Here is a 144,179-nt window from a genome sequence, read left to right on the forward strand (position 1 = left end):
GTTGGATCTCTTGCCCATCAATGCAGAATAGATTGTTCCTTACAACTCTCCTCATCATAATATCCCACTCAAACTTGAAAGATATTTTTCTAATGCTTACATAATTAAATAAAAACTTTCAAGATTTGGACTACTTTATAAACTAAACCACAGAACAAATGTTATTTATTAATAGAATTATGCTCTGCCTAAATTTAAAAAGCCCTAACTTATTTCCATTAACGATGTGAGTCACAGAGTCAATGGTATTAAACTGCAATATGTTTAGCTTCCCTCCCAACTTTTTTTTTTTTTTAGTTTATTTGCCAGTATTTGAATGTTGCTTGAGGGATAATTCTCTTCATTTCTTGATCTAACATTTATTGAATGTTCACTATTTTCCAAGTGCTATGATATATATGTTAGATATATAGATGACAGTTATTATAAGCTTATATATAATATAGTGATTATGCACTTTACATATGATAATCATATAATGACATAATACTTCATTTTAATACAATCTTATGAAGTAGGACTCCACACCTATTTTCATTTAACAGTTGAGGAAATATTCAATTAGAGAGATACACAGTGATTGTATCACAGATATGAGATGTATATATGATCTTTCTGTTTCCAGAATAGAAAGATCTTAACAATTATATATAAATGAGCAATGTATGATGCAATTATCTATTTGTTGAGGGAATCCTGAAATAACAAATTACGATTCAAGCAAAAAATTATAAGAAAAAAGTAATATATGATAATAAAGTATAAAAGCCACAATGATTATTTAACAGTCATGTAATGTTAGAGGCTCCTGGGTGGCTCAGTTGGTTAAGTGTCTGTGTTCAGCTCAGGTCATGATCCCGGGCTCCTGGGATTGAGCCTGCTTCTCCCTCTCCCTCTGCCACTTGCCCTGCTTGTACACTCTTTCACTGTCAAATAAATAAAATCTTTAAAAAAAAAAAGTCATGTAACTCTACATACCATTGCAAGCTCTTATATATCACACCACTTTTTTAGACTTATTTAACTACCATTTGAATAAATACCATTTGAATAAATACCATTAAGAATATAGCACAAAATATTTAAGAAAAATTTTCAGAGGCATAAAAGGAGTAAATAAATGTGCCGTGTATTCTCAGTTCATTATGGTCAATTAGATGAAAAACTAAACCAAATATTCTCTTTAATAAGATTATATATAATAGCTATCTGTTGACTAAATTCTTTTATTTATTTATTTATTTATTTATGATAGTCAGAGAGAGAGAGAGAGAGAGAGAGAGAGAGGCAGAGACATAGGCAGAGGGAGAAGCAGGCTCCATGCACCGGGAGCCTGACGTGGGATTCAATCCCGGGTCTCCAGGATCGCGCCCTGGGCCAAAGGCAGGCGCTAAACTGCTGCGCCACCCAGGGATCCCTGTTGACTAAATTCTACAGCAGTCGCATGGTCTCTCCAAGCATACTTCTATATAGGAAGATTTTCAAGCATACTTATACAGAAAAATTTTGCACAAGCAAAATTTCAGTAAATTTTCTTAAAAGCTGCAGAAGAAAAAAGGACAATGCTACAAATGTAGACTAAGAAAATTATATACAAAATATATACCTCTCCTTAAAAAAGTTCTCCACTATGAAATCAAGTCTTAACTGCTTTTATAAAATTTAAGTACAAAACAATGACAAGAAAATGAGGGGGTGAATCCAAGAGATTAGAAAGAAATAAGAAATGAAAAATAAGAAAGCTATAGAAGAAAAGAATCAATGAGGCCAAAAGTTGGAACTTTCATCTCAGTTAAATTAATGTTAGAAGGGCAGCGCAGAAGAAAGGGAGGAGCTGGTATAAACGGCTTCCCTTGAACTATCATGAAAATCCTGGATGAGGGACGCCAGGGTGGCTCAGCAGTTGAGCGCCTGCCTTCGGCCCAGGGCGTGATCCTGGAGTTCCAGGATGGAGTCCCTCATAGGGCTCCCTGCATGGAGCCTGCTTCTCTCTCTGCCTGTGTCTCTGCCTCTCTGTGTGTCTCTCATAAATAAATAAAAAAATATTTTTAAAAAGAAAAAAGAAAATCCTGGATGATATCTTTTTTCTTTCCTCATTTGGATGAAATTGTTTTTAAATGGCATAGTACAACTCTTAGCTTGAAAGAAAAGCAAGAAAACTCTAGGAGCCATAAACATAGAAATCAAACAATTAATAGAGAGGGGAAGGTGAAGCTGATGTCCTGGCCTACAGAGCAGTCAGTCAGATCCACGCGTAGGTGCTGGGGCTCCCAGGCAAGCAGGCAGACTGAGGTGGGACCAAGACTCTACATAATGGAAAGTGTTAACATGTTTCTCTCAGAAACTGGTAGTTAAAGCATAGTAACTGACAGTTAATATTTAAAAATATTTTTAAAGCAATGAACAACAAATTAATCATTTAGAGGACAGTCAGGGAATGCACATTCCTTTCAAGCTCAAAGAAGATTTTCAGAGGTGGATCAGGTTCTGGACCGCAAAGTATTCTACATAAATGCCGAACAATCAATAACATATGCCACATTCCATAACTACTCTGCTACTAGGATGAAATAACAAACCAATAATTTACAGCCTAATAAATAAATCAATCCAAATTATTGTAACAAATATCTGGAAATTTAAAAGAGGTCCACAATTCTAGGTAAGTCATGAGCCAAAGAAGAAATCCTAATAGTGTTTATTATGAAACATTAAGTCATGAATTATAACTAAAACCCCAATAGAATAAGGCTTGTGCAATAGAATTAAAAGTTTCTAGAGGAAAATGTGTAGTCTTAAAATGCAAATATTACCAAAACTAAGAATTAATGAGCTAATCAACCAAGAACTTAGAAAAATAATAACAGGAGGGACACATGGGTGGCTCAGTGGGTTGAGCGTCTGCCTTCAGCTCGGGTCATATCCCAGGGTCCTGGGATCAAGCCCCACATTGGGCTCCCTGCTCCTTGGGGAGTTTTCTTCTCCCTCTACCACTTCTCCCTGCTTGTAACCAAAAAGATTTTCTTGAAAAGGACTAATAAAATAGAAAAATATGTAACAAGATTGATGGGAGAGACAGAGGAAGAGAGAGGGAAAGAGGCAGAGGAAAATGGGAAGAGAAAGAGTGTTGAGTTAAAGCAGCTCTCTCTGGGGTGCGAGTATGCTCCCATTTCTGACATTTCTGATTTCCATAGGTAAATATCACCACTTTTGCTGATTTTAATCTACCAACACGATGTCACGGTACACAGATTGGGAAGAGATGCACAGAGTTGGCTCTCAGCGGCCAGTACAAGCCAGCTCTACAGTACCACTGGGGAGAAGTCGCAAACAGATATTAGAGCTGCAAAAGAGGACACAGTGCAGTAGAAATTTAAAACATTATAAGAGAATATCTTGAATAATTCTGTGAACTTAAGTGAAAACATGGGAGAACTAGACAATTTCTCAGAGAACTATATTACCAAATAGACCCAAAAGCAAACTAGACTAGAACTACATCATTAAGACAGTGAATTAATAGTTTAAAAGTTATCAATTATTTAAGAACACAAAACAATCAACTTGGCTCTTCAGGTTTTATAAATGAGATTTATAAAGCAATGGTTCTTAAAATCCAGCCCTCAGACCAAAAGCATCAGCAACGTCCGAGAACGTGTCTGAAATGCCAATTCTCAAGCTCTCCTTCATACTTCCTAAATTAGAGATTCTGAGTTTGATATCACTGAATCCGTGCAGTGATGTGTGCTGAAGTTTGAGAATGATTGTTTCAAGGAAAAGCCCAACCTAAAGTTACACAAACTATTTTAGAGGCTAGAAAAAGAAGAAATTCCCCTATGAGGCCATTATAGCCTTCTGTTCAGAATCAGACATAAATACTTTAAGAAACATTATAGGCTGATGTTACGTGGAATATAAGTAAACCTTCCAGCTAAGGTGTTAATTCGCAATGGAATCCAAAAATGCCTCTGTGTGTTTGCCTCGTCGGTGTGGGCCATGACTAAGTCGGGAATATCCCAGGAACCAAAAGATGTTTTTATAAATGGAAATCAATTACTAAATTTGCCACAGTAAAAAAGGAGAAAAGCCATGTGATGATCTCTATAGGTACAGAAGGTAATTTGGGTAGGTTTAAATTTTTTTTTAATTTTTATTTTTTTTAAATTTATGATAGAGAGAGAGAGAGAGAGAGAGAGGCAGAGACATAGGCAGAGGGAGAAGCAGGCTCCATGCACCGGGAGCCCGACGTGGGATTCAATCCCGGGTCTCCAGGATGCGCCCTGGGCCAAAGGCAGGCGCCAAGCCACTGCACCACCCAGGGATCCCTGGGTAGGTTTAAATATCGACTTGTGACAATATTTCATTATTACTATTAACTGTTTGCCAACTAGACATAGAAAAGTTTTAACCTAATCAAAACTATCTTTAAACATTCAAAACCCATAATACTCTGATAAAATTCTAGATCTATTCCTTTTAAATTAGGAACTACACAAAGATACCTGCTATTACCACCTCTCTTCAGCATTGTACTGGGGGGTCCCCATCTGTGTACTGAAAAATAAAAGAAATAAAAGGTTATCACCCAGAAAGAAAGCTCATTCTTTCTTGGTGATTCTATTGTGAATACAAAAATTCAAGACATTTTACAGACAAGTTAATAAAGTTCAAGAAGATTGTTCAATATGAGATCACCATCTGCTTACATACAAGCATTAACAGGATTCCTCTGCAATAACCTTTGATGCACAATAACTAAAATTTTTAAGTCACTTAGGAATAAATCTAACAAACTTAGCAAAATATACGACCCTAGTTATTTAGTGATATAAACACAAAATAGATGGAGAGTATAGAGTGTTTGTGAAAAGGATGACTCAATATCTTAAAGATGTTATTTCTTCCCAAGTTAGGGTTGCCAGATTTAACAAACAAAAAAATAGAGAATACTCAGTTAAACTTCAATTTCAAATAAATGATGAATAACTCTTTTATAGAACTATCTCCCAAATATTGTATGGGACATATTTACGTTAAAAAATTATTGCATGGATACCTGTATCTACCTATCTATCTAAACATATACACATATATAGGCATTTACTTATTTATATTTATATAATTTATTACTTATCTGAACTTCAAATTTAACTGGGCATCTTGTATTTTACTGGGCAACCCTACACTAAATTAATCTAATGAATCAGTATTATCCAATATAATCCCAACAGGATTTTTTGTGGACTTTAGAAATAATCCTAAAATACATATGGAAGAGTAAAGCATGTAACATAGCAACATGAAAATGGCTTTTCCAAGAATAATGGGTAAGGAAAATCTGCACTGCTCCTGGGTCTCTCCTTTACTCTCACATGACGACTACCACACTAACAACACTCTGACACCAGCTGTGGGGGCAATTCTGTGATAGCAGCTGGGTGACCTACAATTTAACTTAATTCTGACAGTATCTACCTGGAGAAAAAGCATTAGATCCTTCAGGCTAGGGCTGTGTCTCAAGATGTACTTCTGGCCAATCAGCTATGACCCGGAGGTTCCCATGTGTTAGAAGGTGGAGGGGAAACAGTCAAGTATCCCCCAGACTGAAAAGGCACTTTGAGACCAGAAACGAAGCAGGCCACTCCCTACAAGGTGACTTGCTTACTGACAGCGAGGAGTGGGGGGAGAATGATGCGTGGCGGCTGCATAGTTTTTCCCTGCAAAAGTCGGGACGTAGTCCACAGATGTTATAGAGTGAGGGGCCACACAGAAGGACATTGTAGTAAGATCAAAGGGTTTGCACACACCTAAGGGGGGTGCATGCATCTGACCTACTCTTCAGTTAGATCTTGCAGCACCACCTGTGAGTCAGGAAGGGCAAGACCATGTTATCCCTAAGACACTCCTGGGAGGCCAAGACAAGTCTCCCTCCACCCCCATCCTGGCCTTGGTGGGCATTTCTGAAGTATGTATATTAATCTCCAGGGGCCCGGAACACATAGCCCCAAGGGATGTCACTGAGCAAACGTGAACAAGGTGGAGAGCCAAAGATGGAGTCAGTCATTGTCAGCACTCCTACACCATTATACCCTCCTCAGGTTCAATTAATTTGCTAGAACAGCTCACAGAACTCAGGAAAACAGTCTACTTACTGTTGACCAGTTTGTTATAAAAGGATATGATAAAGAATGAGCACCCAGAGGGAAGAGATGCATAGGGAAAGTCATGTGGGAGGGGGCACAGAGAGTCCGTGCCCTCTCGGGGCACACTACCTTCCCAACACTTCCATGTGTTCAGGGGCCTGGAAGCTCCCCGAACCTGATAGTTTTGGGATTCTTATGAAGGCTCCATCATGTAGGCGAGATCATAATTTACTCAATTTCCAGCTCCTTCCTCCCTTCCTGAAGGATAGGGGACTGGGCCAAAAGCTCTAAGCTTCTCCTCATGTCTTGATCTTTCTGGTGACCATTCCCCATCCTGGAGCCCATAGAGAGTCACCCCATTAGAATAAAAAACACCACTGTCACCAAAGAAATTCCAAGGGATTTAGGAACTCTGTCAGACACGGGGGTTTAAACATCAAATATTAGAACAAAAGATGTTCCTAGTGTTCTTGTCACCTCGGGAATTATAGGGATTTTAGGAGCATTGTACAGGAACCAGGGCCAGAGACCTATATATATCTTTTTTCTATTGATTCACAGGGAGGTTTTTGCCTTAGACCTGGATGATTAAAGAGACATTTTTAAGAAGTCTAATACAAAGCAAGGGAATGTCTTCCTCAAAGACCAGCTTAGAAACCTCAGCCCTGGTTACACCTGCATTGGCCTATTTACTCCTGCCAGGTGGCGACAAGAGGGAAAGGCACACCTCCACATCACAGTCCTTGCTTTCATCTGTTTTCTTCTCTTCCCATCAGGGACTCAAAGAGTGCTTTCGATTTGTGGCAATAAAAAGCAAAAAATGAAAGTATGAGAATTTTAAAATGAGTCATGACAGTCATTTGACCTTAATAACCATATTCCAGGCATGATCTGATCTTAGCCCCGGCCTGCTAATAGGTCCAGTGTCTAAGAGAAAAGTAGACCAGATGGGAGGATGGTGTCTGTAAAATCAGTCTGGAATCCTCCTCATAGGTAGATGCAGCTGAGGAACAGGAAATATGGAGAAAAATCATACTTACATAAAAATGCAGTCATGAGTAGAACTTGTATCAGTCGGGATTCTTTTAGGAGCAAGAAACAAAAATCAACCCAACCTAACAAGCACAGAGGAATATGTTGGAGGACTGGAGGATATGGGGCATCTTTACACAATCTCAGAGTCAGTCTTGGAAAAGCAAGGAGCCAAAGCATCTATGGGAAAAATGGAAAGGAATAAGTCACAGCCAGATGGGATTGATCAGCTCCAATTGCTTTTTCCACCTTTCTTCACATTCCACGTGAGCTTCAAATTCCAAGGAGAGAGAAGCATCTGATTGGTATAACTTGGGCCACATGCAGATCCCCTGGCCGGGGGAAATGGGAACATCTTGATTGATAGTTCCTTGGTTGTATCCAATAGTGAAGAAGTAGTTTTCTCCCCAAAAGTTCAGGGCACCATTTCAAAAGAAGAAGAAATGGATTTTTGGCAGCCACAAACAACAGATGTCCACTGCACAACCAAATAACACAGGTTTTGGGAAATGTACCAATGTAACACAATGACATGGTGATTATCAGTTGAACCTTGGAGCAAGATTCTGATTTTTTATACATGACAGGAAAGATTTTCTCTAGATGAGTTATTCCAGGAAGCGGTTACTACTTGGGCAGAAAAAGGAGTAGGGTTGGAGGTATTATGCTGACACCAGGATATTATTCTAGAACTACTCCTGCTTACGGTGGCTGCTGGGAATTCGGTTTGTTGTGGGAGGTGCAGCCAGCAACAACCATGAAGAAAGATAAGCCACGTTCTTGAGCTTCAGTACCCAGGACAGCAGTTGGGCGTCCTCCCAGGTCAAGGCAGGCACCTCCAGAGTGAGTGGCGGGGAACTGATGCACGCCAAGGACAAAGCAGAACAAAATGAAACAAAGCAAAAACCAAAAAACCTCCCTCCCTGATAACAAAACAAAACAGTGCAGTTACTTGGGCTGCATGAGAGTTTTCTCTGGCTGAGTTGAGGATGGGGTTTGTCAGTGGTGATGGGTAGACGGGCTGTGGCCAGCGGAGAAGCACTCGAATCATCATCATCAGCAGCAGCAGCAGCAGCAGCAGCCCGGAGATGAGATGCAGAGGGCAAGATCTGCTGCCTGCGGAGTAAGCACGTGCACCTGCACCCCTCGGGAGGACCGTGGGATCACTCTCGCATCATGAGGTAGCCCACAAAGACAAAGAAGAGAAGAGAAACACGTTGTGTGTAATCTGCGAATGGGCACACGTATGCACCTGTGCGTGTATAATGAACATAATGTCCATTTCACATAGGAAATAGTTGTTACTTGTATTTCCAACAGTTTTTCGGCTCCCACTTACAATATTTTGGCTGTACAGAAGCTTTCCATCCTGGTGGCCCCCAATATTGTCCTCTCCTCTGCAGTGCTTTCCATTTCTTTCATGGTTGGGAGGTGCATGTCTACAAAGAACAGTATTATGTCAGTCATTCACGTTAAAAGATGTTGGAGTGGGCAGTGGGCTGTCAATGGGTGCTCCTCGGCGTAGGTCACGCGCTCCGTGTGGTCCCTGCTGTAACCAGGACCGCCCCCCCCCCCAAAACGGTGAGCAGCTTCCAGCCTGAAGGGCCACACTCCAAAGAGGACAGAGGAGCGCTTCGGCTAGTCCCTCTCTGCTCACCACCAACTGTTCTACTAATCAATAAATAAATGGTAGAAAAGGCTTCATGTTGGTGAGATGGATTCTTGTTGGTGGAACTAAATGACATGGGGTAAAATTTTCAGAGATGCCTTCTGCTCTTGCTCGAACAGTACCCCAGAATCGAGGGACCCCTGAGTCCTATTTTCCCGGGGGTGGCACCAAGACTTGATCTCTGGTGAAGTGTTTTGCCTACTACTAATAATTTGATAAATGGTTGCACATGCAGAGGAATTTGTTCTGAAAATGCCTTTCTTTGTAACCTGATAGAGGTTGTGGGGAAGTCGTTAATCCTCACCCACCTCCGGCTCTTGGAGACTACTATTAATTCACAAAACAGCTCAAGAGTTGCCCCAAATAAGACTGGCTCAGGCCAATTCATAAGAACCAGTTCAACATCCACCGGTGTTTTCTTCTCATTTATTTCGTGATTTTATCTTTTATATCTAACTCTTGATCCATCTGGAGGTTTTAATTTCAAATGCCTACAGGCCTGGAGCCATTCATATAAATGCATGAGACAAGCTGGCATAGAACAGGAGGTAGGAAGAATCGTGCCAAACTGCAGAGCACCAGGGGGCCACCACTCCTCTATTCACGCCAACAGTGGCCATCTGGGGATGAGCGTCCAGTATTGCTATATTTTCTGATTTACTTTTTCTTCACAGTTTTCCGAAACATTTGTATTTTGTCTAAAATTTCTCTGATTTTTAGAATACCAGGCAACAAACAGTATATATTTGTGGCCCAGTTACGGTACAAGGGTGGCCAGTCTGTAATATTTGCCTTACCGTATAAGAGGTGGATGCGACATACTTTTTCCCTCCAAACAGGCAATTTCCCCCCCAAAGTGTTGAAAACATAGCCTTTCATTTTAAATTCATCTTCTTCCTTTATCAAGTACTGTACACTTGTATACCAGCAGCTATTATTTCCCACATACTTGGATAAATTCGAGAATAACTTCTCCATCTCCAACAACATTTAGATTTTGACTTGGAATTTTTTTTAAAAGACCTCATTTATTTATTCATGAGAGACACACAGAGAGAGAGAGAGAGGGAGAGACACAGAGGGAGAAGCAGGCTCCATGCAGGGAGCCCCATGTGGGACTCTATCCCAGGTCTCCAGGTTCACGCCCTGGGCCAAAGGCGGCGCTAAACCATTGAGTCATCTGGGCTGCCCTTGACTTGGAATTTTTTTTTTTCCTTGACTTGGAATTTTGATCGCAAATTAAGTCCTTATTACTTCAGATAATTTTTAAAACAAAAAACCACAATTTTTAAAACAACATTAATTTTTAACACAGTAAATAATGTCAATAGAAGTCATATTTAAATTTTTGTATATTTGTTTTATTTCTAAGTATTTGAGTTAAGTTTTTTTTTCTAATTATAAGAATCTTAAAGTTTATTCTTTTAGGTGTTCTAAATATATATATTCAAATATATAATTGAATAATTGGTAACTTTCTGGGCTAGCAAACATTTTATGTAACATGCAGAGTTTTTATTTGTTGAAAGCTTGCAAGGGCTCAACAGTAAAACTGTCATGCCTTGGAACTGTTTATTTTTTAAAGGTTTTATTTATTTATAGAGAGAGAGAGAGAGAGGAGAGAGCATGACACGGAGGATAAGGGCAGAGGGAAAGAGAGAAGCAGATTCCCCACTGAGCAGGGACCCGGCCATGGGGCTTGAATCCAATACCCTGGGAATCACTACCTGAGTTGAAGGCAGCCACTAAACCAACTGAGCCACCCAGGTGCCCCAGGAACTATTTTTTGAAGTAATTCCATTATAGGATATATGTCTTGTGATTCTAGTTATTTTTATTTTCCTAAAAAATATTTTATTTACTTATCAAAAGTTTTCAATGGAGCTATTTTTGCTCTTTTAGTAATGTGATTTTTATTTAGATAATTCATAACACCAAGTTTTCATAACACCATGTAGAGAATAAATAACATTTATTGATGCCAACGATGTGCCTCTGTTCTATGAGCACTGGGGAGTAGATATTCAAGGCCCCGCTTTTCAAGAAACTTACATTCTCAGAAGCAAAGACAGATAATAAACCAAGAAATAATGCTTTACAATATCAAGTAATGAAAAATACTCTGGTAAGATTAAGAGTGTGGTATGAGGGGACTCCGGGTGGCTCAGTTGGTTAAGTGGCCACTGTTGGTTTGGGCTCAGGTCGGGATCTCGAGGTCATGAAATCAAGCCCCACCTTGGGCTCTGAGCTCCACAGGCCCAGAATCTGCTTGGGGTTCTCTCTCTCCCTCTGCCTCTTCTCTTGCTCTCTTAAATAAATAAATATATCTTTTTTTTTAAGTGTGATGTGATAGGAAGTGACAGGCTGAGGAATGCGGAGGAATTATGAGTAGTCAAGAAAAAAGAAGAAACCACCTCTCTGAGGAAGTGACATTGAAGACATCATTGACAAGATGTCAATATTGATTTCCTAAATCCTAGCTATTTTGAGGAAAATGTGATAATGCAAAACATATTTGCTGCCTGTGTGACTGCAAACTTAGGGTGTACTGTTTAAGTTTCAGTTTTATTAAAATAATAATCAAGGTTTAAAACAGCAAATGATTCTGTCAAAAAAAAATGAAATAGAGCACTTATCTGTCAATACTCCGTGAGTGGTCATGTCATCCAAGAAAACAAGCATGGATTTGGGAGATAATAGATAATACTGTCAATATAAGACATCTAAAAATCAATACATATGCATCATATGTTCATACAACGAGTTAGGAAAGGCACGCTTGACTTTACAGTCAAACTGTAAAATTCTGACTCAGTGACTGTTTTGTGTTGTATTATTTTCCAGGAATACAATTGTCAGAATTTGGCTGTAACTTCTGGGGCTGTAGTAGGAACACTGAGAACTAGTCAAAGAGACAGCAAGGATTGCCACAGTAGGTAAAGGAAAGACACAAGTAAAACCGTCTACCATACTATTACTTACAAAGGAATTCTACTGGAAAAGTGTGCATTATTTGATTACAGTAAAGAGAAAGACGTCAAATGGTAGGACAGAGACTATGCTACGAATCAGCTCTTGGGAAAAAAAAATCTTTAACTGAGATAGAAAAATTTGCATTTCAAAACTTCCCCTTGGCTTTATTTATATTCATCTGCTAGCTATAATGACCAGTGCATTTCTGAATCTGGTTTCTCCTGTTTCCGGACGTGCGAGATTTGCATCCACACAACTGATAACAACGCTTATCAGATGGTTGCTGGCACACAGGCAGAAATCTAGCTTAGAGGCGTACATGAAATTGCCCAGAGCCAGTGTTCTCAAACTTTTTGGTCCTAGAAAATGATAGAAGACTCAAAATTAAATGCTATTTATATATGTTCATTAGAAAGTAAAACTGACAACTATCTAAAATATTAACTCCTGTAAAAATAAGAACCCCATTGGGGTGCCCGGGCGGCTCAGTCAATTAAGCATCCAACCCTTGATTTCAGTTCTGGGCATGATGACTGAGCTCTGCATCACACTGAGCTCCGCACTCGGCAGGAAGTAAGCTTCTCTCTCTCTTTCTCAGCCTCTCCCTGCACTCATGCTCTCTCTCTAGAATTAAAAAAAAAAATGTTCAGAAACTAACCCCATTAAGTATAAACATAGTACCTAATATTTTCTGGGAAAAAAAACACACCCTGTATTTTCCAAGAAAAAGCTTACTTAGTGAGAAGAATGGCATTATCTTATGTTTTGTAAATGTCTTTCAGCCTGGCTTAATCGATATAGTCAAATTCTAATATCTCCTTCTACATTCAGTCTGTTGGTACATCACACAACATGTAACCTCTGGAAAACGTCACTATACAAAGGGGCAGAGGGGAAGGTGACTAAGTGAACCAGGCAGCTAGTATCTTAGTATTAATATCAAAATAATTTTCACCCCTGGAACCCTCTGAGATCTCAAGGACGCTCCCCCTCCCACCCCCAGGGAATAGAAAACACTTTGAAAATCATTGCCCTAGACTAGCTACATCAGTGGTTTTCAACAAACTTTTCACTGTAACACATCATAATCTCATGTGTGTTTTCGTGGATGTCTTCGGATATTCGCTAAACAAAATGAGTATTTTCATTATTAAGCAAAACAAATAGCATCAAACAACTTGGGGTGCTGGGAGGATAGTAGGGGGAAGTGAGGGTGCCCAGAGAGATAATTAGTATTCACATATACTTTATGTGCTTGTGGAAAATAGACAGTGGGTTAGGAATACTCAGCACATCCTAGCAGTCTATGACAACTCCTTTATCTTTGCTTCAAGGAAGCAAAATAGAATATTCCAGTGACAGTAACGTTATTACAGAGATACCTTGAATCAGATAGGCTCTGATTTATTTCTTTAAATCACTTGAAAGTTTGAGCATTTTAACAAATACTGGAAATCAATCACTCTTTTTTATAAGCTTATTTATTTATTTATTTGAGAGAGGGAGAGAGCACGAGGGGGAGGGGCAGGAGAGGGAGAGAGAATGGGAAGCAGGCTCCACGATGTGGGGCTCAATCTCACCACCCTGAGATCCCGCCCAAGAGTCGGATGCTCAACCAACTGCACCACCCAGGCGCCCTAGGAACAAATCACTTTTAAAACACTTTGGAGATCCCTGGGTGGCGCAGCGGTTTGGCACCTGCCTTTGGCCCAGGGCGCGATCCTGGAGATCTGGGATCGAATCCCACGTCGGGCTCCCGGTGCATGGAGCCTGCTTCTCCCTCTGCCTGTGTCTCTGCCTCTGTGTGTGTGTGTGTGTGTGTGTGTGTGTGTGTGACTATCATAAATAAATAAAAAAAAATAAAATAAAACACTTTGGACAGTGTTGAAAGGTGCTGAACTGTCTGTATTATTCATACGTAGAAACTGCCCAATATCTTCCAGGTGGCTGGTGGAAATGGGGTGCATACTATTTCATATGGCCAGTTCTCCTCTTTATATGCATTTGCTGACAAATAAAAGGTTTTATTCATTTATATGTTATTTGGGATATAAATAAGTGTGCACATATTCATTCATTCTTTCAACGTGTACTTACGGTTTCTCGGATATGTCAGGTACTATTTTTGGCAGTCAGGATAGAAAAGAGAACACAAATTCCTGTCCTGGAGAAATTTATGTTCTAGTGTGGAAAGACACACAATAAAGAAAAATACACCAACTAAATAATACCTTACTTTGTGATAAGGTTTAGAGAAAAAGAAGTAAAAGGAGGGGAATAAGAAATACTGGGACTAGGGGATGCCAGGATTTAAAATAGGGGGGCAAGAAGAGGACTGCTTCAAAGCATGGCTCTTGGGAACAGTCAGAGGAAGGAAACCATGATGGGGGAGAGTGTTCTAAGCACAGAAAACAGCAACTGCAAAGACTGAGGTTGAGAGCTTCTGTAGAGTCTTGTTGGATCACAAAGCTGAGCGAGCAGTTTGTGAGGCTAGGGAGATAATGAGGGGAGAGTCCGAGAGCCATGGTTAAGGACTTTGGTTTTTACTTTGTTTTGGGGAGGCCGTGGGAGACTCTGAACAGAGGAGAAGTACGATCCGACCGTCTTTTAATACGTTTGCTTTGGCCTCTGTGTTGAGAACAGACTCAAAGGGAAAGCGAAGCAAAGACAGAAGCAAGAAAACTAGTCCCTGGGCTATCACGATACTCCAAATAAAAGATGATGTGGGTTGTAGCAGAAGGGGTATGTAGCCATTTTCTGAATGTATTTTGAAGGAAAAACCAACAGATTATTTGCAAAGCAGGTAGGGGGCATAGGAGAAAGAGGGATTAAAGATGAGTTGGGATACGGAAAGATGCAGCTTTTCACTGAAATGATTTAAGATTATAGGTGTGGCTGAAAGACCATCTGAAGCCTGAAAGGGCATTGTAGTGAGACTCTTGTTGATTAATTCCTTTCTTGTGTGCAGACGACAGATAGGGTATTGGTTACAATATGCGTGTATTTACAGAAGCTGTTCAAAATATACACCCAGAGCCACAGAAGAATCCTGAATGACTTCTCCTAAATTAAAAGTCTTTATGGATCAGCAAACTTACTTGTGTTCTGATCCTCATCCTACCTTGAATAAGAAAGTCTCTAACCTCGTTAGAGCTATTTCTTGGGTCGATAAAATAAGCACTGGATTCGGTGAGCTCTTACAGTCCCTGCCTGGGTTCAGATCCGTTTGTGTAAAATGGGAATGACCGTAGTACCTGCCTCACTATTTATTGGGAGCTGATATGTGCACGATGATGCCATTCACTGTATTATATCTTTTTTATATAGGATTTTATTTTATTTTTTTAATAAATTTACTTTTTACTGGTGTTCAATTTGCCAACATATAGTATTATATCTTAAAGCTGGAATCTTCGAGTACAGATCAAATTTTTGACCTTAATTTTTTTCGTGGGGTGTGTAGGCCAGAGGAGTAAAACCGGTGGCTAAGGAGAACACAAAGACAGGATGAAGCTTAGAGCTGGAGAACGTACTCCTGGACATTATTACACTTGCAGAACTTATTTTTAAAAAAAGTACTGCTTTTGTTTACATCATTTAGCATCACTGAGCCAGGCGGCCCTCTTCCAGAACTAGCTGTATTATCCTGATATATATATATATACCTTGAAATATTATTTCAGAAGAATAAAAGAAAATGTGGCATCTCTCTCCATATACAAGGACCCTAAAAATTTGCAACCTTCAAATGCAACAGCACTGCAAGTAAGAAACATGGAGTGTTGGAATATATATATTTATATATATATACATACACTCTTTCAATGCATGCTATTCCCCCTTCCTCATTTTACTATAAATCGAGAAAAAAAATAGGATTCCGAGGAAGACAAGGCATAGGCCACCGTGCAGCGGGGGCTACTGCCCAGGTTCTGACATTCACAACCGCACCGGTGCAGCCAGAAAAGCCCTTTCTTTAGTCCCAGACCCTCCTGCTCATCAATCCCTTCCTCCAGCTTCCTAAACTCCAGTCGAAGGAAAACAGGTGCAAAAGGAAATGAAGTTTTTTTTTTTTTTCCCCGATCCAATCGCTCGGCCGCCAACAGCGAACGCGGCAGGTGTCAAAGGCCCCCGCGTCCAGCCAGGCGCTCCGCGGCGGCGTCGGAGCAGCGCACCTGCCGGCGCAGGCGCGCGGGGAGGGCCGGGCGGGGCGGGGCCTGGGCGGGCTGGCGGGCCTGGGGCGGGACCCGGGCTCCACTTCCGGCCCCCGCGGCCCCGCCCCCGCGGCGCGACGGCGGGTCACGTGACGGCCGCGCGCGTTCCCGGCCGCTGCGGGCTCCGGGGCCGGAGAGGGAGGCCTGCGCGGCGGCGGCCGCCCGAGAGGTGGGAGTCGCGGCGCGGCGCTCGCGAGGCGGGGGGCCGGCCGCTGCGGGCTGCTGGCGGGGCCGAGGCGCGGCGGCGCGCGGTGTCACGGCGGACGGGCGGCGCTGCGGTGGGCCGTGCGCTGCGGGCCTGCGAGGGGCGGCGGCGGCGGCGGGGTCAGGGCCGGGACGTAGGTGGACGCCCTTGGGCCGGCGGGCCGCGGCTCGGGCGCCGGAGGGCCGGGGCCGGCGGGAAGGCTGCGACGGGCGCCGCGGCCCCTGCCCCTGCCCCGGGCGCCGGCCCCGCGCTGCCCCCGGCCGGGGTGCGAGAGGCGGCGCCGCGGCCATTACTGCGCAGCCGCTTCCGCCGGTGCCGCCGGGGCCTCCCCTCCCTCCCCTCCCTCCCCTCCCGTCGGCGGCGGGGTCGGGCCTCCGCCCGGGGCGTCCTGCTGCTCCCGCGGGGCGGCCTCCTGGGCCTCGGGGCGCCGCGCAGCCGGGGCGTGCGGTCCCTCGTTGTGTCTGTCTCCGGAGCGTCTTTGGCTGCTTCCTCTCCCCCCCCATCCTCTCCCTCCTCCCCCCTCCCATCCTCCCCCCTCTCTGCCTCCCTCTCCCCATCCTCCCCTCCTCCCCATCTTGCCCTCCTCCTCATCCTTCCCCCATCCTCACCTCTTCCCCATCCTCCCCATCCACCCCCCGTCCTTCCCATCGTCCCCCCATCCCCTCCTCCCCCCATCCCCCCCATCCTCTCGAGTGTCCGGGTCTTGCCCTCCGTGAGCCCGCCGCGTCTTCGCGTCTTGGTCCTTGTTTGGGTGATGATGAGCAAAGCTCCGGAGCAGTGGACGCGCCTGCAGCCCCGTGAGCCCCCCCGCCCCCACTCCCCGGGAGGGCATCCTGGAGGCGGAGGCCGCCGCTTTGTTCTCGGTTGCCGGGGTCGCCCCGCGCCCCCCGCCCCCCGCCCCCCCCCCCCGTCTGAGCGCGGCTCTGGGGCGGTCGCCCGTGTCCCCGCGGGGTCACGCCCCGTCGGGCCCCCACAGCGTTCCCCAGGCCCCACTTGGTCTGCGCCGGCGTTTCTCTGTCCCCGAGCGCCGGTTCAGGGACGCTTTTCAAGTTTCGCAAGTACTTAGGTTCTGTTTCAGGGAGATTTTCTGTGATGTTGGAGCAGTGAGGAGTCGGGGGAGGAAACCAGCCAAGAAATGATGGGAAAAGCCTGGTCTTCAGAGCCTGACGTCTCAGGTGCCCCGGGCACCCCCGCCCACCCCACCTCCGGTGTGTGTACTTTTCAGATGGGATGTGAAAGCATAACCCTGGCGTTGAAAGGGCTGTAGGATTACAGACACCGGAGGGCTTAAGACTTTTTGTCTTTTTAGCAAATGACAAGTCTGTGTTCGGACTCCTAAAAAGACCTGAAGTGTGGGACACACGAAGATGACCCCCTGGAGTAACAGGATTTATGATGCTGGCTCTGCCGTTTCCATGACCAACAAATACTGTTTGTCTTGAGTATCGGAGTGCCCTAAAAACACATGAAAATAGGTCAAATAAATCTTTTTTAAAAAATATTTTATTTATTCCTGAGAGACACAGGCAGAGACACAGGCAGAGGGAGAAGCAGGCCCCATGCAGGGAGCCCGACGTGGGACTCCATCCCTGGTCTCCAGGATCAGGCCCTGAGCCCCAGGCAGGCGCGAAACCGCTGAGCCACACGGGGCTGCCCCAATAAATCTCTTTTTAAAGAGAAAACCAGAAAAGCAAAAGCCAGACTAGAAATAGGCTTTGGATGTGTTTGCTTTAGCCTCGTGTATCTTAAATTGGAACATTTTGTTAAGCCGGCTCTTTGATTTAGAATTTATGTTTCAGATGGGCTGATGTAAGTTGCAGGGAAAATAAAAATCACGGCAAACAGTTGAGGGTTTTGTTATTTCCTGGTTGTTAAAGACTTGATAGAGTTATAACATCAGGGACACTAGTTTTCCAAATAGCTGGTCGTCAGAAGGAAGAAAAAGGAAATGGCGTTTTTTCTTTTAGGAGACATGTGTCAACGGGTGAAGTATTTTGTTTTCTGTTTCCACTAATTTGAATTGTTAAAAGAATAGGACAGGTTTTTGTTTTTTGTTTGTTTGTTTTTTAAAGAATCCAGAGATTTTTTGACTTAGTATAGAAGAAAAAGAATAATATTGGATCTTTTCAAAACATTAGTCTGTTTAGAGAATATTATTTTCTTTTCACGATACTAGCCTGTTTAGAGAATAGTATTTTATGTATTAGGCATTTACTGGCATGAAATGCCTGATACACTGTCAGCTGGATATTTGAATTTTTTTCCCCCCAGTGTCAGTAACAGAGGGTGCTGACCCCTTTTTTCCATTCCCTCACTTGGTTCCTGATTGTGTCTAAGGAATCTGAGTTTGTGAAACATCAGGTTGGATTAGGAGTAATCTTTGTGGGTATGGAAACCATTTTATTAACATTCTTCTATAGCCACTTGTGCTTATTTATAGAATATTTAGTGTTTATGGCTTATTACCTTTTGGATTGATTAAAATAAAACATGTTAAATGACTGTTAAAGTATTTAGAATTACAGAAATACAGAATAGGGTGAAATAACTAAGACACGGGAGTTATGACTTGACCAAGGTCACACATATAACTAGCAATTAAGCCTTTCTCATTTACAGTATGGCTACAGTCTATGAAATTTCTGCTTAATCTTATCAGATTAAAAGAGTATTTGTTCACATTCACATTTCATATTTTTTTAAAATAAACTTTTAAAAAATAAATTGCAAAGGCCACATTTGGTGGTGGGGATATAAAGGTTTAATGCTTGGATATGAAGATTGTGAAGGTCATAGATTGCCATGCAGTAATTTTTTTTTTTTTTTTTAAGGAAAGTACTAAATAAGGGAAATAATTCTTTAAGATAGTGTAGTTTTGGGGCACCTTTGCGGCTCAGTCAATTAAGTGCCTGGCTCTTGATCTCAGGTCAGGTGTTGATCTTAGGGTCTTAAGTTGAAGCTCCTACTTAAAAATAGTGTGATGTCAGGTATTGGCTCCCATTTAGTTGAAATGAGTTTTAACTGAAAACTTTTCTTTCCTAGGGTGACCTGGCTTTCTGTAAGCTGAGTTTTAGCAGGGGATGAGAGAGAAAGCTAAAAATGGAAACATTAGGGCATTTTAGTTACCTCTCTCAATTTTAAAAATACTAAGATGTATCTGCTAAATTACACCCCATCTCTCTGTTCCTCCTTTCACTGGTCTTTGCTCTTCCTTTCTTCCTTCCTTTTTGTTTTTTTTGTTTTGTTTTTTTTTTTTTTTTTTTTGAGTTTGTATACCAAAAGTTGGAAAGTTTGAAGTATTTTTGTCTCTACCAGCTTTTATATAGAATATTTCCTGTTTTGTGTATTTTTGAATTTAAAAAGAGTAAAACTATTTTATTAAACATTAGCTGTCAGTAGTTGGATAAATACAGGAAGTCTTCAAATCTTTATAATGTGATACTTTATACTTCTCTCTTTAATTAGTTCTTTTAAAAAGAAAATCATTTATCTGAATCTGTCATGTGGGGAAAAAACGATGTTTTTTTTTTATTTGTGACTGACTTGAAAAGTGAAATTGGGGGATCCCTGGGTGGCGCAGCGGTTTGGCGCCCACCTTTGGCCCAGGGCGCGATCCTGGAGACCCCAGATCGAATCCCACATCGGGCTCCCGGTACATGGAGCCTGCTTCTCCCTCTGCCTGTGTCTCTGCCTCTCTCTCTCTGTGACTATCATAAATAAAAAAAATTAAAAAAAAAAGTGAAATCGTAATTAATCCTAGATATTTTCAGAGAAGATAACAGCATATGCAAATAATAGGACTGTGAATTTGTTGAGTGGTCACAAATTATAAATAGTACAGTATTACTTCATTTTCAGTTATACTTTTTTTACTAATTGGTTGAGTGGGTAAATGACTTAAATTCACTGACAGTCTCTAAACTCTTTTATATATTTTTAAATTTAGTCTGTCACCCTTTTCCCCCAGAATTAAGAGGCAGAAATATGTAATGTGGTTTTAAATCTTTTCTGTTTTTATGTTACCTTCCTAATAGTCCTTTTCTGTAAGAATTTTCACCTAAAGAATCTTAACCCATTCACTAATTGGTATTTGCATATCAAAATATTGTGATAAATTTTACTATAGTAATTCATAAATTATATTGAGTTTGGTATGTAATTTACAAATCATTCATTGCAGCGAGAAGTGTATGTTTGAATTATGTTTGTCAAATTAATTCTGGTTTAGAGTTAGAATTATACTATTCTATCCTAACATCTTTGGTTGAAAGGTGATTCTTTTACCTTCCCCCCATTAAAAAAATCTGGTTCCAAATGTAGAAGTTTTCTGAGGACTACTACCCATCACCATTCTGAATATTACGTGCTATTCCTTGTGTTGTGCCCCCTTGGCCTTAGAATTCTCCGGGATTACAGTGGAGGGATCAGTTTGGCAGAATTGGTATCACTGAAACCAAACAATTTTGATTAAACACAATATGCACTTTTCTTTTTTATCTGTGCCAGAACAGGTGTGGATAAAGTAACATGGAGTTCATTTTCTTTACTCAGCAATTCTGGTAGTAAGTTGTCAGTTTTGTATTTTTAAGAATTGTTAATATGCAAGACATTCTAAACCAGCATTACACAGTATGGTAGCCAGTAGCAACATGGGGCTGTTGGGCACTTGATATGTGGCTATTCTGAATTGAGTTGCTCTAAACGTAAAAATACACAATAAGTTTCAAAGTGTACATACGCACGAGAATATAAAATATATTAATAATTTCTTTATATTGAATACTTTGGAAACGGTAATCTTTTAAATATATTGGGTTAAATAACATTTTTAAATTAATTTTACCTGTTTTTCCTTTTATTAATGTGGCTAATAGAAAATTTGAAATTATGAATGTGGCTTGCATCATATTTCTGATAAATAATGCTATTCGAGACCTGTTCTCTGAGATACAGTACATTGAAGAAAAGATCTTTTCAAAGAAACACTTGAGTTGGGACGCCTGTGTCACTCAGTGGTTGAGCATCTGCCTTCAGCTCAAGGCATGATCCCAGTTCCTGGGATCGAGTCCTGCATCGGGCTCACCACGAGAAGCCCGCTTCTCCCTCTACCTTGTGTCTCTGCCTGTCTCTTCTCTGTGTCTCTTATGAATAAATAAAATCTTAAAAAAAAGAAAGAAAACTTGGGTTTGAATCCCATCTCCCAATATTGATAGCTTTGTGACATGGGGTTAAATCCTTAAGGGTTTGGGTTTCCTCATTTATACAGTGGGTGTAGTCATATCTCACAGGATTGTTTTGAGGATATCCAGAGCTTCGTGAACTTCTTAGTATGCATATGAACCACCTGGAGATCTGATTCTGTAGGTATGGAATGGGGCTCCAGATTTTTCATTTGTAAGGGACTTCCAGATAAATGCTAATATAGTTGGTTGGGGACACAGTTTACATAGCTAAGATCTAGAATACTGCATACATTTTAGTTTATTTTCCTCCCCCAACCATTATTGCCCATTTAGAATCTACTTTGAAAATTATGCATGGGATATAGGAATTGGAAAAGTCACTGTAGCTTGCAAGATTTATTAAAACTGGCTTTATTCTTGTTTTTTTATCTGTGCATTCTGAGAATTCATTACCAGTGAACAAAAAAAATGATATGCTTGTCAAAATGGCTTGAATCTTATATTTGTAAATGTTATATTTTAAACTCTTTATTTAAAAAGTATTTTCTTTATTTATTGAGAGAGAGACCCCCAATGAGTGAATATGAGTGGAAGGGAGGAGCAGAGGCAGAAGCAAACTCTCCACTAGCAGGGAGCCCAACGAGGGGCTCCATCCCAGGACCCTGAGATCCTGACCTAAGCCTAAGACAGACCCTCAACCAGTTGAGCCACCCAGGCGTCCTTATTTTAAACTCTTTAAAGAAATGATTAGAAAGTAGATATCTTTATATTTTTTTGTGACTGGGTGCCTTGTTCTCAGAACTCAGATGTTATGTTGAATAAATATTTCAATATTTTCTCTCAACAGTTACTTTAGGAAGTTTTCCCTTCAAGAACTATCACTTCAAGTCAACACTGATTGGCAGTTTACTAGCCACTTAGAGATAAAAGACAATCTTTATCTTTAGGAGGTTCATGGTTTAATGGAACAATAAAAAGCAGACAATTTCAGTGTATGAAGTTCAGCAATAGAAAAATGTACAAAATAGAGTGGAGGGAATGATTTTTGAGAGGTAGTCACAGAAAGTGCTAGTACAGTAGCATTCATAAGCTGTAAAAGAGCTAGTTTATACCAGCAGGAGGAAGTTCAGAACTACAGAGGGGGTTAGAGAACTATGAATCATTTGGTATAACTAGATTCTTAATCTGAGAGTGGTGGTGGGAGGTAAGACTAGAGAGAGATTTAGGTTTCAGGTCTTTAAAGCCTTCGGATGCTGTCCTTAGGAGCTTCCTTTATTGTATAGGCTGGAGAACCAGTATGGGGCTTTTTGTATGGGAGTCCCGTCTTGCTTTGGTAGTATTCACTCAGGCTCAGTGAATAAATTTGAGGGGTGTTCCTGAGGCAAGATAATCAGACTGAACAGTAGTTCGGGTGGGACGATACATGTTTAAACTAGGACATTTGCCGTGGCTAGCGAGTTGATTCCAAAGATGTTAGGGATAAAAATTGACAGAACTTGATTGGAGAAGGGATGAGAAAAATGATTTTCTGTTTTTCTCCGTCTGCATTCCTTGATTAAGTACGGAAGCTGAGATGCCCCTGCCAGATTCACGCAGACGTGGGGGTTTGTGGAGAACACGTAGATGAGAGACAGATGTGAGAGAGCCAAGTATTCTGTTAAGCAGAAAGTTAAAATGGTGAGCTCCACGTGAAGTAGGAGAAGAAAGGAGACTGGGAACTGGATAAAGAAAAGGAGGCCGTCAAGAAACTGGAGGGCCTCGTAAAACCAAAGAGCAGGTGTGGGAATGAGTAAGTGTGGAAGGACCAGAGCTTGGATCTGAGAGTGAGATTAAAATGACAGAGGCGGCAGTGCAGGTGGCCTCGAGCTGCAAATGTACACATCGTGTTTTGTTGCTGGAGGGACAGGGGTGAAGTTCACTGAATTTAGGATTTTAGGAGTTGAAAACAGGGAACGGTGTTTCTCAAATTAGATTCCGTGGACTACCTGCGTCACTATCACTTGAGGAACGTCGGTGTCTCCGGCCTCGAAGCTCCAGGATTAAGGCCTGAGAGTGTGTATCTCTAATGAGCAACCTCAGTGGGGCAAGTTTAGGAACCTCTGAGTTAGGAGTCGGGTGGGTCATATTTAAATCGGCTCATGGTGATGTGTCAGGAGTTGGGATGGAGAGGATGATGAACAGTGAAAGTGCAGTGTCTGCCCGGCAGGGGTTAAGCCAGAAGAGCTGTAGGGGTTCGGTGCGGGCGGTGGTGAGCCTTCTAGGAAATAGGGGTTTTGTTAACAGTCATGGTGACCGTAGTGTTTCCTCTTGTCCTGTGTGTGGGGATGGGCAGTTTCTGTTTTGACAGGCCTGCAGGAGAGAAACCAGCCAGTCTCCTGTGCTTTTGTGTAGGCACCTCAAGGGTCAAGTGAAAGGGTTTGGGGGTGGGGGTGTGGCCAGACCATGGAATCCACATGATGTGAAGAGTAAGTTTCCAAAGTCTGAATATCAAAAAGGTGATTTAGAAACTTTTTTACTCAGTTACTTTCGAAACTGGTACTGAAACAGGATTTTCTGTTCTGTGAAACACTTAGCGGGATAAGCTGGCTTGTATTCCATCTCACCGGGAAAAGTTTCTATTAAAGATAAATACTTACCGTCAAACACTAACCCCCTGTACCGGGGGAGCACGTGGACCTGGAGGAAGGCACCTTCCGTCTTGCTGTTCCGTGAGGCTTACGGTCTCGAGTCGCCCCGCGTGCTTGGTTCTGAGTTCTGTGCCGGGTGATCCGCTCCTGCGCTGGGCGTCGCCAAGTGGAGGAGAGGAGATCGAGAGAGAAGAAAGAGGATTCATAGCCGAGATGATGTTTTGGTTGGTGCTCCTGGATTCCCCGGATAAGAGGCATCTTGAGAAAAATTTGGCTTAATGATTGTAAACTTAGCTGTACTTGCAAGCAGTAGGAGGCCCTAACCAAGGTGATGGCCTGATCTCTTCACAAACTAGGCCCCCGTAGAAAGGCAGTGGGTCTGGAGTACAGTCCGTGTGGGCTGCTGTGTCTGTAGAGAACTTGTTTCACTTTAAAAACATTTTGGGATTGTGGTCAAATGAACATAAAATTCACCATGTTAACCATTTTTAAATGTACAATTCAGTGTCATTAATTACATTTACAGTGTTGTGCAAGCATCATCACTGTATTTCCGCAACTACTACACCATTTTAAACAGAAATTCTGTATCCATTAAGCAATAACTCTGCTCATCTCCCTAACCCCTGGTAACTTACCAACTTTCCGACTCTGTACTTGCCTATTTTCATTATTTCATATAAGTGGAATCATAACATTTGTCCTTTTGTGTCTGGCTTTTTTTTTTTTTTCTGTAATACTTTCAAGGCTCATCCAGGTTGTAGTATGTATTAGAATTTCATTTTTTTTCTATGGCTGAATAATATCCCATTGTATTTATATTCCACATTTTGTATATCTGTTCTTCTGTTGGTGGGTACTTGGATTGTGTCCACCGTTTGACTTTTGTGAATAATTCTGCACTGAACATTGGTATACAAGTATCTCTTTCAGTCCTTATTTTCAGTTCTTTTGGGTACATACCCGGAAATGGAATTGCTGGATAATATGGTGTTTTTATTTAGATTTTTTGAGGAACACCAAACTCCACAGTGGCTGCAGTAGTTTTATTAATATCAACTGTGTACAAGAGTTCCAGTTTTTCCACGTTCTTCCCAATGCTTACTATTTTCCTTTTTTTTTTTTTAATTATAGCCATCCTAATAGATGTGAAGGGCAATTCTTGTGATTTTTATTTACATTTCCCTAATTACATACAATGTTGAGCATTTTTTTCATGTATTTATTGGCAATTTCTACATCTTCTTTGAAGAAATGTCTACTCAAGTCTTTTGTCCATTAAAAATTTTTTTTGTCTTTTTGTTGGGTTGTAGGCATTCCTTTATATATTGTGGATATTAAACCCTTCTCAGTATATGATTTGTAAAGATTATCTCCTGTTGTATAGTTTTTGACTTTTAGCTTGCTTGACAATGTCTTTTGATGCCCAAAAGTTTTAATTTTGATGGAGTCCACAATTTGTTTTTTCTTTTATTACCCATTCTTCTGGTGCCATTCATATCTAGGAATCTATTGCCAAACCCAGCGTCATGTGTTTATAACCCTCTGTTTTCTTCTAAGGGTCATATGGCTTTACCTCTTACATTCAGATTGTTGGTCTGTCTTGAGTTAATTTCTGTATATGGTGTGAACTGGAGATCCAACTTCATTCTTTTGCATGTGGCAGTTCACTTGTCCTAGCATTTGTTAAGGAAACTGTTCTTTCTCCCATTGAATGGCACCTCTTTTTAAAAATCAGTTGGCCATACAAGTATCGGTTTATTTCTGGACTGTCTCTTCTATTGGTGTATTTGCCTCTTCTTAGGCCAGTACCACGTTGACTTGATTATTGTAGCTTTGTATTAAGTTTTGAAATTGGGATGTATGAGTTCTCCAACTCTGTTCTTTTTCAAGATTGTTTTGGATTATTTTTTAAGGTCCCACAATTTCAGATGAATTTGAGGATTGGCTTTTCCATTTCCACAGAAAAGGCTGTTGGAATTTTCATAAGAATTATGTTGAATCTATAGATTACTTTGGGTAGTATTGTCATCTTCAGTATTCCAATCCATGAACAGTTGTTTTTCTATTTAATTGGCTCTCTTGATTTCTTTTTGCAGTGTTTTATAGTTTTCAGTGTGCAAAGTCTTTCCCCTCCTTGGTTAAGTTGATTCCTAAGCATTTTATTCTTTTTAGATGCTGTTATAAATGGAGTTTTTGAGCATTCTCTAAAATGGTTTCTTGATTTCCTTTTTGGATTGTTGACTGCTGGATACAGAAACACGTCTGACTTGTACATTGAATTTGTAACCTACAACTGTGCTGAATTTGTTTATTAACTCTAGTAGTTTTCTTAGGGATTCTTTAGATTTTTTAGAAAATAGAGACAGTTTTACTATCTCTGCAAATAGAGATAGTTCTACTTCTTCATTACCTTTTTGTGTGCCTTTCATATCTTTTTCTAGTCTAATTACTTTAGCCAGCAATTCCAGTACTGTGTGAAATAGCAGTGGTGAAAGCAGGTATCCTTGTCTTGAAGTTTTGTCATTTTTAAGATTAAAAATTTGCCACTGAATTTCATTAAATGAGAGGATCATACATAATTGACTAACTTTATTGATCTTAAAGTCTATAGAAGTTGATGAAATAATTTATTTTGCAGCACAGAATGAACCAGCAGTGGAAGACAAAATACTGCACGCTATTTGACTGCTGGTGAAGATGATCTTTTTTTGTGACAGACAACTGTGGGATCTGTAATAGAAATGTAAGTATGGCATCATGATTTGTCCCAAAGAGGCAGTAAATTAAATGGACTAATGAAATGCAGTAAACCAAGTATATGTTATATTTAGTTCTAATTACACAAAATGAGCATTTTTATATTGAGTTTTAGATGTTTATTGAGTTAGTAATTTTATTCATGTTAAATTATTGTTAATGTAGATATTCAGGAATCTTATCAGGAAAAATTTCTGTAAAAGTGAATGAAACTGAAGACAAAAGAATTTGCTCAGAGAAGGCTAAAAAAACTGGAAAGATCTCCAGATCTTCTAGGTTCTTCTTTATCTTTACATTATAATTTACTTAAAAGCCAAACTAGGCAGACAATGTCGGCTTTTATAAATAAGAGGGACTTAACGGCTATAAAACACTAGTTATTAAAAGCTTATTTCACTAAATTAAAGTTTTTTTAAACTTATTGATTTTTTTAAAATAAAGATTTATTTAGAGAGTGCGGGGGAGGAAGGAGCAGAGAGAAGGGGAGAGAGTCTTAAGCAGACTCTGTGCTGCCCACTGCATGCGGAGCCTGATGGGGAGCTTGATCCCACAATCCTAAGATCACAACCTGAGCTGAACCAAGAATCGGACGCTTAACCAACTGCACCACCCACACATCCCTAAATTAATGGATTTTTTAAGAAAATTTAATATATGATTGCATTTTAATTAATACTGAGTTTTCTCTAGCCCCCAGTTTTACTAGTTGTGTTTTCCTATCACAAAAATCCTAGTTTTTGTGAAATAAGCTTTAAATTATTGCATTACCTTGATCATGCCCATATTGTATGTCATTCTAGTCTTGAACATTTTTACATGATGAACATCGTATTTCTATCTTCCAAGTTAATATGAATATTATCCAACTTGCTGTCACTCATGAAAAATGCAGTGAACATTTTACTGACTTTCATAGTTTTGGTGATTACCATGTTTGAAATAACTGGACTAGAGAGTGATCCTGTAGATATTATTTTACATATAACTATTGTTATCTACTTTTCAAAATGATGCTTTGATTATATATTAAAAGTATGGTAATATCATTCTCAGTTTTGAGAATTTGATAAAAGAAAAATGAAACCAATAAGCAGTTTTCTTTAAAATTAGGGTAAATATGTCTTATTTAATCTTGTTCATATATCATTTGTCTATATACATACATATTTTTTAATCCTGTAGATTAAATATTATAGGTGCTGGCTGTCAAGGAACTAGACTATGGTCTAGGAAGTGGGACATAATTATTAAACAGTGGAAGAAATGTCATATTGAGGTAACCATAAAATGCTTTTGGAACTGAGAGAATTTAGCCCATCTGAAGGGTTCAGAGTGAGAAAAACTTTTAGGTTGGTCTTAAAGAATAAATAGAATTTTAACAAGCTTAGAAAATTAGGAAGTATTTTTTAAGCCAAGGGAATGAGGGAGGGGCACAGTTGTCTAAGTATCAGGGCATCTTAGGGGAGTCAGGGAGCAATCCATGTGGCAAGGAGGATAGGGAGAAAGAGACTTCAAAGTTAGTGAAGGGAGTGTTTGTTTCATACCTACTATATTGCTAGGCACTATTGCATATTTGATTTGGATTATTGAATTTAATCACTGAAAAATGGCAATAGCTCATTGACTGGTGAAGAAACAGAATTAAGAGAGATGAAGTCATTTTACTTAGGTCAGTGTTTTCCAAATTTCTCTGAGCATAATTCTCTGGGGCACTTGTTAAAAACACTGATTTTTTAGACTGTAACACAGATGTGTGCAGATTTCCAGGGTAGAACAGACCAGCTAATACTTACTTTTGGAGAAGTTTGGGAAATGCTCTTCTGGGTCAGTGTGGTAAGAATAAATGATGGAGCTAGTATTTTAGCTAAGTCTTGTATACCCTAAAGGCCAGTCAGTGTAACTGAAAGCCGGTGCTTTAGGGATGTGGATTAGATAATGCAGGCAGTAGAAAACTGTTGAATTTTGGAGAGAAGACTAATTAGACATGATTGAACTGAGAAAAGATGAGGAGGAGAAAGGACTGAAGTCAGGGAGGCCACTTGGGAGGTTAGTATTTGTACAGGAGTGTGTCTGAGAAGCCAGAATTGGGGTCACAGGCTTTGCTAATGAAGGGGACATAGTCTAAAGAAGTTTTTGTCATGGAAAAGAGAAGTGGCCAAGGAATAAGGGATCATCAAGGATGGCTCTAAATTTTATGCAAGATTGAAAACAAAGGAAGAGGATGCAGATTTAGGAGAGCAGAGAATTTTGGCTTTAGTCCTGTTTGATTTCAGGTCCTTGAAAAATATTGAAGTAAATTATTTGAATACAGATCGGAAATACAGTTCACATGGCTCTGGAGACTAGATTTTGGGAGTCATGGTGTCATGTGTATTATTTTGAAATATTCAGTAGATTGTCTAGACATAGAATGTAGTGTGAAAATAGGGCCACACACAGAGCCTTTGTGAAGAATACTAGTACTTAGCTAGAGAAAAGAGAAAACAATGAAATAGGAGAATTGGGAGAGTGTACCACCATAGAAATGAATAGTATAAAGTTTTAGAAAAAGAGTTGGTCATCATAGCATTCAGTACAATGGGATCAAATATATTGAGACTGAAAGAAACCATTAGATTAATTATGGTAGTTGATTTTGTAATTTAAGGGTAGGGAATATTATCCAAAATCTTGAGGGAATTGGGATGGTACTAACACCAAAAATTGAGGGTTTAGCTTTCAAAACAACTTAGAGTGCCCTGTCCTGAGCAAAGAGGAATAATGATAGGTAGAGTGAAGATAAAGATAAATTTCAATGGTTCATTCTTACCTAATTTCTTAATGATAAAGTAGTCCAGGATATCTCTAAACTAAGAAGTTGGAGAAGATGTGTAATAGTCTTTGGGGGAAATATGAAAAGAAAGTTGTCTTGAAAAAAAAATTGTCTTGACTGGGTAAAAAGTTATCAATAGGAGGCTTGATAGTCTCTAGCAAGTCAAAATAGCTAATTATACGTGGTGCTCACAACTTTTGCACCATACATTTCACTATAAAAGTAGAAATTTTCATGAGTTTAATAGTTAACTTTTGTTAAGTCCTGTCCTTACTTGACTCTTCTTTTTTTGTAAATGTCTCCCTTGCAGCTTTTGTGATGGTGGTGGTCTCTTTATTCTCCTTGTCTCTCTGACCACTTCTTAACATCTTTTGTAGGCTGTTTTGCCTCATTAGTAAATATTGGAATAATCCAAGGTTCTGTGGTTGGCCTTTTTGTCTGCTTTCTCTACAGGTTTAATTTCAGTGTTTGGGATCCCTGGGTGGCGCAGCAGTTGGGCGCCTGCCTTTGGCCCAGGGCGCGATCCTGGAGACCCGGGATCGAATCCCACATCGGGCTCCCGGTGCATGGAGCCTGCTTCTCCCTCTGCCTGTGTCTCTGCCTCTCTCTCTCTCATTCTATGTGACTATCATAAATAAATAAAAATTAAAAAAATTAAAAAAAAAAATTTCAGTGTTCATTTACTTTCATGTCTCCAAGAACCATGTATTGGTGACTCATCAGACTTTTTTCAGCTTAGATTTCTTCAGAATACCAGTCTTCATCTGGAGACTACCTATCTTCATCTGGTGACCTTATAAATATCTCAGTCTTTATGTCTGAAACCGAATTCTCCTCAGATTCTTTTCTTTGTTTTCTTTTTAAGATTTTATTTATTCATTCATGAGAGACACAGAGACACAGGCAGAGGGAGAAGCAGGCTCCTCACAGGGAGCCAGATGTGGGACTTGATCCCGGGACCCCAGGATCACGCCCTGAGCCGAAGGCAGATGCTCAACTGCTGAGCCCCCCCACGTCCCTCAGATTCTGAATCTTGATGGGTGTGCCACCATTGATCAGTAACCAAATACTTTGTTTCATTTCCTCAGTATTTATTATATTCGTTTGTCGAAACCTTACATCTACACCCTCCCTCTCATTATCTTCTGCCTAGATTACTGGAAGTCCTAGTTTCCTTCTTGCCCCATGCCCTTCTTCTTCCTGACCACTGTCCAAATGATTTTGATAAACTACTAAGCCTAGTATCACTTCACAGCATAAAACCTTTTTTTTTTAATATTCTCAGTTTTATTTTTTTCTTTTTTTTTTTATAAATTAATTTTTATTGGTGTTCAATTTACCAACATACAGAATAACACCCAGTGCTCATCCCGTCAAGTGTCCCCCTCCGTGCCCGTCACCCATTCACCCCCACCCCCCACCCTCCTCCCCTTCCACCACCCCTAGTTCATTTCCCAGAGTTAGAAGTCTTTATGTTCTGTCTCCCTTTCTGATATCTCCCACACATTTCTTCTCCCTTCCCTTATATTCCCCTTCACTATTATTCATATTCCCCAAATGAATGAGAACATACACTGTTTGTCCTTCTCCGATTGACTTACTTCACTCAGCATAATACCCTCCAGTTCCATCCCCTTTGAAGCAAATGGTGGGTATTTGTCGTTTCTAATGGCTGAGTAATATTCCATTGTATACATAAACCACATCTTCTTTATCCATTCATCTTTCGATGGGCACCGAGGCTCCTTCCACAGTTTGGCTATTGTGGACATGGCTGCTAGAAACATCGGGGTGCAGGTGTCCCGGCGTTTCATTGCATCTGAATCTTTGGGGTAAATCCCTAACAGTGCAATTGCTGGGTCGTAGGGCAGGTCTATTTTTAATTCTTTGAGGAACCTCCACACAGTTTTCCAGAGTGGCTGCACCAGTTCACATTCCCACCAACAGTGTAAGAGGGTTCCCTTTTCTCCGCATCCTCTCCAACATTTGTTGTTTCCTGCCTTGTTAATTTTCCCCATTCTCACTGGTGTGAGGTGGTATCTCATTGTGGTTTTGATTTGTATTTCCCTGATGGCAAGTGATGCAGAGCATTTTCTCATGTGCATGTTGGCCATGTCTATGTCTTCCTCTGTGAGATTTCTGTTCATGTCTTTTGCCCATTTCATGATTGGATTGTTTGTTTCTTTGGTGTTGAGTTTAATAAGTTCTTTATAGATTTTGGAAACTAGCCCTTTATCTGATATGTTATTTGCAAATATCTTCTCCCATTCTGTAGGTTGTCTTTGAGTTTTGTTGACTGTATCCTTTGCTGTGCAAAAGCTTCTTATCTTGATGAAGTCCCAATAGTTCATTTTTGCTTTTGTTTCTTTTGCTTTCGTGGATGTATCTTGCAAGAAGTTACTGTGGCCAAGTTCAAAAAGGGTGTTGCCTGTGTTCTCCTCTAGGATTTTGATGGAGTCTTGTCTCACATTTAAATCTTTCATCCATTTTGAGTTTATCTTTGTGTATGGTGCAAGAGAGTGGTCTAGTTTCATTCTTCTGCATGTGGATGACCAATTTTCCCAGCACCATTTATTGAAGAGACTGTCTTTCTTCCAGTGGATCGTCTTTCCTCCTTTGTCGAATATTAGTTGACCATAAAGTTCAGGGTCCATTTCTGGGTTCTCTATTCTGTTCCATTGGTCTATGTGTCTGTTTTTGTGCCAGTACCACACTGTCTTGATGACCACAGCTTTGTAGTATAACCTGAAATCTGGCATTGTGATGCCCCCAGATATGGTTTTCCTTTTTAAAATTCCCCTGGCTATTCGGGGTCTTTTCTGATTCCACACAAATCTTAAAATAATTTGTTCTAAGTCTCTGAAGAACGTCCATGGTATTTTGATAGGGATTGCATTGAACGTGTAAATTGCCCTGGGTAGCATTGACATTTTCACAATATTAATTCTGCCAATCCATGAGCATGGAATATTTTTCCATCTCTTTGTGTCTTCCTCAATTTCTTTCAGAAGTGTTCTATAGTTTTTAGGGTATAGATCCTTTACCTCTTTGGTTAGGTTTATTCCTAGGTATCTTATGCTTTTGGGTGCAATTGTAAATGGGATTGACTCCTTAATTTCTCTTTCTTCAGTCTCATTGTTAGTGTATAGGAATGCCATTGATTTCTGGGCATTGATTTTGTATCCTGCCACGCTACCAAATTGCTGTATGAGTTCTAGCAATCTTGGGGTGGAGGCTTTTGGGTTTTCTATGTAGAGTATCATGTCATCGGCGAAGAGGGAGAGTTTGACTTCTTCTTTGCCAATTTGAATGCCTTTAATGTCTTTTTGTTGTCTGATTGCTGAGGCTAGGACTTCCAATACTATGTTGAATAGCAGTGGTTAGAGTGGACATCCCTGTCTGGTTCCTGATCTTAGGGGAAAGGCTCCCAGTGCTTCCCCATTGAGAATGATATTTGCTGTGGGCTTTTCGTAGATGGCTTTTAAGATATCGAGGAAAGTTCCCTCTATCCCTACACTCTGAAGAGTTTTGATCAGGAATGGATGCTGTATTTTGTCAAATGCTTTCTCTGCATCTAATGAGAGGATCATATGGTTCTTGGTTTTTCTCTTGCTGATATGATGAATCACATTGATTGTTTTACGAGTGTTGAACCAGCCTTGTGTCCCGGGGATAAATCCTACTTGGTCATGGTGAATAATTTTCTTAATGTGTTGTTGGATCCTATTGGCTAGTATCTTGTTGAGAATTTTTGCATCCATGTTCATCAGGGATATTGGTCTGTAATTCTCCTTTTTGGTGGGGTCTTTGTCTGGTTTTGGAATTAAGGTGATGCTGGCCTCATAGAATGAATTTGGAAGTACTCCATCTCTTTCTATCTTTCCAAACAGCTTTAGTAGAATAGGTATGATTTCTTCTTTAAACGTTTGATAGAATTCCCCTGGGAAGCCATCTGGCCCTGGACTCTTGTGTCTTGGGAGGTTTTTGATGACTTCTTCAATTTCCTCCCTGGTTATTGGCCTGTTCACGTTTTCTATTTCTTCCTGCTCCAGTTTTGGTAGTTTGTGGCTTTCCAGGAATGCGTCCATTTCTTCTAGATTGCCTAATTTATTGGCGTAGAGCTGTTCATAATATGTTTTTAAAATCGTTTGTATTTCCTTGGTGTTGGTAGTGATCTCTCCTTTCTCATTCATGATTTTATTAATTTGAGTCTTCTCTCTCTTCTTTTTAATAAGGTTGGCTAATGGTTTATCTATCTTATTAATTCTTTCAAAGAACCAACTCCTGGTTCTATTGATCTGTTCCACAGTTCTTCTGGTCTCAATTTCGTTGATTTCTGCTCGAATTTTAATTAACTCTCTTCTTCTGCTGGGCGTCGGGTCGATTTGCTGCTTCTTCTCTAGCTCCTTTATGTGTAAGGTTAGCTTTTGTATTTGAGTTCTTTCCAGTTTTTGAATGGATGCTTGTATTGCGATGTATTTCCCCCTCAGGACTGCTTTTGCTGCATCCCAAAGATTTTGAACAGTTGTATCTTCATTCTCATTAGTTTCCATGAATCTTTTTAATTCTTCCTTAATTTCCTGGTTGACCCTTTTATCTTTTAGCAGGATGGTCCTTAACCTCCACGTGTTTGAGGTCCTTCCAAACTTCTTCTTGTGATTGAGTTCTAATTTCAAGGCGTTATGGTCTGAGAATATGCAGGGGACGATCCCAATCTTTTGGTATCGGTTCAGACCCGATTTGTGACCCAGTATGTGGTCTATTCTGGAAAAAGTTCCATGTGCACTTGAGAAGAATGTGTATACAGTTGAGTTTGGATGTAAAGTTCTGTAGATATCTGTGAAATCTATCTGGTGCAGTGTATCATTTAAAGCTCTCGTTTCTTTGGAGATGTTGTGTTTAGAAGACCTATCAAGGGTAGAAAGAGCTAGATTGAAATCACCAAGTATAAGTGTATTATTATCTAAGTATTTCTTCACTTTGGTTAATAATTCGTTTAAGTATTTGGCAGCTCCCACATTCGGGGCATATATATTGAGGATTGTTAAGTCCTCTTGTTGGATAGATCCTTTAAGTATGATATAGTGTCCCTCTTCGTCTCTCACTACTGTCTTCGGAGTGAATTTTAGTTTATCTGATAGAAGGATGGCTACCCCTGCTTTCTTTTGAGAACCATTTGAATGGTAAATGGTTCTCCAACCTTTTATTTTCAGGTTGTAGGTGTCCTTCTGTCTAAAATGAGTCTCTTGTAGACAGCAAATAGATGGGTCCTGCTTTTTTATCCAGTCTGAAACCCTGCGCCTTTTGATGGGGTCATTAAGCCCGTTCACGTTCAGAGTTACTATTGACAGATATGAGTTTAGTGTCATCATGATATCTATTTAGTCCTTGTTTTTGTGGATTGTTCCACTGAACTTCTTCTTAAAGGGGAATTTTAAGAGTCCCCCTTAAAATTTCTTGCAGAGCTGGTTTGGAGGTCACATATTCTTTCAGTTCCTGCCTGTCTTGGAAGCTCTTTATCTCTCCTTCCATTTTGAATGAGAGCCTTGCTGGATAGAGTATTCTTGGTTGCATGTTCTTCTCATTTAGGACCCTGAATATATCCTGCCAGCCCTTTCTGGCCTGCCACGTCTCTGTGGAGAGGTCTGCTGTTACCCTAATATTCCTCCCCATGAAAGTCAGGGACTTCTTGTCTCTTGCTGCTTTAAGGATCTTCTCTTTATCTTTGGAATTTGCAAGCTTCACTATTAGATGTCGAGGTGTTGAACGGTTTTTATTGATTTTAGGGGGGGATCTCTCTATTTCCTGGATCTGAATGCCTGTTTCCCTTCCCAGATTGGAAAAGTTTTCAGCTAGGATTTGTTCAAATACATATTCTGGCCCTCTGTCCCTTTCGGCGCCCTCGGGAACCCCAATTAAACGTAGGTTTTTCTTCCTTAGGGTGTCATTTAATTCCCTTAATCTGTCTTCATGGTCCTTTAATTGTTTGTCTCTTTTTTCCTCAGTTTCCCTCTTTGCCATTAACTTGTCTTCTATGTCACTCACTCGTTCTTCCACCTCGTTAACCCTCGTCGTTAGGACTTCTAGTTTGGATTGCATCTTATTCAGTTGATTTTTAATTTCTGCCTGATTGGATCTAAATTCTGCAGTCATGAAGTCTCGTGAGTCCTTAATGCTTTTTTCTAGAGCCACCAGTAGCTGTATAATAGTGCTTCTGAATTGGCTTTCTGACATTGAATTGTAATCCAGATTTTGTAACTCTGTGGGAGAGAGGGCTGTTTCTGTTTCTTTCTTTTGAGGTGAGGTTTTCCTTCTAGTCATTTTGCTCAGTGCGGAGTGGCCAAAACCAAGTTGTATTGGGAAAAGGAGAGAAAGAGAAGGAAAGAAAAGAGAAAAAGAAAAAAGAAAAAGGAAAGAAGAGAAGAAAAAGGGAAAGAAAAAGAAAGAAAGGTGAAAAAAAAGGGGGGTGGGGGAAGCAATCTGAAATCAAAAAGAAAAGAAAAAAGAAAAAAGAAAAAAAACAAACAAAAACACGGGGGAGTATTTTCTGAATCTGTAGACTTTAAGTCCCTTGACTTCCCCTGGAATTGGTCCGTCCAGCTGGTCTTCTGGGGGAGGGGCCTGTTGCGCGGATTTTCAGGTGTTAGCACTTGGGGGAGCTGCTCTGCCCCTGCCTGTTGCAGGGCTCAGCGGGGGTTGTTCACCCCGTGAGGTCTCAGGAGGAACAGTCGCAGTTGCTATGGCAACTCTGGAAGCCTGGATTCAGCCTCCGCAGGAACTACGGGGCTCGGGGCTCTCGGTTCTCCGTCTGCAGGGCCTGGGGGGCTCTCGGTTCTCCGTCTGCAGGGCCTGGAGGCTCCGGGGCGGGGCTGCTGATCTGCTCAGCTCGGGGCAGGAGTGTCCTCGCTGTCCTGGGCCCTCCCGGCCTCTGCCTGTCCCGGGGGAGGCCGGATCCTGGGCTGTGTCCCGGCGCCCTGTGCTCCGGGGCCTGCGCTGTTGGATTCGCGCTCCCGCCCCGCAGCTCCCTCCCTGGAGCCGCTCCCGAGCCCCTCCGAGCTGCTCCGGGCCCCGCCGTGCGCGCTGCAGCCCTTAGGGAGCTCGGAGCACTCTCCGGGGCGCAGGTGTCTGTTAGTGTCCCAGGGAGCCCGAGGGCATCCCCGCCCTCCTGGGTCCTGCTCCAACTCCCTGCGAGCCCCTTTCCCCCCGGGAAGGTTGGTGCAGCTCCTGCTTCTCCGGGGCGGGGCTCTCCTGTCCTGGGGACACTCGCCCCGGCCTCAGCCCGGCTCCTCGCGGGGCCCCTCCCCCTCGGAGGCCTTTTGTTCCTTTATTTCTCTTTCCCCGTCTTCCTACCTTGATAGAAGCGCGAACTCTTCTCACTGTAGCATTCCATCTGGTCTCTCTTTACATCTCAGGCCGAATTCGTAGATTTTCAGGATGGTTTGAAGGTTATCTAGGTAATTTGTTGGGGACAGGTGATTTGGGGACCCTGCTCTTCCGCCATCTTGCCCCTCCTCCCCCCACAGCATAAAACCTTTCAGTGAATTCCTGTTGCCTATGTAGGAGTTCATTTGTTGAACAGCTTCATAGAGATCCTGAACCCTTTGAAATTATATGTAACATTTCATCAAATTCTTAATAATGCTGTGATGTAAACATGCTGAAGAACCTTTGGTATTCAGAATAAATGTTTAAGTTTATTAAGATAACGTAATGTACCAGGTCTTCGCAGCACTTCCTCTTGCATGGTATATTTCATCCACTCAAAATACATCTGTCCCCTTTCCTTGTTGGTCACCATTCTTTCCTTTGTGCTGCCTGGTACCTGTTTCCTTATCATACAGCCAGTGAGAAATGCACGTGTCCACTAACTTCTCAGCCCCTACACTTTGGTAGCAAGTAGTAGTATGCATCTCCTTCCTAGTACCATGGGAGATGCTCAGATAGGTCATCTGTTCAGGATTGAAAGGGAATACACAGAAGGACTGGAAGTGACAGAGAACCCCCGAGGGTCGTGGTAGAAACTCATTGCTTTATCAGTCTGTGAAGTTTCTTAGTAACTTGATGGTGGTGCTTATGTTTGTGTAGCCGTAATTATCTGGGGGCATTCAGTAGCCGCTGAGAGTGCAGACTCTGAAGTCAGACCATCTGGATTTGAAATTTAGATTTGGAGCTGGCTCAGTCACTTATGAACTGTGTGACTTTGGGCCTATCACCTGAGCTTTCTTTATAGTTTTCTAATCTGTAAAACAAGGAAAACTATAGACCCATTTTATAGGGTAATGTGAAGATTAGAAATAAAGTACTTCAGTGCCTGCACATTTTACACAATAAATGTTGTATTTATAATTTAATGTAATAAAAAAAATGCATCAACAAACACCCAGTAGAGAATAAATACCCACCATTTGCAAGACAGTGTACAATATGAAAAGCTAAGAATTTTGTCTTAAGGACTTCGGTCATTGTTTAAATTTGAAAGCTGTATTTTTAACTTGTATTAAACTTCAAACTCTTTATATTCCAGCAGAGCTAATAATTTGAGGAATTTTTTTTTTAATAGTCAAAGTTTTGAGAAGGAAGATGACATGTTTTTCTGATAGGTCTACACTTAACAAAAAGTGGTGTGTTAACTTATTCTTTGTTCTCTTTTTGATGTTTGCAATTGTATTCTGAGCCCAGAATGTTAAAAACCTGATTTGTGATACCTGGAATTTTTAGCACTGGCTATAAAGTTCTTCAGTACTATGTAAGCTAAAGACCTTTTTCATTTATAGTAATTTTATCTTTCTTTTGATAAGATGTCTTCAAGAGTAGTAATAAATCTGAGTACTTAGAGATTGCCACTAACTCTACCCATATAGCTCTATATTTTTGTCTTGAAAAGAAGGCTTATGTATTTGTCTTCCACAAATATACAACATACTTTCCTTATGGGAAGAAGAATGGAACTTTTGCTTAGAAGTTATATCACATTAACAATTCAATTAGTAAAAAAAAATGTCTGAAATGGAAAGATTTGAAATGAGAAATGTTTACTATGTTCTTCAGAGTTGAGCTAACAAATTTCTACATATGAAATCATTCTTAGTTTATTTAACCAGCAAATAAATTCTGTTTTCCAGAACAATCTCTGGAGGTTAGTTAGGGAACGCCTCTCTTTGACTGGCATTAACTCTTTTTCTGATCCTTTCTCTACAAAAAGAAGACAGGCATCTCTTATTCATATTGGTATGTTCCTCTGCACACATTTAGCCTCCAACCTACTTGACGGTCATTGAAGCTGCTTGAAACAGACTTTGTAGGGTAGATTAAAATGGCAAGAAATATAATGTTGAAGTGTATCTTATAGGCAGGGTAGTAGTGTGGGTTGCTTTGTGTTTATCTTGTTATATTATCTTAGTTTTGTCCATTGTGTGTGCCTCATCTAGAATTGTGTAAGAAGAATTTACTGAGTTTTACTCCTCATTTCTTGGTTGGTGATAAAGTATACTTGGCAAATAATCAATTTACAATTTGCTATGGCAGATTGATAGTTGAAAGTGCTTCAGAGAAAACAATGAAGCTTTCGTTGTCTGGTGTCTGGTTTTGATGAAGTTTATCCAACTTGTATCCTTCATTTTAATGAGGAAACCATAATACCTGCCCAGACAGTTGTTTTGACTTTCTGAGTGTGTTGCTTTTCCAGTTCATGCCTTCCCCTGGGGTGGTTGTAATTGATTTTTTTTTTTAGTCTAACGTTATGTTTAGGTTTATTCATTTATGCAAGAGTTGTAAGATATTGATCATATTAAGCAAGGTAGAAATAATGTTTTTAGGTTAAAAACTTTTTTTGTTAGATAAGCTAAATTATCTAATGGAAGATTGACTTTTGGGGTCAGTTTTACCTAAATACAGCAAGGTTTGGGATTATGTTGTTTTCAAGTATGGCATTCATCCAAGTTACACGTTGGATATTTTGTTCACATTTTACAAGGCTTTTATTTTTCCTTTTAAAACTATGGGACAAATAAATAAATAAATAAATAAATAAAACTATGGGCCTGTCCTTTACCCAGAATTTACCTAGATAGTTTAGTTTAAGACGTGTACTTATGTATAAGACATCGTTGCTTTTTTTTTTTTCCCTAAGTAGTGATGAGCATTAGCCCCTCTCCATTTCGTCTTATCAGTAGAATCAGAATGGATGGATGGCTTTCTTATCTTCATCTTCTTAATTAGGACTTTAAATAATACAGAAATTGAAAAGGATGTAAGAATATTACGTACTACTTGTTCTCCCATTCAATAGCTGATTTTAGTTCTTTCTGTTATCAAAATGTTTAAAGCTATACTGCGGTTTAAAAATGTATCAATTAAAAAAAAAATGTAGCAATAGAACCTGATGAATTAAAAGAGGCTTCCAGGGACCCCTGGGTGGCTCAGTGGTTGAGTGTCTGCCTTCTGCTCAGGGTGTGATCCTGGGGATCTCAGGATCGAGTCCCACGTCAGGCTCCCCGCATGGAGCCTGCTTCTCCCTCTGCCCGTGTCTCTGCCTCTCTCTCTGGGTATCTCATGAATAAAGAAATAAAATCTTTTTTTTTTTTAAAGGCCTTCCAGTATAGTTTAAATAGGTTGGTGGCGTCATGAACCAGTTGAGAAGCAAGCACTCTCACTTGTAACTTAGGTTAAGTTACAGGATCTTTGAAGGCAAGGGTTTATCTCAAAATACTTTGAAGCTCCTGTAAGTGCCTATCACGTATGAAGAGTTCCTATCTGGTAGAAATTGCCATAAGTTGGGAAAAAAGTTGTACTTCACCAGTTTATGTAACCCAGAGTTTCTAGTAAAGGAGTTGATTGGAAATGGAATTAAAGGTTGAAAAAAAGAGTTTGGAAATTAAAAATTAAGTATTTCCTAGTGATGAGTTCTTTCCACTGAGACCGTGTGCCGCTTCCTTTTCTAGGTAAGTACTGCCTTTTCAAAACTCTGGCATCATTTTCAACCTTGCCTGTTGAGGAGCCAAGGACACAGTAAAAGCAGTAAGAGAATAGGTGGTTGGGCTGGGTGTGCTGTGATGAAAGCCTAAGAACATTGTTTTGCAAGTTTTGATGAACATGACTTTTTTACTGACTACCTCTTTTGTCACCACTGTGCCCATTTTTGAATGTTTGATCTCGGAAAAAGGCAGAGATCCTTATGGTAAATTCTAAATATTCCTTGTTTAAAACAGTGGAATCAGCTGGTGAGAGAGAGATGGTTATTCATTTTAAGCAGCAGTTAATTACAAAAAAAAAAAAATTAATGGTTGCCAGTCTCTGTGAGACCTTCACCTCTGTTTCTCAGTCATTACTTATCACTGGTGCACTCCCTCTATCATTTTCTCCCCTTTTAATATGTCTGTGGTTTCTTAGGGCCATGGGATAAAGTCAAATCAGATGCTGCTTTAGCGGGCCGCAGAAAGACTCATTGTTTGGCTTCTGATTCCCTTTCTCACTTCGCCTCTTGCTGTTCCATTGCTTATTTGACTCCGTGCCGTGTATATGTCTCTGTCTTCAATCTCTTCCACTCACTCCCCAGGCACCTCTGCACCCTGTACTTTCTAGCCTGTGTCCGTCTTCCCATCTCTCATTATTATTTTTTAATAAGTATCCTAACACAGTAGGGCAGGAATTAGGCCATATTGTGATGATATGCTTGCTTGCCTCTGTGTTTCCTTATTTAACAAAGTAGGTGTGTCTCTTTAGATCCATCAATGCTCAGCGTTGTATGTGGACTATAGTAGTTTTTAAATAAGTGTTCATTCTCAGTAAGGCAGGAGTTAACAAATTTCATGTCAGTGTTTAAGCCCAATACCATCCAGTTTGACAAATCTTGTCCTTGTGCTTCAAGGCATCTTCAGTATTCATGTCATGTTTCTCCTTTGTTTTTACGTGATTGTAACATTGTGGAGAGGTAGTGATAACAAAGTGTTTTCATTTAGTGTTTTTTTGTTTTGTTTTGCGGGGGGTGGGGTGTGCACTTTGGCTCTTCTCCCCTAAGTTTCATAAACTGATTTGTAGGTAAGGAAATTTAGACTGTGGGTTTAACGGAGTGCTGAAGGGTAGGGGAGGGAGACTCAGGCTTTTAGGTATCTTCTCTAGCAGCGGTTTCCTTGTGGAATAGCTGTCTTATTTCGAGTGACCCTCTCCCTTGGCCGCCTGCAGTTACCACGCCTGCCCTCACTGTGCCTTCAGGGCCCGTCTCTAAGTGCACAGACAGAAAGCTTAGGCATTCCCAGATAGGTACAAGAAAATGCTTTACAAAAAAGTTTTATCAGACGGTTTAACATTAACATTTAAAGTAAAATAAAACTCAAAACGCCTATTTTATATGATGTATTCTTCGTTGAAAAACATGTTCATTTTCTTAGCCAGTTTTGTGTGTTCCGTCGCTAGCAGGTCTTGTACAGGAACACGGAGATGAGCCAAGTGGCCTGTTACCAGGCTTATGGGGAACACTGGCTTGAACAAAATAAATTCACACATCAATGTAACACTGCGATTCTGATAAGTGCTAGGAGTGAGAAGTACATGATAGGAAGTTTAAAAAAAAAAAAAAAGAGTAATTTGACCTAGTCATGGAGACTTCTCCAGAAGGATATAAAATGGGTAATCGTTTGTCCATGGGGGATATGGGAGGCAGGAAGTGAAGTGTTCATATAGAGAAAACCTATTGGAGGGAGTGGCCAGTGTGGATGGAAGCCTGATCAAGGGAAGGTCTGGTGGGGATGAGGCTGGTATGGGGGCTGAGGAGCAGGACCACTGCAGGACACAAACATCTTGGTCTTTATCCTGAAATCAACTTTTTAAGCAGGAGGTAAGACTGGAACAATTTAAAAGGCATATTCAGGCATTTAATGAACACTGTTTACTGGATGGCTAGGGCAGACATGGACAGTAGATGGATTCAGGAGAGTGGGATCACATTGGTAAGACCTGCTGATGTTTTGGATGTGAGGAGTAGGGGAAGGGCAGTGTAAGTGATGGATTTCAAATGGCTTGAAAAAGCAGATGGATAATGTTATCCCTGGGGGTGGGGAGCTTTTAGGGAGTAAATAAGGAGGAAACAGATCATGAGTTTATTTTTGGCTTAACATTTGTGCTTCTCATTGCTCCCCACAAGTAAAAATTCATAACAGAAAAAAATCAAAGATTTTTCTGCACAAGTTAAATTCTTTTTCTCTTTCTTTTTTGTTTTCCCATTTTCCAGTGTGTAGCACACATATACAGTAGGTGCTTAATAAGTGTTTTCTGAATTGTTGAATTAAGTTGGAAGAGTTGAAACGCAGTTTTAATGTTACGTGTATCTGCTCTCCTTTCTTAGGATGGCTGGCTGTGGTGAAGTTGATCACTCGATAAACATGCTTCCTACGAACAGGAAAGCGAATGAGTCCTGTTCTAACACTGCGCCTTCGCTCACTGTCCCCGAATGTGCCATTTGCCTGCAGACCTGCGTCCACCCCGTCAGTCTCCCGTGTAAGCATGTGTTCTGCTATCTGTGTGTAAAGGGAGCTTCATGGCTTGGAAAGCGATGTGCCCTGTGTCGACAAGAAATTCCTGAAGATTTCCTTGACAAGCCAACCTTACTGTCCCCAGAAGAACTCAAAGCAGCAAGTCGAGGAAACGGTGAATATGCGTGGTATTACGAAGGAAGAAATGGGTGGTGGCAGTATGACGAGCGCACTAGTAGAGAGTTGGAAGATGCTTTTTCCAAAGGTAAAAAGAGCACTGAAATGTTAATTGCTGGGTTTCTGTATGTTGCTGATCTTGAAAATATGGTTCAATACAGGAGAAATGAGCACGGACGTCGCAGGAAGATTAAGCGGGACATAATAGATATACCAAAGAAGGGAGTAGCTGGACTTAGGCTGGACTGTGACACCAGCACGGTCAACCTAGCGAGAGAGAGCTCTGCCGACGGAGCGGACAGCGTGCCAGCGCAGAGTGGAGCTTCTGTTCAGCCCCTGGCGTCTTCTGCAAGGCCCCCAGCATCGCTGGATGGTCCCTTAACAAGCCCTGCCACGCCGTCCCCGGATGCGAGCACTTCTCTGGAAGACTCTTTTGCTCATTTGCACCTCGGTGGAGACAGCATAGCTGAAAGGAGTCACAGGGGGGAAGGAGAAGAGGATCACGAGTCGCCATCCTCGGGCAGGGTCCCCGCACCAGACACCTCCGTGGAGGAGACCGAGTCTGATGCCAGTAGTGAGAGCGAGGAAGTACCTGCGCTTGGTGCACAGCACTCCTTGACCCACCAGAGACTTTTGGTTCCTAGTGCAAACCAGACAGTATCTGACCGATCAGATCGATCGGGGACTGATCGACCAGTCGCAGGGGGTGGAACAGTGAATGCTGGTGTCCGGTCTAGAAGACCTGATGGCCAGTGCACAGTAACTGAAGTTTAAATATGACAGTCTTCAGCTCCAGGCTCAAAGTTAAGGCTGTAAATTTCTGCCCACGTAACATACTCGTCCCTGGTAGTGCGTTGTTGGGAGCTGGGGGGGAAGGGGTGTGGGGAGGACAGACCTGTAATTAAAATCTCTAACATGTCTCTGTTGAGGAATTTATTTAATATAAGGAACTTGGCGTTAATAGTTGAGAGCTGTTTAGTAATAACCCAGTTTTCTTGAGGTCTGTTTATTTTATAGTTTTTAAAAGTTTCTTCAGTTCCTTCGGCCAGCGTGTGTGTATTATCTGTGCATTAACAGTCCTCATCTGACTCTTGCATTGTGTCTTACTTTTCTGCATGGATTGACGTAAAACCATTACTAAAATCTGGTACCTCTGAGGTGTCTGGTATCGGTATGAGCAGGAAGCTTAATGTGAGAATAGATGTGAATTCGGGATTTTAAAATAGATGAATAACAACTATTAAATAGTAAAGTTACCGAAATGGAAGTGTAAAGAAAACAGCTAATAACTCCTGTTTCAGAATCTTGTCTGTAACATACTCCATGGCATTTCCCATAGGCTCTGCTGTCTGGTCCTTGTAGTTTGAGGTTTCTCTTGACCTGCATTTTTCTTTTTGATTACAGAATTTATAATTTAATAAATACTAGAGTTTACCAAAAATAACTTGTCCATTGTCTGAGTGTGGAAAGAGGATGAAAACATTTTGACATTTGTGGCCAAAGGTCAGTAACCAGGTGGTGATTTGAATCGGTTGTGCTCAGCTTATTCAGCTGCTCAGAAGCTTGGTTTTTTTCATAGAGAATATGTAAACCAACTCCACAAGCAATTGCGTGGAATAAGTACGTATGGAAGTAAACCTAACGCTCGGGGGACCTAGACGTCTGACGTAACTGGTAACAGGCACCACGCACCCTGTAGATTGTCATTGCCAGCTGCCATTAGTGGCTTGACGCTAATGAATCCAACGGTAGGCTTATTTATAAACAGCATTAGTAGACACAAACTTAAAACGTAAAATCTGTGGCAAAATAAGTCTTGGACTAACTTGGTGATCCCGAATTTGGTTCCAAAAAATGGTAATGTTTGTCTTAATATAGTTTAACTCAAAACTGTAGGATTGTGTTGAAGTGTATGCAGGTTATTTTTAATGTTTTTCAAATGTGAATTAAATGTTACCATAGCAAAATACAAACTGTCACTACTTTGAAATTAGCTTTTATCTCTTGTAATAGGTTAGAGTTGGGAGTTAAGTCTTACTTTCATGTTCTTTAAAGCCTGTATTACAGAGATGATCATAATGTGTCAGTTGTGCATTTGTATTAAGTCTACTTTCAAAATATAGCTAGTTATAAAAAAGAAAGCTGTTTTTCAGAAAAAAATAGAAATCTGCTATATAATGCAAATGTATGTTCTAGGATGCTTCATGAGTGCCTTTAACATCTGAGGAAGTTTTGATGTAAAGCTAAATTGTTACTACATAAGCAGTAGTATTTTTACTACTAGTTTGGAAATCCCAGGGCATATACATCCTGGCAAATTTTATAGTCCATAGACTTCCCACAAGAGGACTGTTGTTTAGTAGGTGATTATTTTTAATTTTATTTATTCGTGAGACACACAGAGAGAGGCAGAGACACAGGCAGAGGGAGAAGCAGGCTCCATGCAGGGAGCCTGATATGGGACTCGATCCAGGGACTCCAGGATCACGCCCTGAGCCAAGGGCAGACACTCAACCGCTAAGCCACCCAGGGGCCCCTAGTAGGTAATTTAAAGTAGAAAATTAATTATTAAAACATCAAATAAGACTCTCAAGTTCGTGGGGGGGGGGAGTGAGTAGCATTTTTATTGAAGGAGGGGCCATTAAAAAATTAAAAGACGAGCCATTCCCCAATTCTTTCTTTATAAAGATTTTATTTTTTATTTGTTTTAAAATGATTTCTACAACCAGTGTGGGGGTCAAACTCAACCCCATGATCAAGAGTCACACGCCCCAATGACTGGCCCAGCCAGGTGCCCCTCCCCAAATCTTCATTACCTCCCAGCTAGTTAGAGCTGAAGAAAATGGTTGATTGATCATACCTCTTTTTTTTTTTTTTTAAGATTTTATTTATTTATTCATGAGAGACACAGGGAGAGAGGCAGAGACACAGGCAGAGGGAGAAGCAGGCTCCCTGCAGGGAGCGCAACGTGGAACTCGATCCCAGGACCCTGGGGTCACGGCCTGGGCCGAAGGTGGTGCTAAACCGCTGATCCCCCCAGGGGTCCCCAATCATACCTCTTATCCTGTCCCTGACTCCTCTCCACTTTTGTTTTTTAGTGCAAATCTCAGTACGTTATTTTTGTAAATTATTTCCAGGTAGGACAGAAAAAGTAGTACAAAAAATAACCCAGGGATAGGTTTGTGGAAAGGTGTTTCCTTTTAAAAACTGGTCTTTGGTTACAGTGTAAGAATTACTGTAGCAATTTATGATCATTTTTAGGCCAAAAGTGTTATATATTCTAGCCAAATGTTTCAGATTACTTGATGATTACCCAAATATACGGAAAACTAGATCAGTAAGTCAGTAATTGAAAAAAACTACTAAAAATCAAACTAGCGTAGCCTTTAAAGTAATTCTGGTTGAACGCCTGTGAGTGTCCAGCACTGGAGCTCCCCTGGAGCCCCGGTATTTCGTCCCCCTACTTATTAAATTTTCCTTTCCTAGCAATGGCCTCTCTGTTTGCAGGTCCGCCCCACACCGTTCCTACAAGCTCCTTTTCCATCTGTAAGGCCTCCTCCAAACAGAGCTCTCTGCCGGAAGACACCGACCTTTTCAAGGCTCTGATGACTTGGGGAGGCCCCTGGGTGAACTGCCCGAGCCAGGCCCGCGCCTCCTGCAGACAGCCGGCCTCGTCCGAGGCGCGCAGCACCTCCTCCACCATGCCCAGGCTCAGGGCCCTGGCGGCGTCCAGGGAGAGGGCGCCGCTTAGCACCTTGAGGGCCTGCCGGGCGCCCAGCAGCTCCACGAGGCGGGCGCCGCCGCCCCAGCTCGGCACGATGCCCATCTCCCTGTGGACGAACCTGATCTCGCCGTCCGCGGTCATGAGCCTGCAAGACAAGGGCGAATCTCCGTGAGTCGGCGCCGTGGCCGGGCCTGGGGGGGCGGCCTCGCTCCTAAACGCCCGCCCCACCGCCCCAAGTGCGGGGCCCCGAGGGCAAAGGCTGGACCGAGAGGTCGGGTCACGCTGCGGGGGACATGCGGAGGCGAGGCAAGGGCCATGGCTCAAGAACTGGCTCTTGGTCCGGCGTCTACACGGTGCTCGCACGAGCCCGCGGGGAGCCCACGGGGAGCACGGAGAGCACCTCCTACGGGGCCGACCGGGGGCTGCGGGCCTAGCCAGCAAGCCCTGCGCTCCCTTCACAGTCCGTCGGGACCCAGGAAAGGGCCATGGGCCACGGGGTCAAGACGCCACCAGCGCTCCAGCCAGCCCGGGAGGCCACCGTGGGGAGGCGACCCTGGGGCGCGCACCGATGTCCCCAGCCTGCAGGGGAACAAGCCCCAGACACCCCCGTGAGGCCGCACCCTGGACCCCGGTAGGGCGGCGACTGCGTGTGCCGGAGCCTCCCCGGGACGTGGGGAGAGGACACGGGGGTGGGGGACACGGGGGCCGGTGCCCCTCCTTGGCCCTGGGGAAGACCGCAGAGCAGTCGCAGCCCGCCGAGTAGGCAGCCCGACGCCACAAACCCCACGTGGGGCCCGGCCAGTAGGTGGGTGACCGCGCACCCCTAGCAATCACCGTGCAAACCTCCAGTGTGGACCCAAGGTCATGTCTGTGCTTTAAAAAAATTTTTTTTAAGGTTTTATTTATTTATTCCTGAGAGACACACAGAGAGAGGCAGACACAGGCAGAGGGAGAAGCAGGCTCCTCTCGGGGAGCCCGACGTGGGACTCGACCCAGGGGTCAGGACCTGGGTCAAAGGCGAACCTCGCCACTGGGACCCCCAAGCACCCGTGAACTCTTGTAAGTAATTGTGTTGGGAGACCACAAGCCTTTGATGCAAAGTGTGTAGCTTAACCGAGACTGCCAGGCTCTGACGACAGGTGGGCTGCATATGACACCCCGAAATACAGCAAAGAAAAAGACTCATGGTATAAAGATGATGAGAAAGACTAAACTACTTACCCCTGGGCTTCAGTGTGCTTGTTTATAAAGTAGAATAATAGTACTTATGCCATAGAATTAGGAATATTAAGTGAGTTAATATATAAAGGTGCTTAGAATATATTTGCCAGAATTCATCTAAACAGAAGGAATCCTGGATTGCATTTGTGTGTTTAAAAAACCGTCACTGTGAAATCTGCCTCAGTCCCATCCATGGGGCAGTATTACACTTTTATTTGGAATATAGATGTGTATATTTTGTGGCCTCGCAGGGCCCGACATACTGTAAGCTATGGGTACTGGCTTCTAGGAAGGTGGCTGCATTGACAGCAGGGTCACTACGAGTAACAGCAATGTTTCTGCTACAAGATGAGTATAAAGTGGTTTCCTGTAGTTAAAAGGGCTTGATCCCTAAAATACTGAAAGTGAAAGAACTATACTTACACCGGGAATCCCGACAAATGATGGTTGTACTGTCCTGCCTCAGAGACATACACACCATGTTTATAGATAAGCCTGAAGTAAATATTGCCAAGTTGATTTTAAAAAATTGAGAGGAAGTCAAACTGTAAGAGACTCCTAACTCTGGGAAACACAGAAAGGGTTCATACAGAAGGGAAGGAGGAAGGGAATGAGGTGACTGGGTGACAGGCACTGAGGAGGGCACCTGATGGGATGAGCACTGGGTATTAGACTTAATGTTGGCAAACTGAGTTTAAATAAATTTTAAAAAACACCAGAAAACACAGACACATCTAAGATTAACCTAAGGAATACTGTGTAATACAAGTAAAAGCACAAATATTTTCAAATTTTAAGGAAGGCCTGTCACCAATACAGTAACAGTAATACAATGTCATAAATCTAAAGTTTGGAAACATTGATTTTATTGCTATATATAATATATATATATATATATATATATATATATATATATATTTTTTTTTTTTTTTTTTTTTTTTTACTTGAAGTTCGATTTCCCAACATATAGTATAACGCCTGTGCTCATCCCGCCAAGCGCCCCCTCAGTGCAGAAACAGTCATTTCCATCAACTGTAGTCTGGGCCCAGAAACTGCTCGGTCCTTTTACAGGGAGGTACGCACCGGGAGGACAAGCCCACGGCGATGTGAGCTAACAGTCCCTGCGGGGTCCACCTGGGCGGGGGCGCCTGCACCGCGGCCTCGGCCCGGCTTCCTCCCCGACCTCACGTCCCCGAAAGTCCTGACAAAGCGACCCCAGGAGCCCAAGGTCCCTCCCGCCCGGAATACATCGGGAGCACACCGGCCCCCGGGCCGCGCCTTCAGGCGGGAGCTCACCTCTGCGGGGCCTGCGGCGGGGGCGGGGCGGGGGAAGCTTCGCCGCCCCCTGCTCGCCCTCGAGCGGTCCGGCGGGGGCGGCGGCGACACGCACAGTCCTACCCGACCCGTGGGGACCGCGGTCAGGGCTCTGGAAGGACCCCAGGCTGTCCCTGCGTCCCTGTGCGGGCACTCGTCACTGTATGGACTCAGCTAGTATTTTTGGGGCAGGGCGACCCCCGGTAGCTCGCCCGCCCTTCCCACAGGCCTTCCCACGGGCCTTCCCACGCCCCTTCCCCCGCCAGGCCGGGCCGGGGCTCACCACTGCTGCGCACAGAGACAGGCAGGTTTCATCCCGCATACGCACAGCTAAACCCTTGATCTTCCAAAGAAACACAGGAAACAAAACTGCAGACAATTCCCACGCGCACACCAATGAACATGAACATTTCTGCATTACCAAAAACCTCTTAAAAGTGCAAATTAAAACTTGATTTTTCATTATCAAAATGAGAAAAGCGGTTTTAAAAGATTATACCCCTGATAAGACGGTGCTCTCGCACAGATGCCCCTCGGCTGCTGGCACTAGGATAAAGGGGCCGAATCTTTCCTGAAGGATAACATGGCACTAACGTATGAAAGACTCTGGACATTTTTTTACCCTTGATGAAGTACTTGAACTGCTCACAGGATTCATTCTAAGGGAATAATCTGAAATGCGGCAAAGCCTTGTGTATAAGGCAGTTGTCGCGACATTAATCACAACAAGGAAAAGCAGGAAAGCACCAGAAGAGGATACGTTAGTGTACCCATATCGATGGAATATCTTGTACTTGGTAGACTCATGGTTTCGATATTCAATGACAGAACGCCATCATTTTATAAACTATACACCATATGATCCTAGTTTTTTAAAATAAAAAAGTATCTATTTTAAAAAGACCTGAAGAGAGCACGCCCAGCGCTGGCAGGTGCCTCGGGAAGGGGACTGCAGCTCCTGTCCCGCACAGCCCCGGACTGGACAGCCGCGGAGGGGTGCTCGGGGCGCGGGGCGCCTGCCACCCTCCGGCCCGCCCCGACCGACCCTAACCGGCGGTCAGCACGACCCCCGGGGGCGCGGTTACTAGAACGAGCAATGTCCCTTTACAATTAGAAAATGCAAGAAACATTTTAAAAATCTCGCCGCCTGTGTCGTTGGCTCCTGGGGCTGCCGGAAGAGCTCAGCGGGTCCCCGCTGGGCCGCGCACCCTGGGGGCTCTTCCCCCCACGGGCCTCCCCGGCCGGGCCCCACGCCCCTCCTCGCTCACTTCCCAGCCCGCCTCACGTCTTCACTGCCTGAAGGTCCCCCGACAATCCAGGGTAACCTCCCGCCGCCAACCCCGGGCCCTCAGGCACTGGCGAGGCCCCTCGGGCCAACCGGCAGCAGGCAGGGCACCGGCCCCGCGCCCACGAGTCCTCGCTGCCCCCTCCCCGAGGCCGACTGCCAAGGGCCGGCCCGCCGTGGGGCCAGGCCTCACTGAGGAGTGCGCGACGGGCACGTACCGTGGATGCCCCGCACCATATTAAAAGCAAAAAAAAAAGGAAGCTGGAGACAAGAAAATATTAAGAGGACCATGAGGGAGGCCAACACACTGACAGCCCGTGCCCGTCCGCGTCACACGAACCGGGCCAGCTTCCAGGGAGCGCGCGCAACGGCGTGGGCCGGCACCCCGGGGCCTGGCGCCGCGGGCAGGGGCGCCCACGGGCAGGGGCGCCCACGGGCCCAGCCGACCTCCGTTCACTCCACCGGGCCGAGCCGAGCCGAGCTGCCAAGCTCCGGCCTCCGGCCCGCCCTCCAGCGCCGCCAGCGAGGCCCACTGCCGCGGCCGCCCTCCAGGCAACCCGCGGCTTCCCACCACGGACCCCTGCACCCCCACCACCCACCCCCCACCCCCCGTGCGAGCCGCCAGTAGGTAGAGGCTCCGCAGAGGAAACCATCCCAGCAGGACGGAGCAGGAGGCTCCGCCGGGCCCAGCACCTCCCACCCCAGGGGACTGTCAGGAGCGCCGCCTAGGGGCTAGCCTGTCGGGGATCCAGAGCTCGGGGAGCGCAGACACCCGACCCGCACTCCAGAACCCGGACGCGGCGGCTGTTTCCTCCAATATCCACGCGGTAAAACCAGGATATGAAGGCACGACTGGCTCCCTGCTGAGCCGCCACTTCAAAGAGGCCACCGGCACAGAAACCGTGTCAAGGCCTGACTGCGGAAGCAGGTGTGTATTACAGTCGGCGGGATTCGTGTATGCTGTTAAGAACTTTTTCCGAATCACAAAATATTTCAAATACACAGAAAATAATAAACTCATGTACCCGTTCCCCAGATTTTGCAGATGTTAACACTTTGCCACATTGATTTCTGTGCTCTTTTCTGTCATCCTTTTCCCTTCTCTTCCCGGCTTCTTTCTCTCTCCAGCGGCAACCAATATCCTGAAGTTAGTGAGAATCCTTTCCGTGCATGATTTAACTTTTAATAAATACTCAATATGTTGATCCAACAGTAAGCTTCTGCATGAACTAGTATTTCAGTTTTATGTCCAGTACCACAAAGACAGTCCACCTGACCACGCTTAAATTGTTCAGTATTTGGCAGGTAATTTCTATATTGAAAATGAGTCCATCCAACTATCCTAGTGTGATGACATGATCCATTAAGAGTTCAATTAGCCCTGTCTACTCTGGGGGATCCCTGCGTGGCGCAGCGATTTAGTGCCTGCCTTCGGCTCAGGGCGTGATCCTGGAGTCCCGGGATCGAGTCCCACATTGGGCTCCCTGCATGGGGCCTGCTTCTCCCTCTGCCTCTGCCTCTGTCTCTCTCTGTCTCTCATGAATTAATAAATAAAATCTTAAAAAAAAATGGTCTACTCAGATTTATCATTTCCACTGAAGGACCTTTAGAGTTGTTTCCTGTTTTTAGCTACTACGAATGGTGCTATGAACATTCTAGAACCTGTCTGTAGATAACATTTGTATATATTTCTATTGGATTTATATTAGGGTTTTTTATTATTTAAATTCAATCTAGTTAACATAATGTGTTATTAGTTTCTAGGGCAGAATTTAGTGATTCATCCATTGCATAGAACACCCAGTGGTCATGACATCAGGTGCCCTCCTTAATGCCCATCACCCTATTACCCTATCCCCCACCCCCCTCCCCTCAGGTAGCCCTCAGTTTGTTTTCTACTGTTAAAAGTCTCTTACGGTTGCCTCCCTTTGTTTTTATCTTATTTTTCCTTCCCCTCCCCTGTATTCATCTATTTTGTTTCTTAAAAGACGCATGAATGAAAGCATACGGTATCTGTCTCTCTCGGACTTAATTGCACTTAGCATAATCCCCCCTAGTTCCATCCACATCATGGCAAATGGTAAGATTTCATTCTTTTTGATGGCCCAGTAACATTCCATCGTATTAGGATATATACACCACATCTTTATCCATCCATCCGCCAATGGACATCTGGGGTCTTTCATAGTTTGGGCTACTGTGGACTTTGCTGTTATAAACACTGGGGTGCAGGTGCTCCCTCAGATCACTACATCTGTATCTTTGGGGTAAATCCCCAGTAGTGCAATTGCTGGGTCGTAGGGCAGCTCTATTTTTAACTTCTTGAGGACCCTCCACACTGTTTTCCAGAGTGGCTGCACCAGCTTTCAAGCCCACCAACACTGTAATAGGGCTCCTCTGTCTCCACAGCCTCTCCAACATCTAACATTTCCTGACGTGTTAATTTTAGCTCTTCTGAGAGGTGTGAGGTGGTTTCTCATTGTGGTTTTGATTTGTATTTCCCTAATGCCGAGTGATGCAGAGCATTTTTCACATGTCTGTTGGACACTTGTAGGTCTTTTTTGGAGAAATGTCTGTTCATGTCTTCTGCCCATTTCTTGACTAGATTTTGTTTAGTTTTGTTTTTTGGGGTGATGTATTTGATAAGTTCTTTATAGATTTTGGACACCAGCCCTTTATCTGTTAGGTCATTTGCAAATACCTTCTCCTATCCCTTTTAGTTTTATTATTTCCTTTGCTGTGCAAAAGCTTTTTATCCGATGAAGTCCCAATAGTTCATTTTTTGCTTTTGTTTCCCTTGCCTTTGGAGATGGGCCTAGCAAGAAGCTGCTGTAGCCGAGGTGAAAGAGGTTGCTGCCTGTGTTCTCCTCTAGGATTTTGATGGATTCCTGTCTCACATTTAGGTCTTCCATCCATTTTGAATTTGTCTTTGTGTGTGGTGTAAGGAAGTGGTCCAGTTTTATTCTTCTGCCCGTGACTGTCCAATTCTCCCAGCCCCATTTATTGAAGAGACTGTCCTTTTTCCATTGGATAGTCTTTCCTGCTTTGTCAAAGATGAGTTGATGACAGAACCATTTCTGGGTTCTCTAGTCTATTCCACTGATCTCTGTGTCTGTTTTTGTGCTAGTACCACACTGTCATGAGGATTACAGCTTTGTAATACAGCTTGAAGTCCAGAATTATGATGCCTCCGGCTTTCTATTATAGTTTTGTAGGTTAAAAGTTCAACAAAAGACTCACTAATTTAAAATCAAGAACTCAGTAGGGCTGCATTCTGTTCTGGAGGCTCCAGGGGAGTCCACTTGCTTGCCTTTTCCAGCTTCTAGAGCCTGCCCACAATTCTCGGCTCATGGCCACACTCCTCCATCTCCAAAGCCTGCACCGATGGGTTACATCCTCCTCACACTGCATAAACTCTGTCACTAACCCTCCTTTTCTGACACTGAACTTTTCAGCATCCTTCTATAGCATTTTTAATACCCTTGTGGTTATACTGGGTCCACCCACCAGGATAATCCCTCTGCTTTAAAGTCAGCTGATTATCAACCTTATATTCACCTACAACCTAACTCTCCCTGACCATATGATGTAACATACTCACAGGTTCCACGGCTTAGGATACAGATATTTTTGGAAGGCCATTATTCTGTCAACCACAGACACACAGGAATAGAATTAATATGTCACAGGGTATGTGACATTCTGTGTTAGCAGATACTGGGCATTTTCCATTGTGCCACCTTATATTCCCATTAGTACTCTTCTGAGAGCTACAGTTGCTTCACACCCTTAATAACACTTGACATATTCTATCTTTTTCATCTTAGTTTTTCTTGTGGGACTGTAATAAAAAGGTGTCATTTCAATTTGCATTTCCTTAATGGCTAAAAAGGTTCAGTGCTTTTCAACCATATTTTTTTGGGCCACTCAAATATCCTCGGAAAAGTCAGTTTGAGTTTTCTGCCCATTTATTTTAACTGGGTTGTCTGTCTTACAGCTTTGGAAGAGTTCTTTATATATTCTAACTATGTCTTTTGTCAAGATATAAATATTGAGATAATCTCTCCCTCTGCAGGCTGCATTTTCATTATTTTAGTTATGTGTTGATAGAAGTTATTACTACAGTCCAATTTATCAATTTCTTTATTTATGGTTAGTGATCATTGTGTCCTGTTTTAGAAATCCTTGAATACTTCAAGACCATATATTCTCCTGTTTTTTTCAAACAGTTCCACTGTGTTACCTTTAACTTTTATATCTGGAGTTCATCTTGAATTGACTTTACACATATACATATACTTACTAAAGAGACAATTCTTTCCTAATGCACTAAAAGCGTCAAGTTTGTCTTAACCCTATATTTTGGATGTTTCTGAACTCTATTGGTCAGTTTCTCTATCCTTGTATGTACAAAAAGCATCTGTTTAAATTAGTTTTATAACAGGTTTTATGGTAGGTATAAGCCAACTTTGTTCTTTGTGACTACAGTAGTTCCTCCTGGTACTCTGCATTCCCATATGAATTTTAAAGATTGTCAGTACATACACACACACCCCACCCCCCCACACACACACACCAACTTGCTGAGATTTCTTTTGGAACTACATTGAATCTGTGGATTATTTGGGGGGAGAGGTGAATCTTTACAATATTGAGTCTTTTATTCCATGGACATGGTATATTTCTATTTCACCATTTATTTAGGTCTTCTTTAATTTCTCTCAGTATTGGAGGCACCTGCATGGCTCAGTGGTTGAACGTCTGCCTTCAGATCAGGTCGTGACCCTGGGGTCCTGGGATCAAGTCCCACACTGGGCTCCTGCATGGGAGCCTACTTCTCCCTCTGCTTGTGTCTCTGCCTCTCTCTGTGTGTCTCTCATGAATAAATAAATAAAATCTTTTAAAACAAATTCTCTCAGTGTTGTTTTCTAGCTTTCAATGTAGAATTCTGACATGCCTTTTGATTTGTTCCTAGCTGTTTTTGTTTTTGTTTTGTTTTTTTTCTAAAGCTACTCTGAGGGACACCTGGGTGGCTCAGCAGTTGAGCGTCTGCCTTCAGACCAGGGCATGATCCTTGGATCCTGGGATCGAGTCCCACATTGGGCTTCCTGCATGGAGCCCACTTCTCCCTCTGCCTGTGTCTCTGCCTCTCTCTTGCTGTCTTTCCTGAATAAATAAATAAAATTAAAAAAAAAAAAAGCTACTCTGAATGTTATTGTTCTTTAAATTTTGTTATTTTTTTGTTTGCTGCTGGAATATAGAAATGTTTAATTTTTATTAACCTTGCAGCCAGAAAACTTACAAAATTCACTTATTAATTCTAAAAGATTAGCTATATATATATTTTTGGGTTTTTTTGTTTTTTTTGTTTTTAATTTTTTATTTGTTTATGATAGTTAACAGAGAGAGAGAGGCAGAGACATAGGCAGAGGGAGAAGCAGGCTCCATGCACTGGGAGCCCGACGTGGGATTCGATCCCGGGTCTCCAGGATCACGCCCCGGGCCAAAGGCAGGCGCCAAACCTCTGCGCCACCCAGGAATCCATATATATATATATATATATATATATATATATATATATATATATATATATATATATATATTGGATCACAATGTTGTCATATGTGAATAGTAGGCTTTCTTAAAATCCAATCCTTATAATTTCTTTAATCTTGCTTTACTGAACTGACTAGGATATCTAGTATAATGACAGTACTCTCCTTGTTCCTGATGTCAGAGGGAAAGCTTTCAATGAGATATTTGCTGTAGGATTTTTGTAAATGTTCTTTATAAGACTAAGACAGTTCTTTCCTGGTGTGCTAAGAGTTTCTATCATGTATGGATGTTGAATTCTATCAAATGCTTCTGCATCTGTCAGATTGTAACGATCTGTCTCCCTTTTTTGTTAATATGGTATATTACACTAATTGGTTTCAAGGTTAAACCAATCTTGAATTTCTAGAATAAGCCCTTCGATTAAATTTGGTAATACTCTGTAAAGGATTTTTATATTTATGTTTATGGGACTAGCCTATAATTGTCTTTCTTATAATTTCATTTCTAGGTTTTGGAATAAATATTGTACTCATTAAAAGAGTGGGGAAAAAAGCTGGGAAGTATAACTTCCTTTTCTATTCAATGAAGAGTGTATGTAAGATTGATGTTCTTTCTTTCTTTAATGTTTGGAAAACCTGACTGATAAATCTAAGTTTTAAAAACTAAGATTTCAGGGATTGGTCTGGAAGCTTGCTGCTGATTTGAGTCCTAATCTTTCCACACATCGTCCCCCAAATTACAAAATTAACAAGGAGTGAAAGAAAACCACACCAACGGGATTACTCAGAGACAGAGAATACTGTATCCTTGAAATTGCCTTTAAGTACAGATATAAACACCAAATTAAAAAATTATTTCCTGCTGCTGTTGTAAGCCAACAGGCACAAACTGATAAAGAGGAGGCTTAGGACATCTTTGTAAAACAGGACAGGGAAATGGAAGACTGAGGAAGTACAGTCAAAATCACCCCCAGAAGAGAAAATCCAACACTATGTTCTAAAAACTTGAGTGCAAATTGGGGATTTGGTAGTTCATAGTACTGGCTATAGAAAAGGAGCTTGAAAATAAAGGGTAAAACTGATAGTTTGAATAAGCACAGCTTCTGAAGAAAGACCCAGGTTAAGTAGAGAAGGGGTGGTTCCCTTGGAGAAATAAAAGAAAAAATTAGAGAATAAAAATAAGGATTCTGTAGAAACAAAAGGACTCCTCTCCTATTTGGAAATCCACTGTGTGACTAATGCATCCATTCAAAAACTAAACTGTGAGAAGTTGGCACTCTCAAATTAGGAATCCTAGCCACAAAATACTCAGAAAATATCAAGCTAATCCTATAAAAAGCTACTGTAAGAATAAAGCAGAACACGTAAATTCAAACATTTCAGCTGATGAAAAGCACTCCCTCCCCAGGAAAAAAACCACGAAATAGAAGAAAAACTGGTCATGATCATTCCAAAATTAATTCAACATCTTCAAATAGCATAGTTATGAAAAAATTTTAAAAAAAATCTTGAGTCAGAAATTTAAGCATATTTTTGAGAGAGCACACACGTGAGAGAGAGGAGTGGGGGTGGGAGTAGGGGGAGAATCTTAAGTAGGCTCTATGCCTAGCACAGAACCTAGCACACACATGGGGCTCGGTCTCACAACCCTGAGATCATGACCTGAACCGAAATCAAGAGTCAGATGCTTAACCATCTGAGCCAGGCACCCTGTGAACCAGGAATTTAAAAACCTGGAGTGGAAATAAACCCCTAAAAAAATAAAAATAAAAAAAATAATAAAAAATAAAAAAGGAAATCAACCCCTAGACACACACATAAACACACACACATGAATAAGGGCTGGGAGATAAAACTGAACTCAAGAAAAATAAAAGAAAAAGAGAATACGTTTGAATAAAAATTTAATATATATATTTTTAAGATTTTTTATTTATTCATGAGAGACAGAGAGAGAGAGAGGCAGAGGGAGAAGCAGGCTCCATGCAGGGAGCCAACGTGGGACTCGATCCCCGGCCTCCAGGATCACACCCTGGGCTGAAGGCAGCGCTAAACTGCTGAGCCACCCAGGCTGTAGGGCATTTTTTAAAAGCAGGAAAATGACCAAGAGAATGAGAATTGGTTAAAAAAAAAAAGAAGAAGAAAAAGGAGTTAGAGAAGTAAGCAAGAAGTCCTATATGAATAACTGAAACTGATAAAACAAATATTGAAAGCATTCACTGGATACTTGGGAAAATGGACTCTAAAGAATCACCTCAGACATATCCTAATAAAGTATTAGACTTTACATATAGAGAAACCTCGGGACCTCTAAGCAAAAAACAATAAAAAACTTATAAGCCAAAATAATTATAATGCCACTGGACTTATCAAAAGCAAAAAGGTACCAGACCCAGATGGTTTCACAGGATTTACCAAATCTTTACTACGTAGTTCTGATGCCATCTGAGATAGAAAATGAAAGAAACATTCCAATTTTTTTTAATGAAGCATAACATTAATACCTAAAGTCCGCTACATATAACACAAAAAATTAAATTAGACCAATATTTGTCTATTCAAGTGTGCAGTCTCCAAGATGACACCCAATGATCACTGCCCCTGGTGTTTACATCCTTGTGTATGTCATCTTTTCCCCTTGAATGTGGACTGGACCTAGTGACCCCTAGTGACCCTGATCTAATAAACAACACAGGAAAAGAAATGGGATGTCCCTTCCAAGATTGGGTTTCTGTCTTTCTATTCTCTTTCTCTTAGAACCTCCTCAATTTGGGGGAAGCAAGCTTCTAGGTTGTGAGCAGCCCTGTGGCAAGCCCAGGCAAGCCCAAGAAACTCCCAGCAATAGTCAGTGAGGACCTGCCAACAGCCTCTCGAGTGAGTTTCGACACAATCTTCCCTCAGTTGAGTCCTGGCTGACATCTTGATTACAGCCTCATGACAGACCTGAGCCAGAGGCACCCAGCCAAGCCACATGCAGATTCCTGACCCCTGGAAATAATAAATGTTTATCTTTTAAGCTGTAAGTTTTGAGGTGATTTATTACCCAGCAACTGATAATTAACACAAATATCAAAACAAAAATCCTAAATATTATCAGATACATTTCAATGCCATATTAAGGAAATCACACACCCTGAGTAAAAGGGATTTATACTTTAATTGACATTAGAAATCAATTATTATAATCATATTAATAGGTCTAAGAAGTACAATCATTTATCTTTATAGTTGGTAAAAAGTATTTAGATGAAATTCAGTACCTCAAAACTCTTAAAAGAATAGGAATAGAAGGATATTCTTTAGCATGAATCTATATACAAATATATACAAATATGAACCTCAATCCTACAGCTAGGATCTTACTTTAAGTGTCCAACTCTTCATTTTGGCGTGGGTCATGATCTCAAAGTCATGATGATCTCAAGCCTCATGCCAGGCTCCACATTCAGTGGGGAGTCTGCTTTAGATTGTCTGTCTCCATCTCCCTCTACCCTTGCTCCCCCACCCACTTGCAAACTCTCTCTCTCTCTCTCTCTAAAATAAATAAATCTTGGGCAGCCCTGGTTGCTTAGTGGTTTAGCACCACCTTCGGCCCGGGGCATGATCCTGGAGACCCAGGATCAAGTCCCACGTTGGGCTCCCTGCATGGAGCCTGCTTCTCCCTCTGCCCGTGTCTCCGCCTCTCTCTCTCTCTCTCTCTCTCTCTCTCTCTCTCTCTCTCTCTCTCTGTCTCTAATAAATAAATAAAATATTTAAAAAAATAAAATAAAATAAATCTTAAAAAAAAAAGATAGGTGGTGAGAAAAACTAGATGTATGTCCACAAAGATCAGGAACAAGAAAGCAAGGATGAAAAAAAAAATTTTTAAAAAGAAAAAGAAAAAAAAAGAAAGCAAAGATGGCAAATCTCTCTACTACTGTTTAACATTGCACTGCAGGTATTCACTGAAACAGTAAAAATAGGAAACTATCAGAGAAATAATAATTGGAACAAAATGAAACTATCTCTATTGTATAATTGGAAGACTAAAGAATCAATGATAAAACCAATTCAAGCAACAGAAAAATTCAGGAAGGTAGCAGCATATAAAATTGCCATAAAAATAACCTTCATCCTATACACAAAAAAGAAATTAGATGACATAATGGAAGAGAAAACTCGGTTTTCAACAGCAACAAGAGCAAAATACTTTGAAAAAAACCTTCCAATTACATATTTTTTTTTTAGGATTTTATTTGAGAGAGAGCTAGATCTATTACATGGTAAGATCTAGTATCTAGCATAAGATACATCAAGTATCTGATAAGTTTGTGATATGATAGTGATATCCACAGAGGACCTTCTTAAAGAAATAGTATTGAAACAAAAGGATAGCCATTTGGGAAAAAGAGAAAATAACATTCATTACTCCATAAAAATAAACTCAAGAATGGATTAGGTATATAAATAAAACACAAGACTATACACAAGTACTAGAAAAAAACATAAGTGAATTCCTCTATAATCTGGACATATGGAAGACTTTTTAAAAAGAACTCAAATCCAAATGCAATAGTGAAAGAATGGATAAATAGAACTACAATAAAACAAATGCTCGCATGGGAAAAACAAATAAAACATAAGCAAAGACAAAAGACACAATGAGAAGCTGGACAAAAAAAAGCTGAATACATAAAAAATTTATCATCAAAAATGGCAAATATCCCTAATATTTAAAGAACTTATAAAAAATTAAGGAGAAAAAAGCCAAATATTCTGTAGAGAAATAAGCAAAACATGAATAGGTATTTCACAAAAAAATATATAAATGTTTCTTAACCACATGTAAATATGATCAACCTAACTTACTTTAAGAGAAATGCATGTAAAAGCTATACAGAAACACTATCCTCACCTGTTAGACCGACAAACATTCAAAAGCTTAACAGTAGCCTTTGCTGGCAAGGCCAAGTCAAACAAATTATAGAAAATTTTAAGAATGGTGTATTCCCTATGGAAGAGAATTTGGCAATATCTAATGAAACTGAACATTCATTTCACCTTTGATTCAGCCATTCTCCTAGAATTGATCCTTAATATACAACGTTAATAATACCAAAAAATACACACAGCTATTCATTACAACAGTGTACATATTAAAAACAAAATTCAATCAACAGGGATGGGAAGAAAGAAAAAATTAAAAATGAATACAAAAACTAAATGAGCTAAACAAGTATTTCAAATGAATAACATAACCACATTGAAGGAGGAAAAGCAACAGGGAACTAATTCAAGTTACTTTCGAATATGATGCAATACTTTATTTACCCTTAGTCTAGGAGACAAAGAAACAAAGAACAATGGGCAAATCTTGAACTCTTTTCAAATGGTGATGTTACTGTAAATATGGTGAAGTAAAGCCAGGGGCGCTGTGTTGCAGGAGGTACAGTAGGGAATGGGAGGAGAGAATAAATTTGTGAGAATAGACTGGATTGGGAGATACCAAGTAGAAATTCACGATCTCTAATGAACAAATGGATTAAATGAATGCATGCCGTAGCTTTGTTTGCTAAAAGAGTCCAGAAACCACGATACCAGTAGCAATGAGAGCACCACCAGGCATCCAGATCTTGGTTTTTAAAAATATTATTTCCTAGTTAAAAGAACCAGCACTCAAACCACCCCCATCCCCAAGAAAAAAAAAAAAAACAGCAGTACTCCTATGAGGTATGTCTAAATCTACAGTCAGAAAGAGGAAGGTATAAGATGCCTAGAATATCTTGTACTCAGAAACTTAAGGAGGCATTTGAATGAATGGATGAATGGATGGATGGATGAATGAATGAATGAATGAATGATAGGGCATATCAAAAGGATACAAAAGCCAGTGTGAAAGGCTTCCCACTGGCCAAATTTGGGACAACTGAAGCATCAGAACAATCAAGGACAGTAATGAATCATAAATCACTGAAAACAAGCATTTATTTATTAGTCCACACTGATGATAAATATACACATACATACACACACATGCAGGGAAAGGGGCAAAGAGGACTTTTCTTTAGAATACCATGACAAGTGATACACATGGATGAATGAAGTTAGAGAAACACAAACACACAACCATCATAGTAAAGATGGTTTCGGAAAGAATCATCAAGGAACGCTAAATCCAGTGGAGAAAGTTTGGTGAAAAACAGAGTATTAGACTTGCCTGCAAGCATCTCTCAAGTATTATTTATTATCGCAAAGGGGAAATACTCTAGTGTTTGGAGTGGGTAATCAAAATTAGCATCACCAACAAGAGGCAGAAGAAACACCTGGTTGCATCCAGATGTGATACCTCAGGAACAGTATCATTTTTGCATGGATGTTATCCAAACATATAACCTGAATCCAATAATGAGAAAATACCAGAAATCCTCAAAATGAAGACTAATCTATTAAAACACAAAAAGCAAAACCTAGTCTGTTTTCTTTAAAACGTCAATGTCATGAAAGACAAAGGCAGGCTGAAGAACTCTTCCAGATGGAAAGAGAGTGAAGAAACCTCGACAGCTAAATGCAGTACATGATCCTGCAAGAGAGGAAAGCAGCGCTGTCCTGGACACCATTGTCTAACTGACAAAACTGGCGCACACACAGTATACTAGATAAAAGTTCTGCATTGGTGTTAAATTTCCTGCATCTGACAACAGTACTGAGGTTATGTAAGACAATACTCATTCTCCTACATATATGTGTATATGTGTGTATAAAACATTAAAGGGCAAGATGTTTGCAACCTACTCTAAAATTTCTCAGAAAAAATATATACATTTACATATATAGATGTATGTACACATATATAGAGACAAAATAAAAACGAAATATCAAAATGTTAAAAATGTAAAAACTAAGTGAATAGTATAGGGAAATTCTTTATATCATTCCTGAACGTTTTCTACAAGTTTCTAATTATTTCCAAACGAAAAAATGCAGTTCTACTTTGTCTTGTACCAAATTCAGTAACAAAAAATTAAATATTAGATATGTTATTAAAGTATCTACATGGTTTTGCTTGCCAAAAATTGATGCTAAAAGCCAAGTAGTCCGAGTCTGTCATTTTCTCTTTTCTAGGGTAGTTTTGAGATATTTTTCTTTTCTCTCTGTCCTTCCTCACTCCCCTATTTGAATGATGTCGAATCAGAAAGTGGAATAAAGGAATGAGTGTTCTAAGTCCCTCCTAAAGCACATTCCAGAATTTTGAGCTTAAAACCAATCTAAGAAACCATATTATAATTACTCTTAAAATATGAGGCACCTGGGTGGCTCTGTCAGTTAAGCATCTGCCTTCCATTCAGGTCATGATCTTAGGGTCCTGGGGTCGAGTCCCACGTGGGCTCCCTGCTCAGCGAGGAGTCTGCTTCTCCTTCCCCCTCTGCCCCTCCGCAGCCCCTGCTCATGAGCTCTCACTCTGCTCTCTCAAATACATAAAATCTTAAAAAAAAAAAAATTATGAGTGAGCCTTTATCAATTTGACATATATAGCGACTATTATTGATGTTTTCCAAAAAGAATCTAAATAAAATTTAAAGAAAAATTTACAAAGGTGACTTTAGAGTAATAAAGTTACCGATTTTCATTTAGGGCCCAAATGGGTGAAAGGTGAGAACTATATTCTCTGTGGCAAGCCCACATGTCATAGGCAGAATGCTCCCACGAAGATGGCCGTGCCCTAGTCCCCAGAACCCCTACACCTGCACTTCGCATAAGCAAAGAGGCTCTGCAGATGGAATTTTAGGATTACAATACACTAAAAAAGGGAGGTTATCTGAGTAAGCCCTATTTACCCACATGAGTTCTAAAAAGCACAGAACTTTCTCCAGCTGGAGTTACAGAGATGCAGCAGAAAGGTGAATGAAAAAAACTCAAAGTATGAGAGAAACTCAACTCCCCACTGCCATAGGGGGCCACATGGAAAACGCGAGAAGGAATGCAGACATCCCCTAGGTGCAGAGAATGGTTCGCAGCTGATAGTCCTCATGGAGAACAGGGACCTGTCCTACACGTGCAGAGAACTGAAATCTGCGGGGTGGAATCAGGATGAGCCTGGCCCTGGTTTCTCCCTGAGTCTCCAGAACCCAGTGCTGCCAACATACTGATTTTGGCCTTTTGTGACCAGGTTTAGAGAAACCAGTTGAGCCTAGCCAGACTTCAGACTATACACTGGTGAGAGAAATTATGTTGTTTTAAGCCACTAAATTTGTGGTAATTTGTTATGGCTGCAGTAGAAAACTAAAACTCAAATAAGTATTTTTATTTCTTAATTTTTATTCCATTCTAAATATTTTAATTAGGGTTAAAAATTAGAAGCAAATTATCACAGTTCTAGCTTTTTGTTTCCTCATATCAATTTTGTCACTAAAAGGGAAACATAATGTTTGAATGACTAGATTCTGAGCACTAAGGAATATCAATTTTTTACTTGATAAGTTAGTGTTTTGCTTTTAAAAATGTTTTTAAAAGGGCAGCCCCAGTGGCTCAGTGGTTTAGCGCCATCTTTGGCCTGGAGCCTGATCCTGGAGACCTGGGATCGAGTCCCATGTTAGGCTCCTGGCATGGAGCCTGCTTCTCCCTCTGCCTGTGTCTCTGCCTGCCTCTCTCTCTCTCTCTCTCCCTCTCTCTCTCTCTGTGTCTCTCATGAATAAATAAAATCTTTAAAAAAAAAAGTTTTTAAAATGCCATTTTCTCTAAGAACATTTTATATGAAAACTGACTCAACTGAATGCAGTTTAATATAGGGGTCTGTAGGTACCAAGTAGACTTGCCAACGACCAGTTCCTCTTCACAGAATTCAATGTAGTATCGTAATGCAACCTGCAGTGACGACGGCAGAGGGCACTGTCACAGAAAGGAGTGCTTTCTGCTGTGTTCAAGATTCCTCCCTAGGTCAGAGTACAAAGAGGCTAAGATCTTCATAAACTGTCTTATACACTAAAACTATTTTAATATATCTACTTATGTGAATACAAAGTGATATATTTCAACTGATAAATTGGAACCTGAGTCATAAATCATAATAAAGAAAAAGAATACTTTGTATACATAAACGTGGTGAATCTTTCCTCATACTATTTCTAGTACTATGTGATGCCATTTATAGAGTTCAAAAAGAAAAACAGAACATATCAGTTATAGAATAGTTAATTTCCTTTTTTTAAAAGACTTTTTCAGATTTTTTTTTAAGATTTAATTTATTTATTTGACAGAGAGAGAGAGAGAGCACAGAAGCAGGCAGACTGACAAGCAGAGGGAGAAACAGAGTCCCTGCTGAGCAGGGAGCCCGATGAGGGGTCAATACCAGGACCCCGGCCGGAATCATGACCTGAGCTGAAAAGGCAGACGCTTACCTGACTGAGTCCCCCAGGTGCCCCAGTTAATTTTATTTTCTTAGGAAATAAGGAAACAAGTACTTTCATAATAAAAGAAATTAATTATCATAGAATTTAGGGTAGTAGTTTCCCTTAGATGGAAATAAGGGGGCTGTGACTTAGGAGGGGCTTGTAGGAGATTTCAGGAGTGCTGACAATGTTCCCATTCTTAACCTGTATCATGGTAACACAGGTTCCCATTTTGTCTTGGAAGCAGCTGCAGTGGTCTGTGTGTGATACAATGAGAACCCAAATTGCTTTATAGTCATCTCAGACATCTTAAGACTAAAATGTCACAAAAAAGACATGGGCCTAACATCTAAAATGTGGAATTTCATATAAATAAAGAGCTCCTATGTGCTTTCTGCTCTCAAATGTCCCCCTCTTTATATCATCATAGCTTAAAAAACAAGCTTTTTAGGCTAACAGAGAAATACACAACTTTGAGGAAGGCCTTTTTGAATAATTAGGGTTCCTTTGGATCATACAGTGAATGCAGTCCATAAATCTCTCTCCTCTCTTTTGTTCTTTCCCTCTTTCTAACTCTAACCCTAAAATACAAACATATCTCAATCCAGGTCGCCCTTGACCAAGAGTTCCCGATGAGCATCTGAACTCTGGAATCAACATCCAGGGGATCTGGGTAAACGGTGGGGGTACAGAAGAGCTGGCGGAGGAGACGCCCCAGGTCTCCAAATTCAATGGATGTCACATACCAGTGGTTTGGTTTGCATTTCGTACTTCAGGACACAGTGGGTTTGCTTCTGTTTCCCAAACAACAATTTTTTAACCCAAATAAACTGGCATTGAGTAATTAAAAATAAAACTGGGAGGACAGAAAGCAGGCTGCCCACAGATGCTGTCAACAGTCAGGGGCTCCTCAGCCGCTGTCATCTCATCATCCCCCTCTCTGCAGTCAAGAAAGACATTTCCTCACTTCCTGTGTAAGGGCTGCTGCACCCTTGGGGCTTCCATGCAAGACGCCCCTGCTTCCTGCCTCTTCAACACTGGCAGGATGTAGGCCTCATTGTATTCCTGGCAATCTAGAAGCAGACGAGTGACACTCATGATGCTAAATGCAGCACTTATACACTTTTAAGTAAAACCCTAAACCCTAAACATATTGTTTAGAGTTGGATGGTCGCAACGAGGGGACTGTATTATAATCCTATAGGAGTCAGACAGGATTTGAAAAGGGGGCTTTTAGGGGAATCCCTGGGTGGCTCAGCGATTTAGCGCCTGCATTCGGCCCAGGGCATGATCCTGGGAGGGGTCCTGGGATCCAGTCCCGCATCAGGTTCCCTGCATGGAGCCTGCTTCTCCCTCTGCCTGTGTCTCTGCCTCTCTCTCTCTGTGTGTGTCTTTCATGAATAAATAAAATCTTAAAAAAAAAAAAGAAAAACATGAAAATTTGTGCATCAAAGAAACAGAGTTGAAAGGGAATGAAAAAGCTGAATTAGTCACCATCTTTTTTCTTCTAGCCTACTGCCCTACATGCCAGAGAGGAACAGCTTTTGCTTTAAGTCTCAAAGGGAGAGTCAAAAATTTAAACATGGAAAGTCTCCTCCTAAGTGATCCTTCCAGGATCAATAAGGAATAGGAAAAGAGCAGCGAGGCCAAGATTAGCCTTAAGGTTGAAAATCATCCCCAGTGAAAGGAGAATTAATAAGTTTAAAATCATGCCAGGGCACCTGGGTGACTCAGTTGGTTTAACATACAACTCTTGGTTTTGGCTCAGATCATGATCTCAGGGTCATGAGATTGAGCCCTGAGTCAGGCTCCTTGCTGGGCATGAAGCCTCCTGTGGTTCTCTCTCTCCCTCTCCCTCTGCCCTCCCCAATTGTGTGCTCTCTCTCTAAAACATAAAACAAATAAATAATAAGTTTAAAACTATGCTGAAATATTACCATACTGGCATTTATGTAGAAGTATGAGAGTAGTAAGGTAATCAATATCATGTGTATATCAGTGTGTACCTAGGTTAAGTGCTATGCCAAACATCTACATATTCATTAAATCATTTAAATCTATAAGCATTTAGCAGAGATTATTTTTATTTTATGAAGAAATGAGACTCAGATAAAATACTTATTTAAAGTTAAATACAGGGGGATCTCTGGGTGGCGCAGCGGTTTGGCGCCTGCCTTTGGCCCAGGGCGCGATCCTGGAGACCCGGGATCGAATCCCACGTCGGGCTCCCAGTGCATGGAGCCTGCTTCTCCCTCTGCCTGTGTCTCTGCCTCTCTCTCTCTCTCTCTCTCTCTCTGTATGACTATCATAAATAAATAAAAATTTAAAAAAAAAACTCTTTAAAAAAATAAATAAAGTTAAATACAGAATAGATAGATAGATAGTAGATAGATAGATAGATAGACAAACAGACAGATAGATAGTCAAATACAGTTGACCCTTGAACAATGTGGGGTTTGGGGGCACTTACCCACTCCCATGCAGTCAAAAATCTGTATAGAACTTTTGACTCTCCCAAAACTTAACCACTAATAGCCTACTGTTGACCGAAACCCTTACTGATAACATAAACAGTTGATTAACATATATTTTGTATGTTATATGTATTATCTACTGTATTCTTACAATAAAGTAAGCCAGAGGAAAAAAAAATGTTATTAAGAAAACCATAAGGAAGAGGGGCCTGGGTGGCTCAGTCAATTAAGCATCTGACTCTTGACCTCAGCCCAGGTCTGACTCTAGGTCCTGGCATCAAGCCCTGCTTCGGGCTCTGAGTTCAGCATGGAGTCTACTTGGGATTCTCTTGTTCCCTCTCCTTCTGCCCCTACCCCCACTCATGCTCTCTAGCTCTCTCTAAAATAAATTTTTAAAATCTTGAAAAAAAAGAAAAGAAAACCATAGGAAGAGAAAATACATTTACAATAATGTTCTGTATTTATTAAGAAAAATCTAAGTATAAGTGGACCTGCACAAAGTAGGGTTATTCAAGGATTGACTGTAGATAAAATGGCAAATTGGGATTGAACCTAAATGTATCTTAACTCCAGTGCTCAGACTCTTTACTATTTTGTGATTTTATCTCCAATTATGTGATATATACTACCTTCTGTATTAGAGAGGCTGAAGTGTGTAAGTCTGAGCTCAGCACAGAGTCTACTTGGGATTTTCTGTTTTTCCTCTCCTTCTGTTCCTACTCTCACTCATGCTCTCTATTTCTCTCTAATTTTCTCTAATTTTCTCCCCTAATCCACCCAAAAGCTCCACAGTAGTACTACCAATCACAGTAAAGATAAGAAATGGACCTCAGAGAGCCTACATTTATTGGTAGGAGGACAATTACAGCAGTGCCTCTTTCTTCATTCTCTCTCTCTTTTTTTTCTCTGTATAGTTCTTTTGAATCTTAAAGTTTCATATATTTCCTTGACTTCCTTCTCCAGGAATTTTGCTAACTTGGGTTTAACTTGTTCAAAATCATTTTCCCTTATTAACTTTTTAAAAATGCACAGTAACAAAGTAATGATAGAACTATACTAGATTGAATAAAATTATCTACTTTAATAAACTGACAAGAAGAAAATGAAAATGCTCACGAACTGATCATCCTGTTTAAGAATATAAATAACATTTATATTTGCACAAAAAACAAGTTTGAGTTTCTTGATTTTATTTGTGGAGGGAGTAAAGCAATTTTCATCTTACCTGAAATCACATGCTGTAGTAACCTCTGCTCCTCCACCTAATGCCCGACCTTGAATCAGTGCAACACTTATTAAAGGGAGTCTGTTTAATGAAGAAAAAATGGAACTACTTTTCATTTCAATTTTAATTTACAAATATTACTTTAAAAAAAACTTGAGATGCAGTAGAAACAAAATTATTGAACTATGTTTATAATGACAAACACACTTCCAAGGAGGGTGGAACCCTGAGTGTGCGCATCATGAGGAATAAAATAGTATAATTCTTAAGATATAATGATTCATACTAAACGCTGTGTCAGTTTATCAAACTACCTCCCTGAATCTAGTTTTAAACTATGAACTATATTTTTATATGTAAGTAATAAATATAAAATATACCAAGTATATATTATAAATACTATATTTGATATATATGTCTTACATATATTTTTATATGTTACTAACTATATTTTTTAACTATATATTGTAACTTTCTTCCAAATAAATAAATGTTTTTAACATAGTATACACCTCCTATAACTTTTCAGCAACTGGAAATCAGGAATAATTCAATGTGATCTTACCTACTCTATTTTTATTGATGTCAAGTTAGATGGCAAAATTAAAGCTATATCCAAAGGGATGAAATGTGGTAGAGAAGACTAAGCTCCAAAACTGTGTCATTATAAAGATTCCTATCAAAAGTCTTTTTTATTACCTATTGAAATGATTGATAAACTAATTCTATATAAATGAATGGGCCTGTGGTAAAAATAAATTTCTTCACCTTTCCTGTCCTTGCAAAGACCCACTTTGGAGGAGTATGTATTACAACTTAAATCCAAAATACTTTGAAAGTATGGAATATTTTGTAGGTTGTAGGTTCTAACCAAGTGCAAAACTGCATGTCTAGGGACACCTGGGTGACTCAATGGTTGAGCGTCTGCTTTTGGCTCAGGGCAAGATCCAGGAGTCCCGGGATCAAGTCCCACATCGGGCTCCCTGCATGGAGCCTGCTTCTCCCTCTGCCTATGTCTCTGCCTCTCTGTGTCTCTCATGAATAAATAAAATCTTAAAAAAAAAAAAATTCTAAAATTTCTATTTCTAAAGTAATAGAAAATTTATTAATAAATTCTGTTTCCAAACTAAAAGGATTTTTTAAATCTTTTATGATTTAACTAAGAAAATGTCAAGTGTAACAGGGAAAGAAAGGTGAAGAGGAACTAAACAATGCAAAAAAGTATTTCAGAATAATGCTTTGATTCCATTATTCTTTCTAGGATCTCACATATGAAGAGCAACAAAAAAATGTGATGTCAACTAGTAGGTATGCTAAATAATATGAATCCTTAGTTTTTATAATTTTTAAATTATTTTAATTTGGAATACTGAAGTAGAAAGCTAATTAGCCAAAACATGTCAAAGTTTGTAACCAGAAATGCACAGTGACAGGCCAAGAAGAATTTTCTCCCTTTTCTCCATCATCTAGATGCAAATTGAATCCATTTTCCTCAGAAACTTAAATTTGTACAGGCCTTCACCAATCCATAGTTCTTTTTCTCTCCCTTAGATATAGACCACTTCACTCTGCACTCTACTAATTTTGAATATGAGATAAACTTTATGTGCCATCTCTTGACCAGTGTCTTTATTCTGATCTAAAAGCACTATATAATTTTTTCATGTCTATACCTAAATAAAGCTAGTAGTATAAGCTCTTTATGAAATGTGTGCTATATCTTAAAATTCTTATTATCCCTTCTCTTATTTTGTATACCTGTGCATTCTTCACTAACATTTAATTAAATGACTGTCCTTAATAGCACAGATTAATACTTCATCATTAAAATAAATGTAATTTGAAAATCAGGTATTTTTTAACTGGTCCAAAACACAGAACAATAAAGAACTGTTTTTGTTTTTTAAGAAATAGTATTTTTAAAAGAAAGGTACATTACCTCATAAGTCTTGTTAAGGTGTTTTGCATGAACATACATAAGGTCATTCCATCCTTTAAAGAATAAGCATAAATAAACACAAAGGTATAATGTAAATATATAAGAAATTTTTTTATTTTTTTCAGGATTTAGAAAGCAATGAAGCCAAAAATATAGCCAATCTTTTTAAAAGGTTTTTCACTTAAAACTCTTTAATGCTGTCAGAAACGCAAATGATGCAGTATTTGATTTTGCTGGCCTCTTAGAGCTCTTTGAGCTTAGCTCTACATGAGATATTAGCAAAGACTTAGGCCTAAGAGTCCAATCACACACCCCAAAAAAGTGTGAAGTTCTACTCAGGGTACTTTGGGAGAAAGAGGCATACGATGCACCCACCTATTAGCCCAAATTCTCATCCCCTTAAAAATCTAAACATATAAAAAAAAAATTTCTTAAAAGTACAGTTAACCCTTGAACAACACAGGTTTGAATGGCATGGGTCCACTTACATGTGGATTTCTTAGAGCACAGGACTGTGAATATGTATTTTCTTCCTTATGGTTTCTTAAAAACATTCTTTCTATAGTTTTCTTTATGGTAAGAATACAGTATATAATACATATAACATACAAAATATGTGTTAATCAACTGTTATCAGTAAGGCTTCCACTCAACAGTAAACTATAAGAAGTTAAGTTACTGAGGAGTTAAAAGTTATATAAAGATTTTCAACTACACAGGGGTCGAGGGCCCTAACGCCTGCATCGTCCAGGCGTCAACTGTAGTCTAAACTCATTGCCTCTTCTTTTTTAAGTCACATATTTCCTTCAATTTAGTTTAATTCTATACAGTCTTCTCTCAAAAGACTTCCCTCAAAGGTTTCTAATAATCTTCTATTTGTTAAATGGCTTTTCCTTATCCTTGTCTTCCTGTCTCCATAACACAGGTATCTTACTTTGACCAGTTTCTGTATTTTAAAATCCTCTGATGATTTCTAGGAATACTTTTTCTACTCTTGATCCTCTTCCTGTTTCTTTGATTGTTCCCTTCAAGTTTTCTTCATTGTCTCTTCTTATTCAGCTACACAGGTAATGTAATGCATGTAAATGCATGCATTCCTCAAAATCCAATCCATGATTCTCTTTCTTTTCTTTGTCTACAATTTCTTCCTTGGAAATCTCATCCATCCCCATTGCTTCAACTCTTGTTTTCATGCAGACTCCCAAAACCTCTAGGAATTTAACATTCTGCCAAGATTTCAAATTCAGCATGGCAAAACCAACTGGGAGTGGAAAGAGCTGAGTTTCAATCCTAGTGCTACCGCTTAATAATAACATGAACTCGAGCAAGTCTTAACTGAATGTTGTTTGCTCATCCGTAAGGAAGGAATGAGGAATAAAAAATACCTACTGCTCTGACTCAAAAGATGGTTGGAAAAATGAAAATCTATAAAAGATCACATAAACAATAGGATACTACTGTATAAAGGGATCACATAAATGTGAGTTCTGACTTGAAAAGGTCTTCTGATCAATAAGGCTCAGAATTTTGTTATTATCTTTGATTCTTCCAATTCATAGTTTACCCACAATCAGTTACCAAATATGTCCTTTGAAATATTATAATATAAATTCCTTCTTTCTCTATTTGCACTGCTGCTACACTAGCTCAGACTGGTGTTACTCATACTTAGATTATTAGACAGTCTTGTTTCCTAACTAGTCTCTCTGTATTTAATTTCCTTTTCCTCTGTAATATAGCTTGTATCCTGATGCCTGATAAACCTTCCTACAGAATGGTGACTTCATATCGCAAAGAGAACAAAGTCTAAATTCCTTGGGAGGAATTGATCTCACCTGATTCCAAAATAATTTTACTAACTTTATTGACTACCATACCCCTCATCCCAGTATCCTAACTTCAGCCATAACAAACTATTTGCCATTCCTTTAACACTTTATACTTTACTGTTGGTCTTCTATCTTTGCTCAAACCATTCCCATTATTTGGAATAGCCTATTCTTGTCTCTACCGATTTCAAGGAATGCCCAGTTCAAATAATTTTTCCATCAAGATTAGTTTTCTCACCTGTGTTCCTGTGGTATTTTTATTTTTGTAACTTAGCTATAGTACTCATAGATTGTTTTGTACGCATTGCATTTGTATCCATTATTTGACACATTATCTATACAAGATAGGGACTAGGGAACATAAGTGGAATGTGGTCCCAGTTCCTAGTCCTCAAAAATCTTATAAGAAATAAATGCAACATGCATCAAGGTACATAATATCATATAAAGTATTTTAGGAAATGCTTGAACAAACTGAGAAGAGTGCTGAATAAGAAGCGATTCATTTCAATTGGGGTAGGGTAGTTGGGAAGGCTTTATAGAGGAGAAGGGAAGATGGCATTTGCTAGGCCCACATAATTAGCCTTTTGAGGCTGACAAAAATGCCCTTTTTTTCCTCAGAAGTTAATACAATGTTTTACATATAACATATGCTTTTGAAGTTAACTGAATCAGATGAATTTTAGATGGAGAACTATGTTATTCTAAAACAAATGTTGTCAATGAAAGGTAAAAACCAACATAAATTAAATATAAATTTCCTAACTGGAAGCCTTTATAACAAAGGTCATTCTATATTATAAACACATGAGAAAATTAACACAAGTACAAAGAGCTAAAAGGTTTAAAACTAGACTGATTTGTATTCCATTACAATCTATGCAATACGGGCAGCACCTCGGTGTCTCAGTCAGTTGAGCGGCCAACCTGTCATCTTGACTCAGATCATAGTCTCACAGGTCATGATATAGAGCCCCACATCAGGCCCCTTGCTCAGCAGAGTCTCCTTGAGATTCTCACTCCTCTCCTTATGCCCCTCCCCCTGCTCATGCACGCGCGCGCTCTCTCTAAAATAAATAAAATCCAGAGGAGGGGCAAGATGGCGGAAGAGCAGGGTCCCCAAATCGCCTGTCCCCACCAAATTACCTAGATAACCTTGAAACCATCCTGAAAATCTACGAATTCGGCCTGAGATGTAAAGAGAGACCAGCTGGAATGCTACAGTGAGAAGAGTCCGCGCTTCTATCAAGGTAGGAAGACGGGGAAAAAGAAATAAAGGAACAAAAGGCCTCCGAGGGGGAGGGGCCCCGCGAGGAGCCGGGCTGAGGCCGGGGCGAGTGTCCCCAGGACAGGAGAGCCCCGCCCCGGAGAAGCAGGAGCTGCACCAACCTTCCCGGCGGCGGAAAGGGGCCTCGCAGGGAGTTGGAGCAGGACCCAGGAGGGCGGGGATGCCCTCGGGCTCCCGGGGACACTAACAGACACCTGCGAGCGCAGGAGAGTGCGCCGAGCTCCCTAAGGGCTGCAGCGCGCACGGCGGGACGACCGGAGCAGCTCGGAGGGGCTCGGGAGCGGCTCCAGGGAGGGGGCTGCGGGGCGGGAGCGCGAATCCAACAGCGCAGGCCCCGGAGCACAGGGCGCCGGGACACAGCCCAGGATCCGGCCTCCCCCGGGACAGGCAGAGGCCGGGAGGGCCCAGGACAGCGAGGACGCTCCTGCCCCGAGCTGAGCAGATCAGCGGCCCCGCCCCGGAGCCTCCAGGCCCTGCAGACGGAGAGCCGAGAGCCCCGAGCCCCGTAGTTCCTGCGAAGGCTGAATCCAGGCTTCCAGAGTTGCCATAGCAACTGCGGCTGTTCCTCCTGGGGCCCCACGGGGTAAACAACCCCCGCTGAGCCCGGCAGCAGGCAGGGGCAGAGCAGCTCCCCCAAGTGCTAACACCTGAAAATCAGCACAGCAGGCCCCTCCCCCAGAAGACCAGCTGGACGGACCAGTGATACTCCCCCGTGTTCCAATACAACTTGTTTTTGGCCACTCTGCACTGAGCAAAATGACTAGAAGGAAAACCTCACTTCAAAAGAAAGAATCAGAAACAGCCCTCTTTCCCACAGAGTTACAAAATCTGGATTACACTTCAATGTCAGAAAGCCAATTCAGAAGCACCATTATACAGCTACTGGTGGCTCTAGAAAAAAGCATTAAGGCCTCACGAGACTTCATGACTGCAGAATTTAGATCCAATCAGGCAGAAATCAAAAATCAATTGAATGAGATGCAATCCAAACTAGAAGTCCTAACGACGAGGGTTAACGAGGTGGAAGAACGAGTGAGTGACATAGAAGACAAGTTAATGGCAAAGAGGGAAACTGAGGAAAAAAGAGATAAACAATTAAAGAACCATGAAGACAGATTAAGGGAAATAAATGACACTCTAAGGAAGAAAAACCTACGTTTAATTGGGGTTCCCGAGGGCGCCGAAAGGGACAGAGGGCCAGAATATGTATTTGAACAAATCCTAGCTGAAAACTTTCCCAATCTGGGAAGGGAAACAGGCATTCAGATCCAGGAAATAGAGAGATCCCCCCCTAAAATCAATAAAAACCGTTCAACACCTCGACATCTAATAGTGAAGCTTGCAAATTCCAAAGATAAAGAGAAGATCCTTAAAGCAGCAAGAGACAAGAAGTCCCTGACTTTCATGGGGAGGAATATTAGGGTAACAGCAGACCTCTCCACAGAGACGTGGCAGGCCAGAAAGGGCTGGCAGGATATATTCAGGGTCCTAAATGAGAAGAACATGCAACCAAGAATACTTTATCCAGCAAGGCTCTCATTCAAAATGGAAGGAGAGATAAAGAGCTTCCAAGACAGGCAGGAACTGAAAGAATATGTGACCTCCAAACCAGCTCTGCAAGAAATTTTAAGGGGGACTCTTAAAATTCCCCTTTAAGAAGAAGTTCAGTGGAATAATCCACAAAAACAAGGACTAAATAGATATCATGATGACACTAAACTCATATCTGTCAATAGTAACTCTGAACGTGAATGGGCTTAATGACCCCATCAAAAGGCGCAGGGTTTCAGACTGGATAAAAAAACAGGACCCATCTATTTGCTGTCTACAAGAGACTCATTTTAGACAGAAAGACACCTACAACCTGAAAATAAAAGGTTGGAGAACCATTTACCATTCAAATGGTTCTCAAAATATATCCTAAAAACTATAGAACACTTCTGAAAGAAATTGAGGAAGACACAAAGAGATGGAAAAATAGTCCACGCTCATGGATTGGCAGAATTAATATTGTGAAAATGTCAAATTTACCCAGGGCAATTTACACGTATAATGCAATCCCTATCAAAATACCATGGACTTTCTTCAGAGACTTAGAACAAGTTATTTTAAGATTTGTGTGGAATCAGAAAAGACCCCGAACAGCCAGGGGAATTTTAAAAAAGAAAACCATATCTGGGGGCATCACAATGCCAGATTTCAGGTTGTACTACAAAGCTGTGTTCATCAAGACAGTGTGGTACTGGCACAAAAACAGACATATAGATCAATGGAACAGAACAGAGAACCCAGAAGTGGACCCTGAACTTTATGGTCAACTAATATATGATAAAGGAGGAAAGACGATCCACTGGAAGAAAGACAGTCTCTTCAATAAATGGTGCTGGGAAAATTGGACATCCACATGCAGAAGAATGAAACTGGACCACTCTCTTGCACCATACACAAAGATAAACTCAAAATAGATGAAAGATCTAAATGTGAGACAAGATTCCATCAAAATCCCAGAGGAGAACTCAGGCAACACCCTTTTTGAACTTGGCCACAGTAACCGGAGAAGGACAAACAGTGTATGTTCTCATTCATTTGGGGAATATGAATAATAGTGAAAGGGAATATAAGGGAAGGGAGAAGAAATGTGTGAGAAATATCAGAAAGGGAGACAGAACATAAAGACTTCTAACTCTGGGAAATGAACTAGGGGTGGTGGAGGGGGAGGAGGGCGGGGGGTGGGGGTGAATGGGTGACGGGCACTGAGGGGGACACTTGACGGGATGAGCACTGGGTGTTATTCTGTATGTTGGTAAATTGAACACCAATAAAAATTAATTTATATAAAAAAAATAAATTTTGAATAACAAAAAATAAATAAATAAATAAAATAAAATAAATAAAATCTTTAAAAACAAAACTCTGTGGAATAAAGCCTGTTAAATTATATCAATAAATTAATTTTAAGAGCCCTATTTTCCATTATACTAGATCTACTAGAGTACTTAAAATTCTAACAGAAGCATCTAGAATTGGTAGAAATGAAAGTGAAGCAGGTATTATACTGTAAACTGCCATAATTCTCATTCAAAAGATAAGTCACACTAAAAATGTTTCAAGGCAGTATAGAACAATGGTTAACAACACAGACTGTAGAGCTAACATGCCTAGGTTGAATCTGGGCTCCTTCCTAGCTGTTTTGGCTTTGGACGTGATACCTAACCTCTCTGTGTTTCAGTCTCCTCACCTAGAATAGTACCAGCTATCTCATTAGGGGATATTTAATCATTCAGTAATGACCAAATAAATCTGACATGTAAAAAACTTAGATAGTGCCTGATACATAGTAGGAGAACAGGAAATGTTATCTAGCACTGCTATTATTAACATTAGTAACAGCATTGGCAATCAAATAATGAGTATGCTTCCGCTTTAAATATATCATAAAGTAGAGATCACACTGTACTAGCCAACATGACCTAGGGAGAAAAAAGATTACATATGTCCCCCAATACCATTGGGCCAAAAATGGCAACATACTCAGGCCCTTTCCTGGGCTGTAGGAAGAAAATAAACCAATGAGAGACAAACGTCAGCTTGTGAGAGTATAAACTGAGAAAAATGAACCAATGAGAAGCTAAACTTGCTCTGATGAATGAAGGCTAGAAGCTGGAAAGTAACAAAAAAAAAAAAGTTTTAAGAGCTGCTGCACCCAGTGATACTTATATCCTAGATAAATGATACCCTGAGGCCCAAACCTACTCCAGGAGCTCTTATTTGTATAACAACTATGGGAAGCACACTGCTCAGACCAAGTGTCAAAAGCAACTATTAATGTCGTATTTACTCCAAGTCACATTTATCCCGAGTAGAAAAATGCCAGCCTGTAAAAGTATCTTCCAAGAACCATAAATGAGCCTCTCTTTTTCCCCTAAATTCTTGTGGTATGGATTTATTAATTGCCTCAGAGTACATGGGATGGTTTAGAGACGATTAGAATAATTGGTCTCTAAATTAATGATGCTAAAATGAAACTGTACAAAAGTAGTAACAAAAGCAAAAAAGTCAGATGAGAACTTTGAGGTCACTGCAGGAATTTAAGCAAGAGAAAAATAATGGACAACAGATTGGCAGAAAAGCACTAAGAAAGGTCAGGGAGCAAAGGAAAATTATTGCCTTCAAGCTAGATTAAGAGTATAAAGGTTTCTAAAATGCCAGACTTTTCCGCGGGGCCTTATGCCCATTCACTGCAGAATAAGTAGGTTTATTTCCCCATATCTTAAAGGTTATAATTGGATATGGCTGATTTCTGCCCTCTTAAAAAACGTCTTCTGATAGTCTACAGAACACCCGGTGGTGTCAAATCCAACTCATAATTGGGCTAGTACTTAACGGTAGATTTTTTCATATTTTATTATTTTCTTTGTCCCATAACTTTTCAGGCTAATGTGTGTGTTATGTTAATCTATCTCCCTGCCTCAACCTTTTCAACCAAGGATTAACTGCCTAATAGGGACAGCTGGAGCTCGTTTTCTACTCATTAAACAAAAAACACCAAAATGAAATCAACTTAAGATACCAGCTACATTTTTTAAAAAGGAAACTGATAAATAAATATAATAAAATGTTGATGGCTATTAATGCTATTATGAGTACATGAGGGTTTCACTGTATTAGTCTACTTCTATTTAAATTTGGTAATTTTCACTAATATTTTTGAAACAATACAGTGGCAAAAACATCAACATAATTATCTCTTTTAAAAAAGTCATTTATTAATCATTTTCAAGTATCTTGTTATAATCAGAAGGGACTGTATCCAATTACTAAAATCATCATCTATTCTAGTTTTCTCATCATCCTCAGAAAAGCAAATTTACCACATAAATAAACACTAGTGATACATCTGCAACAACAAAGAGTAAGTATATTAGAGAAGAGCTTCACTTAGAGAAGGGCTGTTCACAACGGAATATTAAAAGAGTTCTCAGACTGTCTCAGCTGTGAAGGGCAGATGCATTTATATGTGCAGGTGCAACTCATACAGATGTGTGAGCCTCAAAAGTCCTGAGGCCATTTTATATTTTTTTATTTAAATTCAATTAGCCAACATACAGAACACCCATTAGTTTCAGATGTAGAGTTCAATAATTCATCAGTTGCATATAACACTCAGTGCTCATTACAGCCCGTGCCCTCCTTAATGCCCATCATCTAATTACCCCATCTCCTGACCTACCTCCCCTCCAGCAACCCTCACTTTGTTTCCCATAGTTGAGAATCTCTCATGGTTTGTCTCCCCCTCTCTGATGACTTCCCTTTTAGTTTTCCCTCCCTTCCCCTATGATCTCTGTGCTTCTCATGTTCCACATATGAGTGAAACCATTCTCAATGGGGAAAAACTGAGAGCTTTTCCCCTAAGATCAGGAACATAACAGGGATACCCACTCTCACCACTAAAGTTCAACACAGTACTAGAAGTCCTAGCTTCAGCAATCGGACAATAAAAAGATATAAAAGGCATTCAAACTGACAAAGAAGAAATCAAACTCTCACTCTTCACAGATGACGATACTTTATGTAGAAAACCCAGAAGACTCCACCCCAAGATTCCTAGAACTCATACAGGAATTCAGCAACATGGCAGGATACAAAATCAATGCACAGAAATCAGTTGCATATCTATACACTAACAATGAGACAGAAGAAAGAGAAATTAAGGAATCAATCCCATTTACAACTGTAACAAAAACTATAAGCTACCCAGGAATAAACCTAACCAGAGGTAAAGGATCTGTACTCTAAAAACTACAGAACACAGTCAGCAGTGGATCATCTGCCTTCAGCCCAGGCGTGATCCCAGGGTCCAGGGATCAAGTCCTACATCAGGCTCCCTGCATGGAGCCTGCTTCTCCCTTTGCCTGTGTCTCTGCCTCTTATCTCTCTCTGTGTCTCTCATGAATAAATAAATAAAAATCTTAAAAAAAAAAATGATGTTGGGAAAATTGGGACAGTGCTGAGGCCATTTTAAATCTTGGTTTTATAAATATTCATAGTTCTTTTTTCTCAGGCATATAGAAATTAGGATGATTCTACTTTCAGCTTTTACATGTATGCAAAAATAAAAAATCCTGACCATATGATCTAAAGAGACAGAGAAACACGTTTTAACTAGAAGGAAAATAATCTTTCACCTTTTCAGGGATCTTTTCCTACCCAACTTACATCAGACCCAAAATAATCTATTATTGCATTTTATGTATCCAGTGTCTTTTATGAACAAAGTGCCTAGGATTTCAATCATTCCAGAGATGAAAAGTTATAATCAAATAAATTGCAGGCCATATAGCTAATGATTAGATGACCCAGGGCAAGAATCCATATATTTGAATCTACAGCTTAGTGCTCTAATCATTTGAACACACAGCAAATTTAAGCCTAGTGGTGCTACAAATAATAGACCATCTCAAAGATAATAACATTTATCAATATTGAGATCTTTGATATAAAAATAATAGCTACCTTTTTCAGGCACTATCCTAGCAGGCACACTATATACATTATCTTGAATCCTCTAATAGCTATGTGAAATACGGAATTTTCATTTCTAGATTAGGAAAATAAGACTGAAAAAGACTAAGTGATTTGTCCATTTACCCAGGTGTTGAAATCAGCATTCAATCTAAGTCTATCAAACGAGAGCTCTTGCCTAACAATGTGATGTAAATATAGATCATATACTACAAAGAGCCGTATGAGTTGTGGAATACTATTAAAACATTATTACCTACATACAGCTCACACTTATAATTAAATGGCAATGACTACTTATATATTTCCCTTCCTTCTTTTTTTTTTTTTTTTTTGCCTAGGGGATACAGGTGGAAGCCTAGCCTAAGTAGGCTTCCTTGGCGGCCTAGATTCCTTGGAGGATATAGCCCAGGTTCCTTGGAGGATAATGGAAGATAACTAATAGTGGAAGATGATTAGGATACCTTTTCTATCAGGGTAATTCAGACACGAATATTTTAATTGTTATCATCTGTTGAAGCCTACCATGTGCCAAAGCTTTGCTGGGTACTTTATATATGTACCTCATATAAAATTCCTCGTCATGAGATGCTAAGAGTCTTCCACTTAAAAGACTTAAAACTCTTAAAAAAAAAAAAAAAAAGACTTAAAACTCTTGGTTTTAATGGGCTTTAGTGATTGCTAATCTTGTCCTTCCTTCCCTTCCCCCATTCCCACTATGTCACACTACTTACGACTTGAATTTAAGAAGAAAACCAAAACCTCTGATCTTTGGAAATCTCTTGTCTTAAAGAGCAACTATCATAATAACTATATGTAAAATATAAATATCTTAGCCATAGATATCTGATAAATATGTGGTATCTAGTGCATATTTCATACAATACTTGCCTCTGGAGTCGCTAGTGCTTTCACAGCATTCAGATCGGATCCTGAGGAGAAAGTATTTTTTGCCCCACGAACAATGAGACCTTTCCCCTCTGTCCAATTTTCCAATTCAATCACTTTTTCCAGAAGTTGTAGCATCATAACACCTGCCAGAGAGAAGAGGGGGAATCAAAGCAGTAAGATATTAGAAAAAGAGAAATAATTTAGAAACCATCAACTGTCAAATAGGACTCTTAGATCCTACGTTTTACAATATTAACTGAATATTTATCAAATGTCTTTTGTGTTGGTATCATGGGATATATACAAAAGAGGTGTATTTGACAGTCCCTCCTTTAGAAGTTTACAATACGTTAGTAATCTCTCTCCCTTTCTCTGTCTTAATTAATAAATCACACAAATACATGGTTAGATAGAAAATGAGAATATATGATACACGTCCTAGAAATAGGAAAATTAGAATGAATAAAACACATGGTGGTAAAAAAATATATATATTTCTTAAGGTAAAAGTCAAATATAGACCTGACTTCACAGTAGTACACACTGTTGCAGTCAACAAGCTCAACAAGGATTATAAAATCAACAAGCTCCTAACAAGAATTATGCCAGTATTCCTAACTCAAATACAGTATTGCCCCAGAAGACAGAGATCTCATAATCTATCGGGTATATGGTACACAAAACAAAGGTAAGATTCCTATGCTATTCACATGAAAACTATTATAACAGGATGTTAGTTCAGGAAAGGGATAGTACATATCATCTTGTTCCACAGTTGACAAACTATGCTCTAACCCAAGGCATACTATAAAAGGCTGCCAATAAATTATCTCCAGTGATCACACAGGTGCATAAAGTTCATAATGCTATTAATGATTAAGCTTACTCTTGCCTCTGCTTAAGAAATTGATTTACAAGCCAATATAAAGAGGATTAAAACTGGCAAAGATTCTGTATTACAAGGTTCCAAAACCTATAATATAGTCCCCATTAAATTAGGGACACTACTCTGGAATATAAACCCCATGATGTCAAGAACTATGAATTCTCTTTGCTGTTTTCTGAAGTAGCCAATAATGAAGTGGTTTCACAATGATGCTGTTAAATGTTATTGATTCATAAGTATCTAATGCAGCTATCCTTTCTAATTGCAAATTATGACCTAATTAAGATTGTAGCCCTATCCAAAGATGTCCTAGGTGTTTCAGAAATATAGTTCTTGTTCTCAAAAGATTTATAGTCTAGTAGCTTTTTACGGAAAAAAAAAAAAAACACCCACTCATTAGAGTAAGAATAAATCTATATAAGTAAATATGGACTTTCAGTCATCCCTAAGATTTAAGCTTCTAAAAAAAAGTAATGCTGGTTTTGAGTATGATACATCTATACTAGAAGTTAATCTTGAATTCATCTTTTTGACTTTGTAAATTAAGGGTTAAGAGTTGGAAAGAAGGGGATCCCTGGGTGGCTTAGCAGTTGAGAGCCTGCTTTCAGCCCAGGGCGTGATCCCGGGGTCTGGGGATCGAGTCCTACATCGGGCTCCCCACAGGGAGCCTGCTTCTCTCTCTGTGTCCCTCTCTCTCTCTGTGTGTGTCTCTCATGAATAAATAAATAAAATCTTAAAAAAAAAAAAAAGAAAAGAAAAAAATAGAGTTGAAAGGAAACTTAAAGGAGTGCCTAGGCTGGGTAATTTTCAAACCAGGGTATTGGGGTTGTGCGATGTGGCTCACTTATCTTCTCCTAGACCAAATCAAAGCACCTCTGCTCATATTCATTTTAAATATTAGCCATGAAATGAATATTGGTTTCCATTTGAATAATAATCCTTACTAATATAAATTCTTTGTAGCTATTCAGTAGTAATTTAATACAATTAATCTAGTCTAATTCTCTAGAACAGTCTTACTTTTCTAATGTTACTTATCCTGAACTAATATTAAAATTTGTTTTTGGGATGTCTGAGTGACTCAGTGGTTAAGGATCTGCCTTTGGCACAGGTCATGATCCTGTAGTCCCAGGATCAAGTCCCACACTGGGCTCCCCACAGGGAGCCTGCTTCTCCCTCTCTGCTTCTCTTCTCTCTGTGTCACTCATGAATAAATAAAATCTTTAAAAAATAATTAAAATAATTTGCTATTATTCTCTGAACCAATTAAAGGTATGGAGATGTACTGTCCAGTAAAGTAGCCATGATCCTCATCTAGCTTTTGAGCACCAGAAACGTGCCTAGTCCAAACTGAGCTGTGCAATTAAGTGTAAAATACCAGATTTCAAAGACTTGGTATGATAAAAGGAAAACACATTATAAATAATTTTTCATATGAGTCACATGTTGAAATATTTTTGAATATACTGGATTAATAAGTATGCTAAAATTAATTCCACCTATTTCCTTCTACTTTTTTTTTTTTTTTACTTTTTAAAAACATGGCTACTAAAAATTTTTATTTACATATGTGGCTCACATTTGCGTTTGCATTATACTTCTATTGGATAACACTAAAAGAGACATCTCTGAACTATGCTGAGAGGAAAGAAAAGTCATCTTGTGTTTTAAAGATCCACCACTAATAATTTACAAAGTTTACAGTCTACCAATTATGTATATGGGTATGAAAATTTATTGAGACATTTTTGAGCACAGTATTTCAAGTATTATAAAACATGATTTATCCCCATGAGGTGCATAATGGACACTCCGAGCATTCAAACATCGCCAAAGTCATCCTGACTGGGTAGTCAGCAAATGCTAGTCATTTGCTCTTACATAGTATCATCAACCACCAGTGAGTTACATCACTGACAAACAGAAATTGCTAAAATCACCCTGAAATATGTAGGAGTGCTAGATACTCAGCAGTGTTACTCATTAGCTCTTGCATGATGTCATAGTAGTATAATTCAAATTTGCACTTTGGCACAAAATTACAAATGACCACTGTCCTAGAGTTTTGGGTCCCTTAAATGTGAAATTTTTACATGCTCCTTCTATTTGCTAAGCAGCAAATCCAAGTGTCAGGGAAGGAGCAACACATAGGCAAGGACAGTGTTTTCACTGATTACTGGAATTACACGGTTAAATGACAGTCTTATTTCAATACATAGGGAAAAAAAATTTAAGTAATTTTTTTCATTTATAAGTTTTTCTCTTTAGTTTTCAATATTTTTGAAAGCTCCTTCCCTTTGTCTCCCAGTGACATCAGCTCAACAAATGAAGTCATTAGGGAGTTAGTAACTGTCAATGGAAAAAATAATCAAGGTTAATTTGAAAGTTTCCTTTCTATCAACAACCATATTTACGGATTTTAAAAAATTAAAATATTCAGAATTAGTTTTTAAAAGTGTTCCCGGGGATCCCTGGGTGGAGCAGTGGTTTGGCACCTGCCTTTGGCCCAGAGCATGATCCTAGAGACCCTGGATCGAATCCCACGTCGGGCTCCCGGTGCATGGAACCTGCTTCTCCCTCTGCCTGTGTCTCTGCCTCTCTCTCTCTCTGTGTGTGACTATCATAAATAATAAATAAAAAAAATTAAAAAAAAAGTGTTCCCGGTTAAAGTGATGGTTTCGAGTGTTCTCTGTATGTTCTAAGAATACCACAACTTTCAAGAATTCCATCACCAGAGTAGAGATAAAAATGTGATAGCAGCTTAGAGTTAGTGTCACTATTTAGCAAAAGAAAGACCTCTATACCTGAGAAAGCATTCATTTTACTTGGGTTGTTCAGGGTAAGAATACCAATGCCACTGTCTTCCTTCTGAAGGTCAACGGATCCACCAGGAAACTGCTGAAGTTTTTTTTTTATATCTTCCTCATGGAAGCCATGAGATGTATTATAAAGGGACAATCCTGTTTGATGTAATAATTTTGTCCTTACAGACAAAGATGATGTCTTCAGAAGATTTCCTGCCATTTCTGGAAAACAGAGAGAAATATGCAGTAGTCCAGATGAATGCTTTTCTAATATATGTTAATAGACTTTTTTTGTTTAATTGGGACCACTTCCCATTTCTAAAGGCACTCTGAGGAGATAGTGGGTATGGAAATCCTTTCCTTTTCCCTCTTTCTCAAACCAAATAATTCACAAAGTATACCATTTCAGTACATCGCTGAGAGATGATGATGTATTACAGTACATTTACTGGTATCCTATACACCCAGATGGTTGACAAAAATGTTGCTGTTTTGTGTTTAGCACCATCTCTGGCCTCCTGGTAAGTCTTTCTCATGATAGTAGGAGTTCTTCCTCCAACTCTTTAACTTTTGCAAAATCTAAGAATAAATTCAGTCCAATGTCCCCTTGGAAACAGTCTCTATGCAGAAATGTTACAAAAGTAATCTTATTCTCTAATAGAAATTTCATTCTTAGCATTATTCTTCCTTATGCAGTGCTTTCATAGAAAAAGCTGAGGAATATGGGGAAAGAAATAGGAATGTGTGCATGGCATGCTTAAAAATGCAGAGAGTAATGCTGAACTTAAGGGTTTAGATGTAGATTCTCTGGTCATTGAGCACATCCAGGTGAACAAAGCCCCCAAGATGGGACGTAGGACTTACAGGGCTCATGGCCAGATTAACCCATACATGAGCTCTCCCTGCCACATCGAGATGATTCTTACTAAAAAGAGCAGATTGTTCCTAAACCGGGAGAGGAGGTTGCACAGAAGAAAAAGATATCCCAGGAGAAACTGAAGAAACAAAAACTTATGGCCTGGGAGTAAATACTGCACAGAATGAATATAAATAGATTTTTTTTAATTTAAAAAAAAAAAAGGAATATGTGTATGGTTTCCTGTGCTCCCCAGAATTTTGTTACTCTTCTCACTTTATATATACATCCTGGATAATGTCATTTCTGCCATAATGGTTTTTGCCGTATGTAAGCATTTTTTGTTGACATAAAACATTCAGAAGAGTATACAAATCACAAATTATAGCTCAATGGATTTCACAAGGTAAATACATTCAAGTCAATGACACCCAGATTAAGAAATAGAATGTGATAAAAACCAAAAACCAAAAAAAAAAAAAAAAAAAACCATGAAGCTCAGAAGGTTTATTGTGTCCTCTCAATCACAACTCCAAATAAGAATGATAATTACCCTGACTGGGACGCCTGGGTAGCTCAGCAATTGAGTGGCTGCCTCTGGCTGCTGGTGCAATCCTAGAGTCCCGGGATGGAGTCCCACATCAGGCTCCCCAAAGAAGCCTGCTTCTCCCTCTGCCTATGTCTCTGCCTCTGTGTGTGTCTCTGATAAATAAATAAATCTTCAAAAAAATAATAATTATTCTGACTTCTAATACCCTAGATTAGTTTTTTGTTTTGTTTTGTTTTTTAATTTTATACAAATAGTATAGATTCTTCTGTCCCTGGTTTCAACCTTTTGTGACATCACATTAGTGTCTAAATGGCCCATTCCTCCCACTGCTGTATTTTATTTTATGAATACACTAAATATTTTATTTATTCATGAGAGACACAGAGAGAAAGAGAGAGAGAGAGAGAGGCAGAGACACAGGTAGAGGGAGAAGCAGGCTCCCTGTGGGAAGCCTGATGTGGGACTTGATCCCGGGACTCCAAGATCATGGCCTGAGCCAAAGGCAGACGCTCAACTGCTGAGCCACCCAGGTGTAGCAAGGTTTTTGTTTTGTTTTGTTTTTCAATAGCTTCTACTAATAAAAAGATCAAGTCCAATGTTCATTTTCATTGGGCCCTTATTAATATCTTGAGTCTCTCATAACATCTCTACCCAGTCTACATCGACACCGAACAACTAGAACTCCACAAATTTACCTTGCTATTTTACATTACGACATCCCCAATATAATGTCTTTCCTTCTTCACTGACCTGGTAAGTACCTAATCATCTTTAAAAACTAAATTCCTAAATTTCCTCCTTAAGTGATTTCCTAAGCAGAGATAATTATTCCTTTTACTTATCCCATCCCAAGATAGCATATGATTACATTTCAACATACTTTACACATCATTTTAATGTTATTTTTCATTTGCCTCTCTCACCAGACGGAAGCTTCCTGAGAGTAGGTCTCTAAGGCCCATACCCCTCTGTCACTAGTGCCTAGTATTAGTGCTCAACACAAACAGGTACTTGAATGCTTAATGAAAATAAATCATCAGGTTGGCAAACGGAATGCCACAAGCTTGTTTTATACCTTTAGAAATATCTCTACTATGTGAGTTATAAAATGGCCTCAAAAGCAGATGGAGAACAAGTCATCTAAAAAAGATTACAATATGATCTCTCTTCCACTTTAAATTGTTTCACCTTCAAAGGACACTTCAAAGACACTGTTAAAGTGTCTCAGCAGAACACTTGCAACTGTGTAAGTATCTAAAAATATTACACAGTGCAAAGCAATCCCCTACACAGATATACTTTAGAAACTTGGTTTTGAACAGTGTTTCAAAATTTCTTCAATAAGATAACTTTGAATACCAGTATCAAGGAGACCAAAATGTTCCTTAAATCTCCTCTAAAAGACTAAAATGTAATTCATATTAGATACAATATGACCTAATGTGCTGTGATACATGGTAGAGAGTTTAACAAAAAGAATGATAGTGAGGTGCTTGTTGTCTTTGAAAACACCACCCAAGAATATGACCTTGATGCCATTTTTCCAATAAAAAAGGTGTCCTAACTTGCTATCCTAAGTGCTGCGGCTCTCAACCGCCATAACTTTACTGTTACTGTAAAGTTCCTTATGGTCTTACTCTTTACTCCACAATTTATCCTTTCCTCCCTACTGGAAGGGCACTAACTAGTAAATATCAAGGCTAACAAACTGACATTTCTTCCATGTTTTAGGAGCTTAGTTTATCAAAACACAGTCTCTTGGGATGCCCGTGTGGCTCAGGGGTTGAGCGTTTGCCTTCAGCTCAGATCGTGACCCAGGGGCCCTGGGATCGAGTCCTGCATCAGGCTCCCCACAGAGCACCTGCTTCTCCCTCTGCCTGTGTCTCTGCCTCTCCCTCCCTGTGTCTCTCATGAATAAATAAAATCTTTGGGGGGAAAAGTCTGTTGTGGTTTTTTTGGAAAAAAAAATCTTTCATTTCTGAAATGAAATGGTACAATCTGCCAGACTTGCCTCTATCAATAAGACAGACGCCCAGGCGCTCAGGAGCATCGATGAGCACCAACAACCGAGGCCAACTTTAAACATTCCTGGTGGTTAAGCGGTGTTGTCTCTGCCTTTACCATTAATCTCTCCCAATTTTCCATATGGTCAATTTCAAAATTAGTTTCATAAACACTCTATTTCTTTACGTAGAAGATTATTAAACAAAGAAATAGTGTAGTGGCTACATAGGCATCTGAAGTCCGGCAGGTCTGACAACTACTAAAGAGTCCTTATTAGAGGTAGGGCTATTTCTTAAAAACCAGTGTACAATCAGAAACTAGACAACAGAGAATTAGAAATGAAGCTCCTGCCTCCAGTAAGTTAAAAAACTCTTATGGGCAGGACTGCGTCTTATTCACAGCCTTTAGCATACAGTTTCACATTTAATATTTGTGGAACTAAATGACCTCCAGTGTGGTTATTACTGTCTAGGGATTACAGTACCTACCCATTAATTTTTAAACTAAATATAAAATATCTATTTGCAAAATAGAAAAAGTTTATCTCACTGTTGGGTTTCTAGGAAATGCAAGCCCAGGATATATAGCTACAGCCGTGCAGGGGTACGATTTCCTTTTCACGTTTACAAAGTGGCTTTGCATACAACATAATCTCTATTGTTTCACTAATAAAAATATTAATACTTTTTAAGAAATGAAGTGACAAATAATAAGACATCACTCTATCTACAATACGTATAGCTGGCAATATATATTTTACAAGGATCTGATCAGTAATGTTCTTTGTCCTTTAACTAGTTAACAAGACTTCTCTCACAAGAGCAACCGTAGGTCAGGTCTAGCCTATCACGTTCGCTAACTTTCTCAGGATGAGAGGCAATTTACCCTATGATACTGAGGTTAATATGAGTGACTGTCAGTGGCAAACTTACGAGAACCCGAGATCTGACCTATTTTTGCCTCACCTTCACCCTCCAAAGGAGGACGCTGGTTTTGAGCCAAAGTCCAGTAATGCAGTGTGGAGCTTTGTGTACTAGACAGCAAAGTGAAACTACTTGCCCTGGAACTGCTGTTATTTTGGATTTTCTTAGTTCTGTTCTCCCTCTTTCACTCTAAGAGGCTTATGTAGTAAAAAGAACCTGGGGCTGCCTTTACCTCGTCCCATCTGAAGATCAACTAGAGCAGGGCTCAGGGTTCCTTAGGCCTGTTTCTAGTCTAGGGAAAATAAGCTCTCAAGACCACTCATCAGGTCAGTTCACGGAAGTCAGAGCCAAAGGCAATATGCCCAAATTTGCTTTGCCTGGATTTGTTCTGTGCATGTCGTGCCCCTGGAGACGTCAGATATAGAAATGGAAAAGCAATGGAAACTCAGCTGAAGCTGAGGTCCTGATCTTTTCCATATTTACCACGACTTCAACATTCAAACAAGTACCAAAAAAAAAAAAAAAAGTGATAAGAACTTCAATGGCTATTTTGGAAAACTAAATTTGCCTGTTCTCCACAATATTCTGTTTAGGGAAAAGAACAAAGAGTTAAACTAGAAAATAAGGAATAAGGCTTACAAAATGATTGGCCTTTTTAAATTATTTTTGTGGGATAACAAAATGAATGAACAATATGCCCTCTCTTCTGTAAGGAGCCTGTCCCGTACTCATACGTCACCTCTCCAATATCCAACAGCAAAAGGGCAAATTGTGTGGACACCAGCAGATCTATGATCACCTGACCTTTAAGTCCTTACAAAATTAAATATACACATAACTAATACTTTTGCCTCATTCGACATCTTTGATATGCTGATTTTTCCAAGGAAATCTTATAATAAACACTACAAGTATCCTTCTATGAGTTCCATTTCTTCTCTCCTTTTCCATTCCTATTCCCCTTGCACTACGAAGTCTCCCTTCTGCTCTCCTCTCATTCTGTTCCTTTGTGGCACAAAAACTCAAGGGCATTGCTTAGGCCGACTAGGTTTGCCGATCTCAGGTTTACAGACCCAATTCTGGAAAGTTGGTAAGAGCCTAGTAAGTACACTCTCACGCCAATTCTAAACCACTGCGCCACCCAGGGATCCCTAGCTTTTCTCTTAAAAGCTGCATGCAGAGGGGATCCCTGGGTTTAGCACCTGCCTTCGGCTCAGGGCGTGATCCTGGAGTCCCGGATGGAGTCCCACATGGGGCTCCTTGCATGGAGCCTGCTTCTCCCTCTGCCTGTGTCTCTGCCTCTCTCTCTCTCTGCGTCTCTCCTGAATAAATAAATAAAATCTTAAAAAAAAAAAAAAAAAAAAGCGGCATGCAGGGCTGCCTGGATGGTCCAGCGGGTTGAGGACCTACCTCAGGCCCAGGCTGTGACCCTGGGGGGTGGGGTGGGGTGAGGTGTGGTCCTGGGACCCAGCCCAGCCTCAGACCCCTGCTCACTGCGGAGTCACCTTCTCCCTCTCCCTCCGCCTCTCCGTCCAGCTCCTGCTCTCTCTTGCTCTCTTTTCTCATAAATAAATAAATAAATAAATAAATAAATAAATAAATAATAGATAGATAGATAGATAGATAGATAGATAGATAAAATAAAATAAAATAAAATAAAATAAAATAATAAAATTAAATTAAATTAAATTAAATTAAATTAAAACCTTTAAACGAACAAATCTTTCGCCCCTCCCTGGAAAGCCACACATAACCGGTTGTACCATCTGCCTGAATCACGGAATCCACAAGTGAACACGAATGCATATACTCCCACAGCCGGAGGAGCAGGCCCTAAACAACAACAACAACAACAACAACAACAACAGAAAGCCGCCACTATTCCAGACCGTCTCCACGCGACCTTTCAAGTTCCCATTTCCCTTTCCACCTACTCCTACCGCCTGCTTGCACACTATTTTCATTAAGGCTCACATAATCGGTTTAAATTTTTTTTTCTTTTTTTAGGATTTTATTGGATTTATTCACGGGAGCCACAGAGGGGGAGAGAGAGAGAGAGAGACAGAGAGGCCCAGGCAGGGCGCCCGCCGGGGCTCGACCGTGGGGCCATGGCCCGGGCCGCCCCTCCCCCTCCCCTCCCCTCCCCCCCCGCGGGGGGACCCGTCGCCCCTCCGGCCGCGGCCGCAGCCTCCTCCCACCGCATCTCGCGAGGCGAGGCCCCCACCGCGGGGTGGTGGGGCGGGGGGGCGGGTGGACCGCGGGTCCCGGCCGCAGCATCACTCACCGGTCCGCGGCTCCATCCGCCCGCCTCTCCCGCAGGTCAGGCAGTGGCAGGTCCAGGCCGGAGCAGCTCTTTTAAGCGGTCCTCCCGCCCCCCGCGGGTTTCACAACCGCGCTCCCCGGGCCGCCCCTCCGACCGAGGCCCCGGGCTGCCCCCGCCAGACCTGCCATGTCCGCGCCTCCGGCATCTGCAGCGCCCGCGGCTGCCCCGGGCCGAGGGCGGAACCGCGACGGGGCGGGACGGGGGGGGGGCATTATGCAATCAGCAACTTTTTTCTTTTTTTCCCTCCCTCCGCGAGGCCCTGCTGAGTCCTCTCACCACGCAACGAATTTAAGTGACACTCTGGGATCTCACGTCTTCCCCGCGCCGCCCGGCAGAGGGCACTGGGCCTCCGCGGCCGCCGCCCGCCGCGGCCACCGCCGCACACAGCGCCCCCACCCGCCCCCCCACTTCCGCTCTGCGCGCCCTCCTTCCGCTCCCCTCCGCCCGGCTCCGCGCGGCCGCCGCCGCCGGTCCGTTCCGCCCGCGTGTCCAGCTCCCCGCGGCGGGCACCTCCGACGCCGGAAGTCCCGCCCAGGCGCGCTTCCCCGGATGGGGGGCCGGCCTGGGGGGTCTGCGGAGGGCACGGGATGGAAGGACCGACGGCGCTGACTTCCGGGGCGGGGGGCGGGGGGCGCGGCGGAGCGTCGGCCTTCGGCTCCCGGCGGGACCCCGGCGCTGCGGGATCGAGTCTCGCGTCGGGCTCCCCGCGGGGCGTCCGTCTCTGCCTGTCTCGAGAATAAATAAGATCTTAATTTAAATAAATAAATAAATACGGCGACCCCTGGGTGGCTCCACGGCTTAGCGCCGCCTTCCGCCCAGGGCGTGACCCCCCTGGCGTGACCCAGGGTTCTAGTTCCGCGTCGGGCTCCCCGCATGGAGCCTGCTTCTCCCTCTGCTGTGTCTCTGCCTCGCTCTCTCTCTCTCTCTCTCTTATGAATAAATAAATAAAAATTTTGAAAAATAATAATCAGGGACGCCTGGGAAGCTCAGCGGTTGGGCACCTGCCTTGGGCTCAGGTCGTGACCCCGGGGCGCCGGGATCGAGTCCGCGTTGCGCTCCCTGCGTGGAGTCTGCTTCTCCCATTGCCTGTGCCTCTCTCTCATGAATAAATAAATAAAATCTTTAAAAAATAATAATAAGGGACGCCCAGGTGGCTCAGCGGTTGAGCATCTGCCCTCGGCCCAGGGCGTGACCCCAGGTCCTGGGATCGAGTCCCACGTCCAGCTCCTTGCACGGAGCCTGCTTCTCTCTCTCTCTCTCTCTCTCTCTCTTTCTCTCTCTCTCTCTCGAATAAATAAATAAAATCTTAAAAGAACAATCAGGGCAGCCACGGGTGGCTCCGCGGTTGAGCACCTGCCTTAAAAAGAAATCCAGATAAGACCAAAAATGAGCAGAATGCCTGAAGAGATATTTCTCAAAGAAGATATTCAAAGGACTAATAGGCACAGGAAAAGATAGGCAACATCACTAGGCGTTAGGAGAGTGCAAATTAAAACCACAGTGAGCTATCACCTCATGCCTATAAGGTTAGAATAGCCATCATCCAAAAGGCAAGAGACAGCCTGCCGGCATGGCCTTGGGCACTGTTGGTGGACCCGTAAATTGGTACATGGAAAACATTGTACCACTATGGAAAACAGTGTGGAGGGTCCTCAAAAAATTAAAAATAGCACTACCATTTGATTCAGCAATTTCACTTCTGGAAATACATCCAAAGGAAATAAAAACATATATATATATATATATAAAAAACATATATATATTACATATAAAATATATGTGTCTTTTTTTATATGTATATATATGTGATATATGTGTCTCTTTTTTTAAAATTTTATTTATTTATTCATGACAGACAGAGAAAGAGCGAGGCAGAGACACAGGCAGACTCCATTCAGGGAGCCTGACGTGGGACTCAATCCCAGGTCTCCAGGATCACAACCTTGGGCGGAAGGTGGCACTAAACCGCTGAGCCACCCAGGCTGCCCCTATATATGTGTCTCTTATGGTTTGTTCCCTTTTCTCTCTTTTTCTTCCCCCCTCCCATATGCTCATCTGTTTTGCTTCTTAAATTCCACATATGAGTGAAATCATAATGTATTTGTCTTTCTCCGACTGACGTATTTTGCATAGCATAATACATTTCAGCTCCAAAAACATGATTGCAAATGGTAAAACATCATTCTTTCTGATGGCTGAGTAATATTCCCATATATATATATATATATATATATATATATATATATATATATATTACATCTTTTTTTTAATACTACATCTTCTTTGTTCAGTTGATGGACATTTGAGCTCTTTCTATAGTTTGGCCATTGTAGATAATGCTGCTATAGACACTGGGGCATGTGTATCCCTTTGAATCTGTATTTTTGTGTCCTTTGGGGTAAATACCCAGTAGTGCAATTGCTGGATCCTAGGGTAGTTCTATTTTTAACTCTTTGAGGACCCTTCACTCTGTCTTCCACAGTGGCTGCACCAGCTTGCATTCCCACCAGCAGTGTAAGAGGGCTCCCACCTACTCACCAGTTTTTTGGGTTGTTTAATCTACCAACTTTTCTTTTATGTTTGCTGATTCTTTCTTCCACAAGTTCAGATCTATGGTTGAGCTCTGTAGTGATATATATATATATATATATATATATATATATATATATATACACACACACACACATATATTTGGTTATTGTGCTTGCAACTTTAGAATTTCCATCTTTATTTTTAGAATGTCTTTTTCTTTTTTTTTAAGACTTTATTTATTTATTCATGAGAGACACAGAGACAGAGGCAGAGACACAGGCAGAGGGAGAAGCAGGCTCCCTGTAGGGCGCCCAATGTGGGACTCGATCCCAGGACCCCGGGATCACGCCCTGAGCAGAAGGCAGGCACTCAACTGCCGAGCCACCCAGGCATTCCTCTTTGTCCTTTTTGATAATGTCTATTTGAAGAGACATTATCATGCCTTCCTGTAGATTTTTAAACATAATTTCCTTCAATTCTTCAAAGATATGATAGCTGTTTTGAAGTCTTTGCTATAGTCAACATCTGGACCCTCAAAGAAAGTTTGTTGCTTTTCTTTTTTTTTTAAATGTACATGGGCCACTTTCTTTTTTTTAAGATGTATTTATTCATAAGAGACACAGAAAGAGAGAGAGAGGCAGAGACACAGGCAGAGGGAGAAGCAGGCTCCTTGTGGGGAGCCCGATGTGGGACTCCATCCTGGGTCCCCAGGATCAGGCCCTGGACTGAAGGTGGCGCTAAAACGCTGAGCCACCCAGGCTGCCCCATGAGCCACTTTCTTAAGTCTTTGTATATCATATCTATTTATATTTCTTTGACTTTAAATTTTAGATAACATATTGTAGTAACTCTTGATATGATTCTCTCTCACCCATTTGGTGCTTAATATTGTAGTTTGTTTATTTAATTACTAGTGGTAGTATTTTAGTTTGAAGTCTCTGATGTTGCTCTTGAGAGGGCACATCTTTGTGCTTGCAAATAGTTACCTGGGACGATAATGGTTTAGGAGGGTGCTCTTTAACTGCCTCTATCCCTGATCATACCCAGATGTTAGACTCCTTTAATTGCTGGTTGATCTACTTTATTGTTTTTACCATTCCCTTGAACATAAATTGGTACACACTTTGACAGTTAAAGTTGGGCCTCATTTTAGAGGTGGTTCTGAAGCCAGTGTATGGTGATTGCTCTGACCCCACAGTGATTTTCTTAGGTGTCTCTTTCTCTGTTTCTGTCTGGTAAACTTACTGGCAAACTTTTTGACTTGTCACTCTCACCCCCAACACACCTCTATTGTTTCTAAGAGCACCCTTAGCTTTCCCACGCTGTGCTTTACTTAGAGTTAGTTCATTCCGGAGACCTACAGAATTCTCTGTTGTAAAGACCTATCTTTTTCTTCTATGAAAAAAAATCTCTGAACTGTGGAACTGGAAGTCGAGATTTCTCTAAGTATGGTACCCTTTTCTTTTAGGAAGAGGGTACTGACGAAAGGCGGTAGCCTCTGGCCCTCTTGGCTGCCTCTCCCATAGTGGAACTTCCACCCTCCAGATAAGCTGATAGGAGAGAAATCAATGTCTCAGTCTCTCAGCCCCAACATCCCTATTTTGTCCTATGAATAGGGGCTAGGTGGGAAGGGAGGCTTTGACTTCTCATGAAGTCACCTGGAATTTATTTATTTAAAAAAATTTTTTTGTTTTATTTATTTATGATAGGCACACAGTGAGAGAGAGAGAGGCAGAGACATAGGCAGAGGAAGAAGCAGGCTCCATACACGGGGAGCCCGACATGGGATTCGATCCCGGGTCTCCAGGATCGCGCCCTGGGCCAAAGGCAGGCGCCAAACTGCTGCACCACCCAGGGATCCCCAGTCACCTGGAATTTAGACCCTACAAAATGTAGCTATTGTATTTGATAAATGCTGGCAGCCTGTCCCTGGCGCAAGAGTTAAGCCACAAGGGAGCCCTATGTTCTTGGCTGCTCTTGTCTGGAGTGAAGTTTCTTTCAGGCTAAGTGTCAACAAAGGGGAGAGGGAGGAGTTTGTGATTCAGGTGCTCCAGATTCTCATTCTTCTTACTGAATCTTAGTAGATTTTCTTGAATAAATGTGTATTTGTTTATTATATGTCCTTATGCCAAATGCCATATACATTAATAGTTGTAGCTTTTTGGGGGGCACCTGGGTGACTCAGTTGGTAAAGGGTTTGCCTTCAGCTCAGGTCATGATCTCCGGGTTTGGGGGTGGAGCCCTGCATCAGGCTCCCTGCTCAGTATGCTGCTTCTGTGTATGCATTCTCTCTCTCTCTCTCTCTCTTTCTCTCTCTCTCTCTCTCTCTCTCTCCCTCTCGAATAAATGGATAAAATCTTTAAAAATAAATAAATAAACAGTTGTGGCTTTTTAAAACAACTGTTACCAATTATGCTTATTTGGCTGGAGATGGATCCATAAACTCCTGGTACAGCCATTCTAGAAGTGAGACTCCTGAAACATTACTTTTGAGACAGTAACTTTAATTAAATCGGGAAGAAAGAATAAAAATGATTAAAAACCCAAAGGGTGGTGATGAAGTGAAGGCAAAGGCTATAGACCACTCTTCTAGCTGGGTTGATGCAAGGTAGGGTAGCTAAAAGAGCTCGGACAAGTACGGGGCAGAGGGTTGTTTGTTGGTTTATTTTGTAATGAAGGCAATCTCTTTGAATCTCTATGGATTTTGGTGTTGAAAGTAATAAAGAAGTAAGAAGGCTTGACAAGGGGGGAAACAACAGTTTTTCCCCAAGTAGAAAAGGATGGAAACATTGGAAAAGCCACTGTGTGTCTTTTGATGAAAGGAAGGTATTATAGTATGTCTTGAGATGGAAGACAGGACAGATAAAGTACATTCTGAAATATGGCTCTGATCTTGCTAAAGCATTGATTCTCGTGTGTACAAGGGGATTGGACATTAGGATTTTCCAGGGCCTTTTGTTTGTTTGTTTGTTTTGTCTTGTTTCCTCAGAAGCAGGCCTTAGTCTGAGGATTCAATGCAAGCAGATTTTTGAAAGTCACCAGGAACAAGATGAGGTGGAGGGAAGTGCACGAGGTGTCAGTAAGCACGCTACCACAGAAGGAAAGTAGAGCCTAATCCCCAGGAAAGCTCTGGAAAACAGCGCAAAAGCCATACTACAAGAAGTCTCCCTTCTAAGAAAGGAGGAGAGCTGGAGTATGTACAGCCCCACACCAGTGACTCAGTGATAGGTGACCCTGGGGATGTCCGTTTCCTACCGTCTTGGCCTGATGTCAGCTTCAACAAAGTGAGTTTTGGCAGCCTGAGGGGAGCTCTTTGACAAAGATTCAAAAACCAAGTGTGGCAAATTGTGCTGGCGTGTGTGGAAATTAGGGACAGTACACCGACAGTGCCTATTACTTTTTCATGCCAACTCACCTCTACTCTTCTCTTTCCTCACCCACTGCCCCAGATTCTGCTCACCCTCATATACGGCAGTACTGAGAAAAGGTGTGTCTAGCCATGCCAGGGAGATGCCTCGGGATTAATAGCCTCAGAATATTGGTTAAAGACCACGGAAGTCAAATGAGACAGTTTCCACTGAGACTGAATGGAGCCCTTGTGGGACTGGGAGACTAGGGAGGGAGAGAAAAACATTTCTTAAGATTTCTTTTTTTTTTTTTTTAGATTTTATTTATTTATTCATGAGAGACACAGAGAGAGAGGCAGAGACAGGCAGAGGGAGAAGCAGGCTTCCTTTGGGGAGCCCGATGTGGGGCTGGATCCCAGGACCCTGGGGTCAGGACCTGAGCCAAAGGCAGACGCTCTACTGCTGAGCCACCCAGCTGTCCCACTTCTTAAGATTTCTTCAGAGAATATGATTATGAGTCTGCATGAAAAGAATTACATTTCCTGAAATTGAGGTGAAAAGATTGCAAGAATTTCATGATATCCAGTCAGCACTATCTTGATGTACAGTAACACCAGATATTCTAAGGAATAGAAGTGAAGAGTATGGGTGTGATAATAATCAGTTTATGGACTGGTTTTGTAAGTTAGTGGAAGGTTAAAGAGGCTAGGCACTCAAAACTCCTAGAAAAAAAGAGCAAAGGTGAAGTGTGAGCATGGAATTAGGCTAAATAGAGAGGGAAGAGAAGCCAAAAGACACCCTCATGTACTGAAAGATTCCAGAAGGGGAAAGGAAACCAGAGGCTATCTGATGGCTAAACTTAAGTGCAAGAAATAGGGGAGGAAAACCGATGTGGAAGAAAGAATCTAGATAAAGGTAGAGACTTGGGATTTAATCTTCAAAGTGGAGCAGTTCAGGCTTGTCAGACTGAAGTGGAGATGAAAGGTTTTGGAAATAGGGAGCTTGAGAAATTATGAGACCAGGCTTTCTGATGAGTCATTTATGTACTTAATGGCAAGGAGTCAAAAGCAGAAGAAAGCCCTTACCTTAGTATCAAAGTCATAAAAAGAGAGGACGTGGGATGTTTTATAACCAGGAGATATTACAGTAAAGATCTGGAAAGGATGGCATAATTTTCAAAATTACCAAAAAAATTTCAAAATTATGCATCGTATGTCAAAATTATTTTGATATTTGACACAGATATAATGTTTACAACTTTAGTCTTTCTGATTCACGCAGAGGAAACTCAGGACAAAATTCTTCTTTGGTTTCAACCATTATTTTAAGATTCGCCTACTGGCATGATAACATTTTAAATGTTATACTAAGGTCCTATTCAGTAGAATTAGACTGTCATCTGAGAAACTTAGTTGAGAGCTGACTAGGGAGGGAGAGAAAAACATTTCTTAAGATTTCTTTTTTTTTTTTTAAGATTTTATTTACTTATTCATGACAGACACAGAAAGAAAGAGGCAGAGACATAGGCAGAGAGAGAAGCAGGCTCCATGCAGGGAGCCTGATCAACCACTGATCCACCCAGGCACCCCAGTTTTTCATCTCCTGTGTAACCATCCTCCAGCAATAAAATCCTGCTGTTTTACAAACTCAGGTAGTTTTTCATATGATAGAATTTTTATGTGGAACTTAAAAAAACAGAACAAACAAATGAATAAACAAACAAAAAGCAGAAACACAGTCATAAATACAGAGACCCACTGATGGTGGCCAGAGGGTTAGACAATGGGTGGGGGATGGACAAAATAGGTGAAGGCGCGTGGGGAATATAGGCTTCCCGTTTGGGAATGAGTAAGGCAAGAGGATAAAATGCGTAGCATAGTCCGTGGTTCTATAATATAGTCCATGGTATTATAACATAGTTGGATAATGTCGTATAATAGAACCCATGGGTTTATAACAGTGCGGTCTGGCAACCGACAGTAGCTCCTACGCTGTGGTGAGCATAGCATGTTGTACACCTGAAGCTGATGCATCATCATGTGTCAACTATATTTCAATTTTAAAAAATGCATTCGGGTAGTTTTTGTTTTCCTGATTGGCTCCCGATACCCAATGTACTTTATACGTCATTATAAAGCTCAGTGCACTTGTGATTGGAGAGTTAATAGATACACATTTAATAAACACACTCCATGCACTTGTGAGTGTATATTTAATGCACACAGGTCTTAGCCAAACTCTACATTTCATGAGGGCAGAGACCATGCCTGTATCTGAGTAATTGCTGGATGAGAGGTGTTTAGTTATTATTTATTGAATAAATGAATGGATGAATAAGATGTGCCATAAGGTCTTTTTTTTCTCCTCAAAGCACCTGTCATCTCTTGCTCTGGAATAAGAAGGTAAAATAACAACAACAAAAAAAAGAAGTTGCTCTTATCAACGCATCCTCCTGTCATCCAGGAAAAGTCAACTCACACACAAAAATCGAGTAACATCTGCCCAAATGGTTAAAATAAAAGTGGAACATATGTAAAAGACTGTGCGAAACCAACTTGAGAAGCTGACAATGGGGAGGTTAAACCTGTTGCGACTTCATAGAACCAGAAACCAGTGAGCGCTGAAGCAGTTTTATTTTAACTGGAGGGCAGCCCTGGTGGCCCAGCAGTTTAGCTCCGCCTTCGGCCCCGGGTGTGATCTTGGAGACCCAGGATCTAGTCCGGCTTCGGGCTCCCTGCAGGGAGCCTGCTTCTCCCTCTGCCTGTGCCTCTGCCTCTCTCTCTCTCTCTGTGTCTCATAAATAAATAAAATCTTTAAAAATATATTTTAACTGGAAACTTGTTCCTTCCTGTCATCTTTTTCTGCCAAATGGTTTGTATTTGAATGAATCAGACCAATGGCTCAAACGTATTTGGAAGGCGCGATCAAAGTCAGTAGGAGAGAAGGGAGGATGCATCTTGAAATTTCAGAAATCTTAAAAGCTGCATTAATTTGTAAGGGGGCAGAGTCATGTGTGCGCTCTCTAGAAGTCACAATCTGGGCAGCTCCTTGAGGTTTTTCAGATCTGTTTTCACCACCAAGGCAGAGCTGGCTGTGGATCTCCCTGACTTTTATGGACCACCTTCTAGCCTCCTTTATGAGGGTAGCAGGAAGGCAGCAGGGTGGGGAGAAAGGGAGCTAGGAGTTCAATCTTTTGCTTGCCATGGTCTTGAGAAAATAACCGTTTCAGTTCCTACAAAAAGAAAATGGAAGAAAGTGAAACAATACTTGAAGTAGGAAAAATAATCTGGCCAGCACCGAAAAATAGTGAGCTGGAAACGATCTCTGTGTGTAAAAAAGTTGCACAATATAAAATATTTCTCTGGAACCCAAATTATTTTAGGTAATATATTTTAAATGCTACTCTGGAATGTTCTTACCATCCACTTAAGGGGCAGAGAACTTCCAGCTCTTTCAATTAATTTGTTTATTCATTTTTAAAGATATTTATGTATTTATGCATGAGAGAGGCAGAGACGCAGCAGAGGGAGAAGCAGGCTCCACGCAGGGAGCCCGATGTGGGACTCGATCCCGGGTCTCCAGGATCATACCTTGGGCTGAAGGCAGGCACTCAACTGCTGAGCCATCCAGGGATCCCCCCTATTTTTTCCAGCTCTTGTAATTTAAACAAGAATATAAACTAGGTGCGCTACGTGCAACCCAGAGGCTAGCACGCCTGCAGCAGGGCGTCTACACACAGCTTCGGTGCGCGGCTGCAGTGGACACACTTAAAACAGGAGCCCAGAGGCAATTGAGGGACACACAGACACACACAGACACACACAGACACACACACACACACACACACAAAGGCATTTAATAGTTTGTTGTTTACATTTCTAATTTTAAAGCATTTCCACTTCGGCTTATCCTAAAACTCAACTGGACAAATCAAAGTCCTATAATGACTGCTGGCTCCGCTTGGACTTGCAAAGCAATCAGAAACACCTTCCGAGTCTCTAGAGGAGAGTAGGCAATGGCCATTCAACCTCCTTGCTGCCAATATATATATATATATATATATATATATATACCACACATCGGAGAGGGTCAAAAAATAGAGGTACCTTGCAGGTAAGGCATGCTCGGTGTGTTCCAGGAGGATTCCTCACCAGCGAGTTCCTTAAGGTGCACGACGGGGTGAGGGGTGGGGGATAAGGTGGGTCTAATTGCCTGGGGAATGGGAAGCATCTTCCCAGGTCTCATAAAGGACTCGGAGGAGAGGGGAGGGAGGGAGGCCGCCCCGGCCTCCAGGAGGGCACCCCTTGCACCCAGGCCTTGGAGTCCTTGCAGCTGCTTCCCCTGCGGTGTGGCTGAGCCCATCTGCCTGCTGCCCGCATCTCGGGCCTGGTCCTGGGGCTCTGGGACACCAGGAGGGGAGTTGTGCAACACAGTGGGTGAGAGGTGGCGGTGGAAGGAGAGGAGGAGGGGGAAGGACAAAGATCTCCTGTCTACACAGTGGCTCATCTTCCTCCCCTGCCCCACCAAGCAGTCGGGTATCGCCCCCCCCCCAAGGTTAGGCAGCCCCCCATGTGTGCACAGTGTCCCCAGGGCCATCTCTCCCTGAGTCGGAGCTTAGCATCTTCAGGGCCAAGTAAATATTTGTCGCATGGATAAAACACCTGTTCCAAAATTCACCAGTTTCCAGACTAACCAACCGTGATGCCCACAGCTATTTCAGAAACTCTTGGCTACGTATTTTGTCTTCTTTTCTTTTTTTTTTTTTTTTAAAGATTGTTATTTACTCACTCATGAGAGGCACACACGGAGAGAGGCAGAGACACAGGCCGAGGATGGGCAGACGTGGGACTCGATCCCGGGACTCCAGGATCAGGCCCTGAGCCAGAGGCAGATGCTCAACCGCTGAGCCCCGCGGGCGCCCCTGTTTTCTTTTAAAAGCTCACTATGCTACCTACAAGCAAACACACGAGTCACTTGTACAGCCCTTGGCTTGGAGGAACTAGAAATGGAAAGGAATTAGATCTATAATTATAAATTATCCCAAGGTAGGAAATCATGGGACCCTTAAAACTAGGGTATCATGCGAGTCTCAGTGTTGAAGAGTAGCAACATCTTACCGGGCTAAAGCATGGGGAAAAAGACGCTTCAGGTAAGGCAGAGGAGGTGCGCAGGTATGGAAGGATCCAGCAGTATGCTTCTTGCAGAGAACTGGAAATCAAGTTCTCTAGCTAACGTAGGGAGAATTACAGGAGCCCTCAACATCTCCTGAGCTGCATGCATTTCTCAATTCTTCTTGATTGCAATTGTTGAGGATTTGGGGCAAGGGTGAGGTAGGTTCAACAACTGGCCCTCTTTATTTCTCCCTCTACCCACCCCCTTTGCTACTTGCTTTTAAAAACCTTCTTCAAAAGCAATGCCTTTCCCAGCTCCCTTACCTTGGTCAAGGTGGTAGGAGTGGATGTAAAATAGGCAGGAACTTGAAATGCACTTGAAAAGGAGGGCTTGAAAAAAAAAAAAAAAAGAAAAGAAAAGGAGGGCTTGCCTTTTGGGTTTGGTTTGGTTTGTTTTCATTGTACGTTTTCCTAAATTTAAGTTCAATTTGCCAACAGACAGCATAACACGCAGGGCTCATCTCATCACAGGCCCCCCTCCTTGATGCCCGTCATCCCCCACCCACTGCCCCTCCTGGGACACTGTTGTCTTCCCAGAGTCAGGGGGCTCTTGGTTTGTCCTCCTGTTTGAATCTCTGCTCCCCCACTCTTACTCCGGCCAAAGCTTCCTGTGGTGCCCGCGGCCTCTTTTGCCTAGATTTCAAAATGAACACACAGCAGAGCCACAGCATCTGACCAGCGGGTCCAGGACTCACATAAGTGCCCAGTGCTGTGCAGCACTGACAGCTGTGGTTCTTTTCTAGGCAACGTTGCAATCGCTATCTGGACCAGAGCAAGCAACCCATGGCACCTTTTTTTTTTTTTTTTTTCCAGCCTAATTTCAGAATCAACTGAGAGAGAAGAGCAGGAGAGAGAGTGGGTGAGAGACAGGGAGGGAGAGAAGGAGGGGGGCAGGGAGAGAGCAACCCGGCCCATAGGGAGCAAACATCTCTTTTATTATCAAAGTCCTACTTGGAGGAGGAGACTGCGGGGTCCTTGAACGCCAGCTCCAGGAGAGAGACCCTAGAAGCTAGGGTTCCCCGGATCCAGCTGCCGCACGTTTTGCACACATAGGCCGAGTGGAGAAAAGCAGAAGGGCTGCATTTGCAGGCCGACCCCCAGGGCAGAAGTGGGGGCGGGTGAAGTAGCCACATCTAGCCAGAAGGCAATTTCTCTCTATAAAAATGCATGATTAATGCCACTTCTCAGGGTTCTAGGCGAGTTAAATTAAAACAAAAAGGGACCAAAAGAGTGGCTGAGTTAGAAGGCTCAGCAAACACTGGCTGCGTTCTTTCCCTGCCCTCTCTTGCCTGATTATGTCTTTCTTTATCTATTTTTCCCCCTTTCTTTTTTCTCTCTTCCTTTTGATTTGCTTCCTGCCCTTCCTCCGTGCTTCCAATTCCACCCTATATGAATGATAATGCATCCTATACTGTAGGCTACCACGTCCTGTGCCTTAGGCTACAAATCAATGTATGAAACATTGATTTCCTCCTAGAAACATAGGCCAAACTGAATGTGATCCCTTTCAAAAATTGGTTTGGGGGGCGCCTGGGTGGCTCAGCGGTTGAGCATCTGCCTTCAGCTCAAGGTGTGATCCTGGGGACCTGGGATGGAGTCCCCCGTCGGGCTCCCTGCAGGGAGCCTGCTTCTCTCTCTGCCTGTGTCTCTGCCTCTCTCTGGGTGTCTCTCATGAATAAATAAATAAAATCTTTAAAAAATAAAAGTTGGTTTGAGTATTGAATTGATCTTCGTTTATGGGGTCATTTGGTCTTAACTATTAAAAACTTCCAGCCCCTCAGTATGTTATTGTCAAATTTCTTAGAGGTTTTCTATTTCCCACTTATGGTTTTTTTTTTTTTCCTATTCTTTAAGATTTTATTTTGGGTAGGTTTTATTTTTTTTATTTTTTTTAAAGATTTTATTTATTTATTCACAAGAGACACACAGAGAGAGGCAGAGACACAGGCAGAGGGAGAAGCAGGCTCCCTGCAAGGAGCCTGATGTGGGACTCAATCCCATGTCCTGAGCCGAAGGCAGAGGCTCAATCACTGAGTCACCCAGCAGTCCCCTTTGGGTAGGTTTTATAAAGAACAACACACTTTTCCTAATTTAATATGAGCTGAGCTTATCATGCTTTCAATTTCAAATCTTTTCAGATTACATGTAGGTCACTAAACAACACCTTTGTGTCTCCATTTTCAACACCATCATCATCTTTTTGATGGAATTGAAACATTGATGTTGAGGGATTGACACCAGAGAAAAATTTAAAAGCTCAGCCCTGGACTTAGTGATGTAGTTAGTGGTAGGAAGGAAGGATGGAAGGATGGCAGGAAGGGAGGAAATAGGGAAGGAAAGGAACGGAGGGAGAGAAAAAAGGGAGGAGGGAAGGAGAAAAAAAAGGTATAAATTTAAAAGCTGTTACTTGGCAGCTTGGTGATGTAAACATGAGAGAAGTGAATGAAGACTGCCATGAGGAAACTGAGGCACCAGTCCCATTTGCCTCAGAACCAGGAGAGAGAAGCAGCAGCACAGGGAAGGACGGCCTACAACGACCACAATGGGGGCAGCAGGACAAATGGCACTTGGGTCCACCAACTAGACAGTCTGGGTCACGATGCCAAATATTAGACTTCTGAATCCACTTACACGTGTCAATTCCAACGTATTTATGGCTTTTGGACATGAAAGGCAATGATGTGAGCAGAAACATAAATAACTTAAAGACTTTACATACCAACATAGTTTGGGAAGACAGAAGAGAGCTCAACAGTATGAGGATGTTGGTCTACCATCAACATGGATTTCGAGAGCTCTTTATTAGGGCCAGATATTTCGTAAGATTTGGGGAAAGTACATTTCTGTTCTATAGATTGGTGGTTTTTTTGAACATTCAATAGACCTAGCTTTTTTTTTTTTTTTTTTTTCTTTTGCACATACTCTCCTGCGGAAGGCGTGCAGCACCCAGAGCATTAGAAAAGGGAAAAGGGAAAAGCAGAGCTGTTCCTCCTTCAACAGCAATAACATTTGCTTCTTTTAAGGACCTGCTTCTCTGGTCTTCCCATATTTAGTAAAGCAAGGAACAAGGGAGGGAGATGCATTAATAACACTGGCAGGTTTATGTAGCAAGGCCTGGAGGTAAGAAAGAAAGAAATCGGGATACAGTGTGCATTTAAGCCAGATCAGAGGGGACTTTCCAGGTGGTTTTTTTCTGGAATATTTAAGAAATTAAAAAAAAAAAAAAGTGCTCCTGACAGTAGTGAGTATTCATTTCCCTCATATGGGACTTGTGACTTGATCCAGCTCTGATCTGTACGGCAGGCTTGGTTGGGGCATCCTGGCATTCCCCAAAAGCTTCAGAGGATGGGGTCAACATTTTCTTGCCCCTCTCTCGAGCACGGTGGATGGAGGGAAGGAAGGGTGCACTGCTCTAGTTCAAGGAAGTGCATGCCTTAGGTTTTCTCTCCTTTGAGGAGAAAGACTTGGAACCATCCTGCAGGAGGCCACGGTGGGATTCAGAAGGGAACTCAGGGGACCTGGCCTCCCAGCCCCAGGGAAATGACTCAGCCCCGCTGTTGTAGGGCTTATCTGATGCACCGTGGAAGTTTAGCCAGCTTTTCTAGCTGTTCTTGGTAAGAGGGCTAGTCTACAATAAAATATCTTGCTTATACCAGAAATAGGAATACTGTATGGAGAGGAGGAAATATGGACAGAAAGTAACTTTTTATTCTATTGTGAAGAGTCTTTCAGCAGAAATGGGTTTTGGACTTTATTGAATTTTGTTTGGGTTTCTAGAGAAATAATTATATATTTTTGGCTTTGACTTACTGATTGAATTGCTTATATGAATACATACTCTAATATTAAACTATTATAGTATTCCTTGATTAGAGCCACGTAAAATAAGTGTATTACTTTTGGCGTATGACCGAATTAATTTTGTTGGATTTTATTTAGGGGTTTAAGAAAGTATGTTTATAAAGAATCGCTGCTTTAATTTTTAAGTGCAAGTTTGACTTCTTGGATGAAAATGTTATGAAACCCCTGAATTCTTAAATTTTTAAGTGTTTTTTTATCTTTATTATTACATGAATTTTATTGCATTATATTTAGAGAATATGGCCTATGCCATTTCTGTTTTTTGTTTTGTTTTTAAAGATTTTATATATTGGGATCCCTGGGTGGCACAGCGGTTTGGCGCCTGCCTTTGGCCCAGGGCACGATCCTGGAGACCGAGAATCGAATCCCACATCAAGCTCCCGGTGCATGGAGCCTGCTTCTCCCTCTGCCTGTGTCTCTGCCTCTCTCTCTCTCTCTCTCTCTCTCTCTCTCTCTGTGACTATCATAAATAAATAAAAATTTAAAAAAAGATTTTATATATTTATTCATGAGACACACAGAGAGAGAGAGAGAGAGAGAGGCAGAGACAAAAAAAAATTGGGAAATAGGGAAAGAATACAAACAGACAGGTCACAGAGAGGAAAAGAATTCGTGATTTGTAGGAAAACATTTTATGATCTGGGTATTAGCCATTGATCAATTATGTATTGTCAGGGGCTCGACAGAGCTAGAAGAGCGTGCCTAGCTATTGTGCATCAGAGTAGCCAATTAAAACAAGAACCCCAAAATGAGAAAGGTGGGCACTTAATGAGCTACTTTAAAAAGAAAAAGATTTTATTTATTTATTCATGAGAGACACACAGAGAGAGGCAGAGACACAGGCAGAGGGAGAAGCAGGCTCCATGCAGGGAACCCGATGCGGAACTCGATCCCAGGACCCCAGGGTCACACCCTGAGCCAAAGGCACTCAACCACTGAACCACCTGGGTACCCCATTTGTTTATTTTTTATTTATTTATGTTTTACTTAATGACTTACTGCCATGGTATGAGTGAGAGGCTACAAATGGAGAAAGAAAGTGCTGACTTCTCACCTCCCTTCTATTTTTTCCCCGTGGGAAGGTACATCCGTTAAGGGTCAGGAAGGTCGGCCTAGACATGGGCCTTGTCTTCCTGTGGAAGGAGAAGCAAACAAAATGCTCCAACAGTTTTTATGAAACTTGGGTGGGCAGAGGTTTAGGGGGAGGAAAGTACAGGGCAGAGTAGAGACAGGTGTCTTCTGGGCTTACCCCTTCCCCGACAAGGTGGTCTCTGCCAACGTACCTGAAGAACACCTCCACCCTAGTCCTCAGATCAGAGACCTAGGAACGAAGGCACAGGTTCAGAGAGCCCCACCCAGCGGGGTCTGAGCCCTTGACTGCAGCTCCCTTCGGGGGCCAGGAGGCCACCGTGCGCAGAATGCACACCTCTGATATGGGGAAGGCAGTTTTCTCCAGGAGGCCTGTTAGGAAAGCTTTTGTAATTGCCTGTGGTCAGGCCTGAAAAACCACACGTAGGGTTTGAACCAGGAGCTGGACTCCTGTTCTGCTGCAAATGTCTTGTCCCTGTATGTGATTTTTTTAACTACTTCAATAAGTCAGACTACTTTTTTTTATTCTTTTTGGTTCTCAAGTCATAACTCCTATGCATTTCCTTATCGTATTTAAGAGTTTTAATATGATACTGACTTTTGTGTATGCTATGACATATGGATATAGTTTATTTTTCTGTATTTATAACCAATTATATAGCACCACTTATTAAATCAGCCATATTCTCTCTGTCAGTTAGCAATGCCATTTGCCATATAAGAAATTTCTGTTTATGTGTGGTTCTGTTTCTGGGCTTATTATTCTATTCCTTGGTCTTTTGTCTCTTTCTGAGCCCACACAATGTTTTAATTATTATTGCTTTATAATAATATTATATAATATGTATAACGATAATATAGTAGTATTCCTTTATTGTGGGCAAATCCTTCCATCCTATTCTTTTTCAAACTCGTCTTGGCTGTTCTTGGCTATTAGCTGCTGTATATAAATTTTCAAACCGCTTTGTCAAGTTGCAGGAAAATCTTGGACATGATTTGGAAAGGAGATCACATTAAATGTTTAGGTTCGACATGATGATAAACATTTTTCCTGAAACACCTGGCAGGCTCAGTCAGTAGGGCATGTGACTCTTGATCTCAGGGTTGTGAATTCAAGGTTCAAGCCCCATGTTGGGAGTAGAGTTCACTTAAAAATAAACATTTTTACTATGTCAGAAAATCATTTGCAATCAAGCATGTGCTTGATTTATTTCTTTAATATATTCCAATAAAGTGTTCTTATTGTCTCCACTAAGATTATATTATTAGTTTTTTTTAAATTCATTTTATTTCTCTTTGGTATTTTTATTTTTTCAGTCAATGTTATGAATGCTATGTCTAAGTCATCATTTGCAATTGTATTTTTTTTAAGATTTTATTTATTTTATTCCTGAGAGACACAGAGATAGAGAGACACAGACACAGGGAGAAGCAGGTTCCCTGCGGGGAGCCCAATGTGGGACTCGATCCCAGGACCCCAAGGTCATGCCCTGAGCTGAAGGCAGACGCTCAACCACTGAGCCACCCGGCGCCCCTGTTTTCCCTTTTTTGAAATATACTTTGGAATTTCCTTTATTGAAGGTTTATTAGGGGAGAATAAATCTGGTTTTGGTTGCTGTTCTTAGGTTTTAATTTTGCTCACATTCCTGAATGATAGTTTATCTGTGTACAATGACAGGTTGACATTAATCTATACCAGTACTTTGAAAATGTTCTGGTTTCCCTCATTGAGATTGAGAAGTCTGCAGTGAATCTTATTATTTCTTTGTAATCTTTTGTTCTGACAGCTCTTAATATCATCTCTTGGGACACCTGAGTGGCTCAGTGGTTGAGTGTCTCCCTTTGGCTCAGGCTGTGACCCGGGGGTCCTTGGATGGAGTCCCGCATCAGGCTCCCTGCATGGAGCCTGCTTCTCCCTCTGCCTGTGTCTCTGCCTCTCTCTGTGTGTCTCTCATGAATAAATAAAATCTTTTAAAAAATCAACTCCTTATCTTTGCTTTTCTTTATTTTTACTATTATACGTTGTGGATGAATTTTCCTTTATATATTCTGATTATGAGGATTTGCCCTTTGTTAAATATAAACATTTATTAACTATTATCTCTTTAAATATTGCCTCTTCCTTTTTCTTTTTGCTTCTTTCTTATGGAACACCACACACACACACACACACACACACACACATATAATATACACATATAGGTACAGGTATATACATAGATACTTTTTGTAAACATATTTTTTCTCATTTTATCCTTCATGTGTCTTATTCTCTCTCATATTTGTTCTTTACATTTGTGTGCAATTTTTTAGAAAATTAATTTACATCTGTCCTGTCCCCCAGTGTTTCTTATGAGCTACATGTCGTCTGTGGTTTAAAGCACATTGAATGTTTAAATTCAATAATCATGGTTTTTTTTCTACAACTTCAGTTGTTTACTTTTCAAGTCTGGCCAATATGTGGAGGCAACATATCTGGTTAATTGCATCATTTTTAGTTCTTTCTCCTTCTTCAAGCATTTAAAGGCTTTAATTTTGTGAGTTTCCTAATTCTGAGATGTCAGGTCATGTTTGGCCTGATTTTATCTGCTTGACTTTTGGACTTGTGAAAGCTTGGGTGAAATGTAAGCCCTGTAAAGAGAAGGTTTTGCCAGAAGCCCAGAACTCTGCCAGTGAGGACAGCAGCAAATTTATTTCTCAGCTTGGCACTTCCCGTGCCACACAAGTAGCATAAATTAAATCCCTCAGACTGCCCGAATCATGCCTGAGTTTACAAATTCTCAAAGGAGAATTTTTCCTCACCTACAGCACAAATTAAGACAGAGGTTCAGACTGTCCAGATTTTTGTCTCATTGAACATTTCACAGAAAGCATCCAAAGCCCACAGCTCTGTGCGGGACGGGGAAGGCAGGGCTGGGTTCTAACTCTGTACCTGGAGTGGTCCCAAGCCTGATTTGTTTTCTCCGTCCTTGTTCTTAAAATCTGATAACTCAGATCGGCAGATCAGGCAGATCGCCTGAGGACTAGGTCATCTCACCTTTGTAAAGCACCAAGGGCAGTGATCTGTGGATAGTAAACATTATGTATAAATACACATTAAATAAATAATAGGAAAGGTCACATGAGAAATGGTTGGTGGGACCAAGAATGTTTAAGTTGGACAAGTGGTGACATTTTGTTAGGGTTGAGGATGAGTGTGCAGACCATCTGGTAGCTCTCACTACTCGTTTCAAATGTTTGAATGGTAGAGAAGTTGAGATAGATTTGCTCTGTATGACCTAAAAGAACAGTATTAAGATTGATCCATCAATAAACACAGCACCCATTGTTGTCTGGCGCTGGAAACTATAAAGAACTGAAATACCATCATTTGATTTGTTTTCTTACTTTTCAAAAATTTCACATTAAATCATCAAGTTTTAAAAAAGACATTTGAAAGTTTTCAAAGCACGATTATTGGCTCCACAATCTCTTGTAATGTGGAAATGGTATGATTTGTGTAACCATTCTTTTTTTTTTTTTATTTTTTTTTTTTTAAATTTTTTTTTATTTATTTATGATAGTCACAGAGAAAGAGAGAGAGAGGCAGAGACACAGGCAGAGGGAGAAGCAGGCTCCATGCACCGGGAACCCGATATGGGACTCGATCCCGGGTCTCCAGGATCGCCCTGAGCCAAAGGCAGGCGCCAAACCGCTGCGCCACCCAGGGATCCCTGTGTAACCATTCTTTTGTAGACTTAGTTTTTGCTCTCAAGAGTACCGTAAAAAACATCCATACCATCTTTTTAAAACATCTCTGATAAATTCCCTAGGCTGCTAAAAGTGTCCAAAGGTCATGAATAAATTTTAAAGGCATTTGGCATTTTTTTAAAGATTTTATTTATTTATTCATAAGACACACACACACACACACACAGAGGCAGAGATACAGGCAGAGGGAGAAGCAGACTCCTGATGTGGGACTCGATCCCGACCCCAGGATCATGTCCTAGGCCCAAGGCAAGCACTAAATCGCTGAGCCACCCAGGGATCCCAGTTTTAAAGACATTTGATATTTGTTTTCCAACTTGTTTTCTGGAAGGGTTGGACCAGTGTATACTCTAGCAGCAGTATATGATGGTGTTTGTCTCATTTCTGTCATTTCTTTTCTGGGTGTATTTACTATAATTTTAAAACCAGGATCTCAAGTTTACATATATAATAGTACAAGTGTTACTCATAAATTATACACCATATTTGTTTGATAATGATATGCAGTTGCAAATTGATGGCTATATTGGTATTATAGTTATAATAACTTGTCATGGCTTGTCATAACTTCCACTGTTTCTGTTGAACAGTCCCCTTGTTTCTTTTGCCTAAAGGAGTCGTCTACTGATGGTTCCATATGGGATGTTTGAGACCTGCATGGTTTTAGATGTCAACCATAACTACCTGTTGTAGTGATAGACATAGAATCTAAGAGTAAATCCATTTTAGCTTCCTTCTCCTATGACATTTTCTCTTCCCACAGTAGCATAAAGTCCTTGAGAGTTAACAAATGATGTTTATTAAATACCAGAAACTATCATCTTTAGAATTTAAATGTTTTCCTTTTTTAAAATTTTATTTTATTTTTAAATATTTTACTTATTTATTCATGAGAGACACACAGAGAGAGGCAGAGACACAGGCAGAGGGAGAAGCAGACTCCATTCAGGGAGCCCGACATGGGATTCGATCCCAGGTCTCCAGGATCACGCCCTAGGCCAAAGGCAGGCACTAAACCACTAAACATTTCCAGAAATGTTGCATTTCCTCTAGCCCAGTTTGTCCATGTGGCATACACATTTTTCCTGAGAGATGCAAATATGTGTATTTCCTCAGTTACAAGTGGTCAACTCAGACGTGTTTGGCAATCACTGTTTCAGCATTTTATCTCATTTAGAGATGATCTAGGTAGTGACTTTGTACAATTTAACTTAAGCTAGCAGAACTCTAAGGCTGTAAATGACCAAAGCGATTTGGGAAACAATTTAAAGTAGATGTATCATGAAACATAATTGTTGAAAATTTCACTGAAAAACATTTATCACACTTAAATTTATTTTCTTGTTCCTAAAACTCTCTCTAGATAATTTATGAAACTTGTATGAGACATTAAAAGAGCAAGCCAGAATTTTATCACTGAGATCACATGAATTTCTTTGCCTAACACACCCAAGTTGAATGAAGGTTGTATGAGATGGGGGACCACAGGGCCAGCTGAGATCAAGACCCCAGCTGGGGGGGCACCTTGATGTGTCCTGGAAGCAGGTGGAGGGACCTTCCTCAGGGGCTCCCCTGCCTTGCTGCTCAGACGGTGCTCAGGGCCCAAGGCCAGCTTAGCCCACCCCCCAGGAGCCTGGGAGTCTACTTTAACACATAAAAATTCCTTTAGGAATTTCCCTTGGTCTCTAAACCCCCACGGTAAGCGTTGGCCATCACCCCCCAGCACATGGCCCACGATACACATCTGGAGGGACTCATGACTCAGGTTTTACTAGACGGTACTAAGTGGCCAGTTCCCAACCAGAGCCAGCCCCCTCGAGGTCCTAGAAAGCTCACCTACAAAATGCCTTAGAGACTTACCCTATCCCCTAACCCCTCCCAACTCCCAGGGACATAACCAGCCACACCTCCCAGGCCCAGGGCAGCCACTCTTCCTCCTTTAATAAAACCCCCCATTGTGCACCAAAGTCGCCTCAAGAACTCCTTCCTGGTGATCGGCTCTGGACCTCACCTGTATTCCAGAACGTCATCAATACTTAATGGTGATAACTCTGAAGACAACACGCTTACTTTAATTACATCAACAAACTTATACTAGCTTTTATTTACCAAAGATGATCTCAGATCACATGAGCATGAAACACATTTGGGTCAGTTTCTATTATATTTCTGAGAGTTTGGAAATATTTAATTTGATAAGCACTCATTTCTCTTTAAGCCAATTAAGCCGATTAAATAGAGCTTTTTCCTCAATTAGTTTTGGCAATACCACCCGGAGGGAGAGAAGGGGGGAAGAAAAGGCACGTCCACATAACATACATCAACACACAGGCGGGCACAGGGGCTCTATAGCTTTCACCTCCAAAATTTTAGCCAGAAATCAATATAATGATATAAGCCTCACTGGTTTATAAATAACAGTTGAATTCAAATGTTGTCTCTGGCAAGATGAACAAATTAAGGTTACCTGCTCCAGTGGCTAGAGCTTTTAGGAAGTATCTGTGGAGAAGACTTTTGTGATGGGGGAACAGGGCTAGCAGAGGACAAAGCACAGCTGAGATCCCACAAGCGACCCCCATCCAGGGTGGGAGATGTGTGACATTCCTCAGGAGGCTTCCAGTTGTCCTCTTGTTGGTGCCTGGCTAGAGGGAGAAGCAATCTTCACCTTGACAATGGCAAGGCCCCCACATCTCCTTAACATATGAAAATCCTCTTGCAATCTCCCTTTTCCCTCCCTCCCCCAACTCCCAGGGATATAACCCCTCACAGGCCCGGGGCAGCCGCTCTTCCTGCCCTCGGGGGCCCATCCCCAGGCTTTATAAAACCCCCATTGTGCACCAAAGAGGTCTCAAGGGTTCTGTCTTCGTCATTGGCTCCGGACCTCACCTGTATTCCAGAACTTCATCATTTTGTATCTGTCCTTGACAAGTCATCTTTTTTTTTTTTTTAAGATTTGATTTATTTATCTGAGAGAATGAGGATGGGTGGTGAGGCCAGAGGGAGAGGGAGAAGCAGATGAGCAGGGAGCCCGCCTCTGTCCCAGGAGCCTGAGATCATGACCTGAACTGAAGGCAGATGCTTACCCCATGGAGCCACCCAGGCACCCCTGTCCAAGACAAATAATCCTTAGGAGTCCGAGGACTAGATTTTGGGCAAGAGCTTTTATAGCACTTCGTATTTTAACAGCCGCCTTCCCAGCCCTTCCCACCCTCACTTCTCTATCTTTAGTCTCTGGAGACTGAGGGCCGAGCTTGAGTGTGTTCCTGGGACGTTTCATTTCAAAGACTTGGTGGGATTTACATATTCAAGAGACAGAAAAACGAAGTGAGTTTTCTGCAGGGAGTTGTGGTGCCTCTTGGTTGGTTCCATCAGCCCTATAATTAGGAGAAAGGACTTGTAAAAAGAGTTTTCTGGACTCAGGGCCAGATGGGGCCTCTTAAGGGTTGGAAAGGAAGCATGTGTTATTTGGGTCACCATGGGCATGGCGATCATAAACCCATTGGCCTGTGGGTCTTAATGTCTTCCATGTATCATGAGCCTTCGCAATGACTGTGATGGAGGGATGGGCACAGGGCCAGGCATGAGATACCCAAGTGAGGAAAGTTGGGTGGGGGTGGGGGGTGGCCTGGTACAAATATTGCCCTAGGGCCCTTTGCTTTTCCATTTCCTCCCCACCCCCCGCCCACCCCCATCCTCAATAACCCCTTTTGCTTTTCCCTTGGTGGCTGGGACCCTCTTGAGGCATATTTCTTAGCTCTGCCCCTTTCAGAGGAGAGTGGAGGGGATGGAGGAGCTCTGGTATCTTGGAGGAGGCGAGCATATAGCCTAGGTGGACCTTTAAGAAAGTCATGGATTTTAGAGTCTTTCGAGAGACTGGCCGGTAGACACATGTTGGCAGCCACACGCAACAGTTTAGAGCCTGTTCCAAACCAATCAAACAAAATCCCACAAAAAAACTCAATTAGCTCTCCACCTCCTTCCTGCTGCATAAAATCTTTAATACAAATTTGAATTTCATTTAAGATATACCTTCTGATCTCACTTTCTACTCCTTGATTTTCTCTTGTTGCCTTAACCCTACTTAGGGTTACTAGACAATTTTGACCGATGCCACTGTGAGCCTCCTCGCAGGCAGCCACTTCCTTCCCGGGGTGTCCGGGGTCAGCCTCTCTAGAATTGGGGTCTGCCTCTGCTCTTGGGATACGCATACGGTCTTTGGGCAAAGCCCCAAGGCTTCCGGAATATGATACCAGAGTTTTGGCGCTGCGACACCCAGGAAGCTTCCATGGGTTATGTCTTTTGTTTTATTAAGCAGTTTGTTCACCTCCTCAGGGTTCTTAGAAGGCACTAGCTTCCGATGTTCAGGACATTTATGTTTGTCCATTAACTTTCTCTTAGCAACACTGTGCCAGGGATTAGACCACAACATTCCATTGGTCAAGGGACGAAGATTGACAGTGTGGAGCAAAATGGTGATGCTGAGACTGGAAGCCTTTGTTGTATTTTTCCTTGGGTGGCGCCAGTGGTTTCCAGTTGCAAGATTATTTTCACTCTTGTGGTTAGGGCACACAGCCTGGGAACAATTCACTGACTCAGTCTTCACAGAGAAAGGTCTCCCATCCTCCTTCCCCAAGAGAATGCTTTCCCTGTGCCTTTAGCCCAGTCTTCCCTAAAGTGGTGACAATGGGCTAGCAATCCAGTCTACCCTCCTCAGCTCTCCTTGGCCTTTAGGTGTGGAAGGCTCTCGTGCATATTAATCAACAATTAAAGTTAGTGGTCTAATATTTCTAATATTCTCATTAGACCATGTGGCCTTGATCACACCGCTCTGAGGGAGACCGTTGGACTATTATGGCCATCAACCTTTTGGGCCGACAATACATAATGTGGAGGCCGAAAAAAATTAAGACCATTGCCTTTGTCAACAGGGGCCCAGTACCCATGATTGGGTCCTGCAAAGGATCCTCTGAAAAAGGGGGGAATGTGGGACCCAGGAAATCTAACAAAAATCCCCTACCCCTGGACAAGAAGAGCAGGACTAACTCCATTCTGTGCTATCCTCGCCACCTCATGTAAAACCCCCCACACGACCTGCCTGTTGTTTAAGGCACTCCCTCACCCTAGTTCAGCTATTAAGCACACCCTTATCAGAAACCAGCACACTTAGGAATGCGGGACCTCTGACCTTTAACCAGCGGAGGAATGAAAACCCCTCTTTTGCCCGCCAAACCTGCGCGCGCCAATCCGAACCAGAATAATAGGCTAGTTCAAATGGTCACTATAGGGTGAATCGTGATTCAGTTGGCCACCTGTGTGTGGACCGACATGACTGTGCAACTTTCTACAGGGCCACTGGCCCCTGGAACACTGCTGTGCTTCTTAGTGTCGGGGTCCAAGCCCCTGCTCTGCTGTATGGAGTATACTTGGACCCAAGCTCGAGCTTGTAAATAAACCCTCGTGTGTTTGCATCGGTGTCGGCTCCTTGGTGGTTTCTCGGATTCGCAGTCATGGGCACAGCAATGACAGAGGCAATATGCCAGAGGCAATACGTGGGTCCTTCTTCCCCAGAGGGTAGTACCCACTTGAGTTAGGTGGTTAGTAGGCAAGCTGCAGGTAAAGGACATTCCCCCCAGTTAACTGCAAGGGCAATCATGCCGTCCTACTGGTGGTGCCAATTGTCTTGGGCCAGTCTCAGCCTGGTAATAAGAATGTGCTGGCTGGACCAGCCGCATGGTTCTCTTTAGGACTGAAAAACCCCTTCAGCAATAACCATCAGGAAACTTTGAAAAAAGAAAAGAAAAAATTATGACTTGCAAGTCCTGAAAAATGCACGGCATACCTGGGGTCACACAGTGAGGTGAAAGAGAGAGAGAGAGAATATGCATGTGATGGGCCTGGGGTTCTGGTTTTATTGGGGTTGAGGATGAAGGCCTACAATTTCACAAGCCCACTCTTTATTTGGGGGATTTAAAACACAAGAGTGGACATTTAAAGCATGAAAAGAGAAAAAAAAATGGCCCAAATGGTTAGTTGTTGAAATCAACCAAAATCGGGGGCTCACCGCGGGTAGGGGGCCTGCCTCCTTCCTCCTTGTAGGGCTAGCAGTCTGTTTCTTGCAGATAGACGTCTTTGAAGCACATGCTTCAGCTAACAAAGCTAAAATCAGGCACTCGCATTACAAAAGGAAAGAAAACTGCGCAACCAGCAGGGTTTACATGGCCCAGGTTTGGCTCCAGAATGCGTCCTTGGAGATATCCCCATGGATGATCTTTCCTGCAGGGAGGGCCCTCATGAGGCCTGCCTTCCCCAGGCAGAAATGGCAAAACTCACACCCACAGACTTCTTTGTACCTGCAATACAGGCATGAGAACTAGGGGTGACCAGTTAGGTTTATGCCTTATATATAATAATAACAGAAACTTTAGAAACTTCCACAGCACCAATTATTCCCTGTTGACGTAGTCAGATGTCAGATCGATACTGTGTCATTTATTTAGGTCTCCGAGGGCTCTCCATCCCCTTCAAAGTGTCATCTTCACAGCCCTCTATAGTCTAGGGCTGCCAGCCTGTCCAGCTTGGTCCCGTATCACTTCTTTACCTAACAGAAAGGCGCTATTAGCTTGCATATGATACATTTTATTTTATTTTATTATTTTATTTTAAATTTTAAATATTTAATTTCTTGATTTGAAAAAGAGAGAGAACACGCAAGGACGAGCCAGGGAGGGCAGAGGGAGAAGGGGAAGCAGCCTGAGCGTGGAGCCCGGCATGGGCCTCTGCAGGGCGCGACCCCAGGACCTCAGCCGCCAGGCGCCCCTGTGACGCCCCCACGTCAAACAACATCTCAGGATATAACCTTCAAAGGCAAGCACCATTTTCAACTTTTTTACCCTTATTAAATTAAATAGAAATGATTACCGTGGCTCGTTAGCAGGCCCTGTGCGGTGGGTACAATGCAGCTATGATTTGGGACAAAACTGCGATATGATCACATTTCCCTACATGTTTTATATCACGTACAGATATCTTTGGATTTATAGATGTTCATCTTCTATGCCCCTTCAATGCATATAAATACATTTTATTTTATTTTTATTTATTTTTTTAAAGATTTATTTATTCATGAGAGTCATAGAGGAGCCCGATGTGGGACCTGATACCCAGACCCCAGGATCATACCCTGGGCCGAAGGGAGGGGCTCAACCGCTGAGCCACCCAGGTATCCCCTATAAATACATTTTAAAGAGAATTTAGAGAAGCGTGAGTGAGAGCTCCCTCTGTTGTTCCCGGGGGCCATCAGAGAGCTCAGGAGTGGATGGCCAAGTGCTACACAGAGGCCTTGTCCCTGGCACCTCCACCACGGACCACCTGTCAGCCAGGCCTGTCTTGTTCTCCGAGTTGCATCAAGAACAGTGGTTGACGGCAGAAGGAGTCGTGTTCGTACCTCTTCTTACAGATACTTCCCCACGCTGTTGGGATGCTTGCTACTACTCTTTCTTTGTAGAGCCAAGTGTATCCGTTCGGACAAACAACATGTGTTTCATGTTCCATCTTCTCCAGGTCAGAGGCAAATGGAGGGCAAATTCATGCAAAAAACATTTCGAATGGAAGGCTGAATCAATGGCTTTTGAAACACATCCTCACTTAATAAGTTACTGGGGTGTTAAGGAATTGGTTTTCCTGAGCTCTTGGCCAGAAACCAGAAGAACAACTTTCTTCTTATTATTATTATTTTTTCAGTAAGCTCTGCACCCAAAGGGGGGCTTGAACTCATGACCCCCTGATCAAGAGTCACATGCTCTGAGGACTGAGCCATCCAGGAGCCCTGCCTTTGGTGTCTTTTTAAAACTTAAAAAACTCACTTAAAATTAATCCTTGAGTTTTGTTAACCACCTAGGAATTTCCCATGTGAAGCGAGTGAAGAACAAAGTAATATTTATAGGAGCTGCAGTCTAGTGTCATCTGTGGCACACATTATTGAAAATGGAGGGGAAAGTGCAACCTATCGTTTTGGTTTTTTTTTTTAAGATGTTGGAGAAAGACCTCTACGGCAAAACATACTCCTAACTTATCGCATATTTCCATTATATAAAAATGTACCAACAACACCTCTCTTATAATTTAATCCAATACATCAGACAGATTTTGATATTCTGTTCTCCACTAGAACGAGTAAGATAAATTGCTTGAAATACTTTTGGCAAGAAGAGGACAGAGCCAAGCCAGGGATTGTCTGTGAATGAGAACACCCACTTTCCTAGGGCCAAGAAATCTCTGGACACTCTAATGTGACTCAATAAGGAATACAAGGTACTAACTGTAGTGTGGGGCAGAGGGTCACACATTTTTGCATGTAGCTATTTCCATGACCAAGAGCGTGATGTCTCGGAGCCATCACGCAGCCAGGAGCCCCTGGGGTACCGATTACTCGCAGGACGAGTGGGCATCATATGCATCCCAGGGACAGCGTGCCAACAAGCATGAGGTGGAAACTTCCTCACAGGAGGGTAAGGACAATGCAGGCCCTCTCATAGACAACCCATCCGCCCACCCCGACTCCCAGAGCTCATTACTGCCTATGTGGGGTTCATCTTTGACCAAGCCTGAAGCCACGTCTGTGGAACGTCGGGGATGCTCCACGTCAGTGAGCAACGTTCTGTCCAATACGCAGAGATTTTGCCTGTGCAACATCAAGCCAATTGGTGTTCATTCATCCTCCCATTCATCTGTCCCTTAAAGTTTTATTTTCTCCTTTGGCTGCTTGATATCATGTAAGTGTGATCCAGAACTTACTCAGAAATAAAAAGCACTCCCTTTGCTTTACAGCTCAAATTATCAGCATGATATCCTGGCCACCTGGCTACGGATCCTGGGCCTGTCAATTATCCTGATGCCTCCCTCACACCAGGCGGATGACAAACTCCTACCCCTTTTCTCCGGAGGAAGCTCCTGTCTTGTGATGCCCAGTTTGTGGTTTGTAGGAGATCTAATCCACAATGTTCTATTTTTATATCTACAAAAACTGAGTCTAGGAGACATAGGGGCTATTTGGGATATTTTAGTTCTCCTGGCCACGTTCACTCGAGGACGTTTTAGAGGACCGGTCTCCAGCATCAAGCTGGGCCCACCTCTTGTTTCTCACACAGCTGCCTGCTTAAGCCGAGCGGTTCACCCACCGTAAAAGTCATCTTGAGTTGTTGTGTTGCTGTCAACCTCAGAGGCCTTCATCCACGTACAGATTGGTGATTTTTAGCTGGCAACTCACTAGCTGTCCTGTGTCATCGGTATAGCCTGAGATTACCATTATGAACACTAGAATCACAGACTTCAAGGGTTAGAAGGAACTTCAGGACCATTGGGGTTCCTCTCCCTTATATTAGGTAGGAGGGAAAAGAGATCAGATGAGGCGCTGGTGGAGATAACAGGGCTCTCCTGTGAACCAAGGTGAGGCTGTAGGGCTTTATGCAGAATAAGGCCATGCAATTCTTAGGTAGATGATTCAGAGTCGTAGGCAAGACATGATAGAAGACAGAGACAGAAAAAAAAAAAAAGAAGAAGAAGACAGAGACAGGTGGCCTGGACCATAAAAATGTATGAAAACTAAGAATTGTCATTGGTCAAGAGGCAGCTCGCAGTGAGTTGCTGAACAAGAGGGGTGTCATCTTTGTAAGGATGCCCTTTCCTGCCAGGACCCATTGCGACAGCGTTGCCTGGTAAACCAGGACTCTCAGGTCTTCTTTCTGCCATTGATTTGAGTCATTCCTAAGTTTGATCTAAGAACTCTTCTTCTAGACCACAGAGAACTTCTATGCAAAAACAAGAACAGTACACACACACACACACACACACACACACACACACACATATTTTGTAAATTTGAAAGAGACCAAGATTCTTAGCTCTTTTTTTTTTTTTAAGATTTTATTTATTTATTCATGAGAGACATAGAGAGAGAGGCAGAGACACAGGCAGAGGGAGAAGCAGGCTCCATGCAGGGAGCTTGATGTGGGACTCGATCCAGGGTCTCCAGGATCACGCCCTGGGCTGAAGGCAGCGCTAAACCGCTGAGCCACTGGGGCTGCCCTTAGCTCTTATTTCCTAAAATTCTTACCTCCTCCCTTCTCCCCCTACGGAATTAAATTTCATCCTGTTACTCATTCATTCATTTGTTTGTGCTTCTTCTTACATTCGTTCATTCCACATTTATTAAATACGTGCCTTGTATGGTGCCCATTGCACATCCTGGCTGAGATATAAAGATCTATAAGTTATGTTTTCTGTTCTGAGGGATTTCACAGTCTCTTGTGTCACACAGGTGTGTTAACAGATAAATTACAAAATCAGAACACTACAACAGTGACAGGATTGCTGTGGGAGCATAGAATATGGGGTCACCGACTATTCAGGGAACCTCTGAGACAGAACCTAAGAGACGAGAGAAGTTGTCATTGTGGGACAGAGAGAAGGGAAATCCTTCTTCTAAGTAATGGCAGGCACGAAAGCACACAGTTATACAAGGAACTTGTGAAGTTTGTGACTTAATGAGTAGTTTCATGGGGGCAGGATAAAGAGAAGATCTGATGTAATATTGCCAGAAGTTGTTGAGTGCCAGGATGTTGGAAAGAAGAAGCGCCAAGGTTGCTAGCTTAGGAAACAGAATAAATAGTGCATATGGCTGAAACATCTCTGTGCGAGTCCAAGAATATGGCACAGAGTTCAGTTTGGGACCCTTGAGGATGGCCATTTGTAAAACAATTGTGATTTTGCCTGTTGGGTAGTTTTAAAAAAATTGGTTTTCACCAACACGGATGGTCTTGTTTTGTTCTCAGTAATCAGGAGATAAAGAATAGCTAAATATGGTGGCAAATACTAACTTAAAAAGAAAAGACTTTATTTCCTGCTATGGATAAGAATACTGAAGAAGTGGACCACATTTTATTGCACTTAATTTATTAACACTAGAGATTTAATTAGAAGTATGGCCCATCTTTCTAGTATTATCCATTTTTTAATTGATTGAAATGGTTGCACACATACCTTGCAGTATTAGGCTTTTTTTTTTTTAAGGTTTTTTATTTATTTATTCCTGAGAGACACAGAGAGAGAGCCAGAGGGAGAAGCAGGCTCCCTGTGGGGAGCCGGATGTGGGACTGGATCCCAGGACCCCGGGGTCATGACCTGAGCCAAATGCAAACGCTCAACTGCTGAGCCACCCAGGTGTCCGACAATACTAGTTTTTAAAATAATTGAAATTAGAATGGAAGCAAATGCATCAGACCTGAAGAAAGTAGGAAAATACATCTCACAAATACATTAAATCATGATGGAGGAAATAAAGCCAATATATTTTTTAAAAGGTAACTTTTATGTTAGTAAGTGATTTGGTTGTCTGTTATTTTGGTTCAAATATTTATTGTTCTATGAATGTAGCTGTAGACTATCTACATACTCTATAATAAAGTGCTGTGAATTATTGGAATAGATTAGTATATTTCTTATGTTTTCTTTTTTAAATGAAATTTTATTTATTATTTATTTATTTATTTATTTATTTATTTACTTAACGATTGTATTTATTTATTCATAAGAGACACAGAGACAGAGGCAGGTACACAGGCAGAGGGAGAAGCAGGCTCCCTGTGGGGAGCCGGATGTGGGACTTGATCCCAGGACCCTGGGGTGACGCCTTGGGTTGAAGGCAGATGCTCAAACACTGAGCCACTCAGGTGTCCCTAAATTTTTATTTTAAAATATTTTCAAATTTGGGGTGCCTGTGTGGCTCAGGCAGTTGGAATTTGACTCTTGATTTCAGCCTAGGTCATGAGCTCAGGTGGTGGGATCAAGCCCTGCATCAGGTTCCATGCTCAGTGGGGAGTCTGCTTTTCTTTTTCCCTCTCCTTCTGCCCCATGTGTGTTCTCTCTCCAAAATAAATGGGTGGATCTTTAAAAAGTAACAAATTAAAATAAAATATTTTCAAAAGTATACAAAAGCTATAAGAAAAATTTAAATAACTTACATTAGCACTGTATAGTTCACAAATTCAGTAAATTTTGCTTTGATACAATAGTTTTTATCAAATCTACAATCTGTATTACAATATTAACAATTTTCTCATAAAGTTCAGAGTATTTTTCCCTTTACTACAAGACCAGTCTAGGAACACACATTGCAGGAAATTGTCGTGTCTCTGTATTTTATCCTCTGGAACAGTTCTCTAGTCAATGACGTTGATATTTTGAAGAGTACAGGCAAGTTGTTTCATAGAGCATTCCTGAAGTTTTAATTGTCTAATATTTCCTCAGAGTTAGATTTAGGTAATGCCTTCCTAGCCAAAATGCTACAGAGGAGATGTTGTGTCCTCGTCAGGGTGGTGTACCTGGAGGCACATGATTGCTCCTTGGCAATTTTTGGTCAGGGTGTTGTCTGGTTTCTCCACTATGTAGTTTTTAATCCCCCCCTTGAAATTAATAAACAGGGCACCTGGGTGACTCGGTGGTTTAGCATCTGCCTTTGGCTCAGAGCATGATCCCGGGGTCCTGGGGTGGAGTCTCACATTGGGCTCCCCGCAGGGAGCCTGCTTCTCCCTTTGCCTATGTCTCTGCCTCTCTCTCTCTGTGTCTCTTATGAATAAATAAATAAAAATTAAAAAAATAAACTAATAAATGATACGTGGAGAGACACTGAGAAACCATGCAAACACCAATGCTTTTTATAAAATCATCCCCTACCCCACTGCCTTCATATCTATCCATTGATTATTTTTGCCCAAACCAGTGTATATTACAGTGGAGGCAAAATGATGATTTTTACAACTGCAGCATACTTTTAAGGGTTATTAGTTCTTATCTGACTCTAAGAAAGATTCTTAACCTTATTCTTAAACTTACTCAAGTTTAGGAATGGATTAATAGACCGTGATTCTGAGACAAGCTATTACACAATGAAATGAAATTGCAGCCCCATCAGTTTTATTTCTTTAGTGTATTTGCAGGTTGCAGAGATCATACTCTAGCACACTAAGTACTGTAAGTTATACAGTTTAAGATGCACATCTGAATAAAATTCTATGATGAATAAAGGGGCAATTTTGAAGTGAATATTCGGTTTTTCCATGAGTACTATTTTTCATTGTAGAACCCTGTTTGTCTTGACCTGTTTCAGAAAAAGCAAAGGCCAAGAATCATCTTATTTCCTTTATATTATGTTAACCAGTATTTCTAGAGAACCAACTATGATATGGTAAGGTATGGTGTCATATGATGAATATTGTATACTCTCCAAAGCCTTTTCCAAGCATTCGATGGGTCATTGGCATCTCTGGGGATCGTTGAGAACTGGCGAGGTGGGGGGGCTCTAACTCACCAGTTGAGTTGTAAGTTGAGCAAGGGCTGACTGACAGTATACACAGTGGTTTTCAGGGTTACCTTCCTGATTATTCCAACATGTGAGAATTTCATTTGTGGTAGTGGAACACGTTCTAGCATGCTACTGGGCAGAGAACACAGATTGGGAGCCAAATGGATCTCTGAGTTTTGACCACTCCTAAGCTGTGTGAACTTGGGTCACTTAAAATCACAAATTTTACCCTCCTAGAGTATTAAATGGGGGCTGATAACAGCCACTTTAGAGGATTATTTTGAAATGTAACTGAGATAAAATAATAAAAATGCTTTGAATATTTTGAAGTGTTACATGTGCTTTGTCTTCTTACTACAATGATTAAGTAATTAATAATTAAATAATAATAATAATTAATGTTAACATTTTAGCCTTGTTTCATCTTTTCTGGTTGGCCAATAAATAATTTGGAATCAGTGTACTTGGACAAATACTAAACAAACAAAAACCACAATAAAATTTATTAACAAGAACCTTATTACATCAAGCACTATCAAAATACCTTTATAAATAATCATTTAGTCTTAACAATCCTATAAATCATAACTTATTCCCATTTTGCAAATGAGAAAAATAGGAATGGAAATGTTAAATAGTGTGCCCAACATCATTAAGTGACAAAGTTAGATCTGCTGGACTTCTTTGTCAAATGTGTCAATATTAACTTTGTTATGTGTCTTGCTAATTTGCATTCACAACAGGAGGAAAGCTGAGATGTTACAAGAGGAAAGAATTTTCCTTGGGCTTTAATAAAGCTGTGAGTAGGACTGGGAGTGCTCATCAGGTAAATGTGATAATGAACAACTGAGAAAATCATCAGAAATGATTGCAGTGAAAGGTGAGAGGGATAGGAGGGCCTGAAAGAGAAAATTTGCTTTTTGTTTTTTCAGATGAAAGACTGCACCTTAGAAAGTAGTGTGGGAAGAAGCTCTGGAAAGGGTTGTTTTTTTAAAGATCACTGAGGAAGTGCAGCTCCTCTTTTTTCATTTTGTAAATTAAAACAAAACAAACATACCAACCAACAACATAAGCTACAATCAACCAGGTGCAAGTTACCCTGAAAACAAAATCATCGGATTACCTGAAATCTAAGATATTACAGCTCTTAATAAGAGAATGAATAACAAAAAGAAGACTAATAGGTTAATTTAGAATTTTCTTAGTATTACCTACCATGTTGACTTAAAGATCAATTAAAAGTGTCAAACATGAGGCACCTGGGTGACTCAGTTGGTTAAGCACCTGACTTGATTTAGGCTCAGGTCATGATCTTAGTGTCATGAAATTGAACCCAGAGTTGGGTTCCATGCTGGGTGTGGAACCTGCTTAAGATTCTCTTGCCCTCTCTTGTGGCCTCTCACTGCTCCCCTCCATCATGCTCTCTCTCTAAAAATAAAAGGAGGAAGAGTTAAACAAGGAAGAGAGACAACATGCATGGTTAAGTTTGGATTTGCCCTACTTCCTTTTGTTCATTTTTTCCCTTAAGCTTAAAAATGTAATTTACTGACTGAGTGTATCTGTTGAACTTTGCCTCATGGCAAATCACACCAAAAGTTAGTGTTTGAAAAGAACAAACATTTATTTGGCTCATGAAATTTTGTTTGAGTTTCATTGGTTGGAGTCTAGACCTTACTTGTGTACATTAGTAACCCAGGTTGACCTCAGCTGGCACGGCTTGTCTTTGGCTGTGTGATTGGTACATCCTTGACTTGATGTGCTATCTGTGCTTGTTCACCTGGGCAGACCACAATAACAAGTGCTTATCAAGCTTCTGCTACTCATGTCTCCTCACTAACGACCGAATCAAAGGGGAAAAATAGATTACATCCTGCGATGGAGGATCTGTAAAGTCAAATTGCAACGACATGGGTTTATCGATAGAAAAAAATTTGTGGCCACTTTTAGAATCCATCACATTGATCTACATTTTTAATATAAATAACATAAAATTATAAATAAGTTATTAATTATAAATACTTATCCTCTGACATAAATACAGATAATAGTTCTAAGTTTTCTTGAACCAAAACCTATTTTTTTAAAGATTTTATTGATTTATTCATGAGAGACAGAGAGGGGCAGAGAGAGAAGCAGGCTCCATGCAGGGAGCCCCACGAGGGACTCGATCCTGGGTCTCCAGGATCACACCCTGGGCTGCAGGCGGTGCTAAACCACTGAGCCACCCAGGCTGCCTGAACAAAAACCTATTTATGCCTATACTTTGTCTTTGATGGCACTTAACTAAAGGAAGAGACTCTACATCATGGTAAAGTGAATGTGTTGGGCATTTGTTATTTTTTGCAGATTTCCTCTTGTCAGTTTTTCCTGTGTCTATTAATGGCAACTTGCTCTTTTTGGAAATGGTCCCTTCTTCATCCTAAACTGAAAGGAGTAGAGGGGCAAGCATTATATGTTTTTCAAACTGTGCCAATTACCATCTCTTAAAATCTAAATTTGAAGTGAAATCACACAAGTGTAAAAAGCAGGGCTCTAAAGAAGATTTCTGAGGGTTTCTGCAGCTGACACCCCCAGAGATATCTTATTTCCTGTATTTCTTGGAATCTGATTGTTTAGCATTTCCTTCAATTTTGTGAGTTTATATCCTTAAAACTGTTTTGCTTTAAATAAATATGCTTATATATTTAACATATATGTATAATTTGCTCCATTCTATGTAAATATATATAAATTTATGAAGATATAAACATTTATGAAGATAAAAGGAAATATACATGCTTCTTTAAGTTTGCTAGAATTTTTGTTTTGCTTTCTTTTCAGCCACTGTATGCTTAATAATAAATTATTATAACTTATTCCAAAAAGGGATCTTACAATCCCTGAATCTCAAAACCTTTCTAAAGGCAATACATTCTTTCATTCAACAAATATCTACTGAACACTAACCATGGCCAGGCCCTGTTTTATGTGATTAGGTTATAGCAGTGGACATAGACAGGAATCCCTGCCCTCCTAGAGCTAACATTCTGGCAGGAGGTTATATGATTGCAATGGCTCTAAGAATTCATGAAGATGTAGGTCACTCACTGAGCCCTAAAATGTTCAAGAAGGCTTCATGGAGGAAGTAATGGTGAGTTGTGCATTCAACTGAGCATGCTTTAGATAGAAAGAAGATGCAACACTACAGTGAATGTATTCCTGGAATTTGGTCTGCATTTTTATGAATTGAAATACTAGTGTTTTAGTTGGTATTGGTAACAAAAAAAAAATCTGAAATCTTCAGTTTAAGAAATGAAAATAAGTCCAATCTTGATTTAAATCTTGCAAATGGCTTTCCATTGCTCATGGGATAAGATCCAACATTTGTAACAGGCTTACTCAAGATCTGGTCCAAGCCAACCTATAAAGCTGCTTCTTTACCCTTTCTTCTCTTTTGTTAATAAACTCTAGACACCCTGACCCACTTTAAATTCTCATAGCTGATTAAGCTTCATGCTAAGCTTTATGATCACTTTGCCTAGAAAACCCTGTCCCAAGAATTTGCTTAACTAACTCCTACTCATCTTCCATTTCTCAAATGACATTTTCTCAGAAGCCTTTCCTGATGCTCTGGTTATGAAAGATTCCCTGTTATATACATTCAACATCCTATATTCTTTGTTCAGGTCAGTTAATAGAATATAATCAAATAATTATCTGTGTAGTTACTGGTTTAATATGTGTTCTCCCACTTGATCATAAATATTTTTGAGGACACTTAATATTCATTAAATAAGTTAAATAAGTTAATGAATAATATGAAGGTGTTTTTTGCTCCAGGGAGTGTTTACTGTAGAGACTGCTCATGTCTGAGAACCAAGAACACCAGACAATCTCATGGTTGGATTTACCAACAAGGGGCTTGCCAGCAGAGAGTGTAATCTTTTCAATCTCCCTGCCTAGAAGAAATTAGAGACTGCTAGAGAGGCTGCTTTCTTAGGGGACCAGTGAAAACTCTCCTTTCTTCTGTTCCTTCTTATGGGATGACCAGCATATTCCCACCCAATTGGATGATTGCTGAGTTGTAGGATCTGCTCTCCCATTCTGTGCCTCTGGTGTGTGCAGAAAAGTGTTTAGGGTAAAATAGAATATATATATATATATATATATATATATATAAATATAAACTGATTTAAAGATATTAATCAAATCCACAGTAGTGAGTGAGATTTTCCGGGAAAAATATAAGAAAGCAAAAAAGAAGAGTATTAAAAACCATGGGGCATCTACACTTATGGGAAGATTAGAGGAAGAGAAAAATGGGAGAAGCCAGAGGTCTGAAAAGAAAACAGGGAAGCTGTATTTCATGGACACCAAGGGAGAATTTATCAAGATGAAGGGCAAAGTCAGTGCTTTAAATACAGCAGAAGTGGTTGAGTATAATTTCAGAACTTTTTAAATTATTTCCAACAAGGAGATCATTGGTGACCCTGGGAAAAGATCATTTTATGGAGTTAATGTGGCTTGGAGGCATGGGACATTTTGAGTTGGGGACATGTTTTAGAGAGAGGATATCTAGAGATTTGTGGGGAAAAGATTATAGAGGTGGAAAGATTTAAGACACATCAATAAGGGAGGGAAAGCCCCTAAGGGAGTAGGAGGAGATAGCATTTAGGGCACAGGAGAAAGGGCACAGCATTGAGGCAAGAATGGGGTCAAGTTTGGGTGGCTGGCATGGGCAAGGGGGGAAAGATGATCCTATTCTTGCCAAATGACCTCTTTTTTTCCCCTTCTCTTTTGAGTTAAAAATGAAGTAAGGCATTTTATTGAGAACAAGGAGGACCTGGGAAAAGTGGAGGACTGAAATACTCATAGGAAAATGGAGGCGGGATACTATGAAAACCAGGGTAGTGTCAGGCACTGAGGCCGAGGTGAACTTGATGGTTGACCTAAGTGACAACATACAAACCTATACAGGTGTAGGATTTTCTCTCACTTGCTCAACCATCTAAATAGACAAGAGGAAAGAAACTATTGGATTGGTACAAATCTTGATTTTTCTAAGTGTGGAGTCTGCTTGAGATTCTCCTCTCCTTCTGCTCCTCCTTGCCCCACCCCAACCCCACTTGCATGAGCTCTCTCTTTAAAATAATCTTTTAAAAGATTTTATTTATTTATTTGAGAGAGAGAGAGAGAGCACACAAGGAGGGAAGGGGCAGAGGAAGAAGCAGGCTCCCCACTGAGCAGGGAGCCCATGTGGGCTCTATCCCAGGGCCCTGGGATCATGACCTGAGCCAAAGGCAGATGCTTGACTGACTGAGCCCCCCAGGCGGCCTGTACTTTACGATTTTATTATTCTGAAGGTTTCCAACATGTGGAATTGAACTTCCATTTGTACTCCTGGCCCAAGTGCCATGAATGTTGGAGTTGGGATTGATTACTGTCTCTCCACCATATGACCCGGTACAGTGAGAACGGGAGAATCCACGAGGGACCACAGACTCCTTCTGTGCTAGCACTTACCACTGTGCTAGATTCCTTCCTACATCCCCTCTCTTCTCCCCAACTTCTCACTTTCAGTGAAATAAATATTTATTGACTACATAAATGAATGTGGGTTGCATTTTTGCCATCTGTGAGGACTTTCACATGCAATGTCTAGTTGGTACTTAACACACTCTGTGGGTTAGGTAACAGCAGATGAGAAAAAAGGTGGAGAAAGTTGAAGCGGTGTGGCCAAAGTTGAGCTACTACTTACTCGGGGCTTCTTGTTTTAAGTTCTTGATCTTTCCACTTCATTTTCTTGCTTCCTTTTGGATCTTTTAGGAACCAGGAGAAGGGGGAATTCTGGAAGCATTTTAGGCAGATTAAATAGCATAAGCAAAGAAACAGAACACAGCTGCTCGGTTTGGCTAAAGCTCACTGTCCATATGCGGGAAAAAAAGAAAATGCGGGAAAGAAGAGCGCTGTGTAGACGAATCCTTGGATGTCAGTTTTGAGATTTTGGGTTTTACTCTGTGCTGTAGGGTTTTTTGTTGTTGTTGTTTGTTTGTTTGTTTTTAAGTAAACTCTATGTGCAATGTGGGGCTTGAGCTCATGACCTTGGGATCAAGAGTTGCTGGATATGTGTTCTATTTTTTTTTTAATTTTTTTTAAATTTATTTATGATAGTCACAGAGAGAGAGAGAGAGAGAGAGAGAGAGAGAGAGAGAGAGAGGCAGAGACATAGGCAGAGGGAGAAGCAGGCTCCATGCACCGGGAGCCCGACGTGGGATTTGATCCCGGGTCTCCAGGATCACTCCCTGGGCCAAAGGCAGGCGCTAAACCGCTGCGCCACCCAGGGATCCATGTGTTCTATTTTTTAAAGAAAGTATTTTGAAGTAAAGAAGTCTTCCTTTTTCTTAATAAAAATAGTGTTTATTTGCCATTGAGAGCAAGCTGACTTTCATCTTAGTAGGAGTAGGAGGAGAAATAAGTAGTGCAGCTTGCATCTGCCAATAGTAAGTTCCTGAGGCCCACATCTTCCTTTCATTCTCCAGTGTGGGACGGAAGCACATAATCCTGACCAGCTGGCTCCTCAGTTGAGTACAACCGGTCATGAGGGTGGCAAAGTTCGAGAGGATGGGTGGATCCGTTCCAACTTCACTACCATTTTGAAGCCACATACCTAAGTGAGGATGAATCGGCCACATCTTTGTACAAGGCACAAGACACTTTCTTTTCTGAATCATATGTAATACTTTTAGGGACTCCTTATTTCCAAGGCAAAGGGGAATTATATGTTTAGACTTTTAATTCTCAGCACAACAGTCAGAGCAATTGCTTTGAAATGTGTAAGAGCATGTTGTTTTACTTAAAGCTGTGATAGCTTCTTGGAATGGAAGCATGTTTCTTTAGAACATCTCAGAGGGCCTTACACAATCCTGGTCCCCATTATCCTCCTAATCCATCTTCTCTCTCTCTTTCTCACTCTCCTTTAGCCACCTTGGCCTTTTTGGTGTGCCTCCCACACACTAGACACACAGCTATCTCAGGACATTTGTGCTTGCTGTTCCCTCTGCCTAGACAACTCTTCCTCCAGACACCTGCAAGTTCACCTCCTCTGCTCCTTATGGTCTTTGCTCAAATATCCTCTTCCCAATGGGGCCTCCTTAGTCACTCTATTTAAATAGAGTCCCCTTTCCATTACACCCTTCCCTCTTTCTGTTTAATTTTTCAACATACTACTTATCACCGCCTCGCATCCCGTGTCTTATTTATGTTTGGTTTTGGTCTCTCTTCAGCCACTAGACTGTTAGCACCAGGGCAAGAGATTTGATCGGTTTTGCTCATGGTTATATTTTCTAAGTCGTATAACAGTGCCTGACACATACACATGATCGACAGATATTTGTTGGATGAAGAACTGAGGCCTTTCATTCTCTGGTGATTGAAGATAGAATTGCTTTGGATCCTTTAGTTTGTTAAACGTTTAATCTTCTGATGAATTTCTTTTTTTTTTCTTTTTTTCTGATGAATTTCTATAAATCTAGATAAATTTCTTCATCCGAGTATCTGGAGTTACAGTGATAGAAGCTTCATTTTCCCCTTTGTCAGGACTGGGAATGTTGCCAGGTTTTAGTCTGACTGAACGAAATGACCTATTTCTTCTAGGTCATAGAATGGGCTTGTCAAAGCCTGAGACTTTGAAAGAATCTCTATCTGCTGAGTGGGATATGGGCACCATCTGTGGTCAAAAAAATATTATTCCCCAATCTGTCTAGTTTGTTATTTTCCTCTGATTCTATTTTATATATATATTTATATTTATTTATATATATTTATATATATTTAATTTGTGCTGTTAAAATACTGTTTTATGCTCACTGATTGCTAACTTTGGAAGTGCTTCAAAGCATGTGTGTTTTTCTTTATAACCAAGTTTTAATACTTGGGGATGAAGGACCAGGTGTCTCTGATGTCTAAAGTGGGGGTATGAACGGAAGTTCAATAAATACAGGTTGAGTTGGTACAGTAAGACAATCTTTTAATTATGAGAGCCAAATACTGCCAACAAAATTATAATCATAACCCGTGCATATCAATTACACCGAGTTTTCCAAGATCTGTATTACAAATAAATCTTGAATGGTCTTGAAATATCAAGATATGTGGAATCAGAGAGCATGGAAGAAAAGGAATAAATGGAAGATAACTTTCTATCATTGTTTCAGGGTTTATCTTCAATTATTGAAGCATCAAGAGCATCTTTAGAATGTTCACTAATTTTATTCATCCTGGTACCTCTTACTTCCATGTATTCGTATAAAATTAATCGGTGCGTACTCCTAAGAACAACTTCAGTGAATTCTTCAAACCCATAGATTCTCTCCATGCTTCACCGATAAAGAACTTTGTAAGAAGGACAGAGTTCTACTGAAGAAAGTACCAGTGTCGTAGTCCTGTATTTTGTTGTCTCGGCACAGTGGACACTGCTTAGCTCGGATCTGGAAGGGAAGGCAGAGAGGCAATGTTCCCCAACCCTACATCTGAATATGTTCTTAGGGCTTAAAACCGCAGCTCATAGACCCAAACCAGTGTCACTGTTAGCCATTCACGTCCTCTCTGCCACGACTCTTGGTTTCTAGGGAATCTCAAGGCTTTTGAGAAACAACACTGTGCCTCAGAAAATGTTCAGAGTCCTGGAAACAAAGGCTGTTTATTAGAGATGATTATGACCCCAGTCTCTTATAAAAAAAAAAAAAGATTCATAGAATTTCTGGGCACTGTAACAAAGAAACAGTTGACATAAATGAATATCCTTCAGCTACCATCAAACCGAATGGAAGCCTCTGTGAAGGGATTTTGATATTCCTTCAGCCCAATGATATCTGTATAAAATTTTTGCCAAGATTCATAGTCTGAAAATTTATTCTGTCATAGTATGGCAATCCTGATTTCCTAGAAAAAATTAACGATGAATTGCTATTAATTAATATTATTAATAGTTGGTTTAAATAGAAATGTTAATATTTTTAATAATTAACATTAATCCATAATTAATTTAAATAATAATTTTTATTTGAAAGAACTTCAGAGTCATCTACCTTGTTGAAGGCTATTGCCATTTTCTTCAGAGATATCAAGACACTCCCTTGTTTTAAAATTTTCATTTTCATTAGTTGCCCTTTAATACACTTCATAAAGTATAGACACTTTAGCCTTGCCATTCCAGCGTGACCTGAAGCCTCCCCTCCAGGCAAGCTGGTTTACTCACTGTTCTCCAAATTCTAATGAAGGCCTTTAGAATTCCCAGAGCCAGACCTTTACAACAAACTTGTTTTGCACTTCACATGATCTATGTGCTTAGGTCTAGTCTAGTCAAATCCACCATCTATCATGAATGCTTCCCTGACAGCGCCATGTTCCTGTTCTGATCTTATAGACACTTAATTGCCTGGAATACTCAGAACCATGAATTTGATGTTAGATCTTATCTTTTATCACAAGTGAAATAATGGGCAAGTGTACGTCTCCCTCAATCCCAATGTCTCCCTAAATCCCAATTTCTTTATCTGTTGAATGGTGGTCACACCACATTCACAGAGTAGTTGTGAAGATTAAACTTTGTAAACTCTAGAAAGTTATGGAAATATTAGGAATATCATAATTTCTGTTCATTATCATGTATTGTTTTTAGTTATCATTTTACGTGTAAATATCTTATTTCTCCATCCGTATCCTGAGTCCTTGAGACAGCTGTGTAGTTCCCATACTTTGTCTCCTTAATATGCCTGGCCAGATATTCTTTTTATTCTACATGAACAAAAACATGTGTCAGTTGATTGCCTGGATTTGATACGGTGATGAAATGTTTCCAGAGTATCTCACGTTTGATACCTTATTTCTTACATAGTACTTAATTCACTTTTGCTGTTGTTGATTACAGTGGATTTGTTATAGTTTGAAACAATGGCCATGACAAAGAAGCACTATGTTGTATATATTCATAGAAAATCATATACCCCTCTTTTTTGTCTCTGCTAGAAAAATGATGCTGAGTTTGGTCAAATGTCACCTATTATTTACTGTTTTAGCTTTAAGAGCTAAGACCCAGCCTGAGTCTTTGTAGAATGACTTGTAATTCAGCCTATTGGGGGCTGGCTGTGTATCAAAACACGGTGGCTTTCATTAGAGCTTTCAAACAGCTAATACAAGTGGGAGAGCTTGAGGTGGGGTTGAGAAAAAGAGAAAAGATGCTTTGTTTTATGGACCTATTTTTTTTTTTTAACCCAATGATCACAGGATATCAGTGACTGCTTCAGAGACTCAGGCAAGTATAGTTGCCAAGATTTAGTTTTGCAGGTCCCTGGGGCAAATGTGAGTCTGGAGCAGAGCAAGAAAAATATATAACATAGTCAAATATATTACTTCAAAGGCCATCATTGGTTATTAGCATAAAGTTGAACAATCTGTTTATGTGAGTATAACAGCATTACAGGCCTTCATTAAGGCTTCAAAGTAGAAGGCAACCTTAAATTCACCAAGGAATCTTTCTCCTCTTATCTTTGATAGCTACTACTGTGCTGAATTTATTTTTGTGTCTCACTGTGCTTCCAATGAGGGCAAATAGGTTTGGGCTCTTCTGAAAAGGAGGGGGAAAAATAAAAGGAATATTCTTTCCCATGATCCCCAATGATTTTGAATGTTTTAGAGTATTTAATCAGAACAAGAAGAAGGAGGGGTGCCTGGGTGGCTTCATTGGTTGAGCAACTGCCTTTGGCTCAGGTCATGATCCCAGAGTCTTGGGATGGAGTCCGGGTCAGGCTCCCTGCTCAGCGGGGAGTCTGCTTCTCCCTCTCCCTCTGTCCTTTACCCCTGCTCATGCTCTTTCTCTCTCAAATAAATCAATAAGTAAAAAAAGAACAGGAAAGAATTTTAAAAGTCACTTAAAAAATCATAGGAATCTACAATTGTTTGAAGAACAAGGGGAAGACAAACTACTGAATAAAAATATTGTGCTATTGGGGCACCTGGGCGGCTCAGCGGTTGAGCATCTGCCTTTGGTTCAGGGTGTGATCCCAGAGTCCCCGGATCGAGTCCCTCATCGAGTTCCCCACAGGGAGCCTGCTTCTGTCTCTGCCTGTGTCTCTGCCTCTCTCTGTGTGTCTCTCAGGAAGAAATAAATAAAACCTTTAAAAAAAAATGTGCTATGGGATCCCTGGGTGGGGCAGCAGTTTAGCGCCTGTCTTTGGCCCAGGGCGCGATCCTGGAGACCCGGGATGGAATCCCACGTCGGGCTCCCTGCATGGAGCCTGCTTCTCCCTCTGCCTGTGTCTCTGCCTCTCTCTCTCTCTCTCTCTCTGTGACTATCATAAATAAATAAAAAAAAAATTATTTTTTTATTTTTTATTTTTTTATAAATTAATTTTTATTGGTGTTCAATTTACCAACATACAGAATAACATCCAGTGTTCATCCCGTCAAGTGTCCCCCTCAGTGCCCGTCACCCACTCACCCCCACCCCCCGCCCTCCTCCCCCTCCACCACCCCTAGTTCATTTCCCAGAGTTAGAAGTCTTTATGTTCTGTCTCCCTTTCTGATATTTCTCACACATTTCTTCTCCCTTCCCTTATATTCCCTTTCACTATTATTCATATTCCCCAAATGAATGAGAACATACACTGTTTGTCCTTCTCCGGTTACTGTGGCCAAGTTCAAAAAGGGTGTTGTCTGAGTTCTCCTCTGGGATTTTGATGGAATCTTGTCTCACATTTAGATCTTTCATCTATTTTGAGTTTATCTTTGTGTATGGTGCAAGAGAGTGGTCCAGTTTCATTCTTCTGCATGTGGATGTCCAATTTTCCCAGCACCATTTATTGAAGAGACTGTCTTTCTTCCAGTGGATCGTCTTTCCTCCTTTATCGAATATTAGTTGACCATAAAGTTCAGGGTCCACTTCTGGGTTCTCTATTCTGTTCCATTGGTCTATGTGTCTGTTTTTGTGCCAGTACCACACTGTCTTGATGACCACAGCTTTATAGTACAACCTGAAATCTGGCATTGTGATGCCCCCAGATATGGTTTTCTTTTTTAAAATTCCCCTGGCTGTTCAGGGTCTTTTCTGATTCCACACAAATCTTAAAATAATTTGTTCTAAGTCTCCGAAGAAAGTCCATGGTATTTTGATAGGGATTGCAATGAATGTGTAAATTGCCCTGGGTAACATTGACATTTTCACAATATTAATTCTGCCAATCCATGAACATGGAATATTTTTCCATCTCTTTGTGTCTTCCTCAATTTCTTTCAGAAGTGTTCTATAGTTATAAAAAACAATTTTTAAAAAAATTGTGCTATTTAGAAATATAACTTTTAGCAATTCAGCAATATCAAAACTTTTAAAATATTCATTCTTATTTACCTAGTATTCGTTAATAAAAGTGCTTTCATTCTCCATTACTGTTTTGGGCTGGGAAAGCATTGTGTTTTGATTATATCTCTTCAACAATGCCAAATTTTATATAATGAGCTTTATTATACTTACAGTGGAAAATATTTTATTTGATAATTAGCTTTTATTTTCCTAAATGTTGACTTCTCTTTCTATTATTAGTTTACTACTATTTTGTTGGTTTACCCTTATCTAAGCTATAATTTCCTTTTTGCTCCAAAATCTTTTGACTTGGACACTGTTCCACTTTTTTTCTGAGCTGCAGGTTGTAGAGTTTTAAGCCTAGAAAATTCATATCAGTATCATCTTGCTACAACTAAGCTCCAAAACTTTCCCATGGAAATCAGCTTAAAACCTTCCCTGCTTTTCAAAGTATCCAGCGTCCACCCTTCCCACTCCTTTTCACCATTGTACTGGATGATATCCAAGTCAGTTAGTGAAGAAAAGGAAATAGAAGACATCCAGATTAGAAAAGAGGAAGTATAACTATGTCTATTTGCAGATGCTATGATCTTGTATATAGAAAATCCTACCTCCTCCTACACACAAATGTTAGCACTAACAAATGAATTCAGGGAGACTGCAGGATACAATAAAAATATCCACAAATAAATTAGATTTCTGTGCAATAGTAGTGAACAATCTGAAGATGAAAAGAAAACAATTCCATGTACAAGGGGCATCAAAAAAATAAAGCATGAGGTGCCTGGATGGTTCAGTTGTTTAAGTGCCCAACTTTTGGTTTCAGCTCAGGTCATGATCTTATTAGGGTACTGGGATTGAGCCCAGAATCAGGTTCTATGCTCAGCGTGGAGTCTGCTTATTTCTCTCTCTGTGTTCCTCCCCAACTCTCTCTCTCTCTCAAGTAAATAAATAAATCTTAAAAAATAAAAAAGAAAGAATAAAATACTTAGAGTTGATTTTAACAAAATAAGTGCAAGACTTGTACACTGAAAACCATATAATATTATTGAAAGAAATTAAATAAATTGAAAGACATATGTTTGTGGATCGGAAGACATAATATTATTAGGATGGCAATAGTCTTCGAATTGATACACAGATTTAATGCAATCCCTACAAAAAACCTAGCCACATTCTTCTTCTGCATAAATGGATATGGTGATCTCAAATTCATCTAGAAATGTAAGGAACTCAAAAGCTTACTATAAAGCTAAGGTAGTCAAGAGAGTTTGGTACTGGCATAAAGTTAGAAATACAGATCAGTGGAATGGAATTGCTAGTACAGAAATAAACTGTTAAAAAAAGAAATAAACTGTTATACATATTATATATATATATATATATGGTTAATTAATTTTTATCAGTGATACTGGGGAAATTGTGTACTTACATGCAAAATAATGTACTTTAAGACCCTTACCTCACACCATATACAAAAATTAACTAAAAAGGAATAATAAACCTAAGTGTAAGAGCTAAAACAACAACATGTTTATAAGGAAAAATAGAAGTAAATCTTTATGGCCTTGCATTAGGCAATTATTTTTTTAGATATGACACCAAGCATAAGTGTTAAAAGGAAAAAAAATATTAATGGGCTCCATCAAAATTAAGAAATTTGTACTTCTAAGGACATCATTAAGAAAATAAAAAGACAACACACAGAATAAGAGAAAATATTTGCAAATCATATGTCTGATGAGGCACTTGTATCCAGAATATGGAAAGATTCTTACAAGTCAGCAATAAAAACACAATCAGAAATTGGGAGAAGATTTGAACAGACAGTTTTACAATGAATACATGCAAATAGCCAATAAGCACATGAAAAGCTGCTCAATTTCATTAGCCACTAAGGACAAGCAAATCAAACCACAATGAGATACTGCTTCATATCCGGTGATGTGAATTCAAAAAGGGTTGATAAAATTAAAAAAACCTGACAATAACTAGTGTTGCCAAGCATGTGAAGAAATTGTAATCCTCATACCTTGCTGGTGGGATTGTAAAATGGTAAAGCCACTTTGGAAAAATATTTGGCAGCTCCTCAAATAGGCTGATAGACTGCTATTAGTCTAGGAATTCCTATTTATTTATTTATTTATTTATTTATTTATTTATGATAGTCACAGTGAGAGAGAGAGGCAGAGACACAGGCAGAGGGAGAAGCAGGCTCCATGCATCGGGAGCCCGATGTGGGATTCGATCCCGGGTCGCCAGGATCACGCCCTGGGCCAAAGGCAGGCGCTAAACCGCTGCGCCACCCAGGGATCCCTAGTCTAGGAATTCTTTTTTGGATAATGAAAATGTTATAAAATTAGATACTGGTTATGGTTGACCAAAGACCATGGAATTGTACATCTTAAGAGGGTGGATTGTATGGCATATGAATTACATCTCAAGAAAGCTATTATAAAATAAAAATGCAATTGCTTGTGGAAGACTGCCTTGCTCTGGCCAGGATAAAATAGCCCAACCTTCTCAGGACCTTCTTCTTTAAAAACTCTGGACATAAACCACTATAAACAAATATTAGAAGTCTCAAAAGTTGGGGTGAAAACAGAAAAGTGACCAGTTACCCTGAGATGTGAGGCGTGAATCAGAGTTGAGTTCCCTGGATTGTCCTTTTGCCTTCCATACATCCCAGACAGGGCACTGGGGAAACCTGAACCACCAATCGGTACAAACAAAAAGAACTCCAAGAAAAGCCCATTCACCCTGGTCAGAGGATCAGGAAAAAAACAACTTACCAGAACAGAAAACCTTTTGGATGATACCTAGCATACTTGAGCAATGCAATATTTAATACTCTGTCCACCGCACCCACAGCACACATTCCATGGTTTTGAGCAGAGACGAGTGAGGAGCCAATTCTACCTTCTACTCAGTGGAGATAGGCTGCAATGGTCTGATATTCCTGCCAGCAGTAGTGTTCGTGGGGTCCAGCTGTGAGCTAGCCTCCATCCCACCCCCCCACCCCACGCCACCCTCACCGGACACTGATGAAGCAGAACAAGGAGGAGCAAGCTGGTCTGGTCTTTACTCTGTATTCCCACCCACTGTGTTGTCATCAGGACCCAGTGGGAGCTGAGCCTCAACCCCGCCCTGGCATCAAGGTAGACCAACGTGGCAGGAGGTAGGCCAGGTGGCATTCTGGTTTCCTCCACTCTGGTACAGCAGGGAAATGTAAATTAGAACCACAATGAGATATCATGACATATCTATTAGATAGTCTAAAATAAAAATTCAAAAAAACAAATTACAAATATTGGTGAGGATAGGGAGAAACTGGATTTCTCACACACTGCTGTTGGGAAAATAAAATGGCACAGCCACTCAGGAAAATGGTCTTCCAGATTTTACAAAACGAAATATGCATTTACCATATGATCCCGCAATTGCCCTCTTTTGGGGACATTTACCCCAGAGAAAATTTATGTCCACACAAAAACCCATACCTCAATGTTCAGAGTGGTTTATATAGTGAAATAAATGCTGGAAACTACTCAAATACCTTTCAGTAGTTGAGCAAACTCTAGTATGTTCATACAACGGAACACGACTCAGTGATAAAAGCTAATGAAATTATGATGTATGCAAGACACTGGATGGACCTCAAAGACAAGTTATGGTTAGCGAAAAAATTTAATTTCACAATGTTACATATTGTATGATTCCATTTATATTACATCCTCGAAATGATAAAACTACAGAGGTGGACAGATTAGTGATTGCCAGCTCTCAGGGATGGGGGGAGTAAGGGAGATGGAGACAAATACAAAGAGGTAGCACAAGGGAGTTCTTGTAAGATAACAGAAAACATCTGTATCTCGATTGTAGTGGCAGCTCTACAAATTTGTAGATGGAAAAATGCATAGAATTATACACACACAAATGAATTTTTGTTTTAAAACATTCATTTAAATTCAGGTTTTAAAACAGTCAAGTACCAATGTACCCACGATGGACTGTGCAAAGGGTGCATGGGATTCATTCTTTTTTCTCAACTTCCCATGAGTCTCTTATTATTTCAAACTAAAAAGCATAAGAAATTGTTTTCTACTTGCCAACAGAATGAAAATTCAAAGAAAAAAATCTACGTTTTTTTGGTTGGTGGATATTTTGTTGATTTTATGTAAATCTCAGAAAGCATAACATTTTCATGCCCAATTGTTGATTGAAAATTTCAGGAACTCCCTGCTGAGGGGCGGGGAATAAAGTGCTGTCAATATTGCAGCTCTAAGAAATTAATCTGGATGTGCTACTAAGGGAATGAAGTGTGCTAAGGGTTCTCAGGGCACTGGCTGCTAGGAGTAGCTTAAAAATGGATTTCTTCGTGTGTCGTCAGGGACTTGCACAGCTGTTTTCTTTTTGAAATTGTTTTGTTGTTGCAGCAATCAGCGTTTGTTTTTAAACTTTAGATTAAACCAACACACCTCTGCTGCCAGCCGGGAAGGTCATTGATTCCAAAACAGAGTTTAAGGATTTCTCACAATTATTCTCATGATATATTTCACTTACCAGGGCTTGATTTCTTTTAGTTCTACTTTCTGCTGATAGCACATACGTACCCCACAAGTCTGTGCTTGTGTGGATGATGTTACCACTTTTTCCATGGATATACTTAAAGTACAGTGATTTTAAGATTATATTTGCAATGGGAAATATTTAATTTAATACAGGAAATTTGGATCACAAGCTGGATATTGGGTAACGAAGAGTCAGCAGTCAATCTGACCAGTGAAATTGGTGGTAAAGAAAGGTCATACACCATTCTCTTCACTACTGGACTGGAAGTAGGTAGCTGTCACCTCAAAATAGTAGGATACACTTAGGGGCATCGTTATACCATGAGCTATAATATTGCAGCCCTGCCAATGTCTAATCCTTTGTGTCTTTCAGTGGATAAAACCCTGAGAATAATTGCATAAACCATCATCGCTCTCTTGGCGGTTACATTAACAGTGAATTATTCAAAGAACCAGAAAATGTTGTGCCAACAAAGGAAACAGCACTATCGGCTAGGTATGGAAAGGACAGCTAAAAAGACAAAATTGCTTGATGATCAATTTAAAGCCAATTTAAAGAAAAAAAAAAGAACTTGGTGAAATTCTATGTTGCGGCGATGGTCAAATCTGTTGGGACCTTAAAAAGAGGTGAAAAAGATGATACTCCTACTGACTGTGCTCCATAATTCTAACACTGCAAAAAGAGTATCTTAGAATGTACTGGTTGAGATATGGATGCTGACCTTGCTCTTTATCTTCAGTTGGAAAGCATGGACACTAATAATTCAGCAATTGGATCAGTTATTCGCTTTTGTCCACTAATTTTTAAAAGGATAATTTATAGTACAGAAGCCAGTAAAAATAATTTTTAAAAGATACGTGAGAATTGCTTTTTAAAATTTTTAAAAAGACTTATTTATTTATTTACTTGAGAGATAGATGAGAGAGGAGAGAGGGAGAGAGAGAGAGGAGAGAGAGAGAACATGCCCCTGGAAGCATTCACAGGCCTGAAGGGAAGGTGAAAGAGGAGGGGGATGGACATGCAGATTCTGTGCTGAGCGTGGAGCCCCATGGTGGGTGTGGTGAGGCTCCATCTCACTACCCCTGGGGTCATGATCTGAGCCAAACTCAAGAGTCAGTCACCTCACCAACTGGGCCACCCAGGTGCCCGGGGAATTGCTTTCAATGAGTGGAGGAACACCTGTTGATGGATGCACACAGGGAAACAAATCCATGATGCTGACATGGGTGGGAAAAGTCACCCTTTCGTATTTTGCATGAACCAGCAGCCCTGTGGCAGCCTATCAATAATATCCCTTCTCAAAGAGTTGGCCTTTTGATTTTCCTTGCATATTAATGAGCTGGCAAACAATGCTGGCTTTCGTTGTAAATCTGCAGGAGTAATCATTCAGATGCTTATCTTTTGAGATACATTTGTAAGGAAATGGGAAATGAGTTTGAAAACTTGCTCTTTGACATACATAGGGGCTGATTTAGGCAGAGAAAAATGCTCATCGAATTTTCCGTTTGGTGAAATTACTCTTTTTTAACGGAGAATTAAAAAATCGCTATAACAATGGGTTAAAACGATGAGTTGCGGTTTTGCCTGATGGTAACAGTAGTTCTCAGAGTTGGCTTATTCAGCAAGAACGCTCGAAGGGTGAATTGTTTGTAGGAGTGGAATTGTGAAAGCTTTGGCTGGATGTGACAAGACAGCAGAAGGAAAGTGTGCGAGCTGTGCTGAGCTGACTGTATGGATGTAATTTTGGAAACTTAATTCAATTACGTGTGATAAAAGTTACCCGTGTAATTTTTTTTTTCTTCGAGGGGGCCCTTCAGGATGTAAGGCCCATCTGTCTGTGACATCTGTCACCGTACTGATGCCCAGGGTTGGTTGTGCTGATCTGGCTGCCTAGGCTGTGTCCCCTTCCCCCCTCCCTCTCCCTGTG

General features: G+C 41.0%; 2 protein-coding genes and 1 long non-coding RNA gene across 13 annotated transcripts; 1 reads left to right on the plus strand and 2 right to left on the minus strand.

Moving 5' to 3' along the window:
- The first annotated feature begins 16,097 nt into the window (after positions 1-16,097).
- On the plus strand, positions 16,098-45,254 carry RNF146 (ring finger protein 146). 8 transcript variants are annotated; one of them, XM_055311241.1, is made up of 4 exons: positions 16,141-16,200; positions 17,315-17,444; positions 26,688-26,792; positions 42,958-45,253. In XM_055311241.1, coding segments are annotated over exons 3-4 (1,080 nt in total). In that variant the 5' UTR covers positions 16,141-16,200; positions 17,315-17,444; positions 26,688-26,790; the 3' UTR covers positions 44,036-45,253. The 8 variants fall into 8 exon arrangements, 6 of the variants coding, with proteins under 6 accessions (XP_055167217.1, XP_055167221.1, XP_055167218.1 ...); XR_008662575.1 differs by lacking the exons at positions 17,315-17,444; positions 42,958-45,253 and adding an exon at positions 30,072-30,274 and having other exon boundaries at positions 16,098-16,200; XM_055311242.1 differs by lacking the exon at positions 17,315-17,444 and having other exon boundaries at positions 16,098-16,200.
- A 679-nt stretch (positions 45,255-45,933) lies between these two features.
- Positions 45,934-102,438, minus strand: ECHDC1 (ethylmalonyl-CoA decarboxylase 1). Of its 4 annotated transcripts, none has more exons than XM_055310880.1 (6): positions 102,225-102,423; positions 85,584-85,805; positions 81,894-82,036; positions 71,364-71,416; positions 69,425-69,505; positions 45,934-47,130 (listed from the first exon to the last, which is right to left on the minus strand). In XM_055310880.1, the coding sequence occupies exons 1-6, from the start codon at positions 102,361-102,363 to the stop codon at positions 46,722-46,724; spliced, it is 1,047 nt and encodes a 348-aa protein (XP_055166855.1). In that variant the 5' UTR covers positions 102,364-102,423; the 3' UTR covers positions 45,934-46,721. The 4 variants fall into 4 exon arrangements, with proteins under 4 accessions (XP_055166855.1, XP_055166858.1, XP_055166857.1 ...); XM_055310883.1 differs by lacking the exon at positions 102,225-102,423 and adding an exon at positions 92,516-92,625; XM_055310882.1 differs by lacking the exon at positions 102,225-102,423 and adding an exon at positions 92,201-92,354.
- On the minus strand, positions 86,945-92,014 carry LOC129500439 (uncharacterized). Its single transcript, XR_008662547.1, has 3 exons — positions 91,623-92,014; positions 91,327-91,472; positions 86,945-91,238 (listed from the first exon to the last, which is right to left on the minus strand). It is a non-coding gene; the product is annotated as an uncharacterized LOC129500439 (long non-coding RNA).
- Positions 102,439-144,179: the final 41,741 nt, after the last annotated feature.

Source organism: Nyctereutes procyonoides, unplaced genomic scaffold (genome assembly GCF_905146905.1).
Source record: "Nyctereutes procyonoides isolate TBG_1078 unplaced genomic scaffold, NYPRO_anot_genome, whole genome shotgun sequence".
Taxonomy (NCBI): Eukaryota; Metazoa; Chordata; class Mammalia; order Carnivora; family Canidae; genus Nyctereutes; species Nyctereutes procyonoides.

Bases quoted from the DNA above. Each gene is read 5' to 3' on its own strand.
- ECHDC1 (XM_055310880.1), bottom strand. From the start codon at position 102,363: ATGAGACCTGGGAAGATGCTTCCCATTCCCCAGGCAATTAGACCCACC. The intron at 85,806-102,224 runs GTACCTCTATTT...TCTGTTTTCCAG, and splicing joins GAGCATGCCTTACCTGCAAG to AAATGGCAGGAAATCTTCTG. The intron at 71,417-81,893 runs GCAAGTATTGTA...TATTCTTTAAAG, and splicing joins AAGCACTAGCGACTCCAGAG to GATGGAATGACCTTATGTAT.